Below are 144,179 nucleotides of genomic sequence, written 5' to 3'. Positions count from 1 at the left end.
TAAGTAGGTTTTTATATGCAGTGAGTGTTGACTTGAATGCATCGTACATCATACAAATTCCTTTGGCTTAAGTTCGAGCCAAAGTCTTGGTATCTACGAGTATAGTAGCTGGACTTGTTTTGCGTGTTTAATTAGGTGTTTCTCTCTTATATACAAAAGGTAATATAATATGCAAGAGTTACATTGATTTTCTAGAAGTAATGGTGTTACCACAGTAAGAACTATAAAATTTACAAAATGTTTACTCTTTCATCACTTGCAATCAAACAAACCCGATTTGTATTGATTTTTAAAGGTAATTAAATATAAACATTTAATTTGCGTCTGGTAAATTTTGGTGCAGAGATCTTGACTACTCCTGATTTAAAAATTTAATAATAATTATGAAGGATCCAAGAAGTTCTTCAGACCACCTTCTGTTTGCCATTTTCAAAACTCCCAATAAGACCGTAATACGTTAAGAAAGATGAGGATACAATTGTTCTTTTGATCGATGTTTGTTTTTTTTCTCTAAACTTTGCGAAACATAAATATAACTTTAGCAACAATGTTTATCAAGTTTATCGGAAACTACTTTTACTGAAGAGAATAGTCTGCATCAAAAAAAAAGTGAATAAATACATAGGAAAACAAAAACGGGACTAATTGTTTGCTTTTATTTTTAACGGGCATTCAAGGGGTTATTAATACCCTTTACATGTATAAAGTGTTAACACACTGCGAGCTTTAGTAAAATAGGGAACTATCAAAGAGGTGATACAGGTGCACATTGGTCTTAAAGTTTTGAATATCAAAATGAAAGGAAATAAAGTAGTTGGGTTCAAGCATTCCACATTCTCGATGTGCATTGACTGCGGTTCCACTATGATGTTTCCGCTTTCGTCTTCTTCTGCTCATAGAGCTCATGATTGTTGATGGCAGCTTTAAACCGTGCACATCAGAGGCGGCTTCTCTGATTGCATCTTGGCAATGTTGTCGTTGGTTCTCGATAAATAGTGCTGGCGGCAGAAAACGTCTAGAGAGGTTACGTGTAACTCGATCGGAAAATGATTAGGCGATCTCTAGAGATTGTAGCCGTTCGACGTTGTACCTTCTCCCAGCACCTCCCTGTTTTTCCTTGGGTCTGGAAACCCGAAGTCATACCTTGGCTACAACTATAGGTAGTGGCCCGAGTCGATATTAGCTCCTCGGAAAGTTCGTGCATCCATGATGCCGGAAGCGCGTTTGGCGTCTATCGCAATATGGTCAATCTGGTTGACGGTAGATTGATTCCTTTGTGGATGTTGATGTGTGGAAAACGCGTACTGGCTACCATGACGTTTGGTCCCGCAGCAAATTCTATGGGGATGAATCCGTTGCCGGAAGTGTTGTCGTGCAGGCTGTTTTTCCCGATTATTCCACCAAAGATGTCTTCCCTTCCTAGCTTGGCATTAAAATCGCCCAGGACAATCTTAAAATCGTATACTGCTCATATGTTTTGACTAAGAGCTCAAAGAACATATCTTTAATGTTGTCGTCTATCTCTTCTGTGGGGATGTGTGCGCATATCAGAGTAATGTTGCCGAATTTAGCCTTGATGCTTATCGGTCGGTCATTGATGCACCTATAGCTCAAGACTTCTTGCCTTAGTCTGGCTCCAATGAGGAAGCCGCATCCAAATAAGCGCTGTTTGTTTTCAAGGTAGCATCCTCTTTTTGCCCGGCAAATCCCATCGTATTTCCTGGATGGCGGTGATGTCTGCTTTATAGCAGTCTTGGGCCTCCGCTAATTCTTCGTTAAGAGACCTAACATTCCACGTGCATATCCGAAGTACGTTGTCCTTAATTCGTTTGCGTAAGTTGTCAACAGTAAATCCGCCTGTATCCAAGGCTTGTTGTCACCCCGACGGCAAAACCGAAAAACTGGAGGCCCAGATCCTAAGTAAAACTCCAAGGATGGGGAGGCGGATAAAACTTCTCCTTAAACGCCTGGGCTCCGAATGAGTCGAAGAAGCCCTATAAGGTGTTCACTAAGTACTTCAACCTTACTGGAGCTGTAGACGCCACCGTTGATTCCATCTCGAGAATTCCTCCGCTGCATGCCGTCTGGATAACGAGACGTGCCCTAGTGGAAACACCCTTCCCCCTTTCTCGTTTGCTGCCCCCAACAACTTTAAACTGGGGTTGGAACCCAATTTCCAGTTTAGGTACTAGGCACCCGATGTTCACCACGGGGAGGTGAGAGTAGGAGTTGATAGACAGAGGTAGTTTTGAGAAAAACCTGTGGACGCTTGTGTCCTCTTGAATGCACATGTCTACAATTTGAACATCTTTTTAAAAAAATAGATAATATTAATATAAAAAAAGAATAGCACAACTTAACTTAACAACAATACTCGCACAAAAGAATGGTTGAGTGTTATTAGTCATTAGGCCACCTATTTTATTTATTTTTATAAGGCGTCGACCACGTATGGAAGTGAAAGGGTTTAAGACCTTCAACAGATAATTTGAGTATATTTTTGGTTGCACTAAAATATGAAATGGAAACAAATTAATGTTTTCTGTAAATTATAAAAAAAAATAATGTCATTAAACTAACTAAAAAAACCTTAAGAAATACTCGGTGACCAAAACTGCTACTTGAAGTTAAAACCATTAACAAAAACCTTTAGAGATTGTTTACATTGTACAAAATTAAGATAAATGTGAGAATGGATAAAGGTTTGGAGGTTTTATTTGATGTAAGGTCAAAGCTTAAATGAACACTACAACGGTAGGGAAATTCAAACAATTTCAGTCAATTATATCATTTGTCTATATTCGTTGCATCTTTTTATATTCAAGGTACATTCTAAGAAGTGTAACATAAGTTTTTTTTTAAATTTTGGATAAGACATTTTCTTAAGATTATTTACAAGAATGATAAGTACATAATTGTAAGTTAAAGGGGTTTTGTGTGAATTCAAGGCTAGACTTGAATTTGTATTAAAGATCATTAACTTAAAATACACGCAAAACGTTTCTTTAAATTTGAATAAACTAAAAATTGTTATTATTTTTAAAATTTAAAACTACATATATTAAAAAACCAGTCAACATGTATTGACGTATATATATTTGGGCAAGTCAAATCAATAAAATACTCTCGGAAATAGAAAAAGTGTCTATTTGTATTTTATTGATTGTGTAAAGAAGATTACAGCTACAATTAGTTGTTAAAAATATAACATAGCATTTAGAAATTTAATAAGAACTAATGTTTCCATAAAGATAGGTAAATGTAGGTGCCTTAAAATAAAAATAAAACCAAGTGAAAGAACGCCAAATTTTGAGATTTGACCTCATTTCACTTATGCAAGGTTCACTGGATTTAAAACGTTCAAGTTGCTTGCTCTCTCTAAGCAGATCGCATAAAAGCTCGATAATAGGTGTCATAACCGAACACTGTCTAATAGAAAACAGGCCACGAGACTAGGCATATTCTCAAATGACTTTTGCAGAATCTGTATGGACGAAGAAAATTAGGAATCAGTTCTTCATCTTTTCTGTACATACCCTGCCCTGGCTCGAAATCGCAAGAATTACCTACGAGTATTCGTCTTATACATATAACGAAAAAAGAGGCTGGGATGCGACCCACACTGATAACTTCCCATCCCATCTGTCGATTTGTCTTGCTTAAAAGTTTGTCTATATGTATTTTTACCAAATTTAAGCACTATTTTTTGTAGATTTTATTTTTATTAAAAAAAACGGACTGTTGGATTTTTATATAAAAATTACTGAATATTGAAAACAATATTTTCTCTGAAATAAAATAAGTTTGAAGCCAATATTTTTAATTTTTTAAAAGCTATTTGAGCCGAAAGTAAATTTTTACCAAGTTTTAGTATTGTTTTTTTTTAGAGTTTTATTTTTTGTAAAAAAACTGTCAATTCGAATGTTTTAAAAATTTTACTAAATGTTGAAAATAATATTTCTTATAAGATAAAATTAGTTTGAAGCCAATATATAAAATTTTTGAAGAGATATTTGAGTCGAAAATCAATTTTTACCAACTTTTATACATTTTTTTTTTCAGGTTTTTATTTTTTGTAAAAAAACTGTCAATTCGATTTTTCTCAAAATTTGTCCTTATGTTAAACACAATATTTCTTATAAGAAAAAATTAGTTAGAACCTATTATCTCAAAGTTTTGAAAAGATATTTGAGTCGAAAATCATTTTTTACGAACTTTTGTTAATTTTTTTTCGGTTTTTAATTTTTTGTACAAAAACTGTCAATTCGATTTTTTTCAAACTATAACTGAATGTTGACAACAAGATTCTTTGAAAGATAAAAGTAAATTAAAGCCAATATCTCAAAGTTTTGAAAAGATATTTGAGTTGAAAATCAATTGTTACCAACTTTTATACATTTTTTTTAGATTTTTATTTTTTGTAAAAAAAAACTGTCAATTAGATTTTTCTCAAATTTTTATCAGATGTCAAAAATATTATTTTTCGTTGCACAAAATTGTTTTAGAGATGAAATCATATTTCAGTCGTAAAATTTTGGAGGTGACAAATTTTTTTTTCAGTTTTATTGATTTATAAAAAACCGTTATATTGATTTTTTTAAAAAAATATACCTGTTTGGTATCACGTTACAATATATTATATAAAATTTAATTCAAGTCTCTAGCGTTTTTGGTTCGTAAGATATTTAAGGTTAACCAAAGTTTTCACCTTTTTTTCAAACTGCTATGGTAAAAAAACCACCCACGCAATTTTCTTGAGAGCCCTTTCTGCATCTTTCTGCCTTATTATCTGTATAACAAAATTTATTTGAAGTCGATATCTCTTCTGGTTCTTGAGCTATAGACGACGAAAAAAACGTCGCGAACGTACGGACGTACGGACGTACAAACGTACGTACACACGCACCCACAGACATCTTTCTAAAAATCTTTTATTTCGACTCTAGGGTCCTTGAAACGTCGAGAAATGTCAAAATTTTCAATTTGACAAATCGGACCCATTACAATAACTTCCTATGGGAAGTTAACAATGATAAAAGATATATTAAGCAACACAAAATTATTAAAAAGACAAAATCAACGGAAAAGAGTGGATAACATCAATTAGGAACAAAAATAACAACAAGTTTTTTGAAGAACTTTTCAAATCGAGAAAAGAAATAAAAGATGATAATATATCGATGGCGGACAGTTACTCCAACTTAAATACTGTTGCACTTTTTACAAAAAAAGATATTGAACAAGCAATTGACAGATAAGTGTACAGGAATTGATGGTATTGTAACAGAAATGCTCAAATATGGAAAACAACCAATTTCTACAGTCTTGACCACGATTTTTAATGACATACTTATTACACAGCAGATTCCAAAACAATGGAAACAAGCTACAATTACGCTTATCCACAAAAAAGGAAATAAAGATGACATAAATAACTACAGCCCAATAAGCAACATTTCTATGATATATAAACTGTTTTCCAAAATAATGTACACAAAAATTAAGGACACATTAAACAGTAATCAGCCAAGGGAACAAACAGTTTCCGAGAAGGTTTTTCGACAACAAACCATCTAAAAACAATGAACCAACAAATTGAAAAAACTAACGAATTTGAAAAGCCTTTGTATCTTTTATATATTGACTTCAGTAAAGCATTTGACTCAGTAGAACATGACGAAATATGGACAGCGCTGACAAACCAAGGAATTCATCCTATCTTTATAAGGACGTTGAAAAAAATATATACAGAGAGCGTGGCGAAAATAAAAACCGAAAGAATAGGAAGAGAAATAAAAATAAGGAGAGGCGTAAGACAGGGGGATCCAATGTCACCACCATTATTCTCTGCCGTATACTGGAAGAAATATTCAAGAAACTAAACTGAGCCAATAGATATGGAATAAATATTTGGGGACAATATTTGAGCAACCTTAGATTCGCTGAGGACATAGTTCTCATTTCATCAACTTCCGGACAATATACAAATGCAAGAAAGTTGGACTTCATATCAATAAGTCAAAAACTAAGATAATGACTAACCATATTAAAGATGATATATTGCTGGATAACGAACACATAGAATATGTAGACGACTTTACTTATCTGGGACAGACTAAGTCATTTATTAACCAAGAGAAAAAAGAAGTTTCTAGACCCATTACCAATAGTTGGAAACAATTTTGGAGTCTAAAACAAATATTACAATCGAATCTAAGGGACGAAACACGAAAATATATACTAGACTCTACTATTCTACCTGTTATGAAGTATGGGTTACAGACTATATCCTTGACTTCAAGTTTACTTGACAAAATAAGAATATGCCAAACCAAGATGGAAAGAAAACTACTTGACCTACGAATTAGCAAGAGAGTGAGAAATAGAGAAATAAGACGAAGAATTGGTTTAACGGACGTGGTTGAACGAGCAAAACTCCTTAAATGGAATTGGGCAGGACATATATCTAGAATACAGGACCAAAGATGGACAAAAATCATTACAAAATGGACACCACCAGAAAGCAGAAGACCAATTGGACGACCAAAGAAAAGGTGGACAGACGATTTACTAAAAGAAAGACAAAGTTGGTACAATGACGCAAAAGAAGATCTTTGGGCAACATTGGGGGAGGCTTATGCCAGATCATAGAATTTTGACACGCATCCATTTAGTAGTACCCGTAGCAAACTGCACGCTGGGATACATTAAAAAGGCACGACGGCATTTTACAATGTACTAACTGCCAGAGGTTTGGCCATGCCAATGCCAACTGCAATATGCAGTTGCGTTGTGTGAGGTGCGGAGAAACCCACAAAGTAGGAGAATGTAAGCTGGGGAATGAGCGGGTTGAGGATTTGACCCTTCTCAATTGTGTCCTTTGTGGAAACCAAGGGCACCCGGCTAGCTATAGGGGTTGCCCTAAGATCCAGGAAATGAAACAGAAACAGGCCAGTCAAAAAGCGGAAATAAGTCGAACAGTTCGACAGGCTCCAACACAAAAATTCGTAGATCCCAAATTTTCCTACGCCCAAATGGTGTCAGGGAATGGGAAGACGAGACAGGCTCCACCAACGGTTGCCCCAAAGGCCCCTGTGCCTAAGGCACCAGAAGTGCAGCCTGACATTGTAGCCTTGTTGTTGAGCATTCAAGGTCAACTAACAGGACTGCAACGTCAGATAAAGGAGCAAGGCAAAAGGGTAGATCATCTCTACTCTTTGTTGCCTGGCCTGGCGCAATATAGACCATAATGGGCGCGCTGCCGGAGACGCGCCTAAAAGTCCTAGCTGTGAATGTAAATTCACTGATTAGGATTTAACGAAGAGCCAATATGTTCCAATTGTTGACAGACAACAGTCCCGATGTGTTTATGGCTAGCGAAACTAAGCTAAACCACAAACACAAATTGACTCATAAAAATTACAATATCGTAAGAAGAGACCGGCCCGACTCCACTCAAGGGGGCGGTGTCGCTCTCTTTATACGAAAAGGCATTAATTATAAAGTCATATATAACAATGAATTGCGAAAGCTAAAGACGCTAGAAGTTTGCGTTGTATGCATCTCTCTCACTCAAGGGAAGCGGATGTATATGATTGCGGCTTACGCGGCTGGAGCTCCGCAGGTTACTTACTTTGCTTCAGAACTCGAGATTCTTTTTAGGGAACTTAAACTGAGCTTGGAAGAAAACTATTTCATCTTGGCCGGTGATTTGAACGCAAAACATGAAGATTGGGGAAATCAACATAGTAATCCCAGAGGTAATCATCTTTTTAATTTGATGAATCTTTACAGCGTTGAATATGGCGTAGACCTGCTGGCAACTGAAAGGCCATCGTATCCAAGAAGCGGCTCCTTTCTGGACCTTTTGCTGTACGACACCAGACTGACAGTTACAGACAAAGTGGGTAATCACCCGCGAAACTGCTTACAGACAGTCGAGTACGACAGTGATCACTGCGGACTGGCTGCTGAAATGCAGATTCCGAACGAACGCGTGGAGTTGGAGGAATACGTTCCAACGCATTCTTACAATTACAGTAAGATGCGGTGGCCTCGTTTCACCAATGCCCTAGCGAGAGAACTTCGTTCGAGTGACATAGCCCCACCAAACAACAGAAACCTGACAAATACAGAAATTGACCAACACTTACAACAGATGGACGAAACAATAAAACGAACGATGGAACGGACAATTCCAAAGTACAGAGAACGGGACCAAATGGACGCTTACAGAAACGCGACAATTGACGCACTACGTAGGCACAAGAGTGGCTTACTGACAAGACTCAAAAACTTGCACAGACGACTTACAGACCCACGCGACTTGGAGGTTAGGACACTGAAGTCGTCAATAAAAAATGTCAATCTGTTGATTGAGGAGAACTACAGGCTATCAATTAACAAGTACTGGGACCGCAAGATCCGGTCAGTTAATTCGAGTGACCCTGGTATGTTCCCCAAAATTAACAAGATATTCAGGAAAAAAAACGACAATGACGTTCCGTGTCTTAAACTCCAAAGAACCGAAGAGAACAGAGACGTACTCAGGACAGCGCAAATAGATCCAGAGGAAGCCATCTTTGACGATGACTTTTACATAATTGAAGATCCGAAGGAAAAAATGGAGGCGGTGGGAGCTGCTTTCCAGCAAGTGTACAAGGTGAATGTTAGCATTCGCCCCAACCACGACCTGGAAAACAGAGCCCTACTTAATCACTTTTATCTTCGAAATGATATGACAAAATGGCGATCTGAGAACCGCGGTTTCATGCGGTTCAATGACGATTCCTTGGCAAATGCCATAATCGCCGAGCAAACGGGACCAAGTCCCTTGTAAGTGACGAAGGTTGAGCTTCAGCTCATCTTTAACTCAATAAAAAATAAAAAGTCAGCAGGTGTCGATGGTATATCCAACATTGTACTAAGACATTTACCGATGGAAGCAATTGAAATATACACCACACTCTTCAACAATGCACTGAATAATGCATATTATCCAGTGCATTGGAAGACAGCTGTGGTTCATCCTCTCCCGAAAAAGGGAAAGGACATTTCCAACCCGTCAAATCTTCGGTCGATAAGTCTTCTTCCGAGCATCAGCAAAGTTTTCGAAAAGATCATTAATAGGGCTCTGACTAAGTGGGCTGCGGACAACAAAATAATTCCGGATAAACAGTTCGGGTTCAAGGCGGGACAATTCATGCTGCGTGTATACTCGTTTCTGATATCCAATGGAATAAATCAAAACAACAATGCACAGGTGCTGTCCTGGTTGATTTGGAAAAGGCCTTTGACACCGTATGGTTAGAGGGTCTTTACCTAAAATTGAGCAGGCTTGGCATTAGCAAGCCATTGTTGTATATACTTTATGATATGCTTAACGGTAGAAAGTTTGTTGTCAAAAGTGGCAATGTAACTTCTACCACAACATTCTCAATTAAAAATGGTCTTCAACAGGGAGCGGTGAATTCGCCGATTCTCTTCAGCATTTACACCAGCGATCTGATAGGTAGTCTTACAAAGGCAATTGCGTACGCCGACGATCTAATTGTTACTTATTAGAATTCTCTTGCAGCGTGATTTCGACATGATTCAGCGATATTGCGACGACTGGAAACTGAAAATAAATGTCCAGAAGTCAGAGACAATTCTGTTCCGGACTCCGTTGGCTAGGGCCACGAGGGATACGTGTAAGAATTGGCGCAAGATGGTCATCGTTGATCTTCACGGGCAGCCATTGGCGTGCAAAAGTGTAGTGAAGTACCTCGGTATCTGGTTAGATCAGTATTTATATTTCGACAGACATATAAATGCTGCTCTGACCAGGGCCAGAGGAGCCTTCGCTCTGACGAAACGACTATTTTTTAGCAGTCGGCTTGACCCCAGAGTAAAGGTAATTTGCTACATGGCCCTCATACGGCCAATGATCGTTTATGGTTGTCCTGTGTGTATTAGAAAGGAGCAACTCAATGCACATGGGTTTTGAATGTCTACACATTATTATTAGTGGGAAATATTGAGCCTGGTAAAGCATTCCACATTCGCGTAGTGGGGCTAAAGAAAGAATATCTGTACTAAACAGTACGTCTGAAATTGGGCTCAAGGGTAAACTGATGGGCATTCCTAGCAAAACAGGTATAACGGTTGAATTGTTCAAGAGGAGGAATACAACTAGCTTTCTCACTAGAGAATTATTTATAAAAATAACGACAAGACAATGACAGGCATTAGACCTTGCGGCGGTATTCAAGAGAAGAAGGAAAGTGACATTGGGGCAGGGTTACGCTCTTGCGACTGCAGACAGCATAGATTTTTCGAAGCATTCAATTGTACATGGTTTCCGATTCCCCATTGTACAATGCTGTCAAGATCGGAATTTAATGAGCTTTTCATGCGCTCTCGTTGGTATTCAAAGAAGATATTCATCGAAACCAAAAGCACGCATTTTCGATAAGAGAGCTAAATGCCAAACTCTATCAAATGCGTTTGAAATATCAAGTGCAATAATCTGACTTTCTCCAAAACGATTTAAAGATATGTTCCACTGTTCTGTGAGATGAACCTGGAGATCATCAGTGAATTTTTTTGGTACGAAAGCCATACTTTCATTAAGAAGCTTCCGTTCGTCAAGATATTTCCTGAGCTGAAAATTCACTAGCGTTTCCATGACCTCGGCAAGATGGAACGTAAGTGCAATTGGATGAAAGTAAGAGAGCTGTTAGGATTCGGCTTTTTTAGGGACAGGCTGGACAAATGCAGTTTTCCATACGCTCGGAAAGAGAAAAGTTGAATAGGACAGCAGAAAGCTTACGCTATGGTTTTGCCAGCGGTGAAGAACACCTCTTCAGAACAATAGCGTTGATTCTAACCAGGCCAGCGGATTTGTAAATGTCAAGATCTTTTAGTACCCTACCAACTATGCGAGTGCGTCCTATAGAATCGTTTACGTACACCGTAAAATTAATTTGGTCTTATTTCTTAAAATAATTTGGGTTTGTTTAACTTTGTCAATATGCAATATAACCAACTGCTGCTCATTTTACTTTTGTAACACTTTGCCTCCTCCATCCCTGACAATATAACTCGCAAACAGGAATGGTTGAAAGTTGTTAGTCATTAGGCCTTAATTCTTAACGACGAACTTTTGCACCATCCAATTACATTTTTAACTCTCAGTCTTATTACACGGGACTATACGTTAAATCAAAATTGAATCCTTAAATCAATTTTCATACAATATTTTAGTAGAACCTTTGACAAATAATTTAAGCTTGTGATTTGGGCATTTCATGGTTTTGTTGATTGAATTGAATACAGTTACTTATTATAAACTAGAATCTGGTCACACTACTGATAATAGCATAGCTAAGTGTACTAAAGTTAGTAGCCGTTAACGGTTATCTCGAAGAGTGCATCTATATTAGCAGTTGGCAGCTACCATGTTGCAAATATAGAACTAAGAAGCTGCCCGCTTCACAATACTCGTTCGCATATTATGTGCAAACTGCAAACTGCAAATGTGTAATAAATAATAATTAAGTGCAGATATTTATAGATTTATTCCATAGATATGCATATGTGCAGTAAAGATACCTGTCTGCTTTGCATGGTGGCATTTAATTATATCATAAATAAACGAATTTAATTATGACAGTCCAAGAACAGCAACAACAACAACAACAACGACAACACTAAAGGTATTATAATAATAAGCTAAACTGACAGCAAAAGCATTTCTATGCACACTTTTGGGTGCGGCCTTAACTTTGCCTCCCTCAGCTACAGCTTCAGCTTTAGCCTCTAACGTCTCATGTAACATAGCCAACAGCATTGGCAGCTCGTAGATGGATGGATGTGGAGGAAATTTATGTGAAACCTTGGCAATCTATTTTATTGTGGAAGTCTGGAAGTCGTCGTTGTCGTTCTCGTTGTTACCATCTTCGTCTACGTCTTCGTTTTCGTCTTCGTCTTGATGGCATTCATTGTCAAGACCTTTTCGCATTTGGAGTTGACAGACATTGCGATTTTGTACATTTTTATTGTGTGTCGGTCTATGAAGTTGCAGCAGGAGCAGTGGCAGCAGCTATATCTTTGTCACGCAAATGTTTGATAAACACATAACTGCAACTGGGTTGCAGCGGAGTGCACACAGCAATATAACATCTTGTAGATATACTCAAACTCGTACTTTTGTTGTCAGGATCTGGAAGTCTAGCTAAGTACACACTGCCTTCAGAGTTTATACGTTTTACGATTCTCTATCAGCGAAGTCGTCATCATTGTATTCTGTAGTTGTCGTCCATCGCCACCGCACCGTCGTCGTCGGTCGTTGTTGTTGTTGTTTGGTTACGTCGTCAACTACAACTACAACAACAACACCGACGACGACATTGCGTTGTTGGGTGGAATGTGGGCTCCAAAGACGGCTACTGGAAGTTTCAGCGCGATTTATCTGCTTCTGCACAAGAAAAACATTTATAGTGAATCATTTTAAATGGAATGCCACGTGTCTCGTTTTATAACTTTATGTCCAAACAAGTTCTTTTTAGATAAATATTTTCACATCCACATAATATTTATTTCTCTATTTATTTTGATTTTGATTGAAAGAAGAATTACTAAGCTGAAAAAGTAAATACCTGCCTTGAGATAGATAAAATTATAGGTAGGGTATCTATCTATACGCACAAGTATGTTTGTTAAGCCTATATGAAGTATAAGTCTGCGAGAGGAAAGCATTTTAACTGATGAAAAATGAAAAAACGAATAAATATATTTTAAAATTATTGCAGAGAAATAACAAACATTGAAATCAATTTTGACAAAGTGATATAAGTCTCAAAAAAGTGTAATTAACTTTTAGTTGAGTAACTTAAAAGATGAGTTGAAAAATTACATTAAGAAAACTTTAATATTATCTACCGTTAAAAATAAATAGCTTATAAATACTCATTCGAGGACAAATTTCAAAAATGTTTTGCCCAATAAGAGCCCATTATATCTATGATTGCTTTTCATTTTTGAAATTTTTGTTTCGAGATTGAAAAGCCATGAATTACCAGGAGTTTTTCTTTTAGTTCATTTTAAAATTTGCAATCATGTAATCGTTTTCAATGAACAGCTGATTGTTGATTTCACATTTCGGAACAGATTTTAGGTTGGATTACATTTTGATTTAATTTAAACATACATTTTAACAATAGCTTTATATAAATTAAAAAAAGGAAGCGCTCCCTCAAGTTGCACAGTTTACATACAATCGGTAAGTCCTCACGGTCAGGAATGTAGTTCTGCTCTTAGCCAGAACATGCAAGAAATTTGGTCGATGGTATATTTGTCGTAGAAGTAGTTTCATTCCCGGAGATCGTAGTCTAGTCTACTGTAAATCATGCAGTGCAGTGAGCTTTTGGCTTGCTACGTGTGTTGTGTTCTTGAGGCTTCATCCAAACGAGCTATTAGGCGATATAAAGTCGGCTTCCAAGAGGCAAGGTTGCTAAAGTTTAGGTCAACATCAACTTGCTTGGCTAGTTCTACCCAGTCTTTAAACCATCCACTTCGGAATTGGATTGTTTGAAGAACTACTTTCTTTGGGAGACGATAACTTGGCATATCCAGATCTTTGAGAATGTAATTGGCCTGGAGCTTGAGAGTATTTATAAATAAAAGCGATAAACCCGTTTCCAGCATGATCGTGTAGTTTGGGGTACTCAAAAAACGTTAAAGCAGCAGTTTATTCACTTGTTCATATTCCCGACATCCCCAAGCTTGCGCTGCATAAAACAAAACTTACTTCGATACAGCTTCGAAGACCCTGAATTTACTGAAGTGCTTAATTTCCTTTCTATTAAAACATTGCTTCCATGCTCCATTTAAAGCTGTTTTCGCCCTACCAAGTTTGTCAGTGAGATGTTTTTCCATGCTCAAGTTCTTAGTAAAACAGACTCCTAGATATTTGTATTCTTTCACCAACTTTACTCTTTCATAATTATAGTGCCATTGCTCACTTACACCGGATCTTAAACAGCTATTTTTAAAAACCATCAGCTTGAATTTATTTAAATTTACAACTAGGTTTTACAATTTTCAACAAGCTTATTTTATCATTAGCTGAAGGGACTGCGAAGTATACTCGAGCAGAACAATGTCTTCAGCGAAAAGAAGAGCTCTAATGTTAACGCCTGCGTACTTGATTCCTGCTTGTAATGCTTCGACTATATCATCAATGAAGAGTGCAAACAAGATTGGACTGAGTGCACAGCCCTGTCTAACTCCTGATTTCGTTTTTGAACCATTCCGATGATGCTTTGGTAGTCTTGTATAAATTTTGCAATACTGTACTGTAAACAGGACATTGCCATCTACGGTGACGAGTTTAAAAACAATATTCCTTTGTAGTTTTACGGAACTTCAGTGCCTCCCTTCTTGTGGATTGGGAAAATCAAGGCATAGCTGAAATAATATGGGATGGTTCCTTCCTCAAAGATCTGGTAGAATACTGCTGTTAGAGATACAACAAGAGTATCTGCACCAAATCTGTTGAATTCTGCAGGTATACAATCTGAGCCCGATCCTTTTGGTTGTTTATCGATATAAACACTTCTTCCTTTGAAATTGGAGCATCTAAAGTAATATTTTTGAAGCCAGGTTTGGTATACTGATTCAAAAACTTATTTATCGCATCTTGCTCGAAATATGCTTGCTGTCTATTCGAATTAAGATCCGGGCTAATAGTAAATTTTGTTCCATTAAGTTTTCGTACCAGGTTCCAAAACTCCGATGACTTAGTACACTTTGAAAGCTGATGTGCTTGGGCTTCCGAATAGTCTTTTTTATTTTTTCGGCAGAGAAGTTTATAATTGTAATTATACTCCATGTAACGGTAGATGTACATTCGCCAAATTCATCACAATCACTTACACTGTTCATTCCGCTTGCATTCTTAATTGTGTCTTTTAAATTTCTTGCTTTACCGAGTCTGGCATTCTCAACCAACAATATATTCTCAACATCACCACACGTTCAGAAATCCTTGATATTTTAGAATTCAGTGTTCCAGTGATTGCAGTTGACATATGCTGGAATTATACGGTAGATTTTTCCACAAATCCTCAAATCCAAGTAAGTCAGAACTCCATTCTGTTTAAATTCACAATTTATGCTTTTCAGATCTTTTTTGTACCCGAAAATACCCACCATTTGCTCTTTCCCTTAAGTTTGTTCTCGTAGCTGGTATTATCTTAAGTTCGAAATTATTAAAATTGTGAACAGTTGGTTATAGAATTTTTATTACTGCAACCTGGAATTTCTTCTGTTGAAACGTCATTTGTCAGCTGGACTAATAACGACATTCCCACACGCGCGCCGCCTTCACATTTTAATTTGTTTGTGTCCGTCAAAAGACAATTTCGGAACATAATCGTTACACTGAAAGCGTTCCATTTGCTTTGTTTTCCCAATAAATATTATTTTCAAATATCAACTCTAATCAAAGAATTTGTGTCCAATGACAGAAATTTTCAATGAAAACTGTCAACAAAGTTTCAATGATTGGTTTTAATGATGAAAACCAATGATAGCTATAACTGGCCATAAGAAAAAAATCAATAATCTTTCAGTTATTTTGTAAAAGTCTCATGTTTTTTTTCTATAATGGCATCAGTCAATAGATTTTTACAAGCTAACATGGCTTGTCAATATGAGGTTTCTTTGTTTATGTTAAAAAAAACAATATTTTTAGGAGAAAAAAATTGATATTTATGTCATTATTAACAATGAAAAACGATATTTGATACATATGTACATACGTATATATGGTTAACCTTTTCATGGAAGTTTCGGTAACCAATTCGCACATTTACATTACGAATTCAAAGCTTATGGACTTAAATCGATTGTGGAAAATTGACATACAGCTTTTACTTGTTCCCAAAGAAAATGTCTGAGGTGTTCAAGGCCCTATTTAGACTTCCAGAGGCCTCGGGGCAATAAAGAAGTGGAGGCCCCCTAGGCCCAAATTTGTTTAATTTTATTGTGAAACCAAGTAGATTAATTTAATATTGCACAAACACATACATATAAATATAAACTGAAAACAGAATTATCTAAAATAAAATTTTAGGGTTAACGATCGGAAACTTTCGAGCTTTTTTCGCTGGAAAATCGTTGATGATATCATTGAAATTCAGTTCTCGTAGTAAATCGCTTTCAATGCTCAGGAGAGAAAGCTTCGATATTATGTTTTGTCCCATCGTGATTCGAAGCCTATTTTTTATAATTTTCATTTTTGAAAATGAGGGCACAAAACATTGTCAATGAAATTTCGAGGTTTGGGAATGTAGCTCTAAAATTTTGATTTTCGAGAATTTGGTAAAAAAATACTTCCGGCGATTGATCTGTTCCATAGTCTTTTTCCTTTTTGTATGAGTCAATCAAAGACACAAATTGAAACAACTCATAACAAGACTAGGCTCTAAATCATCCGGACACACTTTCACAAATGCCTCTGTTACAGCGTGTTAATTTTTAGCATCCATCTCCTCGATGTGATTCAGGAATCCAAATCTCGGACGTACAGCTTCATAGGCGTGCAATCTTCTAGTAAGAGAAACTGGGATGAAGACGAATAATTTGTATTTTTTCTCCGGTGACAGATTTGCGTCTTGTGCTTTCCCGTAATCGAGCGGAGCGTTTATAAGAAACCTTATAGCAGTGATAATACCTGCAATAACTGTGATAATTCCCACAATAACATCTGTGATAAAAGACAATTTATTTGAAACCCATATGAACCCTTTTTTAACTCGACTTTGCTAACCCAGAAATTAACGAAATAAAAATAACTCTCCATGTGTAACAACTAAAATATTTACTATCTTTCGGTCCAGCTGAAATATTACCTTATATTGTAATAAGTTTTATTTCTGTTTTAGCTCGTTCATTGTGTGATCTTAAATTAAATTAAATTTGGTGGCGCAATAGTCCGTTGTGAACCAGGGCCTAGTGACTTACAACTCTCAACCATTCCTGTGTGCGAGTACTGTTGTCAGGAATGGAAGAGATCTACAATTTTGGGCCGAATCCGAACGGCGAATTTGAGAAAGCACTTTTTCATGACAAGAAATACTGTTGAAGGATTCGTCAATTCCTCGCAAGAGGCAGTACCCGCGATTTTTTTTTTTTAATTTAGGTGGCACAGGCAGGGATTGAGCCCAAGTCCCCTTGCATGACAGTCCAACGCACTTTTTTTTTATTCATTTTTATTAATTCATTCCTAAACCTATCTTAAAGCTAGACAAAAATTCATAAAACTAGCCTAATTATCCATAACTTAAAACTAACTTAATAGTCCCATACGGACACTCTAAGTTACACTATAACACTTACTACTAATGCCTTTCGGCCCTAAGATCTATTTTAACTCCAATTCATTTTTATTTATTTTTGTATCTATTAATTAGAAAATTTAAAAAACTAATAGCAATATCCTTTTTATTTTTACTTGAAAAAACTACTTAAAATAAGCTCCCTAATATAAAACTTAAAACTAACTTAAACTAACTTTGTTTTTATGTTTTATTGTCTTTTTTTTTGTATGTTTTTTTTTTATTTTTTTTATATTCCCTTTTTTTTGTCTCTTTTTTTTATTTTTTTTTTGTTTTTTTTTTATTTTTTATTTTTTTTTGCATTTTTTTTTGTGCCACCATGCCTATTCTACATACTTAAAACTAAACAGTCCAACGCACTAACCATCATGCCACGGGTGGACTGAACATTGTGTGATCTATTTAACTTATTAATTCGCACGTATATTTTTCCAAGCCTCTGGAAGTCCTCAACTATTTTACTACTTTATAAAAACGGGTACAAATGTATTATTTTGATTTACATAACACCTTACAATTTCCGGATTTTCTTTTGTTCGCTTATGACGCAAAGCTTCGCTTGTCTTACAAAAATAAAAAAAAATAAAACTGGAAGAAGGATTTCATTAACGTTTTAAATTGGTGCAATGTTAATGATATGAGACTAAATGTATCTAAGTGTAAGTGCATGGCTTTTACTCGAAAACGGTTTCTCTTCCTAAATGTTGATAGCTTATGGGATCTTGTCGTTGTATGGACCCACAACAACACTTCAATTAACATACTGACTACGTTATAAAAAAAGAGGCTGGGATGCGACCACACTGATAACTTCCCATTCCGTCTGTCGATTTGTACTCGTATCAATTTTTACCAAATGTGCGTATTTTTTTTGTAGATTTAATTTTTTATCAAAAATAATACAGTTGGATTTTTATATAAAAATTACTGAATATTAAAATCAATATTTTCTGTGAAATAAAATAAGTTTGAGGCCAATATTTTTAAATTTGAAAAGCTATTTTTGAGTTTTATTTAAAAAAAAAAATGTAAATTTGAATTTTTTAAAAATTTTACCAAATGTTATAAAACAATATTTCTTATAAGATAAAATTAGTTTGAAGCCAATATGTAAAATTTTTGAAGAGATATTTGAGTCGAAAATCAATTTTTACCAACTTTTATTATTTTTTTTTTGGTTTTTATTTTTTGTAAAAAAAACTGTCAATTTGATTTTTCTCAAAATGTGTTCAAATGTTGAAAACAATATTTCTTATAAGAAAAAATTAGTAAGAAGCTATAAACTCAAAGTTTTTAAAAGATATTTGTGTCAAAAATCATTTTTTACCAACTTTTGTTAATTTTTTTTCGGTTTTTAATTTTTTGTACAAAAACTGTCAATTCGATTTCTCTCTACATTTTTCAGAATGTTGAAAACTATATTTTTTTTAAGATAAAATAAGCTTGAAGCCTTAATTTCAAGTTTTTGAAAAGATATTTGAATCGATATTCAATTTTTACGAACTTTGAGTAATGTTTTTTTTTAGATTTTTATTTTTTATAAGAAAACTGTCAATTCGATTTTTCTCAAAATTTTATCAGATGTCAAAAACATTATTCTTCTTTGCACACAATTATTTTAGAGATGAAATCATATTTCAGTCGTAAAATTTTGGAGGTGACAAATTTTTTTTTCTGTTTTATTGATTTATAAAAAAATCGTTGTTTTGATTTTTTTCAAAATATATACCTGTTTGGTATCACGTTACAATATGCTATATAAAATTTAATTTAAGTCTTTAGCGTTTTTGGTTCGTAAGATATTTAGGGTTAAACAAAATTTTTACCTTTTTTTCAAAAAAAACCACCCACTCAATTTTCTTCAGAGCCCTTTCTGCATCTTTCTGCCTTATTATGTGTATAACAAAATTTATTTGAAGTTAATATCTCTTTTGGTTCTTGAGCTATGGAGGACGAAAAAAACGTCGCGAACGTACGGACGTACGGACGTACGAACGTAAGTACAAACGCACGCACAGACATCTTTCTAAAAATCTTTTATTTCGACTCTATAGACCTTGAAACGTCGAGAAATTTCAAAATTTTCAATTTGACAAATCGGACCCATTACAATAACTTCCTATGGGAAGTTAAAAAAAGGCTTGGATGCAACCCAAAGTGATAACTTACTATCCCGTCTGTCGATTTGTCTTGCTTAAAAGTTTGTTGGTTTTCGTGTTTTGTCAAAAAAGTTGTCAGTTGAATTATGAAGTTTTTAAATTACTAACAATGTTTTGTATATAATGAAATAGTTTAATTTCAAAGTCTTATTTTGTAAAAGGTTTCTTAGAAGTTTTTGTTAATTTACTATTTAAACAAATACAAATTGGATGAATGTCAATATCTTTTATTGTTCACCAGACATGACAAATTTGTTTAACATACCCAGCGGGTGATCAATGTGTTTGGTCGCTGAAGAAAATTGTATTCTAAAAATCGCCGTCGACCACCTGTTGTTCAAGCACCCATTCGGTGTATCTACGACATTGTGAATGGTCAGCTGGCTTAAGTTGTTGTACGAGCTGGATTTTGTATGTAGGCGTAGATCGCAATCCAAAATATGCCATAATGTTCCGGAAGACTGTCATAATTCCTGAGAATGACGGGGAATATTTTCAGGGGCACAGGCCTTACAATATTGTCTCCTCACATTTTTTCACAGTTTCGTTAATTGCTTGGGCTATTGGACAATTATGTAAACCATAATCTACTGTTAAAGCGCGATATGTGGCTGTGGCAGAATCACCATTTTTATAGTTAGTTTTAACAATGTGTATGCGTTGTGCGATAGTAAAGCGATCCATCTTCATTTTCGTAAATGTCAGACTTTCAACTGAAAAAAAAAATGATTTAAAAACTTAGTTTGATAAATGGTAAATTCCAGCCCTATACTTTTAAAACTATAAAATAGATAACCCGTTACAATTTAGACATTATGAAGCCATTTTGATTACAAGTCTCTTTTTCGTATTTTTGGCTTTCCTTTATGAAATTAATAACAAATTTGCTATTTTTAATATCTATCATGAAATCATAAGAATAAGAAGCTCAAAGATTAGATCTTAAAAACCTACATCGAAATCAATTATTCTCATCTTATATCCGTCGAGGTACATAATGCGCATTCATACACTTAAACATCCTCAATATTCAACAAAAATTAATTTAATAATAATAATGAAAGTTTTCACAACCTTTCTTCTTTCTTTCACTTCCTTTGCTTCAATAATTTCTTCTTGTTTTTCACCTGTACCTATACCTGTACCTCAAATGTAATATATTACTGTTCATGTTAATAGAAATAAAATATATGAAAGCATTTTTCTTATGTGAATTAAATTAAGTTGAGAAGCAAAAAAAAAAATACTTAATACGAGTATGATCAGTAATTAGAGTGTTTCTTTGTTACAAGTATTTCTCTAATTAACATCATGCAATTAAAAATTGCATGCAGGTAAAAAAGAAAAAACAAGTATGAAATATGACTTTATTCCTTTCCATTTAGTTTACATTTTTTTTAGGCTAATATGGAACATTTTGATGTTCGCGATAAAATATTGAAAAAAAAAATATATATAACTCTGCTTCAGTGAATTCACAAAAATGCATTATAATTAATTTATTTTTATTTTATGTGCTTTCATTTACAGTGACTTAAGAATGTTCATTTAAAAATTGATTTTTGAAAAATGCGTAGGTCCTCAAATGACTTATGGTGAGCAGTAAATACTTAAATCAAGAAAGAAATGTGTTCATTTCTGGAATTGGGAAACTCTTATTTTGTTCTTAAAGAAATTATTTCCATATATTTTTGAAAATGTCTGTTTTGTGTAAAAAATACGCTTCCTTCATTTATTTTTTTAGTTAAAAAATAATAGATTTTCAAATGAAAAGTAAAAGCATTATACGTGAAATGCTCACACGCGAATCTCGAATTCAATTCGATCTGGTGATATAGTTTTAGTAAAACCAGTTAGCGTGTCTTTTAAATTAGTTTCTTGAATATTTAAACAATTTTCACAACTATTAAGAGCAGTCTTATGGAACTGGCTCGTCGGAGCCCATTATCACTTTTTACTGCCTTATAGATATGTTTACACACTTTCGCTTGCGTTTTCTTTTCTTCTTTTTTATACTGTTATGCAATCGTTTCAGAACATTAGTAAACTTATCCGTAATAAGTTTTATTTCGAAGTTAAAAACAATCATGGAAATATATAAAATATTATTTATTTTATCATGTAAATTCAAAATGTATTAAAAACTGCTTAGTATAGAAGTTTAATGCTATTACTATTCAAAATTGTGGTGTTAGGCAAATACTAAAAGAAAAATACAAAAATTATTAATAAAAGATTGTTTCGTTTCTTTTCCCTATGAGTTTGTAATTCTGAAACTTCTTGTTTTTATCTTTTACAAGACTTTAACAATTTACTAAGTGTCGAGAGAATTTTGGGAATTCTAGTCTAGTCACTGAATTCTCTACTGAATTATAATTTTCCTGGTAGTTCTCTAACAGCGACTTGCAAAAATCATATTCTTTCAAGTTTAAATATAACGTATTTACAAGGTCTGATCACAAGGGACAAGCTACAAGCTCTTTACAGCTTTGATCCATCGGAACAACAAAATGCTTCAGACGGTATTGCACCAGTCCTTGAGGCAATTTTAATTAGCTGTCTATATTTCCTCGGCATGGCAAGTCTATCATCATTCCTCCTTAAAACCTTAGAAAGATTTATTGATATCCATTTGAGGGCAAGTATTGATACAAGACTTCTGTCTTCGTCTCAACATGCCTACCGTAAAGATAAAATGGTGGAAAAAGCGTTACACACAATAGTACGCATCATCCATTATGGTTGCTTTTCTTGACATAGAAGGCGCTTTTAACAACGTGGACACATCTGCAATCACATCGGCACTAACATCTCTAAACGTAGAGATTTCACTTGGGGAGTGAATTTATTTAATGCCGACTAGCAGAATATTAAACTCAAAACTGACGATTCGTTAGTAGAGGGGCACCGCAAGGTGGTGTTCTATAACCTCTCCTCTGGAACCTGGTACTAAATATACTAATAACTATTCTGGATGCGGGGGGTTTAAGAGTGATTGCTTATGCGGGTGACGTTGCTATAGCGGTTTCAGGAAAGCATCTTAACACCCTGAAAGAACTCTTACAAAATGCTTCAGACAAACTTTGGGTTGATTGGAATTACGTAGTGGTCATACGCATCGGTAATCAGACCGATTTCAATGCAAGGGCCATAAACCGCGACAAACTAAATAAAGTCCGGTATCACATCTTTACATTTCGTCTCTATGAAGTCTTTAACAGTCCAGACCTGCAGATCAACTCTAATGGAGATGGTACAACAGTTTAAAAATCACCTCTGATGGCTGTCGGGTGATAGAAGCATTCCAGCTTATTCTCAAATGACTTTTGCAGAAGCTGTATGTATTGGGAAGAGAAGAACACTTCTTCACCTCGTTTCATTAGGGAATTAAAGTGGTTTATTAAACTTTAAAGAAACCCTCAAGATTCACGTGGTATCACAATGGGCCATGTAACTGTGTCCTACTCCATCATGGACAGCTAACCTTAGTAATGGTCCTATCTATAGTGACTGCAAAACCGTTTTTCACTCAACATGAAGCGCCGATCAGTTTTTAATTGATTTTGTAGGTTTTCGTTTTTGTTTAGAAAATATATCAATTAGGTTTTTCTAAGATATTAACTTTACTATATTATGATAATCCTCCCGAGGGTACAAGCCATGAACAGATACCTGTAAGAATGATCAGGGGAACATCGTAGTGGAACGGCAGTCTATGTTGAGAATATGGAAAGACCACTTCTCCAAATTATATAATGGCGATCACGAACCGAATTCCGCTGCAAAAAAGAGATAGAACCACTCAACCAAGGCGATGCAGATCAACAATTCTGCCTACCCAACCTTGACGAAGTGAAGATAGCTATATCTAAACTAAAGTCAAACAAAGCTCCTGGAGCTGACGGTATCGCTGCCGAATGATTCAAAACAGCAGGCGATGGCTTGGTAGGGAGGATGCTCCAACTTATCTGCAAAATATGGTCGGAGGAAAGCATGCCTGATGACCGGAATCTCAGCATAGTGTGCCCGATACATAAGAAAGGAGACCCTCTAAACTGCGCCAACTACACAGGCATCAGTCTCCTTAACATTGAATATAATATCCGTATTATGTGAACGACTCAAGCCGTTCGAGAACAACCTGATAGGTCCTTATCATTGTGGCTTCAGACCAGGAAAGTCCACAACATGGCAGATCTTGGAAAAAACCCAGGAACTTCAAATCGATACCCACCATCACTTTATCGATTTTGAAGCCCCGTCTGACAGCATCTATAGGGAAGAGTTCTACAGAGCAATGTCTAGTTTTGACATCCCTGTCAAACTTATCCATTTGTACGGAATCACAATGGAAAATACACGCTGCTCTATCAAGGTCGGAAAAGATTTCACCGATTCATTTGATATCAAATAAGGTTTTAGACAAGGCGATGAACTGTCATGCGACTTCTTCAAGATCGTTCTGGAAATAATCGTGCAAAACTCAACTGTCAACACTAGAGGCACAATCTTCGAAAGATGATATTGACATAATTGGAAGATCAAAGCGTGATGCCACTGGAGCGTTTTTGAGCATTGCGACGGAAGACCAAGCATATGCTGTCATCAAAAATGGACATTGAACAACTACGACTTGGACAAAACGTCACCATGGACAGCTTTAATTTCAGGGCTGTAAAGGGCTTTGGCTACCAAGGCACCGCTATAAACAGAATCGCTGCTTCTTTGGAATTAGAAGGCAATTGAGAAGTAAAGTCCTCTCTCGATCATCTAAAATTACCATCTATAAGACACTCATTATCCCAGTTCTCATTTATAGCGCTGAGGCCTGGACCCTGTCAAAGAAAGATGAGAACGCCTTAGAATGCTTCGAGAGAAAAATTCTTCGGGAGATGGAGAATGGAGGAGAAGATATAACGACAAACTGTACGGGCTGTACAGCGACACTGACCTAGTTAATAGAATTAAAGTCCAACGGCTTAGATGGCTAGGTCATGTAGAGCTTATGGACATCAACGCTCCAGCCCGGAAGGTCTTCGAATCCTATCCCGAGGGACAGCGCAGTAGAGGAAGACCGCGACTCAGGTGGCGCACTCAGGTGTGTAAAGATCTCGACCAACTTGTCGTGCGAAACTGGAGACAGCTAGCTAGGGACCGAGCTGGCTGGAGACGCATGTTGGTTGAGGCTCAGGTCTGCCCCGGACTGTAGCGCCACCTTAATTAGGTAAGTAAATAATATTATGATATTAGATAGTAACAATATTTTGATTATAAACAATTTGTTTGAATTCAATATTTATTTTTTGTTCTTGATATATTTTAGGTGTCAATTTTTGTGAATTGCTAAAAGCGTTTTTTTAAAAAATGTATAAAAATTACCATAAGTTAATAAAAATATTTCTGTATGGAATAAAATAATTTAGAAGTGAATAGATTCTTTGAATGTCGAAACATTTGAATCCAAAATCATTTTTCACCAATTTCGTGTAGTATTTTTTGTAAGAAAACTGTGCAATAGATTTTTTTAAAATAAGTTGTTGCAAGTTAACAACAGTGTTTTAAATAAAAATAAATAACTTTATAGCCAGTAAGTTTTTAATTGTTCTAGTTTGTAATAGTTCGCAACAGCATTTGGTATAGGTTTTTAATGTCTTTTGGATTTTTCTAAACTAAGTAGTTTGATTTTCCCAAAATAGAAATCCACAGATTTACATTCTACAACGTTTCAAAAATAAATTAAACAATTAAATTCTTTTCATTCTCAAAATACTGAGATAATTTTTGATTACAAATCAATTTTGAAGTTTCTTCAAAATTAAAATATTCTTAACTGAAAAATAAACTGTGTGATCATGTTAGCTGCACGTGACCCATTTATTAAACTTAGTGAAAATACGATGCAACTTTCTGTTAAAAGTGTCCAAAATTTTATAGCTAAGTGGAATCTAGACAAATTCTGATAAATTTAAATTCATTTCCGAATGTACAAATTAGTAAAATAAGTTTCAAGGCATTTAAATACTCTGCCTGTTTGACTATTCTGATCTTTCATATAAAACTATCATGCATTTGTTACTGAAGTAGTAAAAGAATTTTGATGTGAAGCATTAAATAGCATTGGCTCAAGAACTTCGAATCGTTTAACGTAAAAATGAAAATACTATGTATGTAAATGGTCTACTTTAAATGAAGTCATTATATAATGAAGTCAGTAAAATACTTCCCAAAATAAGACAATGAATGAATTAATTCCAAAGCATTAAACATATTTCTTACTCTATTGTTGGGCTTTGTGAAAATCACACAAACTATTAAGTCAGTTAATGCAGAGTTATAATAAGAAATTTGAATCATACTTGAATGGAATTATTTTAATTCCGGACTTTGTTATCGATATTTATTCCAAAAAAATATCAAAATATACATCATTCATTAGACTCCAAATGTATAAATATATATGTTTATATCTATACCATAAAAATTAAACACGAACATCTTATTAGCATTCTACTGACTTCCCTATCCAAACCTATTGAATAACTCATTTACCGTCAATTAAGTAATATCAAAAATATGAATTCACTTTTTGTTTCTCATAATTTTCGTCACCTTTATCTAAAATTATTATTCATGTTACACACTCGTTGCATATCCAATTATGTCATTTTCAAATTTATTTAAGTGCACCGCCGTATCGCTGCCACTCCATAGAAACACCACACCAAAAATGTTGTTCACCTCTGACAAACAAAAGAGCTGAGCAGCGAACTTCTGTTGTTTTTCTATGAACAAACGGCAAGCAAGTTCTCTTAATTTACATAGAGCTGACGAAGTATTCTCTTAAATTTCTTGTCTTATAAAAAATTATCTTATAATTTTATTCTAATGCATATAAAAAATATAGAAATGAAGAAAAGCATCAACTTTTTACAGAAAGAAGACAAAAAAATACACAACAATTTCTTCGTTTTGCCCATCGACTCCGACAGAGACCATTCAGAGAGTCGCCACAGTCATCTGGTAGCTATATAGAAAACCAGTTAAGTTACATTTTCCTTCACATAAACTTATGACTCGGCTTAAACTAATATACTTCGGTATCTTAACCATACTCCAGTCAGAGTTAGTCTCAGAGAATCGGTCGGACTGTTCGGAAACTTAATCTTTATGCGGCACGGATATTTTTTGTGGACTAAGTTGTATTCGTTGAGTGAAGTGTATCTTGTGACTTAAGGCTTAGAAAGGTGGTTTTCTTCATTCGAGAAGCAACAACAACAACACAAAATAATATTATAGAAAAGAGTTCAAAAGAAGAAGAAGAAAAAAAGTGTTGAATTAACCGTTATAGGTATAGTGAAATTCTTCATTCTATTCTATGATTTTCATTTGATCCGAGTTAAAGATAATATGAATATGTAAAAGTTAAGTGAAATAAAAACCAATTACAAATTTAGCACACACACTTTGGATATTTTACAAATTTATTTCAACTTTAAGACAAAAACGAAGGACGTCCACTAAGATTCATTCAATGAATTTACAACAGGTAAGTGGCAAATGGTCAACGATAAATACTCTTAAAAAAAAACAAAATTAATACAAAAAACAAGAACAAACATAGAAAAATAAAAAGATACAGTGTATTTGAAACCAGTTAGGTTGCCCATGGGTTATCCACCATATATGTACGCTATGTTGTGTGTATCTAATAATGCTCTGCAGTCTGCACCATCATCAAACCTCTATCAGCATTTACCACCATTCTATATAGACTATACCTTCTATAGGAAAAGATAATCAAACCACTTATCCATAAATATAGATACATTTATATTTATAGATATTCAGATACACCCTGTGAGCTACATACCTATAGGCATAGGCACTGGCAGTGGCAGCACACATTCCATTGGATGGAGCTGCTGATGGAGCTCGAGCTATGGTCTTGGTTAGGCTGATAGGTATAGGATAGGTATCGTGTATATTCGGTGTTCGAGTTTGAGTATTGACTAAACTATCTAAGCTCTGATTGAGTTCAACTTTGGAATACGAGTGTTTACTTTGGATATATTGCGTGTCTTGGCTGCCAAACCATGGTGGAGCGGTGGATAACGACGACGACGAACGGCTGCGATAGGGGACTCTGGACTGCTTATTGTTGAGAGTTCAGAGATAAAACAAACAACTTGTTCAAGGGCAATCGTTAAGCGAGGAGAGTGCAAATGCAAATCGATTCTAATTTAGGTTTTATATAGAATGCGTTCGATTTGTTGTTATGGGAATTTATACTTAATGCACCTAGATTTCGATATATAATTCAACAGGGTATTTACATTATAACGTTACTATACAAAGAGTACGAGAAAAATATACATTTTTCAATGAATAAAGAGTCTTTTGATTACATTCTTCTTGGTGGTGCAACACGGCTAAACTTGACAAATGTAATATCGATTGAGGGAATATTTAACATTTATTTTCTTATAAGAAGTAAGATTAGTAACATTAAGATTTATTCTTAAGATATGTTTCAACGGTATTTAGACATTCTCGAAATAAGAAAGGAATTCTTTCGAACAAGTAAGGCATTTAATTAAAATCGGATAACATTACATTTTTGAACGTTGTGAATTTAAAATGTGTTCAAATTATTCAGAATATTTGGCTCTAGGGAGTTTTTACTCAAAAATTGATAGCTTATTCCTTTGGAACAAAACAAATTCAATAAGTGTAAAAGACTCGTAATTGTATCTTTTTGTAAGAACTTACAAATCCAAGTAAATGATTTTGTTACAATTTTTTCGAACTTGTGCTAAAATCAAACCAGGGAATTCACCTTCGTTCACATTCACAAAATATTTTGTTGATAGACACAAATACCGGAACTTAACCAGATTTTTAAAATAATTATCTATGGGAACTCGTTTTTGATTCATTTATAAACTCAATTTTGCATAAAAATATGCCAAACTCTGCCGGTTAACAACTCTAATAAAAACAAATTGTATAGGTACCTACTGACTTTGTTTCCATTTATATAATTTTATTTTGAAGGTGATGTAGTTTTCAAGTTCATTGAAGTGAATTTTTGTGTTTGCTTGTATTTTGATCATATCATTGAAAAATTGTTTAGCATTGAATAAAAGATGAACAATTGATTAAAGAATTTTAAGACCTTTCATCATACGGCAAAGAGTTATATATCAAAGTGAAGAAATCGTCTAAGATCTATTTATCATGTCATGAATTGAAAATAAGTTGACTTTAAAAATTCACAAGGAAAATATAAATAAATTTGTATAAATATAAATTTGTGGGTATTTATGTAATGTCTGCTGAACTTGTTCGGTTTCTTTTTAAATTAAATTTGACTTACTTGGCAGATAATTTTCGTTGGCTTTTCATGAGTTAAATTCGTAAAGCTTTGAAAATTGAGATAAGGTAGGTATTATGTAAATTTTGTTATGTGAATTTCCAATGGAAATAGATTAGGAAATCACTTTAAAACCTTTCAGTTTAATACCTTCTTTTCCTTATAAATATATTTGAATTGATTTTTAATAATTATGTAAGAAAAAAGTTTAATTTTTGCAGCTTTTCCCTTATTTTTGTTTATTTTTTTTCTGGTTTTAAGTGACAACAAAAAAAACAAAAGTAAAGACAAGGTAGGCTTGCGTTTTAAGCATATCCCATATAAAATATACCTTTTTGAAATTCATTTTAAAGCGAACTTGTATGTATGCTTCATCTGCTCAAATTGATGGAGAAATTGGAAATAATCTACAAATAACTTCTAGAAATTGTCAAACATTTGAACGCTAAAATGAATTGAAAATTTACAATTTGTTGGTATTTTTTTAGTTAGAAAACTTGGAATCAGTGCCTTTAGTTTACGCTAAGATGCTCAAATCAAAGATTTGGCAGATGTCAAAACTAATCTTATGTAACTATCTTATGTTTTCTAAAATAATGGAGTTGAAACTGAGAGCAGTTTTTAATGTATAAAATAAGCTGTTGCTTGATTTTTTTGTACAAAAAAAAATATTATCTAATTATTGTTGTTCTTATAAATAAACATATTTAGACCATTTATTTTAAAGATACAAGGGTTGACTTGTTAGTATAGTTAGTAAAGCAACACCGCGCTCAGCTTAATCGTTGACTATACTCGCAAAAAATTAACAATATTTTTGGCAGCTACATTATCTGAGTCTTCGTTCAAAGTTTCAACGTCTTTTTCCAAAAAATTTGATGATATACCTAGGATCTGAAAGAATCTTAAATAATTACTACTCACGAAATTTTCTACATTTTTTGCATGGATATGTGTGATATTAAGGATTATTCTTTTTAAGCCACCTTCTGTGCCTTCAATTCTCAGTGCGTCTACCATTTTTTCCTTCTGTTCAACTGAAAGCTAGTCATCGAAAAAGGCAAGTAAGACTAGCTCTTTCGACAAGTCCGACAAATGATTCAGAATCTTTTTCAGCGTAACAGAAGCAATATTTTTGTTGAAGATTTCGAAGTCCTTAAGTTCTTTCAATAATTGTAGGTCGTTTCATTGATGCTGACCGTCCGCTTGGAGCTTGAAACCAATATTTAACATAAATTAAAACTGTGAAAATGCATATTTCTCTCACAGCCTTTTCGTCTTTTTTTGTAAGCTTGAACTGATGCTTCAATAAATAAATTTTCAAGCAGTATAAGGCTCTTGCCATCGACCTAGCTCAACCAGCAGGCCTCCTAAATGAAACACCTTTTTCAGGAATACTTCCTAAGAAAATGGTTGTAAGATTCAACAGTTCTCTGTAGCCATCTCTAGGTTGATGTACTAGTTGTTGTTTTTAGCAAAAAAAATCATGTCTGCTGCCACTTCTTCAGGAATATTTATCTAAGAGTCATCTGTTATTGTTTTGAAGTCGATTTGGTCAATAGTGTTCCAATTTTCTTAAATCTTTTCAATAATTGTATATCAGGACCACTAGATGGGGCCAGCAATTGTTCCACTACATCTGACAACATAATTTCCATTATGTGGTGACGACAAGCAAGCCAAAGCATATTTGTATTAATTTTTCGTTCCAAAAGAACGCATACTCCACTTCCTAAGCCCGTATTTACAGCAGTAGTCTCATAAAACAAACATTTAACTTTATCAATCAAATTCCATGAATTTATAGCTTCGGAAATATTTGCAATTTTGGAACTGCGAGTAGTTGATCAACTCCATGTCCTGATACCAAAATTGGCAGCCGATCTACAGTTTCATGTCCAGTAATATCTTCTATCAGTTTATCGTTCCAAATTATTGTAAATGATGAATTATATTTAAACTCGCTTTTGAGAGACTCTGCAAAAGCTTTGCGTGCACATAATGGTTGTTCAATTGATGAACTAAATAGACAGTTATTATGGTTCCATAGCGGTCAATTTCGACTGTAATGTTTTGGCCAGCATTATAAAGAAAGTACGGACCGATTTTTAAAACAATCCATAAAGCACAATAAATAGCAAGTTTCTATGGAGATATACATATGTGTCTCAACATATAACATAATTATCGCTTTAAATAAGACAGTGATCTTCATAGCTTATAATTATTTGCCTATGAAAACATAGATATTGGGTTGATTACGAAATTGCGGCAACCCACGTTAATAACTTCATATTTGTATAATTGGATGCTTAGATAAAATAGTTCCTTAAAAATCCAAAGTTTAAATAAAGGAACAAAAAATGTGTATGTTATTATTAATAGTTGCTAAGATACTAAAATAAGATAAGTTTTACGCAAGACCTCCGAATAGAAAACAATTTTTCCAATGTTTTCATATTTTTTATTTAAAAAAATTTATTTGCTTCTTCTTTAAGCTTTCAAAAGCCATCAAATTTCATTTTGAAAAATTATTCTAGATTCAAAATTATTTATTGTTTTTAAAAGTCAAATAATTATGTTTTGTATTTTTATTCATATCAAACGCTTTCCAAAATTGTATGTCGCAATAAAGTGAAAAATAATATACAATTGAAGATTATAGCATTATTATTAATTCGTAAAATATTTGGAACCATAATCGAAAATCAATTCAAGATTAAAAACAAAACAAACAGAATTGATGCCCTTTTTTTCTTTCAATTTTAAAAAAATGAACCTTTACCAAAAATAAATTCTTGATGGAAATATGCTTATATTAAAAAACAAAAACACTTTTATAAAGATACGTTGTATCGACATTTTTTAATAGAATTTATTAATAAGCCTCTTATCGTAAGAAATAAAAACGGCTTATGTGTAATTCAAAACAAATATTTGCTTTTTGTTAATCCCTTTGATACTTCTTCTAATTAAATATTTAAATTTTAAAATAGGAAATTTGTTATTTTAGAATCTAAAGCCAACCATTCAAGGTTAATCCATATGGCTTAGGTAGCTTTAATTGTTTATATGTGGTTCATTTTAAGCCTTTAGCAGGGTATTTCTACAAAAATGTGTTCTTCTTAACAATGTTTATCTTTAAGAAAATAATATGAACTCTTAATTTATTCCACTCAACCCAGTGGCATCAATTTGTGTATATTTTATTCATATTTATAAATTTATTCGTTTGAGTTAAAGGTACCACTGTTGATTGATTAATTGATCTTTGGAATGATATTATTATTTATTAATATATATTGAAAGAAGATTCAGTCAGCATTTTAAAACATTAAAGTCACAAACAAAATTTTCCAAATTTCCACAAGTATTACTGAGAAGTAATGAAATAAATTAATAAATAAGTAAAAAAACAATTAAATAAATAAATAAATAAGTCAATGATTAAAAATAAATAAAAAATAAAATAAATAAACCAACATATAATTAAATTAATAAGCAAATATTGAAAGTAAAATAAATTGCAATTTTTAGTTCGACGAAAATTAAATTTCGAATCAAAAGTTCCCTTTTTTATAATAAGCGCACACTCAAGGGGATATATTACCCTTATTATGTAGACACAGTGTGAGCACTAGGAAAGGGAGAGAGGGGTTGAAAGGAGATGTCGGTGCACATTGGTTTTGAATTCCTGAATATTGCAATAGCTGGGAAAGACAGAGTGTGGCAAGGCATTCCACATTCGCATAGTACGGCTAAAGAACGAATCTCTGTACTTGACAGTACGACCGAAGATGGGCTCGAGGGTATATTGATGAGCATTCCTATAGGAAGAAGCATTCTATAGAAGCGCGAGTATTACGGTTGAACTGTTTAAGGGGAGGAATGCAACTGGCTATTTCTCTAGAGCATAAACCATTAAAATAACGGTAAAACAGGGTGAGACAAGAAACATTTCGACAATGTTCAAGTGACGTAAATGATCTTATGATGGTAATATCACCAATCAATCTAAATGCTCTACGTATCTAAATGCTCTACGTTCAATACTATCCAAGAGGCTTAAGTAAGTTGTAGGAGCACCGGCCCAGATATGGGAGTTATACTCAAGCTTTGGACGTATATAAGTCTTGTAAATAACAGCCAGATCAGAGGGGGAGAAAAACTTCTTGCATCGCCTTAGAAAACCCAAACATCTTGCGGCATTTTTGGCGACATCGCGTATGTGATCGTTCCACAAAAGGTGGTTGGTGATACACATACCAAGAATATCCAGATGTTCAGTTTCCTCGATGCAAGTGCCATTTATGGATAATGGCAGGGGGGGTATATTTCGCTTTAACGATACAAGACAGCATTGCGTTTTCGAAGCATTAAATTCCACGCGGTTTCTTATTCCCCATTGTACAATGCTGTTTAGGTCGGAATTTAATGAGCTTATCATATTTTGTCGTTGCAGTTCCACATCCGAAGAAGAGGGGTGTGAATCTGAAAACGAATATGAAAAGCTAAGAGTACTATCGTCAGCGAAACAATGTATTGGATTAGATGTTGCAGACAGGAGATCATTAATAAAAATGAGAAAGAGTGTTGGAGATAGAACAGAGCCCTGGGGCACACCAGCATTTATTTTGTGGTTTTCAGACTTGAATCCATCCAATACAACTTGTATTGAACGATTCGAAAGATAATTACTAATCCAATGAAGTAGGGATTCATGGAAACCGAAAGCACGCATTTTCGATAAGAGAGCCTGATGCCAAACCCTATCAAACGCTTTTGAAATATCTAGTGCAATAATCTTACTTTCTCCAAAACTATGTAAAGATTTTTTCCACTGTTCGGTGAGATGAACCATGAGATCACCAGTGGACCTATTGCTACGAAAGCCATACTGTCGGTCATTAAGAAGCTTCCGTTCTTCAAGATATTTCTTGAGCTGATAATTAATCAGCGTTTCCATGACCTTGGAAAGAAGGGACGTAAGTGCAATCGGTCGATAATTAGACGGTGAGGAAGATTCGCCTTTTTTAGGAATAGGCTGGACAAATGTGGTTTTCCATCCGCTCGGAACGAGACCTGAGGAGTAGGACAGATGAAAAAGCTTACGCAGTGGTTTTGCCAGCGATGAAGAACACCTCTTCAGAACAATAGCGGGGATACTATCCGGACCAGCAGATTTGTGTATGTTAAGATCTTTTAGGACTCTCGCTACAGTACGAGTGCGAAAAAAGATTTGCCCCATAGAATCATTAACTCGCTCAAGTACAGGCGGAGTAATAACACTCACTGGCAGAGTTGAATTGGCGGCGAACTGCCTAGCAAAGAGATTTGCTTTCTCTAAAGAGCTAACAAATGGAGTGTCATTCACAACGAGCGTAGGAACCGAGGAAGAGGAAGAATTCCTCATATTTTTTACAAATGACCAAAAATTTGTACTGCCTTTGGGACATTGCAGTATTTTTTGCCGTAATTGTTGGTCATGTAAAAATTTGGTCCGTCGAATATGGGCGTTGCAGGCCTTCCTGGCTTGCTTGAACTTATTCCGGTTTTCCTCAGTTGGATTGGCTTTAAAACAACGGAAACTTACCTTCTTAACCCTAATAACCTCTTTACAGCTCGCGTCGAACCATGCGTTTTCCTTAGGTCTGATGCTTTTAACCCTATTCGGGATAAAAGTTCTCATTCCCAGGAGAATCAAACTTGTGATCATATCAGCGCTGGCGTCAACGTCACTATCGAGGAAGCATAGTGACCAGTTAAAGATCCTAAAGTAATTGTTGAGACCGTCCCAGTTGGCTTTCTCGTATTGCCAAACGGTTCTCATAGGAGCTCTTTCTTTAACTGGAGAGTTTTTACACGAGAAATTTGCTGATATGACACAATGGTCAGATGTGCCTAGAGGAGATAGAACACTAATAGTGTACTTACCAGGGTCAGAGGTAAGAAACAAGTCAAGAGTGTTTTCTGCTCGACCTACCACGTCCACGTCCCTTAATAAATTGTTTTATTTTGACAAACTTTCAATATTTTTCTCTAACGGAACGCAGCTTTTTCCAAAGAAAACAATCATACAAACGAATTGCTCAAATAAAACCTTCAACATAATTATTTTGTTTTCGAATATAAGTGAAGACTTTCTCTTAATGAATGTTAAGACGGATTTCTTTGCAACTTTGACTTTTTTGACGGTTTAGGTGATATGGCAGTTAAAGATAAGCTTTGGATCTCGTGAAAAAAATGTCTTGTATCTTATAAGGATTTAATTTTATTTACTTAGCAAACTAATTGGCCAATAACTATCAATATTAACAGAGTTTTTACTTCTTTGAGAATTTGAATGACCTTACCTGTTTTGCAAGCAATAAGAAAATATTGTGAAGATATTGAGATACAGAGTGGTTCTCTGAGAAACTTAGAGCAAGTGCATTTGTTTTTTTGAAAATCCATAAAGTGGGTTTTTGAATCGGTTTTTAAGAAATGTCCCTGTCTAGGTTTGTTTTTTTATAAGTTTGATAATTTTCTAGAATGGCTCGTCGTTTTTGTCTAGAGAACTAATACTAAAAAACTCACAGTTGAATATTTTTCCAACCAATTCGGTATTGTTCAAAACTATTAATAGTAGATATAATAGTTCGTGAGATATTTAGAGTCAATGAAATTTTTAAATAACTGTTTTAAAAAAAAACACCCACTAAATTTACTTTAATTACTTTTATTTGGTTGTTATCATTAGTAAAGCAAAATTTATTTCGAGTCAATATCTCTTTTTGTTCTTGAGGTAAGGCTGACGAAAAAAATTATCTCATTTTATTCGGAACTACGAACGATTTAGATTCAAAGAAATTCAGAAATGTGAACATTTTACAACTGCCCATCGGGATCATTAGCAATAATGTAGACAGGGAAGTTAATAAACGAATTTAAAAAAAAAATCAGCCTCAAGCTGAATTTTGTATTGTATTTTGATGTTAAATATTTTATTTCTTAAAATCCAAACAAGTACAATAAAAAAGAAAAGAAACAAGTGACGAAAATATTTTTATAAAAAAATTAACCTTTAAAAGAAAAATTAGTCATAAGAAAAGAAAAGCTGGGATGCGACCCACACTGATAACTTCACATCCCGTCTGTCGGTTTGTCTTGCTTAAGAGTTTGTAGGTTTTCGTGATGTGTTAAAAAAGTTGTCAGTTGAATTATTCTGAAACATTTCAAAATTACCAACAACATTTTGCATATAATGAAATAGTTTGACTTCGAAATCTATTTTCGCTTACGAGATTTCTTGTCGAAAACAAATTTTTATTTGTTTTACTAGCTTTTCTTAAAAAGTTTTATTTCTTAATTGTCAATATCTTCTATTGTTCACGAGATATCAAGAACCGAACATCAATTTTTAATAATTTTGCGTACCATTTCTGGTAGATTTTATTTTTTTTTTAAGAAAAAACGGACTGTTGAATTTTTATAAAAAGTTTTCTGTGAGAACAAATTATTTTCAAACCAATATTTGTAATTTTTGAAAAGATATTTGAGTCGAAAATCAGTTTTTACCAACTTTAAATGATGTTTTTTTTTAAGATTATTATTATTTTTTTAAACTATCAATTCTAATCTTCTTTAAATTTTACCAGATGTTTAAAACGTCATTTTTCGTTGCACAAAATTGTTTTAGAGATAAGGTAATTGTTTGTTCATAAAATTTTCGAAGTGACAAATATTTTTGTTCAGTTTTTTTTTTTTATTTATTATTATTTTATTATTTATTATCTTTATTTTTTCAACACATAAAGTACAAAAGTTTTAATATAAAAGATTTACGAGCATGGCTTAAAAGCCGTCTGCCGATTATATCTAAAATTATTACATTCAAATTTACATTTATACATTTTAAACAATGCAAGAAAATTGAAAAAGAAAAAGTGTAGAGTATTTGAACAATTAAAAAAAAAAATTGGAGATAGTTCAGATTCGACATATATTGCATAGTTAGGTGTGGTTAAAGGGACCCTATATACACCTTTGAAAAAAATATCTTTGGATAACTTCAAAGTCTTTACATACTTCATAACCATACACTTCGTTAGCATAACATAGTGAACTTTTAATTGTTACATCAATTACTTTGAATTTTATCATCGGTTCAATACATTTGTTATTAAAAAAAACTTCACCAAATGCAGTAAATGGCTGATTTCGCAACTGATGTTATATCTTTTATATGAGGTCATATCTTTAAATTTTGTGTTATTGTAAAACCTAAGTATTTAAAATTTTTAACTACCTCTATTCTTTCACCATTAAGGTTTCAAGAACGGTCATTTCTGAAATTGCGATTATGAGATTTAAAAACCACAATCTTCGACTTATATGTATTTATTTGAAGATCCCAAGAGTTACAATACTGGTTAAGTTTGTTAATTTGCAGTTGTAGAGTTACCGGATTATCAGTAAGAATGACAAGATCGTCCGCATATAATAGCACCTTAATAAGCAGATCACCATAATATACACCTCCTGGAACACTGTCTGCAATGTCTTTAATAAAAAGTGAGAAGAGCAAAGGATGCAATCTTGCGGGACACCGACTTCCCTCTTAAATTGCTGCGCAGAGATTTTACCTTCACGTCGCAAACGTGAGGACGTACGAACGTACGTACACACGCACGCACAGACATCTCTCAAAAATCTTTTATTTCGACTCTAGGGACCTTGAAACGTCCAGTAGCGTCCAACTTTTCAATTCGACAATTCGTACCGATTACAATAATTTCCTATGGGAAGTCAAAATTTCAATACACTCATTATCAAGGCTAATGAGCCAGTATTTAACTTGTTTCATAAATTACAAATGAGAAATTTGCATCCTGTTACCGGAATACAAAACGTAAAATATTATAAAATATTAAAATTATCAATTATTCTAAAATTAAGATAACCTTATCTTTTAAAGAAAATGTTAAGTACTAACAATACATTGTCGAACGGAAAGAATTTTCAAAATTTTACATAGGGGAAAACTAGGGTACAACCGAAATTTACCACATATTTTCTTCATACTTTGATAAAATATGAACTTCTACAACAAAAAAATTCCATATTCTAGTTTTGAATGAAAAATGACATAATAATTCTTAAATAGCCGTTTGGAAAAGCAAATTTTACGCAAAAAGAAGAATTTTCTAACAGTGCACCGAAAATATTGTCTAAGAATCTTTGTGTTCTTATAAAACACATTCTTGAATCACAAAATTCTTGAATTTGTTAACAATTTCCAATTTAAAACATTTATCACTACACCTCACGGAATCCGTTAATGTTACGGAAGTAACCATAGGATAACAGGGGATAAAAGTTTAAATTTTTGACAAGCAGTAGCATGGAAAAAGAGATCAGGATCAACAACTCTTTTAGCCCGACAAACTGAAAAACATTATTTTTTTTAGAACTTATTATCAATTTGTGCTCTGCAAACCAGATTCTTAACAAGCTAAGATCCCAATTAATATTAGATATAAGATTCAGACAACTATCTGTACTATAAGAAACACCAACATCAATTCATTGTCTAAACTGAATAAAGAATTAATATATACCAAAACAAAAGTATTGGTCCTAAGACCGAACCTTGAGTAACTCCCAAATGGAATGTCTTTATATCACTTCTAATACCATTAAATTTCACTCTTTGATCACTTATATTTAAATAAGATCTTAACCAATTACTAATGAAACCTCGAATCAATCAAAATTTCGTTATAAAACATGTCAAAGGCTTTTGATATGTCAACAAACAATGCGGCTGTACCCTTTTTTCTATCAACACTTACTAATATTGGAGAACAGAGATATAGCAACGCATTTCTGGTTAATATATTGCTTTGAAAACCAAATTGAACATAACCGAAAAATTTCGTTCTCCTTTAAAAACTGAATATTCTATTTTTTAAAGCTTTTTCAAAAATCTTACTTATCGAGGGCAAGAATGATATAGGCCTATAGTTAAACAGATCATTAGTTGCGCCTTTCTTTAAAAGTGACAAGATATTGGCGCATTTAAGAGCAACCGGAAATTGCTTGTTTTATACGAAATTAAGAGATTATGATGTCAACTTCAGCACTTTCTCCATGTGACTCATAAAACTTCTGGTGTTTCTTTTATATCCAACACCTCGTAAAAGATTTACTCTAAGTAAAGATATTGACGTTGAACCCATGTTTTTAGTCTGAGGTGAAATCTGGATTTTGTCCCATTACCACCATAGTTAGTGTAAATTTGTCTTAAATCAGAAGAAGTAAAGAACTTATATACCTACCTTTCAATTGAATCTTCATTTAATGCCTTAAAAATTTAACATTTTGTAACTTCAACGATTTCACAATTTAAACAAAATATTCTCCTGTGATCCAAAAAGATTCATGTTACACAAATGATTCCCATAATTTTTCAAAAAAATATCACACCTTTGTCAGAGGCTTTAAATCAAAATGATTTAATTTTCACAATATTCTTATCCGCTCTATGAACTACATCCCACGACCTAGAATTCTGAATCTGTCAAGCGCGTAGCTTAAAATCAACCCAAAACAGAGTTCAACGATGAAAGTTCTATATCTATAACTGTATCTACTATATAGTAGAGGCAAAAGGTATAAACTCATAATCAGTGGAAGGAAAAAACTTTAAGAATGAAAACCCAAGATGTTGACTTGAATATCAAGAAAATATAAAAGTAAGCAAAATAAAAATGAAGAAAAAAGCTAAACAAATGGTTCAATGAGTTTGTTGAAGCTTTTGTGTGAAAATTACAACGTGCACTGAGTTTTTTATTATTTGGTCTAATACCTGCCAAAGCCACCCGTAGTTGAGTAGTTCTGCCCTACGAAAGCCCCGCACCGTTTGCGTTGTCGTTGTTGTCGAGTAGAGCCACGAGCAGCAGCAGTGACACGAACCGATAAAGAAACGCTCCAGTAGCTACAGCTACACCGCATTTCCACCACCACCACCCCGCTTTGCTGGCTGCGGTAAACTGAATTCAAGACTAATTTGTTAACGTTCGAGTTGACAGAATATTAAAGAAAAAGCAGCGACCGATCTGGTGGAGCGTTAAGGCAAGGGACACACAATGCCACGCCATCGAGCAATACCAACAACTTCGAACGATTCGCGGAGAAAAGGGGCCGGAACTTAAAGTCGCTGCCATAATGCTGTTTCTTTATTTGCTATTTTGTGTTGCGCTGCTGCATTCTATGATTTAAGCTAAGTTCTTTCCGAATTAGTCACTAGCTCTGGGCTCTGGTGTATCTCTGTCGATGTATAACCCTCGTCTTGATAGTCGTCATCGTCATCGTCGTCGTTGTCCGCGCCTTTGCTTTGGGGCTTTGAAATAGTATTTTTGATAAATAAATTCAATTTCAGATTAATTTGAATTCCTCGCGCATGATGCCGATGGTAAATTCGATTCGAAATTCAAGATAAACTGGTTCGTTTGCCTTTCTTATTCTCACAAACTCAATTTTTGTATCTTTGTATCTATTGGATGAATGTGCTTATTTTTTTATTGACTTTAACCAAAAAAAAAATGTTTTTATTGACAAAAAATTGAATGGCAATTTTGTGGTCACCTGAGTTTTGTTTTCTACGTAGAACTTTATTTTGTGTTTAAAAACAAATTCAAAATAAAAATGCAAATTTATGTTTATATTTTATATATGGGCTGTCCAAAAATATACTAAAATATACTAAGCCATAATAATTTGTCCATTCACCTTTGTTTGACATTGCTTTGTTTTGCTGATTCAAATGTTGTTATCCTACATAGTTTATTGTTTGATTGGTATCAGGTTTTTTTTTTTAAATAATAGATTGTCAAATTTTGTATATCTATACAATTTATGTTCTTTGCAAATATATTTTTCAAAACGTGATTATTATTCGAAATTATTTGTATCTACTTACAGTAAAAATTAAATATAGTTTTTTGATGAAATACAAAATTAAAACTATTATTTTAGATTTTTTATTGTCAATACAGGAAAATGCTTTGACAGCAAAATATTTTATTCATCATGTCATGGTTGTAGCGGTTATGGATATTATTTTGAGTCATACCTTAATTTTATCAGAACCAAATTAAATATAATACTAGGGGGCTGTGCAGGCGTTGTTCTATGTTTTGTAATTTTTAAGTGGACCAAATTATCATATTGAATAAGCCAACCAGGATTACTTTCGGGACACTTAATTGTCATTTTGACACCTTTTTACAGTTCGTACACCAGAACACCCTTTTCAAAAATTAGTAGATTTGGACACTTTTTGTAAATCGTGTTACTCTTTGGACACTTTTTTAAGCAAAACAAACAAGTTGTTCGAAAAGTGAAACGCTAACCGTCACAAACAACCAAAATTAAAAATATCTAAACCAAACTATAGAAGTGCCCGTGCCATGATGGTTAGTGCGATGGACTGTACAACAAAATAATTCCGTATAAACAGTTCGGGTTCAAGGCGGGTCATGACAAAATTCATGCTGCGCCTAAACTCGTTTCTGATATCCAAAAAACAACAATGCACAGGTGCTGTTCTGGTTGATTTGGAAAAGTCTTTTGACACCGCATGGTTAGAAGGTCTTCATCTAAAATTGAGCAGGCTTGGCATAAGCAAGCCATTGTTGTATATACTTTATGATACGCTTAACGGTAGAAAGTTTGTTGTCAAAAGTGGCAATGTAACTTCTACCACAACATTCTCAATTAAAAATGGTCTTCAACAGGGAGCGGTGAATTCGCCGATTCTCTTCAGCATTTACACCAGCGATGTGATAGGTAGTCTTACAAAGGCAATTACGTACGCCGACGATCTAATTGCGTACAGAACGGCCCGAAGGGTTGAGGTTATTAGAATTCTCTTGCAGCGTGATTTCGACAAGATTCAGAATTGGCTCAAGATGGCCATCGTTGATCTTCACGGGCAGCGATTAGCGAGCAAAAGTGTAGTGAAGTACCTCGGTATCTGGTTAGATCAGTATTTATATTTCGACAGACATATAAATGCTGCTCTGACCAGGGCCAAAAGAGCCTTCGCTCTGACGAAACAGCTGTTTTGTAGCAGTCGACTTGACCCCAGAGTGAAGGTGATTTGCTACATGGCCCTAGTATGGCCGATGATCGTTTATGGTTGTCCTGCGTGGTTCAACGTTGCCCCTTTCCAGATCGAGAAGTTTCAAGTGTTCGGCAGTCTTTAAGACAATGTACCGGCTTATATAGAACAGCCGAATCTTCTTATGTGCATTACTATTCCAACGAGGTCCTATACAACGAGGCTCAAATTAACAGAATTGACAATTTCGTGATAAAACTCGTTCGAGGTCACATTGCAAGAGCTATGTCTTCGACCAACAATTTAATTTTCGGGGCGTTCTATTCGAACGAGTATTTTGAAAGTTCACACTTGAGCGGCTTCATTTCACCAGATTCATTCCTCTTTTTAGATAGATGCGGTCTGATACAGATTGGCAGTTCCGCTAATCTACCACGTCAGACGAACAACCGTGGATAGGCGACTCCTGTACAATCGTTACGTCATGGCACAAGGCTGAGCAGAGCTCCTTCGATTCAGTAGGGCTGTATCCGAACGGGACCGTACTGATAGGGTGAAGCAGGAGAACCAGTTTTGGTGGCTTCAATCGGCACTTGATAGTCGGTAGTCGTGATGGGTTTTTAAGCCTTGGCCGGCTCACTTACTTGTTTTATAGTTTAAGGGTTTAGTTTTTAGTAGAATAGGCATGGTTGCACAAAAAGAAATAGAAAAATAATAAATATAAAACATTTAATAAAAAAAATAAAAAAAAGACAACAAAATATGAAAAACAAAAATGTTAGATAGTTAGATTTGCTGCTGTGGTTGTTCTAGTTTTAAGTAGTTTATAGGTAGAATAGGTAGTTTAAGTTAGTTTTAAGTTTTATTTAAGGACATTATTTTAAGTAGTTTTAAGTAAAAATAAAAAAGGATCTTGATATTAGTTTTATTTTTCAAAATTTTCTAATAAATACAAAAATAAATAAAATATAAATTGAAGTAAAATAGATCTTAGGGCCGAAAGGCATTAGTAGTTAGTCTTATAGTTTAACTTAGAGTGTCCGTATGGCACCATTAAGTTGGTTGTAAGTTATGGATAATTAGGCTAGTTTTATGAATTTTTGTATAGCTTTAAAATAGGTTTAAGAATGAGCTAATAAAAATGAATTAAAAAAAAAGAAAAAAAAGTGCGATGGACTGTCATGCGATAGATCTTGGATTCGATCCCTGCCTATGCCACCTAAAGTTTTTTTCACGGGTACTGCCTCTTGCGAGGAATTGACAAATTTTCCAAGAGTAATTCTTGACATGAAAAGTGCTCTCTCAAATTTGCCGTTCGGATGCGGCTTAAAATTGTAGGTTCCTTCCATCAATGAAAACAGTACTGGCACACAGGAATGGTTGAGAGTTGTCAGTCACTAGGCCCTAGTTCTCAAACGGACTGTTGCGCCACCCAATTCTTTTATTTATTATAAGCCAAACTATATATTTCTATCTCTATCTTTCATATAGAAATCTCTGTTGATACGACACATGATCTGTATATTTGTATTTGAATTAAATTATTACTTAAGTGCTGAAATCGAAGATATTTATATCGCACATGACGGTAAAATGAGCATTGAAAATGGAGAAATTAAAGAACAATAAGTTATTTTAATTAAAAATCTTAAAATCTTATGATGCTGATTTTGAGAATATTTTGAAATTGGAAATATAGAACAATGTTGGTTCAAAATAGGAAACTTAAAAACCACTTTAATAAATTTTTGTGTATATCCAAACTTGTAAGAAATATATTGACTTTGCTGCATGTGCTGAGAGAATATTTTCCAAGCTTACAGTTATGAAAAAAAAAAATTACTAATGAATTAAAAATTAAAACATTTCAGCCTTAAATGTTTTGAGAGGAAAAGATTTGGTGTAAGAGGTAGAAGAATAGATTCCTAATGTGTTAACAAATATGAAGACTGGCCTGGTCCTTAAAAAATACATACGATTAATTCAGATAAAGTCAACTCAAAATTTAGGAACACTTCTGTTTGTACGAGGAAAAAAGGTGTCCTATAGAAATGTCAATTAAAACGCAGGTTAAATTAATTCAATCAAAAGACGTGGATCTTTTGCCATGGACCCCATATTCACCGCAATTTAATATAATTCAAAACTTTTGCCCATAGTTTTTTCAAAAAGTTTAGGAAATTGACAGACAATTTGAAGACGATGATAACTCAATCGCAGCTTTTAGTGGTTCGTGGGTCTGAATTTCCTGTTTGAATGTTTACATTCCAGACAGTTTTATAGAGGATATTTCCAAAAAAAACATTAAAAGAGGCAGGGATGAGCCAACACTGATAACGTCCAATCCCGTCTGTCGATTTGTCTTGCTTAAAAGCTTGTAGGTTTTCGTGATTTGTTAAAAAATTTGTCAGTTAAATTATTCTTAAAAATTTAAAAATTACCAACAATATGTTGCATATAATGAAATAGAAATCTATTTTTGTTAACGAGATTTGTAGGCGAAAACCAATTTTGACCAGTTTTAGTAGCATTTCTTAAAAGTTTTTATTTCTTGTATAAACAAATATAAATTGCATAAATTAAATTATTTTTAAGTCAATAACTTCTATTGCTCGCGAGTTATCGAGAACCGAAGTTCAATTTTTACAAGTTTTTCGTAGGTACTATTTTTGTAGATTTTTTTTTTATGAAAAAACGGATTTTTACAAAAAATTAACTGAATATGAAAACCAATATTTTCAAATAAATAAAATTAGTTTCAGACCAATTTGAGATATTTGAGTCCAAAATCAATTTTTGCCAACTTTTATTAATTTTGTTTAGATTTTAATTTTTTTTAATATAGTTTATTTTATTTTTTTTAAATCTTACTGAATATTGGTAAAATCATTTTTTAAAAAATAAAATTAGTTTAAATCCATTATCTCAAATTTTTGAAATGATATGTGAGTCGATAGTAAATGTTTACCAATTTTTAGAAATTTTTTTTTTTTTGAGGTTTTTATTTTTTATAAAAATTTTAGTTCGTCCTTTCTCAAAATTGTACAAGATGTCAAAAAACGTTACCTTTTACTGATTATTTTGTAGATAAGGCCATTTTTTGCTCGTAAAATATTTGAGGTGATAAATATTTTGGTTAAGTTTCTTTTTTATTTATAAAAAAACCGTTAGTTGGATTTAATATATTTATCTAGTAAAACGTCATAATAAATAATATTAAATTTAATTCAACTCGTTATGGTTATTGGTTCGTGAGATATTTTGGGTAAACCAAAATGTTCACCTTTTTTTAAATTTCTATGCTAAAAAAACATCCTCTCAATTTTTAACTTCCCATAGGAAGTTACTGTAATGGGTCCAATTTGTCAAACTGAAAATGTTGACATTTCCCGACGTTTCAAGGTCTCTAGAGTCGAAATAAAATTTTTTTAGAAAGATGTCTGTGCATGCGTGTGTACGTACGTTGGCGACGTTTTTTTCGTCCTCCATAGCTCAAGAACCAGAAGAGATATCGATTTCAAATAAATTTTGTTATACAGATAATAAGGCAGAAAGATGCAGAAAGGGCTCTCAAGACAATTGCGTGGGTGGTTTTTTTACCATAGCAGTTTAAAAAAAGGTGACAATTTTGGTTAACCCTTAATATCTTACGAACTAATGACGCTAGAGACTTGAATTATTAATTAATTAAATTTAAAACAATGTTTTGTAATATGATACTAAACAAGTATATTTTTTGGAAAAATTCCATTCAACGGTTTTTTTTTATAAATCGAAAAAACTGAAAAAAAAATTTGTCACCTCCAAAATTTTAAGAATTGAATATGATTTCATCTCTAAAACAATTTTATGCAACGAAGAATAATGTTTTTGACATCTGATAAAATTTTGAGAAAAATCGAATTGACAGTTTTTCTTATAAAAAACAAAAATCAAAAAAAAAAAACATTACTAAAAATTGGTAAAAATTGAATATCGATTCAAATATCTTTTCAAAAACTTGAAATTTGGGCTTCAATCTTATTTTATCTTGTAAGAAATAACATTCAGTGAAATTTTGAGAAAAATAGAATTGACAGTTTTTTACAAAATATTAAAAACCTAAAAAAAAATTTATAAAAGTTGGTAAAATTGATTTTCGACTCAAATATCTTTTCAAAACTTTGAGATAGTAGCTTTAATTTACTTTTAGCTTTCAAAAAATATTGTTGTCAACATTCAGTAACATTTTGAAAAAACATCGAATTGACAGTTTTTTTTACAAAAAATTAAAAACCGACAAAAATGGTAAAAAATGATTTTCGACTCAAATATCTTTTCAAAAATTTGATTAATTATTAATTTTTACTTATAAGAAATATTGTTTTCAACATTATTGCAAAGTTTGATTAAAATCGAATAGACAGTTTTTTTTACAAAAAATAAAAACCTAAAAAAAAATGTATAAAAGTTGGTAAAAATTTACTTTCGCCTCAAATAGCTTTTGAAAAATTCAAAATATTGGCTTCAAACTTATTTTATTTCACAGAAAATGTTGTTTTCGATATTCAGTAATTTTAATATAAAAATCCAAAAGTCCGTTTTTTCATAAAAAATAAAATCTACAACAAATAGTACGCAAATTTTTTAAAAATTGATACGAGTACATATAGACAAACTTTTAAGCAAGACAAATCGATCGAAATAAGAAATGGATTTCGACTTAAGTATTAGGAGAACAAAGAAACATATTGACATGAAATTATTTATCTTACACAAAATATTGTGTTAAAGTTTTACAAAAGTCAAATCGACAGACAGAATGGAAAGTTATCAGTGTGGGTCTCATCCCCGCATCCTTTTTTTTTCAATTAAAAACCAAAGATTCATTATAAATATGACATATTTTTTAATGCAAAATACTGGTGAAACTCTTTTGAATGCTGAAAGTAATAGTGTGAATAAATTTATTATGATATCAAATGTTTAAATTATTCAAATCTTTGAATAATTATAAGATTTGAATGAGTAGACGAATATAAAAAATATATTGATATAAATTAATCTAATGTCAGATTTAACATTAATATTTTTTTTATTTATATCATGCGTGAATTGATAATTAATTTTTAAAAAATTATTTGATGCAAAATATTTATGGAAGCAGGAAGTTGTCTTTTAGATTAAATTGAAATATTGAATTGTATAATGTATTTATCAATGTGTAGTAAATCATGTACTTAACGTCAGCTTGTCAACATTTTGACTAAAGATGACGCATTCGCCAATCTTTCTTTAAATAGCTTGAGTTACAGTCTAAACTATACTTTAGCGATTTGTTTAAGCATACAGGAATCCTACATCAAAAACGGAACAAATTATTTGCGTAATATTTATTTTTCGACATTTCAAATAATTTTGGGAGTAATTTTTTTGTATTTTAATTTTGTCGGTAATTTCTTTACATTACCGCCACTTCCATAGCGCTAGCCATTTACAATTACAACGACATTACTGAAGAAATAAAAACTGCTGATGCCACCTATGATAAATTCGCATGTTTTAAAGATTGTCTTCGATTTAAAAAAAAAGGCTTCTAACCTCCAGGGAGATGTTTAAAATGTGGAACAGTTGTTCTGGGGTTGAAAGATTAATGACGCATTTCAAAACCTTACTAAAAAGAAATGAAATAACAGTTTGAAATTCAGTGAAACCATAGACAATAATAAGGGGCACATTTTATGGATTCAAACACAAAACACACCCTCTATACTATGCCAAACTTGGCCACCACAAAGTTATACAACTCTGTCTTTCCCTGCCATAGTAATGTTCAAGAAATTTTATGCTCATCGTAGAAATGGTCTTATATCTAAAAATAATTTCGCCTGTTTCACTTTTGAAAAATGACCAACTCTTGACCTTAGGCCTTTTTAACAATTTTGTAAAGTGTAATAATGCCAAATTTTAAAAGTTGGTCTTAATTTAAAAAAAATAAAACAAAATAGATGGAGCAAAAGTCCATGAAGAACCAGGGCCTTACAACTGAATTACAACTCTCAACCATTCCTGTGTGCGAGTAATGTTGTCAGAGATGGAAGGGACCTACACGGCTAATTTGAGAAAGCACTTTTTCATGACAAGAATTACTCTTGGAGGATTTGTCAATTCCTCGCAAGAGGCAGTACCCATGAAAAAAGTTAGGTGGCACATGCAGGGATTGAACCCAAGAGCCCTTGCATGACAGTCCAACGCACTTTTTTTTCAAATTCATTTTTATTTATTCAATCTTAAACCTATCTTAAAGCTAGACAAAAATTCATAAAACTAGCTTAATTATCCATAACTTACAACTAACTTAATGGTCCCATACGGACACTCTAAGTTAAACTATAACACTTAATACTAATGCCTTTCGGCCCTAAGATATTTTTGTATTTATTAGAAAATTTGAACAAAAAACTAATATCAATATCCTTTTTTTATTTATTTTTACTTACAAACTACTTAAAATAAGGTCCTTAAATAAAACTTAAAACTAACTTAAACTACCTATTCTACCTATAAACTACTTAAAACTAGAACAACCACAGCAGCAAATCTAACGTTTTTTGTTTTTATATTTTACTGTCTTTTTTGTATGGTTTTTTTTCTTTTTTTATTCCATGTTTTTTTTTCTTTGATTTTTTTTTTCTTTTTATTTTTTAATTTTGTTTGTATTTTTTTTGTGCCACCATGCCTATTCTACTTAAAACTAAACACTAAAACTATAAAACAAGTATGTAAGCCGGCCAAGGCTTAAATCCCATCCCGACTACCCATTATCAAGTGCCGATTGAAGCCACCAAAACTGGTTCTCCCGCTTCACCCTATCAGTTCGGTCCCGTTAACCGAAGGAGCTCTGCTCCGCCTTGTGCCATGACGTCCCGATTGTACAGGAGTCGCCTATCCAAGGTTCTTCGTCTGACGTGGTAGATTAACGGGACTGCCAATCTATCCTGTATCAGACCGCATTTGTCTAAAAAGAGGAATGCCTCTGGTGGAATGAAGCCGCTCAAGCGTGCACTCTCTAAATACTCGTCGTTCGGATAGAACGCCCCGAAAATTAAATTGTTGGTTGAAGACATAGCTCTTGCAATGTGACCTCGAACGAGTTTTATCACGAAATTGTCAATTCTGTTGATTCGAGCCCCGTTGTACAGGACCTAGTCCAACGCACTTACCATCACGCTACGGGTACTACTTGGTTGGTCCTATTTAACATGGTTTTATTTCATGGCTTCTTCTAAACCCACCTCTTTTTCCTAATCTGTCTCTTTTGTCTCTGGGATATTAAAGACATTCAAAACTCCTTAAGTGTGTCTAACTTATAAAAAAAGAAAATGTAAGCATTCAAAGAAGCATGATTTTTGTATTAAGATTGTTTTGCTTGGGCATAAAATGAAAGTCTACTATTAGACGTTTTCTTTTTACTGGTCTTCTTTTTAGATAAATAATCTTGTTAGGAAATACATAATTATTTTTGCAAAACCGTGTGAAATTTATAAAATTAAAATTAGTTTTGATTCACTGTAATAGTTATAGTGTACCTACTCTTTTAGGCCAACCAAAAATCATCGTTGTTAGCCAACGAACGGTGTCTTTCAAAAAGCAACTCGGACAAAACCACATTTCATTCCATTCCAACATCAAACCACAGACCAGGTACTAGCTATGCACCTTTGTAGATAAGTAGGTAAACAGACAAACTAATAAAAATAAATTATTGCAAAATCTCTTATGCATGAAGCAAAGTAAAGAGTTTTTGAACAGAGTTCCATCAATCTGCAGGAATATTGAGCAATAGACGCGTTTTTAACAGATAAACACTATTTACACCACAACCGACAATTATTCCATTAACTGGTAAAAATGAGGAAAAAATTATTATAAGAAAAACTCTTATCCAACGAAAACCTTCGGCTATTAATTTATTACCATACCATGCAGGCAGGCAGGTATGTTTGTATACTTAGTACGTTCAAGCCAATGACAAGTGGCGGCTGCAAAAGCTGATTGCCCGGTTTAAATATTTCTGACATTTTCGCTATCGAGCAATACATCTTGGCCACATAGGCACCACACCATATCAATGGGTCAGTGGGGAACTATCTCTGGTCTTCTTGTTTCTTAATTGTGTACATTGTACATTCCGACTCCGAGACGGATAGAAAAGACGATATTCAGTCTATTCAACTTGACTCAAAGTGCCAATGGGAACAGGTATAAGCTACATAACCACAAACATACAGCAATGTATACAAATACGTCAACTTTAAATAATAATATGTAGGATCCAGTTAGCTGTTAAATTTTGCTTTTTTATAAGCTTCTTCGCTGTAAATGGGGAATTTTGAAATGATTGTACCTGAAGATTGCTTATAATTTTTTGTTGACTTTTCAGTAATTCTGTTGATTTACTAGTTGATTCGCATTTTTGGGACTTTTTTCATTAGCCTTGGATTATTTTAAGCTTCTTTGTTTTCATTTATGAATAAAAGCAAAACTGAGCAGATGAATCATTAAAAAAACTGATAACTTCCACATCGTGCCAATCTGTCGATATTTTTAAAAGTTGCACAAAGCATTGATAACAAATTTTAGTAAAAGATAAGAAGTCTGAAGTCATTATTTTTCTTTGTCATCAAGCTTGTTAGGTGTTTTTGTAGGTTAGTTAAGATAAGTTAATTTACATATGATAAATAAGTTTAATTTGAATATCTGTTCTGTGAAGTATCTGTTTTCAAGATATTGTCAAAAACTTTTTTGTAACATTTTTTTAATAAAATTTAAATTTTTTAAGTATACTAAATGTCAAAAACAATATTTTGTACGAGATTAAATAAGTTGAAGGTAGTTATCTTTAATTGTTGCCAAGATATTCGAGTCAGAAATCAATTTTTACTAACTTGTAGTAGCATTTTTTAAGGTTTTAAGAAAACTGTCACTTCGATTTTTCTAAAATTTATTTTTGATGTCAAAAATCTTTTTTCTCCGATGCATACTCTAACTAATATTATTTTTTGTTCGCAAAATATTCGGGATGAAAAACATTTAGTTATGTTTTATAAAAATCGTTTGTTGAATTGAAGTCATTTCAGTTATTCGTTGGAAAGATATTTAGTGTTAAACAAATGTGCCAATTTTTGTTTAAGTTGCTTTATGAATTTTTTTAGTTTATTATCTGTAAAACAAAATCTATTTGGAGTACTGGATCTTGAGAAATAGTTGACGAAAAAGGTTTCCCCTTACGTATGGACGTGTTTTGTTTTTCACTACCAACAGCATTCCATTTGACAATAACATCTTTTTAAGTTTTTTTAACGCCTTATCGAGTCATCGAGGATGACCGATGATTAAAAATTCACAAGTTGTAAATGCATAGGCTCTTCCACAATTACTCGTTGATCCTAATTAGGGCCAAGTGCGGCAATTCGGCTTAGTAACTCGAAGCATCCTAAAACGCTCTCATCTTTCTTTGACAGGCTCCAAGCCTCAGCGCCATAAATGAGAACCGTGATTTAAGATGCTCGAGTAAGGACTTTACATCTTAATTGCCTTTTAAGTGCAAAGAAGAAGCGATTTGCATGAGTTATTCTTCGTTTGATTTCAGCGCTGGTGTCGTTGTCTGTGTTTATAGCGGTGTCTAGGTAGTCCATAACTGCCTCGAAGTTATAGCTGTCCATGGTGACGTTTTGTCCAAGACGTCGTTGTTCAGTGTCCTTTTTTGATGACAGCATATACCTACTTGGTCTTGCCTTCATTGACCACTAAGCAAATCTTCCTCGCTTCCGTCGAAATGCTCAAAAAAAAGCTCCACTGACATCACGCTTTGATCTTCTAATTATGTCAATATCTTCTGCGTATCCGAGGATGGACATTTGGAAGATTGTGTCTCTAGTGTTGACGGTTGAGTTTTGCACAATTTTTTCCAAAACGATGTTGAAGAAGTCGCATGACAGTGCATCGATTTGTCTAAAACCTTTTCTGACATCAAATGCATCGGTAAGATCTTTTCCGACCTTGATAGAGCAGCGTGCATTCTCTATCGTCATTCTGCACAAACGGATAAGTTTGACAGAGATGCCAAAACTAAACATTGCTCTGCAGAGCTCTTCCCTATTTATGGTGTCATATGCGGCTTTAAAATCGTTAAAGAGATATTGGGTATCGATTTGAAGTTCCTGGGTTTTTCCAGGATCTGTAGTAGTTTAAATATTTGGTCGAAAGTGGACTTTCCTTGTCTGAAGCCACACTGGTAAGGACCTATCAGGTTGTTCACGAACGGCTTCACACGTGACATAATACCGCAGAAAGGGTCTTATATGCTATATTCAGAAGACTGATGAGTCTATAGTTAGCGCAATGTATAGGGTCCCACTTCTTCTTGTGTATTGGGTAAGCTAACAGAGATTTTATTCATTAGGCATGCTTTTTTCTGACCATATTTTGAAGATGAGTTGGTGCATGCTCCCTACTAAGTCATCACCTGCAGCTTTGAATAGTTCAGCAGCGAAGACGTCAGCTCCGGCAGCTTTGTTTGACTTTAGTTTAGATACAGCTATCTTCATTTCGTCGAGGTAGGGTAGGCGGAATTGTTGAACTGCGTCATCTACGTTGAGTAGTTCTATCTCCTTTGCAGCGGAATTTGGTTCGTCATCGCCATTGTATAATTTGGAAAAGTGGTTTTGCATATTCTCAACATAGACTGCGGTTCTACTACGATGTTCCCCTGAACGTCCTTACAGACTTCGGTTCGTGGCTGGTACCCTTGGGAGGTTTTTTTTAACCTTTTGGTAAATTTTACGTACCTCATTCCTGTTGTGACATCCGTGTGTAACCTTGCACTTCAGAGGCGTCATCTCTGATGGCTGCAAGGCAATGTTGCCATTGGTTTTCAATGCTTAGATCAGGCATCATAGGACTCCTTAAGAGGTTATTAGAGACCCGATCGGAAAAGGACATGGCAGTCTCTTTCGATTGTAGCGTCGAAACTTCTCACAGTAGTTCCTTGTTTAGCCTTGGATCGAGGTACAACGAGGTAGTGGTCCTAGTCAATGTTGGCCCCTCGGAATGTTCGGACATCCTGTATACTGTTTACTCCTCTGTTGGACATGCCTGCATATTAGGCTTATACTGGCGCAGTCTTTTAGTTTGCGTTTGCCCGGTCCATCCCATCGCACTTTTTGGATGGCGGTAATATCTGTCTTGCAGCAGTTTAGGACTTCCGCTAATTGCACGTGGTCTGTTAAGGGAAGTTCGTTGTCTTTACTTCATTTGTGTGGGTTATCAACAGTGAATCTGTCCATATCCGAGGCTTGTTGGTGCTTCGTAACTATGATGTTTTGACGTGGCAAGGAAGTCACCCCGATGACACAACCGCCAACCTGGAGGGTCAGATCCTTACTATAAATCCAAAGACGGAGAGCCGGATAAACTTCTCCCTACCAGCCTGGGCTCCGAATATGTCGAAGAAACCCTATAAGGTGTTCACTAAGTAGTTAAACCCTACTGGAACTGTAGACGCCGCCGTTGATTGCATCTCGAGAATTCCTCCGCTGCCGTCTGGATAAGGAGAGGTGCCTTAGTGGAAATACCTCTTCCCCCTCTCTCGTTTGGTTAGAACTAAATCTCTAGTTGAGGTACTAGGCACCCGATGTTCACAGCAGGGAGGTGAGAGTAGGAGTTGATAGGCAGAGGTGGGTTTTGAGAATAACCTGTAGACGTTTGTGTCCTCTTGAATGCACATGTCTACCATTTAAACAAAAAATATAGGAAACATATAAATAAGGAAAAGTTTGACTGTCACAACGTATAACTGAAGAAATTTATAACTGATGCCTAGTATACGTCTTTGATCAATGAATATTGTTTTTCTAAGTTCACACTATTAGCAATTTAATACAAAACAACTGCGTGGTCAACCTTTTTTTTTGAAAAATATTGAATTAACATATTTGTGTTCGAAATAATTTTTACAGATTTGTTTTAAAGATTTGTATTCAAGAAATTTAATTTCATGTTTTTTAATCATTCATAATTCAGCTGAGGTAAACACTTGTACCCTCAAGCTTCTTGTCTATCTAAATTGTTATCTTTAAAAGATAATTAAGTCTATTTTGTTAATAATTTAAAGTATAACTTATTAAAGAAAATAATGTTTTAATCTTGGGTAATAAATAATTTCTGCTCTCATTTTTTCTGTTTATTTTTGATATCCAAACACTAATTTAAATTTATGCAACAATACCCACATAATTATATTTTATCTTTTCCTATTTTCGTTTGCTTAATTTTAAAACAAAAGAAATGCGGAAAACCATCGCATGTGTGTAGTAATTTCCTAGATCTCATTTTTGTTTAAAGTATAACAAAAACAACAACAACAAACTTTGATCACGCTAATTTTCTGAATTTATAACTTCTGCCACTTTAAGCAACTGACTATAAGAAATATTAAGAGGGTACCTATATTTTTCTATAGACTAGGCCAACATTTGAAATGGAACATTATTCCTCAATTGCAATACTCATCACCATCATGTTCATAAGAACATAAAACAGCTTACAGTTATATTTTGTATTTCACAGATGAATACAGTACTGTGCAAAATAATGTTTAGGAAGAAATTTTTTGGATATATTTTAATATTACTTCTTTTGAAGACGAAATACAGTAAGCAAAGATCTTAAGTGCTCTGTAAGTGCTTGGCAGAGATCCTCTAAATTTTGTTTTCATTAATTTTAAAGGCCATTACTCATAAAATATCGATACTTACTTTCCATGCCTGGCACATAAATCAGGCTTAAAAAATGTTACCAATGTTGTGTTGACTCGATGTGGTTTGCGACTTATTCATATAAACCTGCAAATTAAGCGAATAATCAAAAATTTAATCTTTTAAACAGATAATTGTAGGAATTGCGAAAGCCTTATACAGCTATTTGAGCATAATTAGATATATCAGTTGCAACATCAGAAGTAGCACAACTTTTTTTGTATTCATTTATGATATAGAGAATGCTTTTTAAGCTGATAATGGAATTACACGCAACGTGGGTACCTTTACGTTGGTTCTTCTTACAACATCAACTCAGATAGAATTGTTTATAAGAAGAAGTCAAACTAGATACAAAATCGGCTTCGCATCATCATGTTAATGCATTTTTTACATGTGATATTGTTTTTAAAGGGGAAAGAATAAACACTTTTAGAAGGATTTTGAAGGGCTAGATTAGGTATAATGGGAGATTACTTTGTTACTAATGAATTTGACTAGGTTTGAAAGAAAATTAAAAAACTATTTGAATTTTTGATTATCTAAGCGCCGCGGTTTAGTATCCGCGGCATGATGGTTAGTGCGTTGGACTGTCATGCCAGAGGTCTTGAGTTCGCTTACTGCCTATGACATCTAAAGATTTTTCACGGGTTCTGCCTCTTTCGAGGAATTGATACATTTTCCATTTATTCTTCTCATGAAGAACTTTTAACTGAAGGTTCCCTCCATCCCTGACAACAGTATTCGCACACATGAATAGTTGAGAGTTGTAACTCACTAGGCCCTAGTTCTCAACGGACTGTTGTCCCATCTAATTTATTTATTTATTTTTAAGCTCCGCGACCAGAAAAGATACTCTGTAGCTGTTATAAAGGGGCTTAAATTGTTCATATTATGAAAGGTGTTTATCGTTTTACAAAACTAAAAAGCTGAAATGCAATCCATACCGATACTTTAAGATAAAACGTTTTCAGTCATTATCATTCTTAGTTTTTAAGATACTTAAATCCAAAACCATTTGTTTTCAGTTGTTATTTGTTGTGGTAGGTTTCACTTCTTTTTTTTTAAATATCAATTGAATTTTTCTAAGAACAAAGTTAACAACATTTTATAAATTTGGTTATCAACATTTCTGGTCATTTGTAAAAAATGTGTCATCTTCGGTTCCGAAACTTGTTAGGTTATGGCACTTGATGTTTCAAAGCTATTTGATAGAGTTCGGCATCAGCCTCTCTTATCGGAAATGCGTTCATTTGGTATTGTTGAAACTTTTCTTTGTTGGGTTACCTTTCCACGCGTTTAATTAAGTATTATTAGACGGGTTGAAATCTGATATTCAAAAAATATATGCTGTCATGCCCAGGGCGCTGGCTTGTGTCTGACACTCTTCTTCATTTTTATAAATGATCTTTTTTCTAAAACTTTACTGAATTGTTTCGCTGATGACAGTACCCTCAGCTCTTAATATTCGTTTACAGATTCTCGCTCTTATTCTTTAGATGTGGACTACCAACAGCAGCGTATGATAAGCTCATACAATCCTGATCTTGACAGCATTGTTTAATAGGGAATCAAAAACCGTGTAAAATAATGTAAAATAAAATGCTTTCTACTGTCTCAAAAATATAACTCTCTCCTAATGTCACTATCCATGGGTGGTACTTGCATTGAGGATATTAAACAGTTTCAAGTCTAGATATGGGAATCACAAACCATCTGTTGTCGAGTGAGTAAAATGTACATATTTGGATTCACCGGAAACGCTTCTAAGTGTTAAGGTTTTCTCCGTCGATGCAACAAGTTTCTTAACCCTTCTGATCTGGCTATTATTTATAAAACCTACCACTTTCATATCTTGGTATGTGCTCTAATAGCCCAATTGAGTCTTTTGGGCAGAGTTTAAAAGAGAGATTTAAAGTGATAGGTGACCGTATTACTGAAACTTTTGTATCTCTTGACCACCGTCACAAGGTTTCTTGTTTATCATTACTTTATCGCAATTTTAATAAACAATGCTCTAGTGAAATAGCCAGTTGCATTCTTCCCCTAAAACAATTCAACCCCAATACTCGTACTTCTGAGAATAAATCCTCTAGATTTAATATAATTTCTTGTTCGTAAAATATTCGAGGTGAAAAATGCATAAAAAAATTGTAAAAAAAAACGGTTAGTTGATTTTTTTTTCGAATTTATATCAATTTTGAATGAGAAGTGTTCAAAACTGTCTAACATAGAAGATAATTTAAATTTCATCAAATTTCATTAATTGCATAAAATTTGTTTCTATTTTTTTTTAATTATTTATACAAATTTTAAGCACAACACTGTAATGTAATTTGCTTTAATGAACCTAAAAGTGTAGACTCCATGAAGCCACTTGATCGACCTGTTTTAAGCAAAATATCTATGGACGAAGAAGACTCGTTGGATATCTGAATGAATGCGAATGCGAATATGAACGGATGGCGATGGTTGGATGGATGGATGGATGGATATAAACTCATATAAAAACATAAAACAACAAAAACAAAAACCAAACAAAATAAACATAAAAATGAAGAAATAGAAGGAAAAAAAAAAATAAAATGCATGACGATTACTTTGGAGAAGATTCCGTGTTTTATGGGCACAATGCTAAGAGCTGATTGCGTTTATTTTGGTGAAACGAGATTCCAGTCATATCTTTTTCTGTTAAATATGTACATAAATATTATATTCGTATTCGTTCCGAAAAGACTTAACTTTTATCTACCTCCCGTTTCTGTATCTTTTCCGATTTACATATAAAAATGTTTATCTAATCTACAAGAAATAGTATCTTACATTTTATTGAGGTATGTTATACAACCGACGAGACGCGACTTTGGCTCCGCCGCGCCGCACAGCCATCACTGCCTCTGACGGCCCAAGGCAGTTTATTTCCAAAGCCTACTTTTTAGAGATGTCAAATATTTGGAGAGAAGTCAGTAATGCAGAAAGCACACATAACATTTATATACAAATTCAAAATTCCCCAAAAGCACTAGAAGGTTTATTTTTAATTAGCGAATTGATGACTTTTTCGGTCCATTTGATTTGTTGACTTAATTTTTATTTTATTTTTTTCATTTTTGAAAATTTCACTCGAAGGTGTGAGGAGTGAGTCGTTTAAATATTAGAAGCAGGTAAATAAAAATAATTATGTGTAAATTAAACTCGGGCGTGTTTTAAGTAAATATTGGTTCAGGATTGCGAATTTAAAATTGAACATGTATCCATTGGTAGGTAAAATGTTTTGTTTGCTTATTATTTTTAATTTATAGGTTAAAAATATGCTTAAACCTGGGAATTTCAATATCCAGTTCCTGCACATGTTGTTCTTTGATTAAAATTTGAATGATACAACAGAATTAAAGGCTGATTCGAAATAACTTGATTGGTTATATTTCAAAGCCGATCCGAAAGTATTTATTATGCTTTGCATTTTATTTAAATGTTTTTAGTCTATTTGATCTTACCAGATTTTTAACTTCCCATAGGAAGTTATTGCAAAGTTTGAAAAAAAGGTGAACATTTTGGTCAACCCTAAATATCTTACGAACCAAAAACGCTAGAGACTTGAGTTAAATTTTATATAATAAATTGTAACGTGATACCAAACAGGTATATTTTTTGAAAAAATATAACGGTTTTTTTTATAAATCAATAAAATTGAAATTTTACTACTGAAATATCATTTCATCTCTAAAACAATTTTGTGCAACGAAGAATAATGTTTGACATCTCATAAAATTTTGAAAAAAATCAAATTGACAGTTTTTTTATGAAAAATAAAAATAAAAAAAAAACATTGCTCAAAGTTGGTAAAAATTCAATATCGATTCAAATATAACTTGAAATTTAGGCTTCAAACTTATTTTATCTTATAAGAAATATTGTTTTCAACATGCTGAAAAATGTTGAGAAAAATCAAATTGACAGTTTTCATTACAAAAAATAAAAACCTACAAAAAATTAATAAAAGGTGGTAAAAATTGATTTTCGACTCAAATATCTTTTCAAAAGTTTGTGATATTGGCTTTAATTTACTTTTATGTTTCAAAAAATATTGTTCTCAACATTCAGCGAAACTGAAAAAAATTAACAAAAGTTGGTAAAAATGATTTTCGACTCAAATATCTTTTCAAAAATTTGAGTTAATAGCTACTTATTAATTTTTACTTATAAGAAATATTGTTTTCAACATTAGGACAAAGTTTGAGATAAATTGAATTGACAGTTTTTTTACAAAAAATAAAAACCTAAAAAAAAATGTATAAAAGTTGGTAAAAATTGATTTTCGACTCAAATCTTTTCAAAAATTGTAGATATTGGCTTAAATTTACTTTAATCTTTCAAAAAATATTGTTGTTAAGACTCAGTAAAATTTTGAAAAAATGCAATTGACAGTTTCTGTACAAAAAATTAAAAACCTAACAAAATTTAACAAAAGTTGGTAAAAATTGATATTCGACTCAAATATGTTTTCAAAAATTTGAAATATTGGCTTCAAACTAATTTTATCTTGGAAGAAATATCGTTTTCAACATTCGATAAAATTTTGAAAAAAATCGAATTGACAGTTTTCTTACAAAAAATAAAACTAAAAAAAAAACAATACTAAAGCTTGATAAAAATTTACTTTCGACTCAAACAGCTTATCAAAAATTAAAAATATTGGCTTCAAACTTATTTTATTTCACAGAAAATATTGTTTTCAATTATTATCAAACAGTCGGTTTTTTCATAAAAAATTAAATCTACAAGAAGTACGTAAATTTGGTAAAAATTGTTGTTCGGTTCTTGATAACTCCCAAATTAATTTCATTCATCCAATTTGTGAAAATTTACGAAATGCTACTAAAATTGGTACAAATTCGTTTTCGACCAAAAATCTATTTAACATAACAAGACTTTGGTAATTCAACTGATAACTTTTTTAGCTGATCAACAAAACCTACAAACTCTTAAGCAAGACAAATAGACAGACGTGATGGGAAGTTATCAGTTTAGGTCGCATCCTAGCTCTTTTTTAGATTTAGATTTAGATTAAGATTTAGATTTAGATTTAGATTTAGATTTAGATTTAGATTTAGATTTAGATTTAGATTTAGATTTAGATTTAGATTTAGATTTAGATTTAGATTTAGATTTAGATTTAGATTTAGATTTAGATTTAGATTTAGATTTAGATTTAGATTTAGATTTAGATTTAGATTTAGATTTAGATTTAGATTTAGATTTAGATTTAGATTTAGATTTAGATTTAGATTTAGATTTAGATTTAGATTTAGATTTAGATTTAGATTTAGATTTAGATTTAGATTTAGATTTAGATTTAGATTTAGATTTAGATTTAGATTTAGATTTAGATTTAGATTTAGATTTAGATTTAGATTTAGATTTAGATTTAGATTTAGATTTAGATTTAGATTTAGATTTAGATTTAGATTTAGATTTAGATTTAGATTTAGATTTAGATTTAGATTTAGATTTAGATTTAGATTTAGATTTAGATTTAGATTTAGATTTAGATTTAGATTTAGATTTAGATTTAGATTTAGATTTAGATTTAGATTTAGATTTAGATTTAGATTTAGATTTAGATTTAGATTTAGATTTAGATTTAGATTTAGATTTAGATTTAGATTAAGATTTTATTTAATTTTAATTATTTCTACACATATTTCTGAACACATATTTCCCACTTCGAACAATTTTGTAATCCTTATGACAGGCTTTTAAGATATCTTCCGAAAGCTGTTCGATAGCTATTCGCAGACAGTCTATTATGTCAGATCCGTACAGCAACATTTTGTGAACACTTGTGGACTTATAATACCAGATATATTTATATTTTGCAACAATTGAAAAACGTTCAACCAACTCCATTTCCAAGTCTGTTATTCAAGCGGTTTTTGTTAGATCTTTGAAAAATGTTCAGGCTGTGTTGCCACCATTGGTGTTTCCTTTACCTAGTTTAGAATAACAACCAACATTCTTAATGCGTCCTGCAAAAGTTCTTTCTTTTGTTTAATTGCCAATTTTTCTTCAAACCCTCTGGCCTGCCAGTTTTTGTTCTCAATTTTAAGATCTTCCATACATTTTATTTGCACGTAAAGGGATTGCAATCCAAACGAATAAGATCAAGATTATTCATATCTATAGGTGAAGCTTTGCATATATATCAAACTGAGCGTTGCATCTACCTTTGTTTTAAAACAAGAATGGTATACAAACACAGCATTAAAAATTATGCTCATCTTCCATTCGGTTGAACTCTCTTTTTATCCTTTCAATATTTTGTTTTTCAAACTCGGAGAAGACAAAATTAAGGCTTATTAAATTTTCCAAAGAAATATGTTATTAATTTGTTTGTACTTGTTTGAGTTTGTAAAATAACTCTACAGGCATGTGAGGAAAACATATGATGATTTTTTCAAACGCGTTAGTCTCAATTGTGTACCTAAAAACGTTTCTGGAAACTCTTATACTAAAGAAAACGAACATTGAAACTAGAAAATGGAAGTGCATCGTAAAAGGGCATAGAATTATATCAGTTGTGCGTCCCAGATCGTTCATGTCTCCAAAACTAAGCAGCCTTATCTTATTTATATACAGAAAGCTTGGTTCTAAGAAGTTGGTAAACCTATATCAAGCTTAGGGTTTTGTTCTTCATCCTATTAAGCTTAGTTATTGGAGATATCAGCTATTAGGTAAGGAAATCGTTGTCGCAGCTTCATCTGAGTCCCGTCTATCAATATGCGTAGAAAGATTGGGTGGATTTCACCCGTTAATGACCTATATTGTTCCAACAGGTTTTCTGATTAGTGGAAGTAGGCTGCAAGAGTTAATGAGTCATATATACGCTCCGGTTTCTGTTGAAAAGATGCTACAAGGAAATGCTTTCGCTAGAGCGATTCGTGCTAATACAGACATCGTTCAAATCAAATGGGGTGACGCAACAGTCCGTTGTGAACCAGGGCCTAGTGACTTACAACTCTCAACCATTCCTGTGTGCGAGTACTGTTGTCAGGAATGGAAGGGACCTACAATTTAAGGTCGAATCCGAACGGCTAGTTTAAGAAAGCACTTTTTCATGACAAGAATTACTCTTGAAGGATTTGTCAATTCCTCGCAAGAGGCAGTATCCACGAAAATTAATTTTTTTTTTTAATTAAGATATTGAACCCTAGACCTCTTGCATAACAGTCCAACGCACTAACCATCATGCCACGGGTACTACAGATATCGTTAGCTCATGTAATAATGGAACAAGTCGACATAAGCCAACATGGATTAGAGGAAATCCAAAATCTCATACAAAATTTTCGTGATGAGTGTCCTTAGTTATGTACACTAAAACAACCCTTATTTAATCTAATAGTGAGAAACTTCAAACAAATCTTAACAAACTCAAATCTAATGGGCCAACAGCAGCCTAATGGATTTAGTTGTTTAATATGCAATAGGTCCAATGGTGATCTCTAGATTTATATCACAGAACAGTGGAACAAATCTTTACATCGTTTTGGAGAAAGTAAGATTGATATTTCAAAAGCATTTGACAGAGTTTGGCACCAAGCTCACTAATCGAAAATACGTGCTTTTGGTATTGATGAACCTCTTCTTCGTTGGATTAGAAATTACCTTTCTAACCGTTCAATACAAGATGTATTAGATGGTTTCAAGTCTGAAATTCATAAAATAACTGCTGGTGTTCCCCAGGGCTCCGTTTTGTCTCCGACTTTCTTCCTTTTATTCATAAATGATCTCGTGTCTGTCACTTCTAATCCATTAAACTGTTTCGCCGACGACAGTACCCTCAGCTTTTCATATTTGTCTCTAGATTCACATCCTTCTCCTTCGGATGTGGGACTTCAACGGCAGCGTATGAGAAGCTCATAAAATTCTGATCTTGACAGCATTGTTCAGTGGGGAATCAAAAACCGTGTAGAATTTAATGCTTCGAAAAATCAATGCTTTTTCCTGTCATTAAAGCATAACGAACCCCCGATTCCACTATCTATGAGTGGCACTTGCATCCAGGAAACTAATCAACTATTTGTACTCGGTATGTGTATCTTATGGAATCATCACATATTTGATATCGCCAAAAATGCTGCCAGATGCTTAGAATTTCTCCGACGTTTTTACCCCTTTGTTTAACCCCTTCTGATCTGACTATACTCTATACTCTACAAAGATTTCATCCGTCCAAAGCTTGAATATATTTGCATATCTGCGCAGGTGCCCCTAAAACAAGTTTAAATCTATTGGATAGAAATCAAAAAATGGATTTAAAAATGATAGGCGACAGAACTATAATCGAAACATTTACATCGCTAGAACACCGTCGCAATGGTTCATGCCTTTCGTTGTTTCATCGATATTTTTACAAACAATGTTCTGTCGAAATAGCAAGTAACATTCCCACCCCTTAAACTATTCAGCCGGGATACTCGGACTATCAGGAATTCTCATCAGTTTGCCCTTGAGCTCAGTTCGTTCGTACTGTAAAGTATAGAGATTCTTTCTTAAATCGCACATTGAGAATGTGGAATGCTTTGGCCAACTCTGTTTTTCACTCCCATTTTGATGTTCAGAACTTTAAGATCAATGTGCACCGGTATCTCCTTTTAAATCATTCCCTATTTTCCTAACGCTCGCACTATGTTTAAATATAAACATATAAAGGGTACGAATAACCCCTTGCTTGTGAATTATAAAAAAAACATCCGGGATACATACAATTCTTTCAACTTATCCAGCAATACCAAGCTGTCTGAAAAAGAAGAAAATTTCAAGTGAAGAATCGCGGAATACTCACTTTTTTGTTAGCTCTCTAACTGCGGCTTGAAACAATCAAATTTGTTCAAGTGGTTTCAGGAAAGCATCTTAACATCCTTAAAGCACTCTTACAAAATGCCTTAAATAAGTAATACTTTGGGTTGATCGGTGTGGACTGGGTGTTAATCCACACAAAACCGAATTAGTCCTATTTTCAAGGAAACACAAAATTGTATTTGTAAATCCTCCTCCTCTTATTTAAGACGAAAACTAAATTGGAAACGCAGTATACAAGAAAGAATTGAAAAACCCTTTTCTTGCAAAAAAGCTTTTGGTAATAAATGGCTCTTACAACTCCTGGCTTAAAGAAAACGTGATATGAATGAACATCTGATATCCTTATTTTCCAAGTTAGTCAGACCGCTATAAAATCTATGGACTCCGTCTCTACAAATTCTATAACAATTCACAACTCATCTCTAATGGAGATGACACAACAGCTTAATATTCACATTTGCTGGGTGCCGGGCCATAGAGACATTCCAGAAAATTGTAATGCAGATGCGCTAGCCAGGTGCTTGGTACCTCTAAGCAGATCACATATAAGCTTAATAATCGATATCATAACCGTGCACTATCTAAAAGTAAAGCTCGCTACGCAGCTAGGCGTATTCTGTAATGACTTTTGTAGAAACTTTATGCCCTGCTTCAGCTCAAAACCGCAAGAATTGTTAAGAAAAATTCTTTTATAACAATCTTAACGATCTCAATTATATTAACATAATCAGTCTTTCACGGGACTTAAACTGTTTTCAATAAGTTTACAATAAAGCTTGAAGATTCATGAGGTATCAGAATGTTCCATTAAACTGGCCTTAGTGTATCCTACTCCATCACGGACAGCCACTTTAACCTAACCAAACCTAACTTAGACTAAAGGACAGACTGTCAAGAATGGGAATTTAGCAGTATATGGCTCCCATCCCATCCTTCTTTTTTTTTTTGTCTGATTTTTGGACAGAGTTGTTACTGTATTATGATGATTTTCCCCAAAATAAATACAAATCTGTATCATAAAAGTTTTCGAGACATTTTTAAAAAATTTGTCAGTACTGAAAATTGACAACAAAATCGACTATTAAAAAAAAAATGTAACGAAAATACCGAAATTATAAATGATCTAAACCTTCTACATACCATAAACCAAGTAATGAGTCATCATTATTATTAACACCTCATTTCAAATTGATGGAATTCATCAACAGGTGCGGTCAGGAAATACGTCAACCTGACACAATTTCTTTCTCAATGTACAAACATATGTATAATGTAATGAAAAACCAACACCACATTCGCATCAACCTCTGTACAGCTTCTCACTTTCCCTTCCTTTCTCATATTATAATATAAAAATACCGTTCGATCGGCTTAGAGATCTTTTGCATCCTCACTCAAAACCTATTGATTTCAACCACACACGCCCAAATAAACATCGAACACCTGATGAACATAACCCATCAGCATCATTTTCAAAGCTATAAAGCCCACCTCTCAATGTGAAATCCAATATGAACACTGAACAGAGTAAAGTCGCGCAAATCATGACATAAAATATCACTCTTTTTAAACGCGGGGCTTATAATTGTCTATCCCTTGAGTCAACTCTATTATAATTACCATTGACTATTAGATGTCTTTTTTTGTAACATCTTTTAAAGATAAATAAACATCTAACAATAATAATTTCTCTTTCAGATACACGGTTTCACGATGATGCGAATACGACACCTGAGAATATTTTTGCTTCTGCTGCTGTACTTATCACAGATCAAGGCCTGGCGGCCCTGTCCAGAGCTAAGTCCATCCTTAAGGCTTCCCTGCCGGTAAGTGTATTGCAACAAATTTGATACCTACGCTTGAGAGTTCGGAGCTTGGCTTGTCCAATTCTCTTTTCTCCCAGCAATTCGCCTGAAGTAAAAGATAGATATTGTATCTTTTCTTCGACGAATAATATCGTTTTATGTAGAGACGAGTAATATACGTTTATAATAATAATGACGAGTTGTATTTCCGCATTTGGTGTTGTGATGCTGTCCGTCGAGTCGCGTAGTCGTCTTTATCGAAGTATAGTCGTCTGATCTTCATTTTCTTCTTCATTTATATCTTTAAGATGCAATGTGGTGCCATTTGGACCGAACGGACAACTTGGAGCTGTTGCAATGGACTGTGATCGAGTCGTGTTCCATGGAGAAGCACCACAGTTACCGTATGGTGCGCCAATCGTATCTTACACACAACGTTTTAGTGGACAACAAGTTTTACCGGCTCTGGTAAGATATTTTTGTAGATTTGTTTTTTCCTAGACTTCCATACAACTTTGTAACTTTTTTCCATTTTGTTTGTGTGTTTGGTTTGTTAAAAGTGACGACGCGACGAGTCGTTCGTCGCGTAAAAAGAAGAAATTTACCAGAGAAAACGCTTTAAATGATGAATACTGTTTTGTATCTTTTTATGAGTCTTCTCGATTTAATGAAGAAAACACGAAAAAACATGATGAGTGAATATAAAAACACACCAGCAAGGTTAAATCAGACAACAAAAACAACTCTCAAAGTTGATATCAACCTTACATACCTATATAAGTCTTGTCTTGAGAGGCTTGAGGCGAGGTTTGTCATTTTCTATAAATGGATGGTTGGGTACCTTACCTATTCATTATAAATATTGTTGTTGAGGAATTTTTAAATTTTTATGAATTATCGGAAACCAACCAGACACAAAATTACACGAATAGCTGGATTTTTTTAAGAGTGCATGTTTTTAATGAATTTTATATTGTACAGGTTCATGATATGGTGGAATAGGGCAACAACCAGTCTCGAAATAATAATCTTTGTAAACAAAAAAAAATATTGTTCGAGGTGAGATCGATCAATTTTTTGAGATATGGTTTAATTAATGTTACTTTATTGATGACCTTGAGTGTTTTTTTTGGAAACTCATTTAAATTAATGGATGATTTTTATATTGTAAAACAGTTTAAAAGTTTTGGGGGCTTTTCTAGATGTAGAGTAGATAAAGTGTTTTTGCAAAACGTTTTATAATAACATTATCAGCATAATAATCATCTTCAGAACCTTGGATGTTACTGTCAAGCCGATTGACCTTTTTTAACGTCTTTGTTTTGAAAAAGGAAGAACATTTATGTAGTTTTTGGTTGGAGGCCATAGGTTTGATATTAAATTAAAAAAAAAAACAAATCTTATATATTCCACCTTATCGCCGTCTTCCTCTACTGAGCTGTCCTGTGGGTGTGGATTCAAAGACTTTCCGGGCGGGAGCATTGGTTTCCATGCGCTCTACATGACTCAGCCATCTTAGTCTAAGTCTACAATCGCTTAACAGCTTGTCGCTACATGACACGAAGAACTTTTCTCTCGAAACGACCCAAGGTGCTTTGATCCGTTTTTGTCATAGTCCCTGCTTCTACAACGTATAGCAGGACAGGGATGATAGCGACAGTTTGGTCAATTACTTTCTTAGCCCTAAGAAACAGCGGTTACCAAGAGTTATTCTGCGTTTGATCTCAGCGCTGGTGTTCTTTACTGCGTTGGAGCCTAAGTAGACGAAGTCCTTGACTACTTTGAGGTAGTCAATGGTCGGTCGATGGTGACCTTTTGACCAAGACGTCGGTGTTGTATGTTCTTTCTTGACTGCAGCATGTACTTTGTTTTGCCCTCATTAACCGTAAAACCCATTTTCGCCGCCTCTGTCTCAATACTCACAAAAGCCCAATTGAAATCACGTTGAGCTATGCTAGTAATTGGATAGACTTTTGAAAGAAAGTGCCTCTAGTATTAACGTGTGAGCTCCGCACTATTCTTTCAAGTACGATGTTAAAAAAATCAATTGACAGCTCATCACCTTTTCTAAAACCTTTTTTGACATCAAAAGGTTCTGTTTAGTTGTTTCCAACCTTTATGGAGCAGCTTAAATTCTCCATGGTCATCCTGCACAAACGGACGAGTTTGGAAGGGATACCAAAACTAGGCATGGCTCTATATAGCTCGTCCCTGTAGTTGCTGTCATATGCGGCCTTGAAATCGATGAAAAGATGGTGGGTGTCGATTTGGTGTTCTTGGGTTTTTTCCAGGATCTGCCGTAATGTGAATATTTGATCGACTGTGGACTTTCCTGCTCTTAAACCACACTGATAAGGACCTATCAGGTTGTTGACGAATTGCTTCAGACGTTCACATAATACGGCAGAGAGGATCTTATACGCAATGTTAAGGAAACTGATGCCTCTATAGTTGGCGCAGTTTAGAAGGTCTCCTTTCTTATGTATCGGGCACACTATGCTAAGATTCCACTCATCGGGCATGCTTTCTTTCGACCATTTTTTGCAGATGAGTTGGTGCATGCTCCTAACCAACTTATCTCCACTGCTTTAAAGAGGTATTCACATATCCGCTCCAGCGGCTTTGTTAGACTTTAGCTTAGATATGACAATCTTTACTTCGTCTAAGTCGGGAGGAAGGGATTGGCTTCCTTCGTCTATGTTGAATAGATCATCTTGCCTGACAGCGAAATTCGGTTCGTTGTCACCGTTACACAGTTTGCAGAAGTGGTTCTTCCATATCCTCAGCATTGACTGCGGTTCCACTATGATTTTTTCACTTTCGTCTTTGCAGCCTTCGGTTCTAGGTTTGTGTTCTTGTGAATTTCGTTTCACCTGAGCATGAAACTTTTGAACTTCATTCCTGCTTTTAAACCCTCAACATCTTCGACCGCACGCTTCCATGCGCTCTTTTTTCCTTCTGAAAAGTCGGTGTTCCTCTGGCCTCTTCTGCTCATAGAGCTCATGAGCAGCTTTCGTCCTATTTATGCAGCGCCGCTTTGCGTGCCTGCTGTTTGGCTGCATTTGCCTGCTGACATTCCTAATCAAACCAAGGGTTCCTTGTTGGTGGTTGCTTGAAACCCAACCCAAAGGCGGCTTCTCTGATTGTATCTGGGCAATGTTTTAGGCACAGAACTTCGAGACAGGTTATTTTTAACTCGGTCGGAGGAGAATTTGGCGATCTCTTGCTATTTTAGCCGTTCGACGTTGTACCTTCTCCCAGCATCTCTCTGTTTTACCTTGGGTCTGGAAACCCAAAGTGCTACCTTGGCTACAACCAGGTCCCAGTCAATGTTAGCTCTTCGGAAAGTGCGGACATCCATGACGCTGGAAGCATGTCTGGCGTCGATCGCAATCTGGTCAATCTGGGATCTTCAAGTTCTTTTGTGGAGATTGAAGTGTGGAAAACGCGTACTGGCTACCATGACGTTTCGTCCCGCATCAAAATCTATGAGCCTGAATCCGGTTTTGGAAGTAATGTCGCGCAGGCTTGATATCAAGTAAAAGTTAACCTGTACACACCTAAGATTTAAATGCTTCTACTTTTAACATTGTTCGGTAACTACTATTTTCATTCGTATAAGATTTGTCAAAATAAAATCGTTCACAGTGCTCTTCTTTTCAAGGCCCTTGATATAAAACCAATGAATCATCTTGAATATTTTACAACTACCGGCAAAATAATTGTATGCACCGAAAAAAAACGTTTTTGAAATCCGATAAAACTTCAAGAAATTGACAATGTTTTTATATATTTAATTTTTAAATGTAATAAAACCAAGATGATTTTTTAAAATATTTATGGACGTTAATGTTATCAATAACGCGGTGAATATTGTCCTCCAAGTGGTCAATCGTTTCAGGCAAGTGACTTAACATACTCCCACGGATAATAGCGGCAGCGTTTAATCGTGTTTATTAAGCCGTTTGTCTATTCATATTAAAATGCCAAACCAAACTAAAATTTATTTAAATAGTGTAGGAAAATTGAAACACTATGCCTTTTAGAGAAGATGCAATTCTTCTAAAAATAGATTTAGCAATTAAATATCATGAGAACACGTTGATGCATTGAGTTCAAGCTTGTTTCATTGCATACAAAATATCGTAGTTATTAACGGCCGCGCAGAAAATATACTCGACTTGTTTCTCACTTCTGATACTGATAAATACATAATCAGTATATTGACGTGGCGTTTCTAAGCACACCTGACCAAAGTGTCATATCTGCTAATTTCTCGTGTCAAACAAAACCAGTTAAAGTAAGAGCTCCAACGAGAACCTTTTGGCAGTACTAGAAACCCAACTCAATAATTTCTTCAGGATCTTTAACTGGCCACTATGCTTTCGTACTTGATTTGCCCCGAGAATTCTAAAAGATCTCAACATTCATAAATCCGCTGGGCCGGACGTTTTCTCCGCTATTATTCTTATGAAGTATTCTTTCACGCTAGCCAAACCACTGCGTAAGCTTAACTATCTATCCTTTTCTTCTGGGCTTCTGCCGAGTAGTGGAAAAACAGCAGTTGTTCAGGCAATTCCAAAAAAAGGCGAATGTTCTTCACTGGTGTTATCATGTTTCATCTTCCCGAACAGTGTAACAAATCTTTCCATTGTTTTGGAGAAAGTAAGCTTATTTCACTTTATATTTTAAAGGCATTTGATAAAGTCTGGCATCAGGCTCCCTTAAAGAAATTACGTTCTTTTTGTATCGACGAATATTTTCTTTCTTAAATTAGAAATTTTCTTTTGAACCATTTAATACAAGTTGTTTTGGACGGATTCAAGTCTGAGAGTCCAAGATATAAATGATAGTGTGAGCCAGAGCTCAGTTTTATCTACACCCCCCTTTCTCATTTTTATAAACGACCTCTTGTTGACGTCTGTGGAACTGCAACGACAAAATATCATAAGCTCATTAAATTCCGACCTACACATCACTGTACAATGGGTTTTGAGAATGAAGAAATATACTTTAAAATAAAAAACAACAAAACGATTTATTAATTCAAGTTGTATTTAATTGAGAATGATAAATGATTGAAGTGATAAATTTGGATGAGAAATTTTATGACTTATCTTTACAACAGCTCGAGAAAGAAGAAGGAATTTACTTTGACAATAAGAAAAAATTACAAGATCAGAAAAGGTATAAAATTGACATTTAAGATTTGGTATACTGATATCATTCAGTGACAACAGCTGAATGGGGATGTTGTTTTATTGGAAGCGATATTTCCAACACTCCCTCTCGCTTTCAAGCTTATTTTAATTCAGTCATCTAGTAATCCGTACTGCTCAACAAGTCTTTGAAATTTTTCTTTTGGTAATGCTTTGGTCAAAGGGTCAGCCAATTGGTAATCAGTCGGAACATACTGCACATCTACTTCGGCCTTTTTCTGCATATCACATGTGTAAAAATACTGAGTTTCAATATGTTTTGTTCTTTTTGACGACTCTGGATTCTTAACCAAAGTAATTGCTCGTTGATTGTCACAATTTATAATCGTAGGTTTAGTTTGCTGTTGGTCCAAATTTGTTAGTAGTTTTCGTAAATGTATAGCTGCTTTTGTTGAAGAACATAAAGCAACGAATTCGGCTTCTGTTGTTGATGTCGCAATCACGGTCTGTTTCTTGGAACTCCAAGCAATCGATCCACCGTTCAAGAGCATGATCCATCCCGTTGTACTTCGCCGTGTTTCAACATCTCCAGCCCAATCAGCATCACAATAAACTGTCATTACATTGTTGCTGGAATCTCGAAAAAATGTTATTCCTCGCTCTGATGTTCCCTTCAAGAATCTGAGAACTCTTTTAACTCCTTGCCAATGTGTAGAGGTGGGACTTTCCATAAATCTGCTTAGAACTCCAACAATATATGAGATATCTGGTCTAGTACACACCATCAAGTACATCAGCGAACCAATTGCTTCTCTATAAGGGAAAACTCCAGAACTGTTCACTTGTTCTTCCTTAGTAAATTTTATTCCAGGTTCTGCGGGTATAGAAACAGGAGAACAATTAGCATGATTAAAACGACTTAAAATTTTATTGGTATAAATGCTTTGATAAATTTTAAGAGTTCCATTAACTCTATCTCTCTTAATTTGCATGCCTACGAAAAATTCAGCTTCTCTGAAAGTAATTTCAAATTCTTTATTAAGATCGTTTAATAGGTGTTTCATAAATATTATATTATTTCCACATAAAAGCCCGTCATCCACATAAAGAGCTAAGTAAGTTATAGATTCCTTAGACTTACAGACAAATATGCATGGGTCAGCATTTGATTGTTCCAATCCATAATGTGTTAAAAATTCAACAATCCTTTTGTTCCATTGCCTCGATGCTTGCTTAAGACCATACAAACTTTTATTTAACAGACAGACTTGGTCTCCATTTTCAAATCCATATGGTTGTTCCATGTAAATACATTCCTCTAAGTTGCCGTGCAAAAATGCGGTCTTAACGTCAAACTGAAAAATTTCGAAATTTCGTGCCGCTGCTATTGCCAACAATGTCCTAACAGAATCGTATCTAACGACCGGAGCGAAAGTTTCAGCATAGTCGATACCATACTTCTGTGAGCAACCTCTTACGACCAATCTCGCTTTATATTTATCTATCGCACCGTTTGCTTTATACTTTATTTTAAACACCCACCTGTTAGTGATGACATGCCTTGCTTCCGTTCTTGGAACTAACACCCATGTTTTATTGGCTTCCAGTGAGTCAATCTCTTCATTGATGGCTTCTAACCATTTTTGCGAATCTTTGGTTTTCATAGCTTCCTCCAGCGTATTCGGCTCCAGCTCACATGCACAAACTTCGGCTACAGTTAGTTCTTCCTCAGACAATTCTTCGTAATTCGGTTTTGGACCTCGCCTCATATTGTACGGGCTTCTTTGAGTTGGAAGTCTTGGATTTTTGTAGACTCTCTTGGGTGTTATGCTTTCAGTGCAAACGTCATCCTGCAAATCAAATGATTCATTTTCACAATTTGGCTTACCTGAGTCATATACATCAACTATTTCGTGGAGTTTGGGTTGTTCTTCATTGAATATAACATCTCTTCTAATTAGGATTCTTCTGCCAACAGGATCAAAAATTCTATAAGCTTTGCTTTCCTCATTATAACCAATCATCAAGCATTTTATTGAATTTCTCTCCCATTTGGATCTCTGCTCCTTGGGAATGTGAATGTAAACCTCACTGCCAAAAATTCTTAGGTTTTTCACTGATGGTTTCCAACCAAACCACTTTTCAAAAGGAGTAGCTCCACTGATTGTGTGTGATGCTGTTCGATTTTTCAGGTAAACAGCGGTATGTGTAGCCTCTGCCCAAAGATACAAGGGAAGTTGTTTTTCATGTAGCATTGATTTGGCACTCTCAATGATTGTTCTGTTCTGCCTCTCAATAAAACCATTCTGCTCTGGAGCTCTTGGCGTTGTAACCTCATGTTTTATTCCTTTCTTCAGAAGAAAATCTCGAACAGACTCGTTGCAAAACTCTAAGCCGCCATCCGATCGCAGGCGTCTTATGGAGTGTCCATGTGCTTCAACTTCTGTGCAAAACTTCATTAGATTGACCAACACATCTGTTTTATTTTTGAGAAAGAAAACAAAGCAGTATCTTGAAAAATCATCTTTTAACAACATAAAATAATTGGCACCACCAATTGATGAAATGCTCATCTTACCACAGAGATCAACATGAAAAATTTCCCCAGCAATACTAGACCGCCTAGCTCCCGACTTTGGAAAAGTCTGACGATGTTGCTTACCATAAGCACAACCTGCACAAAATGGGTCTGTACTTGTCATGTGGTTTATTTTCAGATCTTCTACAACTCCTTTGTTGTTCATTTCACGAAGTGTCTTAAAGTTCACATGACCTAACCTCTCATGCCACAGCATTAATGTGTTTGATGACGCAATGTTTAGTTGAGCTGTCTTTGCTGGTGCCAAGTTCATCTTATATAGCCTGTTCTCTCGAGTTCCATCCGCAATGATTGTGTGATTTTTCATAAAAATGACACGTTGAGCACCTTCTTCGAAAATAACCTTCATACCTTTTTCGGTAGCCCTCGAAACAGATATGAAATTCCGCCCAAGATCTGGAACAAAAAGAACATCTTTAATGGTATGGATAATATTTGTTTCTTTGGAATTTATAGCATGGACATCGACGTCACCAATTCCTTCAACCCGCAACTTTCGACCGTCTCCCACTCGTACTTCACATTTTCCTTCACCAAATGGAATAAAGCTCTTGAACCACTCCCTCTGAAATGACATGTGGTCAGTAGCTCCCGAGTCCGCATACCACATGTTTCTTATCTTTCCTTGAGTTGTTGCTGATTGCAAAATGAACAAATGAGACATTCCATCAGAAATTGAAGCCTGACAACTTGGTTGGCCTTTGCTTTGTTCTTTCCGAATCATAAGAGAATGACGATCATTCTCGTTTTGGTGACCATCAATTTTGTGCTGTCGATCTTGCTGACGTTTAAAACACTCTCTGGCCCAATGCCCTTGCTTTTGGCAATAATTACATTTACCTGATCGTCGCTGTCTATTATTATTGTTTGATGCTTTTGGATAATGTTTTCGTTTCGCTTTGCTGCTGCTCGCCGCGTAAGCTGCTCTGGTTGTTGTGTTGTTGTCTCCATTATTTGTTCGAAGATTAATAAGTGACTCTTCATTGACTAAGTGGTCAGTCAAACGTTCGAGGTTCTGATCAGAACGTGGCACTGCGTACCACGCGGTTCTTACATGATCAAACTTACTTGGTAAACTACTCAGAATTTTTACAATCACTACTGGCTCTTTTTGCTCAAGATTCATGTCTTTTAAGCGCTGCGTGAGTGATGTCACTCTTGCTATGTAATCAGCCATGCTTTCTTCCTCTTCTAATTTGCAGTTAATAAACTTTTCAAGAAGTACTTGAGCTGACTGCTCACTTCTTTCAGAGTGAACAGTTTTCAATCTTGACCACATTTGTGCAGCGGTACTGCAATCCGTAAGGTATTTCAACTGCTCTAGCTCTATACCCCTCATTATAAATGCTTGTGCTTCAGCATCTCTATCATCCCAAACTTGAGTGTTGGTACTTGGTCTTTCTGTTGTTCCTAGAATATACGGTTTGAGCTTATTTTCAGTCATATAAATTTCCATCTGTCGTCGCCAGAGTTGATAGTTCTGCCCGTTGAAACGATGAATGTGATAAACTTTTGATTCAGCCATACTTGACTCTGGTGTCTCTGGCATTTGAACCCCGAAGTTAACTTGATGAATCACTTCTGATGTTTGATCCAAATAAGTTCTATCGTCAATTGCAGAATCGTCTATTACGGTTTTATAAGTTGCTTTCTCCGCATCCATACAATAAAAAAATGTGGTTATTTACTGAACAATGGACAGGCAAATACCTGGGCCCATAACCTTTTGAGAATGAAGAAATATACTTTAAAATAAAAAACAACAAAACGATTTATTAATTCAAGTTGTATTTAATTGAGAATGATAAATGATTGAAGTGATAAATTTGGATGAGAAATTTTATGACTTATCTTTACAACAGCTCGAGAAAGAAGAAGGAATTTACTTTGACAATAAGAAAAAATTACAAGATCAGAAAAGGTATAAAATTGACATTTAAGATTTGGTATACTGATATCATTCAGTGACAACAGCTGAATGGGGATGTTGTTTTATTGGAAGCGATATTTCCAACAATGGGGAATATGAAACCGTGTGCATTTTAATCCTTCGAAAAAACCAATGCTACCTTGCATCGTTAAAATGAGATATACTCTCCTTGCCACTATCTGAGAGTGATACTTTCATCAACGAAACTGGAAAGTTCGATATCCTCCACCTCTTGGGAAGCGATCACACACGCGATCGGCAAAAATGTCGCAAGATGTCTAGGTTTTTTAGATGATGCATGAATTAGGCTCTCCGTCTTATCGGGTTTCAATCTACAAAACCTATATACGTCCGAAACTTGGAGCTTCTTGGTGCTTCAGTAACTTATTGCTTTTTGGACAGGACTGAAAGAAGAGCTTATAAAATGATTGATGACATTAATATCATTAACTCGATTACGTCACTGGAACATTGTCGTAAAGTGCCTTGTCTCAACCTTTTTTTATTTTAATAGACTATGCTCTATTGTCTAGTGGAATGGCCAGTTGCATTCCTCTTCGGCTGTTTGGCTGTACTAAGAAGTTCATAGATTAATTTTTTGACCGTACTATGCGAATGTGGAATGAATTGTCACTAACTCTTTATCATTGCAATGTTTAAGAATTCAAAATCAATGTTTACGGACACCTTCTATCCAACCCCTCTTTTTCTAATACTTACACTGTGTCTTTGGAATATTAAAGGCATACGAAACTCTTTTAGTGTGCGCTAAATATAAAAAAAAAATCGCCAGAAAGTTAGACACATGTCGTAGTTTAATGTTTAATTTGTTCTTATAGCTACGAGAAATTGCGTTTTTGAAGTCAAAGACTTTATTAATTTGACCTATAGGGGATTCGAAAACCCCAGTAGTGACAGGCAGATGATCTAAACATTATTCAATAATTACCAAAGGTTGAATTAAAATCCCCGTGATATTGGTTAAACGAAATTTAAAGTCGAGGAATTGCATCGATTATTTGAAGGATAAAAGTTGGTTGAGGTGGGTACAAAATATCAAACGTTAACTTTTAAACACCCCTAGTTTCTATTTCTGCTATTAAAATCACCGCATATTAAGAAAAAGTCTCGTATGCTTGGTAATTTTCTCAGTTCATTATTACCATCAAAATAAGCACAATAATTTTTTATTGATGATCCGTTGGCAAAAGGCACTCTTTTAAAATAATAGCCTTTAAAGTTAAAGTCTCTTAAATAAATTAAGAGATTCAACACAGCTATATAAACTTTTATTAAAATAAAAAAACTTTCTGATGTTTCAAGTGTGTTTTCACAAAGTTAACTTTTATGGTTATGATGGTTTTTATGATATTCCTACGGTATTAATGTTCTCTGTTTTAAATTACAGTGAAAACCACGAAAATATCAATTGATATTCAAAAATAAAATATAAAAACCTTTTCAAATAATTGTTTTCACACTCACATACTTTTTTTTAGTTTACTTCGGACAACCTCAGCTGGTAGCAAATAAAAATTCGCTTTCACTTGAAATTTCATACAATTTTTAAAATAGGATTCTGTCGAAAATTGATCTCTATCGCATTCGTATCCAATTATGACAACAATAACTACATACCTACATTTTTATTCGTTTGTGTTTTTTTTATAATTTTTAGTTTTTATTTGAGAATAAAACCTGAAAGCAATAATAAATTAATTACACGAAGAAGTTTCATTGTTCATATTGATGTTCAGCATAATTAATTAGTTAATAATTTCTGAAAATCTAGCAAACATGACATGCATGGATGTATAGTTTGTTGTATATTGTAAAATGCATGTTGGTTGTAAATACTTTAAGTTTTACTACACGTCTTACACGTACACAATAATTAATCCATTAAAATAATTTGGTTGGTTTATAACGAAATTTGATTGATGGATTATAACGATAGTAGATAGTTTATTAATCGAAAATGAAACATGAAGGAAAAGTAGTTCAAATAACAGATGCGACACATTTACATAAAGCGACTGGTACTACTCCTTTCCCTGCCTCCGAAAAGGTAGCGAACTTCAACATTAATAAACCAGAGCGAATTTTACACGCAAAAACTAGTAAAGCGAAAATACTCAGTGCTGGATTTAGACAGAGGAAAGTTTCGAACCATGGGGCGATCATAACAATTTAGACTTTTCTTTATGCTTGTATGTGAATGTCTATTAACTTTATTATTAAGTTTACATTACCGTACCCTCCTCCACACAACGAAGGCTGATTTTCACGAGTATTCACTTTTTACAAACATACAAAATGTAAATGTTTTCTGAACTGGCGTCTTCAGTTCCAGTTAGGTTAAACTATTAAATGAACACGTTATAGGGCTTCCACGGGATATTTGGAGCCCAAGCCTATAAGGAGCGGTTTATCCGGCTCCCAGTCCTTGGAGTTATACCAACCTTCCGGTTGGGGTTTTTTGCTGTTAACGTGACTTCCTGACTAGGTAAAACAAACCTTAGTTGCGAAGCACCAACAAGCCTCGGATACGGGCGGATTCACTGTTGACAACCCACGTAAACAAAATAAGGATAACGAACTTCAGATCTGTACGTGGAATTTTAGGTCCCTTGATAGAACAAGTGCAGCCGAACAATTAGCGAGAGCCCTAAACTGCTGCAAGGCAGATATTACCGCCATCCAAGAAGTGCGATGGGATGGACCGTGCAACGGTTAAAAGAATGCGATGTATACTACGGCGACTGCTACCGAGAACAAAGATATCGCCTATTTGGGTGTGGATTTGTTGTTGGAACTAGACTCAGGCAAAAAGTCTTGAGTTTCAACAGTGTGAGCGAGCGCATCACGACAATCCGCATCAAGGCGAAACTCGCCAACATAAGCCTAATATGCGCCCATGCCCCAACATCAGAGAAGAAAGATGAAGACACCAAAGACATATTCTTCGAGCTCTTGAACAAGATATATGAGTGCCCTGGCTATGACATTTAAATTGTCTCGGGAGATTTTAATTCAAAGCTAGGAAGAGAAGACATCTGCTGGCATAACATAACCTCCGACAACGGATTCAGGCTGATCGATTTCGCTGCGGGGCGAGACGCAGTTCACACATCTTGATATACACAAGGGAAAATAGCTATGTCCTGAACTGTAAACCAGATTGAATACATTGCGAACGACGCACGACACTTCTCCACTATACAGGATTTCCGAACTTTCCTAGGGGCCAACATTGACTCGCACTACGGATATTCCGATCCAAGCTATAGCAAGAAAGTACTGTGAAAAGATTCGACGTTAGACGGCTACAATCGCAAGAGACTGCCATGTCCTTTTCCGATCGAGTCTTTAATAACCTCTTAAGAAGTATTATGCTGCTTGCATTAAGCATTGAAAAACCAGTGGCAAGATTGTCTTTCAACCATCAGAGATGCCACCTCTGAAGTCCTAGGTTACACACGGCCACAAAAGCGAAACCCCTGGTTTGACGACGAATGCTGGCAAGCGCACGCAATTAAACAAAAGGCATACAAAACGGCGGAGCCTCACAGAAGGCCCTTATCTGCTCGTGAGCTATACGAGCAGAAGAAGAGAGAGGTACACCGGCTTCTTAGATGGAAGAAAAGAGAGCATGAGAAGCTCGTGATCGAGGAGATAGAGGGATGTCACAGCAGGAATGAGGTTCGTGAATTTTACCAAAAGGTAAAACAGACCTCCCAAGGGTACCAGCCACGAACCGAAGACTGTAAGGACGGTCACGGGAACATCGTGGTAGAACCGCAGTCTATGTTGAGTATATGCAAAAATCACTTCTCCAAATTATAAAAAAATATAAAAAACGATGACGAACCGAATTCTGCTGCAAAGGAAATAGAACTACTCATCGTAGATGACGAAGATCAACAATTCTGCCTACCCGACCTCGACGAAGTGAAGATAGCTGTATCGTCACTAAAGTCAAACAAAGCTAGCTAACGGCATCGCTGCCGAACTATTCAAAGCGGCATGTGATGACTTGGTAGGGAGAGTGCACCAACTCATCTGCGAAATATGGTCGGAAGAAAGCATTCCGGATGAATAAAATCGCCGCATAGCTTGCCCAATACACGAGAAGGGGGACCCTCTAAATTGTGCTTACTATAGAGGCATCAGTCTTCTAATCAAAGCATATAAAACGTGTGAACGTCTGAAGCCGTTCGTCAACAACCTGATTAGTCCTTATCAGTGTGGCTTCAGACCAGGAAAGTCCCCTTAATGTTCAAAACACGGCAAATCTTGGAAAAACCCCATGAACTGCAAATCAATACTCACCATCTCCCTACAGACCAATGTCTAGTTTTGGCATCCCTCTCTAACTTAGCTGTCTGTGCAGAATGACGATGGTGAATGCACGCTGCTCTATCAAGGTCGGAAAATATCTCACCGATGCATTTGATGTCAAAAAAGGTTCAAGACAAGGCGATGCACTGTCATGCGACTTCTTCAACATCGTTCTGGAAAGAATTGTGTAAAACTCAACCGTCAACACAAGAGCCACAATCTTCCAAATGTCCATTCAATTACTCGAATACGAGGATGATATTGACATAATTGGAAGATCAAAGCGTGATGTCAGAGCTGCGTTTTTGAGAATTGCGACAGAAGCCAAGAAGATGGGTTTAGTGGTCAATGAGGGCCAGACCAAGTATATGCCGTCATCAAAAAATTCACACGAAGAATAACTCTTGCAAATCGCTGCAGACAACGACACCAGCTGCTTCTCTGGACTTAGAAGTCAATTAAGCAATAAAGTCCTATCGCGAGCTTCTCAAATCACCATCTATAAGACACTCTTCATACCGTCAAAGAAAGATAAGAGCGTCTTAGGATGCTTCGAGAGAAAAAATTGTAAGGTTTAAAAATGGTATTGTATTGAAATACATTTCTATAATTTTATACTTTCTTTAACATTTTTATGATCTGTATCAACCAAACATCTTGCTTCAAAAATTACGTTAAAAAAAAGAATATTGAAATGTATCAAAATTATATTGAAAACATTTAAGAAAATTTCAACGAAAGCTCAATATATTCTACACTACGAGCTGTATAAGTATGCATTAGTCTTTTCACATCTTCTATAGACTCGGGTTGCTCAAATTTTGTGCGATTTTTTTCGATTGTAGGTACATTTAGAGGATTAAATTATCCGAAAATACCACGAAGTACACGATAAGCATTTTGATATGAACGCATATTTTTATAAATAAAAACCTGATAACATGGTTCAAATTGAGTTGTCTGAAATTGAGAAATCTCAAAAGCAATGCAAGCAAAAATCTTGTTAACGCACCGGAAACACCGCATCATTAACATATCGCATCACGTTAGAATCTTCTTCAAATCATGACGATCTTTTATTGTTTGTTCTTTAATTTGATATATTCTCTTTCAAAGTGTCAATGATCTTTAGAATGTCGGTCAAAACTTTTGCCCCTTTTACCTTTTTTTATACCCGCGCAATTGAAGAGATTTTGTAGGTTTTTTTTTTTTTAAAACAACTTTCATTCATTTTAAGTAGGCGAAGGCAGCAACAAGTGAAATTTAGTTTTTCGTTTGAGCCAAAACTTCTCACAGAGACGAGAGATTGTGTTGTGGAATGGTTGGTTTTTATGTTTGGTTATTTGTGCAGCTCTGTTCTTCCGACCGACCGAGACGCGACGAGATGTGCTATTGGCATGGCGGGGAATTTTTTGAAGTGGTCCACTGGCAAGTGTCTGGTTTAGTTTTTGAGGTCATCTTTGTTGGAATAATATTGCGCGAGGTATTCGAGGTACTTCATACTTATGTATGTAGGTATGTACATTGAAATTGTTCGAAGGTTTCTTTTGGGCGAAAGCGAAAACTTTTGTAATCATATTTTAGAAACCGAATTAGGTTTATTGTTAGTATTGAGGATTGAAAGGCTGTATAAGTTCTTAAGGATTAAACAATCTTCAAACTGCTTTATTTTAGATTTCATTGAAATGAAATTCGAAAAGCTGTTTAGTGCAGCTGAACATGCAAAATTAGGACGTTCTCAATTAAGGATCTAATTTTGTACCTTTTAATGGCAGTTCCCTACTAAAAAAGAAACGATACGCGATGCAACAAGGCTCTTGCCTGAAAAGCTGTAATATCGATTGATGGATTTGAACATCATAATTAAGTTCTTAATGGTAAATAAAATACGTTAACTAAGATTTAAGATTATATAAGAAAATAGGGTGGTTTAATATTTCTTACAACTCTACCCTTTTTTTTCAAACACGATTATATGCATACATTTAACAATTTTTAAATAGGTACAAATTTAAATACACAAATATTCATATAAATTTATAAGAATCTTCTTATTACATGAATATAATAGTTTGTATCTTTTCACATTGAAATAATGTTTTTACGAATAGTATACAAAATAACATTTATTGAAAACAATAATCTCATCTCTGTTCCTTAAAAGTTATACAATACAAAATAAGATAGATTTATCGATTTATACTCGTAAATACAAAACTAAATAAACATCGACACCTTTGAGTTCGTCACTAAGATAAGCATGGCTTCATGTTTTCGGGAGATGCACTCCTTCATATGGTTTTCGTGAGATTTGCAAATTTTCTAGGTCTCTTATTAAATTTGTGTTATTTGGAAGAGTTTTTATTATTTCGAATGGACCTTTAAATTTGGCCATACGTTTTTTATTCACACCGGGTGTGTTAATTACGTTTGTAATTAGAACATAGTCACCTTTTTTGTATTGATAAGGCTTTTTGTGATGCTTGTCAAAATAGAATTTGTTAGCTTCCTGGCTACGAACAGTCTTATCATGAACTTATTGTTTTTAAATTATTACATTACATTACATTAGTATCTTCAGTGAAAACATGATTTTGACGATATTCACATATATTGTGGTAAATATCATCCCTCTGCCGGATCCCAAAAAGCAAAGTGCTTGGAGTGAAACCGGTGCTTTTGTTTTCATAATTGTTAAGAGCGAATTCAACTTTGTTTAACTGTTTAGTCCAATCACGGGGTAAGACTCCTGTTTATGCGCTCTACATGGCCGTTTGATTGAGGTGAACCTGTTGCAATTTTGATGTGCTGGATGCAACTATTTTTACAAAAATCTAAAAACTGTTTTGACGTGAAACAACTACCATGGTCTGATATAATTCGTAAAGGTTTGCTATAGTTTGAAAAATAAGTCTCTAAAGGTTTTATTACCTCCCTAGTGTTAGTTGTTCTAACATGATACAATTTTGTAAATTTTGAAAACGCATCTACAACTACGAACACTTGTTTTTTTACGTTGCACACGGAGCACGGTAACGGACCATAATGATCTATATGAATGGTGTCTAATGGGTTGTGATCTTTTGGAATTCTCTGCAAGACACCTTCCTTCTTACCTGTTTGTGGGGAATGTTGCATACATTTGAGGCAAGAGCTAATATAGTTTTTAATTTTTGCCTTCATCAAAGGAAACTTATAAGTTTTTTATAGAAAATCGTAGCACTTTTCAACTCGAACATGACATAAGGCTTCGTGATGAGTCTGTTTAAGGTTTCTTATCATTTGCAATGGAACATAAAACAAAATTTTTTGGTTTATCTTTCGATAAACGAATCCATTGACTAGTTCATAAAATGAACTTTCCCTTTCTTCTAACCGCTGAATGGTGTTATCTCGTTGCTGGGATGCGGCCATTGCATTCTCAAATGCGTCTGCTTCAACTACCAATCAAATCTTCCATCTACCATGATATGCTTTATTGAACAGTCGTACTCTTGCAGCTCTAAGGCCCATCGCGAAATTCTCGGATTTAAAACTTTTTTGTTCCATGTCAAAGTAAATGACTTACAATCTGTTACTATCTTAAATTGTATCCCTGAAAGATATATATTAAAACGTCTAAGGCCATAAATTATTTCCAAGGTTTCAAGCTCATAAGAATGGTATTTTGATACCCATACAGTAGTTTGTTTTGAAAAAAAGAAAATGTGGTGGAACTGCACCATAACCAAGGTTACTCGCATCACAGTGAAGTTCAATTTCAGCATTTGGATTATAAATGCTTAAAACTAGCGAGTCAATGAGTTTGTCTTTTTAAGTTTCAAAAGCATGCAGTTCTTTTTTTCCAAAAACAAACTTTGCATCTTTTTTCAAAACGTCGTATAAAGGCTTAGCAATGATTGAAAAATCTCTAACAAACTTTCTAAACTAAGAGCAAAGACCTAAAAAAGGATGCAATGTTTTAATATTTGAAGGTATTGGATATTTCATCACATCACGTTTACCATCAGCGTTTGGTCTAATACCGCTCAGAAACCTCATACCCTAGATATGTTATGGACTCATGCATAAACATGCATTTATCAAAACGAAATTCTAGTTTAAATTGGTGGGCTATCGAAAAAACTTCATGCAAAATCTGAAAATGTTTGTCTTTGGTTTCCGTCACGACTAATAAGCAGCGTTACCACTTTACTTCAATTGAAGTAGATCTACTTCTTTTTTTGAAATAAATTTAAAATCTACTTCCTACTTCGCACCATCATCAAAATTTTGAAATCTACCTCATTTTCAATATCTAGTTTTTTACCTACTTCAATTTTAATAAAAATAGTCTGAATCTACTCCTTTTTTCTCTCACTCTGGTATGTAGTCTTAAAACTTTTTAGAGAATTAAAAATCGCTTGAGTATTTGCATTTGCGGTGAAGTTACGTCTTATCTAATGTATTCTAGTGTAACCCTTTTGTCATTTTCGACTTACATGAATGGGCCTAGAAGTACCTTTATCATAAATTTTAATCAAAAGGGCTGTTGAAAATAATGTCCTAATTCTCATCGTTTCACTTTTCAATAGACGAAAATTATTTATTGTTTTTGTTTCGTTTTTAAACAATTCTTAAAGTCTCTTTCAAAGCTTATCGATCTCCCAATAACAAATTTACATAGTTTGATTTTGCAAATATATTTATCTATCATACATATAGGGCCTGTAGGGCAAGTTTTGCATTCGTAAACAAATTCGAATTAGGGATTTTAATCAAACATGGCATTGCGATGGTAGAGAAGACGAAAAAAGAGGTCCCCCGATTTTTTCAAACTAAAAATAACAGTAGTTTCAATACAAATTTGTACGGTCAAAAATCCATAATTCGATTTTTTTTCAAAAACAAACCGATAGATTTTTTTAAATTCTTGCTAAAATTTGTGTTCTCAGTTTAGCTTCTTTCAATATAAAAAATATTTTAAGGCTATATTCCATCCCAGCTAGAACCGTTATTTTGTTTTTAAGTTTTCTCAAGAACTAAACTATTTTTTTTTTTCAGCCAAAAATATCATTGGTTTTATTTTTAATTTAAAAAAAAATATTATTTTTTTCCAAATTTGATTTCTTGAAAATGGGTTATCATTTTTTACAAAACTGAAATGCCAGTCGTCTAATAATATGTAAAAATTATATACCAAAAATATTATTAAACTAAAATTCAAAAACGATTTTCAAACTCAATTTAAAAAAAAAAAAAAATATTTTTTCTTGAGAAATCAAATTGCATTTATGTACATTTTTGAAAACAAACTTTTTTGCAGGTACATTTTAATTCAATACAAGAAATAGTTTTACACACACATTTTTGAATACATGAGCGAGTTCATGCGAACCAGTTGTGTATTTTATTTTGTTTGTTAATGTTTTAAGTTGTGCCCTAGTCTTATTTTTGATTTGATTGTTTGTTTTCAAAGTTGTCCAAAAACAAAGATAAAAGGTTTGTTGATGTACTAAAATTGTATTACGATTACAATAACTATTTTTTGAAGAACTCGTCCTTTGCAATACAAAATATTCTAAAGTCATTTGATATGACCAACACCAGCCCAATCTTTGCTTTTTCGTTGCTAACAACCAAGATTTAATTTAAGAAATGTTACATTAACATATTGAAGTATATGATATGAAGCCTTAAATAATTATTTTTTCTTTCTATTTTTTTTATTGAAATAATATAATTTAAAAATATATAGAATAATATGAAAAAGTTAATTTTTGAAATCTACTTCCATTTTTCTCAATCTACTTCACTTTTTTCCTAAAATCTACTTCCACTTTTTTTTAGAAGTGGTAACGCTGCTAATAAGTCATCAAAATACCCAAAGTTTACCAGATCGTATAAGGTTTTTGAATTTTTGCTCTATAAACTGCTGAAAAACAGCAAGTCCGTTCTTGAGTCTACATGGGGCAACAAGGTTCTTAAATTGACCTAAAGGCGTCACGAAAGAAGTGTATTTTATAGAGTCCTCTTCCATTTGTGCATGTTGAAAACACACAAACATCGAACAACGAAAAGTAATGTTTTCCCCTTAGCCCATCTAACATATCTTCGATTAAGAGAGTCGGAATATTATTTTTCTGTGTAACTTTATTTGACTATACACAAGCCCAGCTCACCCGATCTCTTTTTAGCCAAAACTATGGGCGAAGCATACGGTGAGTTGCTTTCTCGAATAATTTTTTGCTCTAACAGCTCATCTTAAATTTTCTGAATCTCTACTTTATGAGCATGTGGTAATCTTCTTGGAGCACAAAGTTATTCTTCGTTTGATTTCAGGGCTGGTGTCGTTGTCTGAGTTAATAGCGGTGCCTAGGTAGTCAAAGTCCTTAACTACCTCAAAGTTATAGCTGTCCATGGTGACGTTTTGTCCAAGACGTCGTTGTACAGTGTCCTGTTTTGATGACAGCATATACTTGGTCTTGCCTCCATTGATCACTAAACCCATCTTCTTCGTTTCCGTCGCAATGCTCAAAACCGCTCCACTGACATCACGCTCTGATCTTCCAATTATGTCAATATCATCTGCGTATCCGAGTAGTTGGATGGACCATTGGAAGATAGTGCCTCTCGTGTTGACTTTTGAGTTTTGCACAATTCTTTCCAGAACGATGTTGAAAAAGTCGCATGACAGTGTATCGCCTTGTCTAAAACCTGTTTTGATATCAAATGCATCGGTAAGATCTTTTCCGACCTTGATAGAGCAGCGTGCATTCTCCAACGTCATTCTGTACAAACGGATAAGTTTGACAGGGATGCCAAAACTAGACATTGCTCAGTAGAGCTCTTCGCTACAGATGCTGTCATACGCGGCTTTAAAATCGATAAGGAGATGATGGGTATCGATTTGAAGCTCCTGGGTTTTTTCCAAAATCTGCCGTAGTGTGAATATTTGGTCGATAGTGGACTTTAAGGTAGATAGTGGAAGTAAGGATCCGTTATTTGCTTAAATTGGTGAATTCGTTCTATTTTCGAAATTTAACTAAACCAAAACGCCATTGTTTCGTGGCTCTTCCGCATTAATTGGGATGAATTTAACTGATGACTTTGCTGCAGTTGATATAAAAATAAGACTCCCAGAAACTGTAACAAAAGAGTCTTCGGTAGTTAAAAGACACTAGTTGGAGTCCATTTTAAACTCCCCTCATGATCGCTGAGCAGAATATCCGATGTAGCGTAAAATTTTTCCTGTTGAAACCACGTGCTTCTGACATCTTCCTTATTCGGTAATGACCAACAGTTTTTTGTTATTATAAACTTACAGCACTGGCCTATTACAATTATTTTTTCCAAAGTCGTTCTCCGAGAAATAGAGACCAATGATGTCGCTAGACAGATATCCACCAAGTACTGAATTATTCAGAAGGAAGCCGACACTCTAGGATCTCATGTAAATTAATATCAAATCATGTTTTTTAGCAGGTGAACTCGCCTGAAATGGTCCAGTACAACCCATTCTACCACCCTTGGCATACCAATATCTCTTTTTTTGTTTCTGAAAAAAATACCAAAATTATCATTTGACCAATAACAACCAAATTTGGTCACAAATGAACAACGTGGCAATCATGGATGCTGAAATTTTTCGATTTTGACGAGGCCATCGTTTCGGGTCTCGTGGCCAGACCTAATGAAGATTCAGAGGAACCTATGCCAGACCAGCTATTACCAGAACTATTAATTTTTTAAATCATTTTATCATGTCGTTAAAGTTTGACATTGAAAATAAAAGTAAAATCGTTTATTTAAAACATCCAACTCTTCACATCTTAATTGATTAAAACAAATTTATTTTTATACTTTTTTCTTTGTTTTTAGACATTTGGAACACTCAAACTACCAATTGAAAAACTGGACATGTCCAACAATTTGGTTCGCCGGATAGCAGAAAAATCATTTTTCGGCTTACAAGTACGTATACTATAGATCATATGAACCTTATACATACTCCTATATAAAAATAGAGTAAATATAAATTTTTCAATCTCAAATATATCGATTTCAATTGCAATTTCGGTACAAAAAAAAAATCTCTGAAATTTCGTTGTTGTTGTTATTTTGTTTATACTATTTACTTTTGCAGGACACTCTGCTCGAATTACGTTTGGCAAATAACTTGCTCGGTGACAGCTTGAATCCAATATTCTCTTCGGCGGAATTCCATCCATTAATCAATTTGAAAATTCTTGATTTATCTGGCAATAAAATCAAGTCCATCGAAGAGGGACTATTGAAAGGTTGCAGCAATCTAGAGGTAAGTATCTATAAACAAAAACAAAAAATCAATAAACCAAAAAAATAAACGAAAAACAACATAAATTGTAAAGGAATGAAAATGTTAAAAATAGGAAAATATACCATCATCAGTCAACTTCTATGAGTTATATACCTGTACTGAAGGTGTCTAGGTCTATACCTGCTGCCATCAGAGACCGCAAAGTTGATACTTTTTATTTGCATTCCAAATTGGATGGGTTATGGTTTTGCAATTTGCTGAAAAGCAACCAACGACATTCCATTGCATCATCATCAGAAATATCATCATCTATACAAAAAGAATTTACGCAACTTGCATCTTGAGTGAAATTCTTAAATTTTTATTAGAATTATTGTGGAAAGAAGTAGTATTGACTTTAGCAGAAGGAATTTTGCAGGAAAAGTTCAGGGTTATTTTATTTTACATTTGCAAATTACATTGCTTATTAATTGAATTATTATTGCATGAAAATGAAAATCAGGTTTCGTTTTTATATCATCAACAGGAAGTTTGATTGCAAAATAAAGAGTGTAAAAAAGTTTGAAATTCATATCTCTCATTGTTCTCAAGATCCTTAAGTCAAAAACCATTTTTATTAGTTTTTAATATACTTTTTTATAGGATTTCGATTATTGTAAGAAAGTTGTCAATAGGGTTCTATAACAAAATGAACTTAAAGCAAACAACAAAATATTGCATATAATAAAATAAGTTTGGTTTGAATACAATTTTTAGTTCCTGAGATATTTTTTTCGAAAGCCAATTTTCACCAAGTCTTAACAAAAGGTTTTTAAAAGTGTTTGTCTTAATATATGATAATAATATATATAATATATTAATTATACGTCACGTTGTTTGTCCGCGAGGGGCTCTTAAACTAATGGGTTTTTCAATAAGGGCTGGTAGATATTGAAACGGATTAAAACAAGTTGTGTGTGAGGTATTAAAAAAAAAATGTTTATATGAAAAGCGCATGCATGGCATGAAGTCTGGAATATGACATTCAAATACCCGCCTCGGCTTTTTACGGTGGCACGGATCCGAGTGGTCCAATTTTCAATGACTCTTCTGCATATAGATCCGGCTGAATTTAAGTGATGGCCTGTGTTATGGTCACCTTTAGGGGGGCATCTATCGATTGTGGTTTATTTGAATAGACCTGCTACTTCAAGAAACCTCTCAGGAAAAAGTCTAGCGGGGTCGAATCGAATGATCTTGGTGGCCAATTCACCCCTGCGAGAAATAACCCTATTCTCAAATCGTTCATGCAAAATCTTAATCGTGGCGTTGCTGTGTGGCACGTAGCGCCGTCCTACTGGAACCACATGTCGTCTAGGTCCATACTGTTTAATTTGGGCTATAAGAAATTAGTTGTCATCGTTATGTAGCGCTCGCTGTTAACGGTGTCCGCCTCACTAACGTTGTTTTCAAAAAATTACGCTACCGGCCAAAAATCCACACGAAACGATAACTTTTTGAGGATGCATTATCAACTGGTGAACCTCACGTGGGTTGGTGTCGTCTTGTATACGGCAATTTCGCTTATTAACACAGCTATACATCAAAAAATGGGTCTAGTCACTAAACATTATTTTTCGACGAAAATTAGGGTCCTCTTCCAAACGATTCGAAGCCCAGTCGGCCAACAAACTGCGTCGTCTATGGTCACGAACTGGGTCAGTTGGATCTTGTACAGATGTAGGCCCGAGTCACGACCCAAAATACGCCAAGTTATGGTCTACGAACGACCGAGTTCTTGTGCACGGCGGGGAAAAGACTGCCTCTAGTTCTGCTGTACATGATGATCCATCAGCACAAATATTTTCGGAACAATTACTTGATATTGAGAACGATAAAGTTACCATGTTAACTGGATAGTTAAAAGTGGCCCTGTTGCCAAGTATTCCAATCATACCGTCATATTCTTTTATACCCTTAAGAAGGTTGAAGTTTTTAATTCGTTTAGCTTTTGCGTTTTAGGCAGATAAACTTTTAATTTTTGTTTACTTAAGAACCAATATTCGTCAAGTTGTTGCTGAGATTTCACGCAATATGTGTCAAAAAGTTGTGGAAAATTACCTAAAAATAATTGATGATTACAACAACTCGCGTGGTGGTCATTTAAATGATAATTGAACGTTCAACCTTTAAATTAAAAAAATATTGTATGTGTTTTATTTACGTTTACTTTTGAATTCGCAAAACGGATAACCTTGAAGTTTTTGAAATCCAGTGTAATTTTTAGAAAAATTTAATTGATATTAAAAAAAAACATCGATTGTAAACTCGAATATCTTGAGACATGCACTGAAAACTTATTGCGTCTTAAACACAATATTTTTGTAAACTTTCAGTAAAACTAAGTTTTTTCTACCCGCCCTTGTGCGCTCTTAAACTCGATCAAAAGGTTGATGAGCTTACAGCAACCCTCAATAAAGCCATGGAAACTCCCTGTCCCCTCATTACAGTGCGGGGAAAGAAGAAACCACATTGGTGGGGTGCTGAACTAGATATACTCAGGAAAGGTTGTAGAAGGCTTTTAAATCGAGCAAAAAAGACTAGACATCCCCAAGATTGGGACTCCTATATAGAATCCCTCAAAAAGTATAAACTAGAATTGAGAATAGCCAATAGATCCTCATGGAGATCCTTCTGTAACTCCATAGAAGAATCCTCGGAGGCATCAAGGATAAGGAAGATTCTCTCGACAAATCCAACAATGCCTAGTTGTCTTAAAAACTCAGATGGTACATGGACTAACTCTTGCGAAGAAACGCTAAACCTGCTATTAGATACCCACTTTCCGGATAGCTCCCAATCCGTTAATACAACAAACAGTCCTGGGTCGGGTATTAACTTAATTTTTCCTCAAGGTCTGGTTATAAAAGAAAAATTGACATGGGCTCTGAATAGTATCAAACCTTACAAATCTCCAGGTCCAGATCAAATCGTACCAGCTGAGCTACAATATACCATTGATATAACTTCGCCCATCATTGAGATGATCTTCAAAAGTTGTATAAATGTAGTCTATATACCTCAGCGATGGAGGGATGTAAAGGTAATTTTCATTCCCAAGGCGGGCAAATGCTCGTATGTCAACCCTAAGGACCTAAGACCTATAAGCCTATCATCTTTCGTTCTCAAAACTCTGGAACGATTGATCGATATCCATATACGTAACAACATTGAGAAGAGACTATCAATGTCTCAGCATGCTTACTGCAAAGAGAAATCGGTAGAAACAGCCTTACACACTCTGGTAAGAACTATCGAATACTCCATAGAGAAAAAGGAATACACTATGGTGGCCTTCTTGGATATTAAGGGCGCTTTCAACAACGTTGACACATCCGCTATCACTTCTGCTATGACAACCTTAAACGTCGAATACTCAATCTGTGAATTGATTAATCTAATGCTAAAAAGCAGGATCAACAACTCTAGTTTGGGAGATTTTTGCACAAAAAGGTCTGTCAGTAGAGGCACTCCGCAAGGTGGTGTTCTGTCCACTCCCCTGTGGAACATAGTGGGGAACGAACTACAAATTCCCCTTGAGAGGGAAGGCTACAGAGTGGTTGCGTATGCCGATGAAGTTGCTATCGCCGTAACAGTTGAACATCCTAATACACTGAGAGACCTACTCCAAAACGCACTCAATATGCTCACTAGATGGGCTGATCACTGCGGACTTAGTATTAATCCTCAAAAAGCAGACCTCGTCCTTTTCACACGGAAATACAAGATCCCAGTAATTGTACCTCCTTCAATAAAAGGTGTACCACTAATTTTTACCAATGAAGCCAAATACCTTGGTCTGATATTGGACAAAAATTAAGTTGAAAATCCAATATACAGGAAAGAGTTAGAAAAGCTACAGTAGCTCTTTTCCTTTGTAAGAAAGCTATATTAAGCAATCCGACCAATACTTATGTACGGGGTTGCAGTATGGGGGACTGCACTGAAGAAAGTCACATACTACGACAGACTCAGCAGAGTCCACTACATGTCTTTGCATAAGCGGGGCACTGAGAACCACATCTTCAGCAGCGTTATACTCACCTCCATCTGACACCCCTCGACATCTTCAGTTAACAAGTGGCAGCGAGTACAGCGATAAGACTCGACGCCTCATCTCAATGGACCAACAACAATGTGGGGCACTACATCATTTTGAACCTCTTTGGTTCTGTACCAAAGTACATAGACTGCACTATTCCTAAACCCCTATTTGGACAAAACTTCCAGGTATCCATTCCATCCAGAGATGAATGGGAAGACAAAAAACTCCTGGATAACAAAAGTATTCATTTTTATACAGATGGATCCAAGACAAATGAGGGAGTTGGTAGTGGTGTGTACCCAGAAAGTATTAATCTAAGCATCTCATTCCGCCTCCCTAATCATTGTAGCGTCTTCCAAGTGGAAATATTACCGATCCAAGAGGTTCTCTCCTGGCTAAGAGAAAACTTGATATCAACTTCTGATATCCGCATCTTCTCTGACAGTCAGGCTGCTATTAAATCTCTTGACGGTGTCTCAACCAAATCTCAAACGGCATTCGATTGTCGATCGTCTCTTATGAAATGGCGCAGCAATTTAACATTCACCTCTGTTGGGTGCAGGGCCACAGAGACATCACAGGTAATTGTAGAGCCGATGAACTCGCTAAAAATGGAAGCGTCAAACCTATTTTAACTGAAAGGGAGAATATAGGTATACCGATAGCTGCATGTAAGCTTTTGCGATAGCAAATTCTAGGTGGCACAACTTACCAACATGCGCAACCACAAAACTCATATGGCCTTCACTGGACCTAAAGCGCTCTAAAGACTTGTTATCTCAAAGCAGACTTCATATTAGCTCCCTAATAGGTGTCCTTACGGGATACTGTCTTATAGATAGACACGCAATACGACTTGGTGTAGCCTCAAATGACTTCTGTAGGAGCTGTATGGACGAAGAAGAAGAGGAAACAATCTCTCATCTCCTATGCACTTGCCCTGCTGTTTCACTCACACGCAAACTTCATCTTTGATACTACTCTTTTGATAATCCCAGTGAACTAGCTAAAAAGGATATCATATATCTTCTTCGTTTTATAAAAAGCTCAAAATGGTTCGACTAGTAAGAAGTAATGCTCTAGATTCAAAATAATAAATAATTTAAGTACAAAATTGAATACACTGGTGGCTAGTTTTTCTACTCAACTTCAAAATCACGAAAGGTTTTTAAGATAATACCCTTAAAAACTAGAAAAACCATTGATATTTTTTTTCTTCATAAACTTCGTTATAATTTTTTAAAACTCTGAACTATTTAAGCTTAAATGGTTTTATAAAGAAGAAACCTAAACAATTCGAAATTACTTTTTGCTAAGGTTAAGGATCGGGTACATATTTATAAGTTCCTCTTTGAACCATTTAAAATTTTGGGAATTTGAGAGCAAAGTTTGTATTTGTTTCTTTTATTGCTAATATATCTAAACTTCTTTTTCGTCGTTATTACAATAATTACTATATTTTTAGGAATTATATTTGGATCGTAATAGCTTGGCTGATATTCCATCGAACTCTCTAAATGGACCAACAGACCTTAAAGTCTTATCACTACGGCATAATTATATTGGTAACAAGATTTTTGAAACATTTCCCTAAAATTCTACTTAATCTTAAATATCATTTCACTTTCAGCTGCAATCCATTATGAATCGTTTATATCCCAACCAAGTTTAGAAATTATTGATTTGCGATATAATTCTATAAAATCAATCGAAGGTCTAACATTTCAAGGATTGGCAAAAATTCAAGAAATACGTCTTGGTGGAAATCGGATTACAAATCTCAATAGTGATGTCTTTGAAGCCATACCAACTTTACAGAAGTTAGATTTGTCTGAGAATTTCATTTCTCAATTTCCATCGATAGCTCTTGATAGTGTTGGTGATTTGAAATCGTTGAACTTGTCTTCGAACATGTTACAGGTTTGAATGAAAAATATTCCTTTAGATTTTTTAACAAACAAATGTTTGCTTTTACAGAGACTGGATTTCACACACCTTCAAGTCGTAAAAGGTCTTGAAACACTGGACCTAAGTCGAAATGGAATAGCAACTATTCCACCAGGAACATTCAGAGAACTTTCTGCTTTGAAGTATCTGGACCTTAGTTTGAATTCTCTACGAACGGTGAATAACCGATTAAACTTATTCCGAAACAGTATTTAAAATAATTTTTTTTTCTTTCATCAGATCGAAGATGATGCCTTAGAAGGTCTCGACAGTCTGCAAACACTTGTTATCAAAGACAACAATATACTTCTCATCCCAGGCAGTGCATTAGGTAGACTTCCTAAACTATCATCTCTTCATTTGGACTTCAACCGTGTTGCGGCTCTTTCATCGGAAATTCTTGGCTCAATTCAGCCCGAAGCCATTACGTCTATGACACTGTCAAGAAATGTCATCCGAGAACTTCCACCTGGCAGTTTCCAAATGTTTGCCAATCTACGTTTGCTTGATTTGTCAGGAAACTCTTTGGCCATAGTAGGTGCTGATATCTTCATGGGTCTTGAGACTTCCCTCCATGAGCTCCGTCTTTCTCAGAACAGAATTACAGGTCTGGGAAACATTCCTTTGGCACTGACAGAACTTCGAATTCTTGACTTGAGTGGAAATAATCTTGCTGACATTCCACGAAATGCTTTGCAAGGGTTGGAGAATCTCCAGGTCCTGAATATGAGTGGCAACCCTCATTTGTCACCAATCCCTACTACTCTTATTAAACCCTTGAGCAAGCTGCAAATAGTAGATTTAAGTCGGTGCTCAGTTAAACAGCTTTCTGGAGATCTGTTCGCCACACTCCAGGACCTTAAACAGATTCACCTGCAGGAAAACAGCATTCAGGAAATCAACGATGGCACTTTCGTAGATCTATGGAATATTACATCGATAGATCTGTCCAACAATCACATTTCATCCATTAGACCTGGAGCTTTCGTCAATGTCATGAATATCAAACGCTTAAATCTTAAGGGCAATCAATTGAGTGCGTTTAAAGGCGAGTTCTTCAACACTGGAACGGGAATGGAAGAACTTGACATATCAGACAACCATCTGAGCTATCTTTTCCCATCATCCTTCCGAATTCATCCTAGGCTCAAGAAGATTGTGGCTTCAAATAACAAATTCAGTTTCTTCCCAGCAGAACTTATTTCAACCTTACAATACTTGGAATATATTGACCTTTCGATGAACCAATTGAAGAGTATTGAAGAACTCGACTTCGCTCGTTTGCCAAGATTGAGATCCCTCCTGGTAGCTGATAACAACCTTGACTCGCTGAGTGAGATGGCTTTCCATAATTCAACTCAGCTGCAGGTTCTGAATTTGGCTAATAATAAGCTTGATCGAATAGGAGAACGAACTTTTGAAGGCCTCGTCCGTCTGGAACTTCTGGATCTCCAAGGGAATCAACTTGTAGAACTGCCTGACACGATATTCGAGCGAAATAAGCTTCAAATGCTAGAGAACATAAATCTTGCCTACAACAAGTTTGACTATGCTCCCTTAAATGCCTTGCAGAGACAATACTTCTTTGTTAGTTCCGTTGATCTGAGTCACAATAAAATTCGAGCTATTCCAGCAGATGACAGCATCATGGTTAATATAAAAATGTTGGATCTGTCCTACAATCCTTTGTCAGAAGGAGCTGTGAAAAATATTCTCAACGAACCAAAAACCGTTCGAGAACTTAATTTGGCTGCAACAGGAATTCAGCACATTGATGCTTTGGAAACTCCATTCCTCCAATACTTGAATCTTTCCCATAATAACCTGCGGGAGATTAATGAAGATGCCTTTGAACGTACGACACTTCTGGAGACTCTTGATTTATCGGGAAATCAACTTGAAGACCTAAGCAAACTGTCAAAGGCTTGGCCGAAGGTATCGATGCTGCAAACTTTGATCTTGTCGAATAATAGTTTTGAGCTCATATCTCAGGGTGATTTTGAGCACCTTGAGATGCTGAAGTCTCTTTCCATCTCCGATCTGGAGAAATGTACAAAGATTGAAAAGAACGCCTTTAAAGATATCCCCAATCTGGCGCAGTTAGAGGCCTATAACCTACCACTCCTTGGCTATCTTGATATGCAGGGAATTCTAGAGGTCTTACCGGGCTTGGAGAAAATAGAGCTTGAAGTAAAAGATCCAACTATTGGAATCGATCAAATTCAACCAGCTAAACATCCCCGATTGAAGTGCATTGGCCTGAGAGGAGAACGTTTGAAGACGATTTCTTCGGGAAGTCTTGCTGGTTTGAAGAGCAGCGACCTTACCATAAAACTTCAGAATACATCACTTTCCGCACTACCTCCAGCACTACTCTTCCCAGTGCCTCGGTCTTCACATTTGACACTAGACATAGAGGGCTCAATGGTGACAGTTTTATCACCACAATTCCTGAACGCCTTGGAAGACCGCAGATCAAGTCTTGAACTCAAGGGGCTTAACTCAAATCCAATTCACTGTGATTGTAATGCCAGAGCTCTGAGGAGGTGGCTTCCAAGTTCACATATGTCTGATGTTGAGTGTGCCTCACCGGAGTACCTCAAGGGGAAGAAGCTAATCGAGGTTGGAGATGACGAGTTGACTTGTGACCCACGCCGAATGACGACAACTACTCAGCGAGCAACGAGCTCCTCGAAGTCAGCCTCCAAGTTCTACACACGCTCTACAACCCAAGAGCCCATGATAATCTGGTCTCTTGAACCCACTCAGCCTCCGATGAAAATCAAGACAAAAATGCCTAACATGAAGCAGCCCATCATGAACAACGATGACACCTTGATCATTGGCATCGTTGGCGGAGTGGTGGCCTTCATAGCCATTCTGATTATCATAATCTGTATAGTTCGACTGAGAATGACAAGTGCAGAATATCATAATGGCCCTGTTATGGGCATGCCTCCGATGCAAATGGGTCCGGGAAGTGTTCAGGTCAGTTACAAAGGTGCTCCGGCCACTGCTTTGTATGCTGTGCCCCCGTATGCCGCACAAAACTATGCAACTCTACCACACAAAGCAATGCATCATTCCCAACAAAATCTAACGCAAAGACAGCCAACTTATTCCACAATGGGTAGAATGACCTATTTCGGGAACGGTCAACAACAGCAGCAACAACAACAACAGCAACAGCAGCAGCATCAAAACGGTCATTCCACAAATCATCACCAGCCGTACATAATTTATCCGGATGAAAAGGCTTATAGGTAGTTTTTGCGAGTGGAACATAAACATTGTGTGTCTTGCTTTAAGTCAGTTGCGTAACATTTACGCGACGTTTATTTATAAAATTAATGTTTATTATGAAATTAAATATAAGATTTTTTTAAATGAAGGATTAACGTTTATATTAAAAAAAACTAAGTAATTGTTGTTAAAAAAATAAATATTGAAAAATTTTCTTTTAAGAATTAGGTTAAATTAATTTTGTAAATAGAAATAATTTAATTTGTATTTAGAAGAAAAGAAAAAAATAAAATAAAAAATCATGCTATAGAATAATTAATTTAAAAATGCAATAATAATAATTATTTGTGGGTCATTAGTAAAAAATATCATTAAAAATTAAATTCATTTGTTTTGCAGACTTAGAACTTAAAAAATACAAAAATTGTATGTTTAGGTATTATAAAATTAAATACAAAAATTAAAGTTATGTCTAAGAATAAAATTTGATTTGTTTTCTTTAAAATATTGAAAAACGATTTCAATACCTCAAACACTCGAATATTTTCTCTGGATTGTTTTTATTTTATTCAAGCCTGTAACTTTTTTATTCAATAACAAATTAAATTAAATGGAACAATCAAAATAATTGGAGAGGAAGAGTGAGAGACTCGACTCCGCCTGTACATTAATCATAATACTGGTGCTGCAATCCTAGAAGACATTGATGCACGCAAATCTGTAAAAAAAAATCTCATGAAATATCTCGAAGATCAAAGGCTTCTTAATAACCAGTTGTATGGCTGTTGACATTAGATATAGGCTCCGTTATATAAAGCCAAGGTAAATCGCCCAACTCCCGAAATTTCGTTTCACAAAATTTGGCATCACAAAATCCCGAATTACATAATCTTGCCCCGCCGTTACAATACTAAATCAACAGCACTGTATAGATTTTCTTTCTATAAAAATGGTTACACCAAATTATAAGAATCAACGAGAACGAAGTTTCCTACTTTATTACTTAATTATTCAATATAAAGAAGATCAGTCTGATTCATTTATGTGTGATATTTGAAATTCTGAATGTTGCTATTCGAAAAACAAGTATAAAACGTTTGTATTCCAGAAATAATTCAGCTCTTTCAAAATTAGCTTGAGGTAAGAATGTGTAATAAAAATTTAACTTTAAAATACAGAAAAGTTTCCAAAACAAATTAAGCAATTTTTAATGTGGCAAAATCCCATAATTTTGTTTGGCAATATGTTTAATTAAAATAAGTAATAATACTAAGTTAACCAATCATATCTCTCTTAAAATGGAAAAGTCCTTAATTCCAGCACTCCACCTTAAGTTTTCCCATTACGCATCTTTTCTTCAAAGCTTAATTTAATACCTTTCAAGGAAAATGAAATTCACACACGATGTTTGGATTTTTTAAGACAATGCAAAATGTATTTTGTCCTTACGTTATCTGGTTTTGATATATAAAACTTATATAAGTCCAAAACAATCATCTCTGAGCTTGTACTTCAGTCAATTCCTTAACTTCTTTGGAACGTATTCAAGGAAAAGCGGTCACACTGTAGATCTTTTAATGTGCGTCACTTAAACGATATTTTTACTTGTATTTTAATGATTTTCCTTCAAAATTTTAACCGTTATACTCACGCCTCCACGATAGTTCATCAAATTTATTCATATTAATTTTTTTGCTGGACAACGTTAATGTGGAAAAGTTTACAACGATCTTTCTTTTCCTATTGTTGCAATATCCAGTATTTTAAAACCAAAGTGAATCTATACCTGGTTTCAATAGTTCTGTTCTTTTTATAAATTGCGAGTCACACTTTGTATTTGGCACATGAAAGGATCTAAGAATTCGAGCTCGTGCGCATTTTAAATTACTAGCCTGTCCCAAATTTGACCATTTGCACCTACAGAGTGAGTGAGTTTGGTGAGTTTTATGGGCCGGTGGCATCATCGGGCCGTTTTTTTCCAAAATGAGGTGTTTCAATCAGTTACTTTTAATATGGTGTTCGATATCATGAGATGATAACGAACTTTTAATGGCCTGAATTGAAAGATATTTACATATGTGGACAGGATGGTGCCACTTGCCACACAACTAACGAAACAATGGATCTTTGTGGCTACAAATTCAATATATCAAACGAGGTGGTGATGATGTCAATTGGCCACCAAGAGCATATGATTTGACACCGTTGGACTTCTTTAAGGTAAACTTAGATAAGAAGCAACAATTCAAGAGCTCAATTATTAGATATTTATTCGAATTAACGCAAAGAACATCAATTATGGCTCAGTGTCATTGAAACTTTGAAAATATGGAAAATCTAGAGAAAAAAAATTATATAAAATTTGTGCTCTATTTACATTCAAAGTCTTTGTTATCTCAAACAAAATCCCTGTCTTTGTGTACTGGTTTGGTTATGTTTTTCTCCATTTCCAAGCGGTATCGTAGTGAGGGGTAGGAATATGAGGAGGGGAAATTGTTGAGTTGTTCTTCTTAGTTTAACCTGCTGACAAACCATAAGAATTCAAGAACTCGGTTTCCAATACATGTGAAGTAATTAGTGAAAAAATAATTAAACTGTGGGATATTGCGTCCATACCAACTGTAATAGTCCAGCGGTCAGTTTCAAGTAAAATAAAAAGTTATCATGAGAAATACCGCAACTTATTAAAACCCTACAAATCCAGAAAAGACGTAGAGTCTTATAAACATCGAATTAAAATTTTAAAAAAAAAATCTCGTTGTCTTTTTGTTATCGCGATATGCAAATGTAAGGGTTTGAATTCATGCCAGTGTGAAAAGCAATTCAAAGTGCCAGTAAGAGAATAACAATTTTTAATGGATCAACGAACGCAACGAAAAATGGTTATAAGCAAAGTTGATGTCAAAGTAACAAAGCAGATTTCAGAATGCCTTCAAAGAAAAAGACTTATAAAACTTGCCAAATAATGTTAATATTCCATCTGCATCAGCATCACAATCTGTTTTGGAACAAACTCCGTCAACTAGTAGAGCTTTCATTTTGTAAATTCAAAACGATGAAATACCACCCTCACCTGCTCGTCAAGATACCAATTAAACTTTGTCAACAGGATCATAACCGGAATCTGTTTTTGAAATATCGTAACTCCAATCGGTGCAGAACATCTAACCACACAGACAATTGAGAACTTATCTACAGCTGTGAAAACTCTCGATAGATTTAGGATTTCAGACAGGGCAGCTGCAGCAATGGTTCCAGCGACTTTGCAAGTTGTTGGAATGATTTCACAGGACAATTTTGCCAACGCTGTAGATAGGCACAAAATCAGACGTGTTCGTGAGAAGAAAAGGGCAAACTTATCAACTATGTCACTGTCGATGTCCAGATCTTCAGTTTGGGATATATTTTGATGGACGAAGAGATAAAACTCTAAGTACTTACTTACTAACTTAAGGTGGCGCTACAGTCCTGTGTGAACTAGAACCTCACCCAACAAACTTCTCCATCTAGCTCGGTCCCTAGCTAGATGTCTCCAGTTTCGCGCTCCAAGTTGGGTGAGGTCACCTTCCAATTGTGCGCGCCACCTAAAAAGAGTTATTCTGCGTTTGATCTCAGCCCTGGTTTTGTTTTCTGCGTTTACAGTAGACGAAGTCCTTGACTACCTCAAAGTTACGTCTATCGATTGTGACGTTTTGACCAAGACGTCGCTGTTGTATGTCCTTTCTAGACGACAGCATGTACTTTATTTTGCCCTCATTAACCGTTAAACCCATTTTTGCCGCCTCTGCCTCAATATTCACAAAAGCCCCATTGACATCACGCTCAGTTCTTCCGATTATGTCAATGTCATCAGCATATGCCAGTAATTGGATAGACTTTTGAAAGATAGTGCCTCTAGTGTTGACGTGTGAGCTCTGCACTATTCTTTCAAGCACGAAAATCACATGACAGCGCATCACCTTGTCTAAAAACCTTTTTTGACATCAAAAGGTTCTGTTAAGTTGTTTCCAACCTTTATGGAGCAGCGTGAATTCTTTATGGTCATCCTGCATCAACGGACGAGCTTGGATGCCAAAACTAGACATGGCTCTATACAGGTCGTCCCTGTAGGTGTTGCCATATGCGGCCTTGAAATCGATGAAAAGATGGTGGGTGTCGATTTGGTGTTCTTGGGATTTTTCCAGGATCTGCCGTTATGTGAATATTTGATCAACTGTGGACTTTCCTGGTCTAAAACCACACTGATAGAGACCTATCAGGTTGTTGACGATGGGCTTTAGACGTTTACATATTACGGCAGAGAAGATTTTATAGGTGATGTTAAGTAAACTGATTCCTCTATAGTTGGTGCAGTTTAGAGGGTCTTCTTTTTTCAGGATCGGGCAAACAATATTTATGTTCCATTCATCGGGCATGTTTTCTTCCGACCATACCTTACAGATAAATTGGTGCATGTTCCTAACCAACTTATGTCCAGCTACTTTAAAGAGCTCGGCATTCAAGCCATCCGCTCCAGCGCCTTTATTAGACTTCAACTTAGATATGGCATTCTTTACTTCGTCTAAGTCGGGAGGACGGGATTGTGAGCTTTCGCCGTCTATATTGAATGGATCATCCTACCTGACAGCGGAATTCAGTTCTTCGTCGCCGTTATACAGTCTGCAGAAGTGGTCCTTCCATATGCTTAGCATTGACTGCGGTTCCACTATGATGTTTCCACTTTCGTCTTTGCAGACTTCGGTTCTAGGATAATGTACCTGTGAATTTCGTTTCACCTGTTCATAAAACTATCGAACGTCATTCCTGCTTTTATACCTCTCAACATCTTCGACCGCACGCTTCTCATGCCCTCTCTTTTTCCTTCTGAGAAGTCGGCGTTCCTCTCGCTTCTTCTGCTCATAGAGCTCACGAGCCGAGCAGCTCTCGTCCTTTTATGCAGCGCCGCTTTTCGTGCCTGTTGTTTTGCTGCATTTGCCTGTCGACATTCCTCATCAAACCAGGGGTTCCTTGTTTTTGGCTGTTTGAAACCCAGCAAATCAGAGGCGGCTTCTCTGATTGCATCTTGGCACTGTTGCCATTGGTTTTTGATACATTTTGTTGGCGGCAGAGAACTTCGGGAGAGGTTACTTGTAACTCGGTTGGAAGAGGATTTGGAGATCTCTGGCGATTATAGCCGTTCGACATTGTACCTTCTCGCAGCACCTTCTTGTTTTGCCTTGGGTCTGAAAATCCAAAGTGCTACCTTGGCTACAACGAGGTAGTGGTCCGAGTCGATGTTAGCTCCTCGGAAAAATCGTGCATCCATAATGATGGAAGCGTGTCTGGCGTCGATCGCAATATGGTCATTCTGGTTGACGGTAGATTGATCTGGATAAGTCCAAGTTCCTTTGTGGATATTGAGGTGTGGAAAACGCTTACTGGCTACCATGACGTTTCGCCCTGCAGCAAAATCTATGAGCCTAAATCCATTGTCGGAAGTGTTATGGTGCAGGCCGTTCTTCCCGATTATTCCGCCAAAGATGTCTTCCCTTCCTAGCATGGCATTAAAATCGCTCAGGACTATTTTAATATCGTAGCTAGGGCACTGCTCATATGTTTTGTCTGGGAGCTCGAAGAACATATCTTTGGTGTTGTCGTCTTTCTCTTTTGGGGGGCGTGCGCGCATCAGAATCATTACCGGAATCTTTTTTTGAAATATCTGTAACTCCAATCGGTGCAGAACATCTAACCACATAGAAAATTGAGAATTTATCTACAGCTGCAAAAACTCTCGATAGATTTAGGATTTCAGACAGGGCAGATGCAGCAATCGTTTCAGCGACTTTGGAAGTTGTTGGAATGATTTCACCAGACAATTTTGCCAACGTTGTAGATAGGCATAAAATCAGACGTGCCCGTGAGAAGGAAAGGGCAACCTTATCAACTTTGTCATTGTCGATGTCTTTCTAAGATCTTCAGTTTGGGATATATTTTGATGGACGAATAGATAAAACTCTAAGTATGATGGATAAAAGAAGGAAGCTTATTATTGAAGAGCATTTAAGTTTAGTTAAAGAACCTGGATCGGGATACTTAGGACACCTCTGTCTTAAAAACGGAACAGCTGAAACCATAGTTCGTAACTGAAAGAGTTCTTTGATGAGAAGGGGATTGATAATCCAAACTTGTGGTTATTGGAAGTGATGGCACAGTTATAAACACGGGATCCAAAGGGGGTGCTATTCGCCGTTTGGAACTAGAGCTCGGAAAACCAAATCAATGGTTCATATGTCAGTTGCATGCAAGTGACCTTATACTTCGACACATATTTGAGCATCTTGATGGAACTCCAACTGGACCACGAAGCTTTACAGGCACAGGGAAATAAACTGAAGGATTGTGAGAATTTGCCGGTAGTTTCATTTCAAGCTATCCAATGTTACCTCCCAGCATTATCAAATACTCATGATCTCAGCACTGAACAACGGTACCTGTTTGAAATTTGTCAAGCTATCTGCTAGGGATTTGTAGTGACGGTTTAAGAAAGAGAAATCAAGGTAAAGTCGTTCACTCAAGGTGGCTTACAACTGGTAATCGAATATTAAGGTTATATATTTCTACTGTGATACCATCGGAAAATTTACAACTATTGGACAATTTTATAATTCAGGTCTATGCGCCATTATGGTTTGAGATAAAAACTAGACCTCAGTGCATTTATGGTGCTCGACATCTAGACCTTTCTGTAAATCATCTCACCGAAGCCTTAAATGAATCAATATGAGATCTTCATGCCCTGTAACCATTTTAAAGGGTAAAAAGAAACCTTATTGGTGGCTTAAAGAACTAGAACCATTCAGAAAGAGCTTTCGCAAACTCTTCAACAGATCCTAAGTACACTAGATCTCCTTCTGACTGGGACTTATACAAAAAAGCTCCAAAGCAATATAAAAAAGAATTAAGAAAGAGTAAGAGGTCCTCTTGGATAAAATTTTGTGGTAAAATAGAAAATACTTCAGAAGCCTCAAGACTCAGGAAAATTCTCTCAAAAAGTCCAACAATACCCAGTGCTTTAAAGACAGAAGCAGGCACGTGGACTATCACAGATGAAGAATCTCTTAATCTGTTATTAGACACCCACTTTCCAGGTAGCTCTAACATAATCAATGACTTAACATCAGAGTCTTTAGCTTATACAAGCGATTTAGTTGATCTAATAACGCGGGAAAAACTGCAATGGGCCATAGACAGCTTTGATCCATATAAATCTCCAGGACCAGAAAGGAATCATTCCGGCCGAACTACAAAAATGCTCAGACATGATTATTCCACCATTGGAAATCATTCTGACAAACTGTGTAAGGTTGAGATATATACCCCAAAGCCTGGAGAATGGCAAAAGTAGTCTTCATTCCCAAAACAGGGAAACCCTCACACGTTAACCCTAAAGATCTACGACCAATCAGCCTATCATCCTTCATAAAACCTTGGAAAGATTGATTGAAATTTACATCAGACATAACTTAAAACCATGTCTCATTTTCACAGCTCAACATGCTTACTCTAAGGGAAAATCAGTAGAATCAGCACTTCATTCGCTGGTACGTATTATTGAATATTCCCTCGAATACAAAGAATATAACCTAGTAGCGTTCCTAGATATTGAAGGAGCTTTCAACAACGTCAGTTACCAGGCGATCACAACAGCAATGGATAAACTGAAATTAGAGAAATCACTCATAGATCTTATAAGTCTCATGCTCAAAAGCAGGACAATAATTTCTAGCATGAGAAGTTTTACTACCACCAGATCGGTGAATCGAGGCACCCCCCAAGGTGGGGTCCTTTCGCCTCTTTTATGGAACATGGTAGTAAACGACCTACTAACATCATTGGAAGCAGAGGTTTTCAGGGTGATTTCCTATGCTGACGATGTTGCAAAATCTGTATCTGGGAAACAACATCAAGTTCTTTTGGAACTCCTACAAAATGCCCTAAACAGGCTAACTAAATGTGGATTGGACGTCAACCCACACAAAACAGAATTAACACTCTTTTCGAGAAGATATAAAATTCCTCAGATTAGCCCACCCAAGATCAAAGAAATACCATTATGCTTTTCCGACCAAGCTAAAAAGTTAGGCCTCATTACTGTAATGCTTTTACTTGTAAAAAGGCCATAGGATCAAAATAGGGCTTCTCCCCAAAAATAACCCACTGGCTATACACTTCGGTAATCAGACCGATACTCATTTATGGAGTTGTCGTATGATGGACCGCACTGGACTAGATGGTAAATCTAAATAAGCTCATTAAAGTCCAGCGGTCAGCAGGTATGTGCATCACAGGAGCACTTCGCTCAACACCAACCGCAGCACTGGAAGTGCTTTTAAACCTAACACCACTTGACATCTTCTCTAAAAAGGTGGCTCCCAACTCATGTCTAAGGCTTAGAGCCACCTTTCAATGGAACTGTAACAATACTGGACATACAACTATTCTAGACAATTTCAGATCTATAACAGATCGCTTAGACTATACCACCCCAAAAATGGTATTTGGTAAAAGATTCCGTGTATCCATCCCTTCAAGATCCTCCTGGGAAGAAGAGGGACCCCTGGAAGACGATGCGGTACACTTGTATACTGACGGTTCAAAAACCGATCACGGAGTTGGAAGTGGTATCTTTTTAGAACAACTGAATCTCAGTCTATCCTATAGACTTCCCAATCAATGTAGTGTATTCCAGGCAGAAGTAATGGCAATTAAAGAAGCACTATCCTGGCTCAAAGAAAACGTTATATCTGGTAAGGATATACGAATCTTCTCAGACATCCAAGCCGCTCTTAAATCTCTCGCGTCTGTCTCCACAAACTCTCGAACAGTCCACGATTGTAAATCATCTCTGAATGAGATGACGGAACAGTTTAACATTCACCTCATTTGGGTGCCGGGCCACAGAGACATTCCGGGAAATTGTAAAGCCGATGAGCTCGCCAAAACCGGAACACTTCTGCCTCATGTTAGACAAAAACATAACATAGATGGTCACAAAGTACCACCTGCCTAGCAACCAAGTAAATATGGCCAAGCATAGACTTAAAACGGTCAGAAGGCTTGATATCCCTGAGCAGACAAAGCATAAGCTATACAATTGGAGTAATCACAGGACACTGCCTAATATTAAGACATGCCCTGAGGCTAGGGGTCTACACAAATGACTTTTGTAGAAGCTGCATGGACGAGGAGGAAGAGGAAACAGTACAACACCTTCTATGTAAATGTACAGCACTCTCCATTAGAAGGAATAACTTTCTCGGTAATTCCTTCTTCGATAATACCATTGAACTGGCAACGATTGACACAAAACGTCTATCTTACTTTATTAAAAGTACGAAATGTTTTGTTTAAGTTCATTACTCTCCCATGAGTAACTTCATTAGAGGTATCACAATGGACCCTTGAGGTCTACGTGCGTCAATGACATCTGGACTCGTATTAATTTTTACCAAATTTGCGTACTATCTTTTGTAGATTTTATTTTTTTATGAAAAACGGACTGTTGGATTTTTATATAAAAATTACTGAATATCGAAAACAATATTTTATGTGAAATAAAATAAGTTAGAAGCCAATATTTCAAATTTTTGAAAAGATATTTGAGTCAAAATCAATTTTTACCAACTTTTCTTAAATTTTTTTTAAGGTTTTTAATTTTTTGTAGAAAAACTGCCAATTCGATTTTTTTCAACATTTTTTATTTTCAGAATGTTGAAAACAATATTTCTTATAAGATAAAATAAGTTTGAAACCTAAATTTCAAGTTTTTGAAAAGATTTTTGAATCGATATTCAATTTTTACCAACTTTGACTAATGTTTTGTTTAGATTTTTATTTTTTTATAAAAAACTGTCAATTCGATTTTTCTCAAAATTTTATCAGATGTCAAAAAAATTATTCTTCGTTGCACAATGTAAAAATTTTCAATTTGACAAATCGGACCCATTACAATATCTTCCTATGCAAAGTTAAAAATAACAATAACTTCCTAAATAATTTGTGTTTTGTTCAAAATCCACAGAACCTTAAATGCTACTACCTATATCTATATACTTATTACTTAACGATTGAGCTGCATCCACGAGATGACAAAACGGATTAAATAAACAGGTGATTTGAAAGATATTGCTTAAACAATATGTCCACTGTTAAGCGTCAATAATCGGAAGTCTCTGTTGCCGACCCTTTAAATCTAATTTAAAAGAATTTCTGCGCTGCATAAGGGATAAGAAAAGTAAACAAATCCGGTATACAATAATCAGGACCTAAAATTCAGTTGTCAGTTTATATTAAATTACTTAAAGTCTCTTATTATTAAATCTTAAAGAGACTTATCAAAAATATTCAAAAATAAATGGCTCTTGAACCAAATGAAAACAATAACAAAATATTCCCTCGAAAGCAATCAAATAAGCGATATCCTTTTCTTTGATTTTCTTTTAAACTTTTTTTTTCCCTTAAGGAAGGTCATTTCTTAAAATTAGGACAAAAAAAATGTAAGCTAATAAAAACTGTTTTAAGAAAAAAGGTTGAATAACTCGGTGATGGGTTTATGATTGGTCCTTTGGATCCACTTGCTTTGACCATTCAACTGTGAAATATCACTGAGTTTTCCTCCAAACAAAAATGAGATGGTTGCATTCCAGGTTTATAGTATCCACATCACTTAACTAGGGCCTCATCATCTTTCAGAGAGATAAGGATAAGTAGGTACCTACCTGAGTCTGAGTCTTGATGGGTGACAACACAAAAGAAGACACTTCGCTCTATGTACATTATAGCCTTTGTTGAATTTGAAATAAAATTTAATTTACTTTCGTCTGAAGAATATTCAATTCATCTGAAGATTATTGAAGTACTATCCCATTTCCTGTTTAAAACAGCTTTTCCAGGTACCGACCTAAAGAAAAAAAAGTCAGCACGAGGGCTTCAAAGTGCTGTTCTTGCATTATTCTTTTCCGCCGGAAGTAAGTGATCGCTCTGCCCTCTTCATGCTTATACTTTTCCATTTTCCTTATTACAATATTAGCTGAATGATAAAGAAAGCAAAAAAATTGTAAAACGTTCATTGCTTGCTTAGCGGAATGACGCTGGGGAAACAAATTCCGTTGAGGGTTAATAAATTGTCGCCTCGTTTTTCAACTGGCGCTATGAAAGAAAATGATAGTTTTAAAAAGTACATAAAAACGAACCTTTAACGGCAGCATCCTTACGATGATGTTCTTGGCGACCGATGAGGACGTGGACAATGACTGCAACACTTCGTGTGAGTCCTTGAAAGAGGAAACTAGCCATAAAGTGAAAATTTTCCTCCCCATTTGACTGGCGATCTAAACCCTAAACAATGAATGTAAAAAAAGGACAGGACGAAAAAGGATGAGCGCACGAGTTGGAAAAAACACCGGTGTGTGTGGGGGAGAGACTCTGTATTCCAGAAATGCGAGGTCAAACAAAAAAACGAACTAACAAACGGAACTTCAATGAAGAAGAGTAGGGCGAAAAGTACCTACCCATTCAACCACCTACAACAATACCCCCATGATAGGAACGAACTTTTAATGCACCCTAGTGGCAGAGAATCAAACGAAGTGTGAAAATCGAAATTTGTAGGCCAAGAGTCCTCCCATGGCTCAGTGGACACATTGTGGGGATTTCGTTTCTTTTTTTCCCTTTTCTTTTTTTTGAAAGTCACTGAAAGTGTGTTTGGAATTTTCTAATGTATTTTTTGATCCTCCTTTTTTTTGTGGCAACAAGACTCATTGTATGAGGTTGAACGAAATTGTTAAATAGTTTAAAAAATGATTATGGAAATGGGTGTAACAAGGATTGGTATTGCCAAACAATGCCAGTGGCAACAAGGATGAAATTTTTGTATGGATTGTAATTTTTGTTTGTAAGATTCTTTCTCGAATGAAAAACAACATGAGGTGAATTATATTTAACAAGCCATTTGGCAAGAATGTTTGCTGCTTTAATATAAAGTTTTTGATACAAAACGTTTCCCACAAAAGTTTGAAATTATAATCGAAAGTACAAATTTTAGTCTTTAAATGATGTTTAACTGATTAGGAGAAGTTCTTGAATTATCAACTTATTCTGAATATGGATATGAATATGAATATGAATATGAATATGAATATGAATATGAATATGAATATGAATATGAATATGAATATGAATATGAATATGAATATGAATATGAATATGAATATGAATATGAATATGAATATGAATATGAATATGAATATGAATATGAATATGAATATGAATATGAATATGAATATGAATATGAATATGAATATGAATATGAATATGAATATGAATATGAATATGAATATGAATATGAATATGAATATGAATATGAATGTGAATATGAATATGAATATGAATATGAATATGAATATGAATATGAATATGAATATGAATATGAATATGAATATGAATATGAATATGAATATGAATATGAATATGAATATGAATATGAATATGAATATGAATATGAATATGAATATGAATATGAATGTGAATATGAATATGAATATGAATATGAATATGAATATGAAAAAATACCATTTAAATTAAGCTTCAGCTCATCTTTAATATTTATTTATTTAAATATTCTTATAGTTGATGATGGCATTTGTCAGGTTTAAAAATTAAGCTACATAATCCGAACTTCACCTTGACTACGCATCTAGGCTATCCCTATAATTTGTATTATTTTAATAAAAATTTAATGAAGTTCTTTTTTCCATCCATATACATTTGAAAACAAAAACAAATGCAAGTCAACTCTCTAACTCAAAAAATAACGCAGCAATTCTTTCTTGTTATTAAGTCGACCTGGAGAAGAACTTCTAAGAAACGTCTAACAATTATTATTTTAACTTCCATTTCAGAAAGTATAAAACATACAGAATAAAAGAAATAATAATAAAAAAAAAATACCAACGCGCATATAGAAGTAAAAAAACTTTGCAGAACAATCAGAAGAGTTGTCATGGGATTCAAACCTTGCGAGAGCTCACTGATGCTGCAGGAACTTTTTAATTAAATAAAATTTTCCGCTAGCAAGGCCCAGGCCCATCATCTTAACTTTCCTCCCTTTTTCGCAGTAGCTGCTGCCACTGCTGTTGCTGGCTGGCTACGCTAACCCTTAAGAAGAAAAACAGAAAAGATTTTCAGTTTCCACATCACAATACCATTTCGAATACACATTCAGAAAAGTTTTTACAAGAATTATTCTTAACTTGGACTTTTTGAAACGCCGGCAAGCTCAAATTATTGAATTCAAGATTGTTGTGCATTTTTGATTCCGCATTCGCATTCGCATCAGGTCCGAACTTTTGCCCCAGAACCATGGCTTGTTGTGAATGGTTGTGAGGTACACAATGCATGCACTGAGCACCGAAAGCATTTACAAGGCAACACCCAGTCAGCCCAACTTGTCCAAAAGTAACTCCTTCCAATACGTGACCTGAAATGTTAAGGACCCTTCGATTAATCTCTCCTCAAAAGTTTGATTTATGATTGAACCTCTTTCTCTCCTGCTCTCTCTTCCTATTGATGCTAAGCCCCATTTTCCCCATATAGGGAACCAACACCCTCCAACCCGTCAAAAGATGAGCAGCAGTTGAATATGAACCCTCTGTATGCAACTTTCGTCAAGCGGGATGGCTTAACCCCACTCTGCCAATGGCACACTAAAGTGTTTTGTGCAAAGATTAATTGCTTTCGAATTGTTTAGTGTCTCATATACCGAACCGATATACCGTTGGAGTAGTATCGCCATCGCCATGGTGGCGTCGACTATCGATACCGACCAACGCTGCTCCGCAGGACTCTTCAAATCCTCAACTCAACCATCAACTTCAGCCATGAATCATTTTCAATCAGACTGTAATTAATTTTACTTTCAAACAATTTGTGGGAAGTTTTATATTTTCCAGGATGAGAGTCTGTACGGTTATGTACGTTGCATGTTATCGGAGAAATCCTCGACGGATGAGGATTAAGGATGAGGATGAGGATGTGTGGCAACGGATGCTCGAGTGTTGCTCCGTGTTTATGATTATATTTTGGAGTAAATACATATACTTACTCATATGTCCTGTGTATAGAAGTATACGAATCCATTTTCACATCCAGTGAGGGTCCTTAGTGGAGTGTGATGTCAATCCTTTTGGTTTGCAGTTGGAATTCATCAAAGGGGATTCTTGTTGATTTGATATACTTAGGTTAGGAAAAGTATGTTGTTACCTCAGCAAGAAGTGGTTATGTGACTCCATGTGTTGCAATTTTATATGTCACCGGTTCAGGAGTGTGTTATTTCTTTTTTGGTGGGTTGTGGGTATGTTAGAGTGCGAGGATTTCCTGAGTAGAAAATTTTAAAAGAGCACTCTGTTGAATGAAAAACGCATTTTATGTCATGTGCTGGTACTTGCATCTTTTTAAAATTTGTGTATATACTTTACATAATCTAAGAATCAGAAAGTAGAAAGGTTGACATAATTTTTATAAACGAAAATCTGGTTGACTTGATTTACTTTTTTCTATTTTTCTCTAGCTTAACTTGAGGACTCTTGAATTTTGTGTCAATATAGGAGACGATTCTTTGTTTTTGTTGAATAGAGTTATTTTTAAATACATTTTCTAATTTAACTAGCTCAAGTTAAGAAGGTTCTATTGAATATTATGTAGGAGCAAATCTACATCATATTCTTGAAATTCTAAGTGCCTCTTATCGTAGATTTGTTTAAATAGCACAAAATAAGTTCTAACATTCTCCAACTTCTAAACTTACAGAATTGCGTAAATGGAGTGCATTCAGAACGTTTCTTACAACAGAAAACGGAGGGGAATTAACATACCGAGGATTGATAAAAATAAGCTGATGCGTAGACAAGGAATTTATATCAATTATATCAATTTCAATACAGTGAGTCACTTAAATTCAACCAAGTGACTAATTGACTAACTAAAAACTTTGTTTCGTTGCCAAAATGAAGTAGGTTTATAATGCCATACTTACTCAGTTGTTTTTGGGTCCGTTACCGGAGTATACTTAGAAGAGCCTTATTTTCTTCTGCTGAACATTACTGAAGGACACCTCTCTTTTCAACTGATATCCAAGTATATGAAGTAGATTGTTTAAAAATATTAATATTTTAAAAAAATCTTATAAACTTTATTCTTTGATGCATATCATTATTTTTAAGGTAAGTAAAATATCGAGCCCTTCCCGTCAATTTATCGTAAGCGCCAAAATAAATTTCATCGTAAACGAGAAATAAAAAGCGCAATGCTGGTACTTGAAACAACCTTCAAGGATCTATGTGTTAGTGTGGCAAATTTTAATAATTAAGTAGTATTTTTTATTGAAATGTATTAAATAAATTATTATTAACTTCCCATAGGAAGTTATTGTAATCAGTCCGGTATGTCAAATTGCAAATTTTGACATTTCTCGACGTTTCAAGGTTCCTAGAGTCGAAATAAAAGATTTTTTATAAAGATGTCTGTGCTAGTACTCAAGAACCATACTTCAAATAAATATTGTTATACAGATAATAAGGCAGAAAGATGCAAAAGGGGCTTTCAAAAAAACTGCGTGGGTGGTTTTTGTACCATAGCAGTTTAAAAAAAAGTAAACATTTTGGTTATAACCCTAAATATCTCACGAACCGATGACGCTAGAGACTTGCATTAAACAAGTATATTTTTTTGAAAATAAGAAATCTAATTAACGTTTTTTTTATAAATCAAGAAAACTGAAAAAATAATTTGTCACCTCGAACTTTTTACTAATACAAAATGATTTTATCTTCAAAACAATTTTATGGAACGAAAAATAACGTTTTTAACATCTGGCAAGATTTTGAAAAAAATCGAATTGACAGTTTTTTATACAAAATAGAAACCTAAAAAAACATTACTCAAAGTTGGTAAAAATTGAATTTCAACTAAAACATCTTTTCAAAAATTTGGGATTATGGCTTCCAACTAATTTTAACTTATAAGAAATATTGTTTTCAACATTCTGAAAAATTTTGAGAAAAATCTAATGGATAGTTTAAACAAGAAAATTAACAAAAGTTCGTAAAAATTGATTTTCGACTCAAATATCTTTTTTTTTTAATTTTGAGATTATAGTTTCACCATTCGAATTTTTTTTTAGAAAAATCGAATTGACAGTTTTTTTACAAAAACTAAAAACCTAAACAAAAAAATTATTAAAAGTTGATTAAAATTGATTTTCGAATCAATTATCTTGGCAAAATAGATAGATAGATGTATTGTTTATTTTTCAAATTTAAGTTTACAAAAAATGATTGTTCTTTAATTTTAAGACATGACTATGAAAGCCGTCTGCCCGAGTTTAACAAAATATACATGCTAAAGTATTGTAAGAGGTATGTTAAAAATTGTCTTCAATTAAAGCTCTTCTATATTTCAAGCTTGTATACAAAAGTTGTGGAATTTTTCCCAGTCAGCGCCAATTAAAATTATTTTCATTTCTGGTACCTTCAGTTCTAGTTTCCCAAAAAAATGAATCCTGAACTCCTTTAAGACAGGACATCTTCCCAGGAAGTGATAAGTGTTTTCCCTTTCACGCATAATACAAATAGTGCAGAAAATTGCAAATCAGGTATAAAGTTAGGGTCCAAAATTTCTCCTCTGGCCTTAAAAACAGTAGGAATTTTGTCAGTTGAGTATTTTTCGTTAAAATAGTTGTTTTCGCAAAGATTATGGTTTAAGCTGGCATAAATTTCGCGATGGGTTGAAAATATTGCTTTTTCAATGCTTTCCGCTCGCATTTTTTCATCCACCGCTTTAATTTAATTATTGAACTCTTCCTTCCATTGATGGATTTTATCCATGGTAATCTTTAAAGTCTGGCCAGCGAACTCTGCGAGTGCTTTCCAATGTTCATAAAACAATATTCTGTTCTCTATCACGTAACTTGCTATTCGTTTGGTCAACTTTTCTCCGTCCAGTACCATAGTTTTCGCGATGTAGTTGCAAAGAAGTCGTAATTTTTCTATGAATAGTGGTGAGATTCCTGTTTCAACAAATAGCTTATGGTTTGGTGCGGATTGTGGAAGCTTGAAAATTCGCTTTAAGAAAAATCGAAGCAGTTTTTCTACTGTATCGTATGATTTGTATCCCCACACTTGACCTCCATACTGCATTATTGATTTTGAAACTGCCTGAAATAATTCGTAATTAATTCTCATCGATCTATGTTTATCTTGCAGCGGATTTAGATGAAGATAGCTTCTCGTGAAAGTGTTGTTCCATGTTCATGTTGCAGCAGATATTAATTCCCAAGTATTTATATGACTTTACTGTTTCTAATTCCTGTCCATCAAAAAACCACTTCTCATTACTAGCGTAGCGTCCACCTCCTTTTCTAAACACCATCGTTTTGAATTTATTTATATTTACATTCAGCCTCTATTCATCACCGTATTTTTTCAGTTGATTAATCATTCCGCAAGGAGCACCAAATCATCTCATACATCAAAACTTTAATAATAATTTCCCCAATTCTTACACCGCCACATAAATAATCGGATATATCGTCTATAAACATTATGAATGCTGGCGGACTAAAATTGCATCCTTGTTTCACACCTATAACGGTTTCAAACAAATTTGACAGTTGGCTACCATCCCAAACATTGTTCATACCATTTTTCAATCAAGTTGCCAAATTTTCTTGATAGACATATATTGTACAATTTATAAAAAAGTGCGCTTCTGTCCACCGTATCAAATGCAGTTTTTAGGTCCACAAAAAACGCATAGAGCTTTCTCTTTTCTCTAATAAATGTCTGCGCCGTCGTATTAAGAATGAAGATTTGATCTATGGTCGAGTAGTTCTCACGGAATTCGCTTAAGCATCTGTTTTGTGAAGTCCAACTATTAAAACAGTTTGACATAACCCCCATTAATATTTTTACCGCTGATGTAATGCCTCTGTAATTATCAACCTGATTAGGGTCTTCTTTTTTAAGGATTGGAAAGATTACGCTCTGCTGGAAGCTCATAGGGACACGTCTCCAGTTTCAAATATTCGATTAAGTTCTTTGTTAAGAATTTCTAATAAATCATCACTGGCATATTTGAAAAATTCAGTAGGAACGCCGTCAGTTCCTGGTGCTTTGCGACCTTTACTTTTTACTAAAGAGCCTCTTACTGCTGCTTGAGTGATGGGTTTATCCAAAATATAATTAGTACATCTTGCATACTGAAAACGAGGCAGAAGTAAGAAATCTAGAGGATTCAGCATATTACTGAAATATGTTTTTAGTTGTTCTGCATTGATATTAAGTCTAATTCTAAATTTTCTTCCATTTATTTTATTGAGCATTTTCCAACTTTTCTCATCAAAACTTTGAGATATTGGATTTAAATTAATTAAATTAATAACCTCCGTACGTTCGCGAAGTTTTTTTCGCATTCCATAGCTCAAGAACCAGAAGAGATATCGATTTCAAATAAATTTGTTTATACAGATAATAAGGCAGAAAGATGCAGAAAGGGCTCACAAGAACATTGCGTGGGTGGTTTTTTTACCACAGCAGTTTGAAAAAAAGTTAAAATTTTGGTTAACCCTAAATGTCTTACGAACCAAAAACGCTAGAAACTTGAATTAAATTTAATATAACATATTGAAACGTGATATTAAAGAAATATATTTTTTGAAAAAAAATCCATTTTTTTATATATCAAAAAATCTGAAAAACAAATTTGTCACCTCCAAAATTTTAAGACTAAAATATGATTTAATCTCCAAAACAATTTTGTGCAACGAACAATAATATTTTTGACATCTAATACAATTTTGAGAAAAATTGAACTGGCAGTTTTTTTTACAAAAAATAAAAACCTAAAAAAAAAAAATGTATAAAAGTTGGTAAAAATTGATTTTCGACTCAAATATCTTTTCAAAAATTTGATATATTGGCTTCAAACTAATTTTATCTTTCAAAAAATATTGTTGTCAATATTCAGTAAAATTTTGAAAAAAATCCAATTGAATGTTTTTGTACAAAAAATTTAAAAACCTAAAAAAAATTAACAAAAGTTGGTAAAAATTTATTTTCGACTCAAATAGCTTTTCAAAAATTAAAAATATTGGCTTCAAACTTATTTTATTTCACAGAAAATATTGTTTTCGATATTCAGTAATTTTTATATAAAAATCCAACAGTCCCTTTTTTCATAAAATATAAAATCTACAAAAAATAGTACGCAAATTTGGTAAAAATTGATATACAAGTACATAAAGACAAGACAAAACTATTCTAGACAAATTCAGATCTATCCCAGATCGCTTAGACTATACCACCCCAAAAATGGTATTTGGTAAAAGATTCCATGTGTCCATCCCTTCAAGATCCTCCTGGGAAGAAGATGGACCCCTGGAAGACGATGCGGTACACTTCTATACTGACGGTTCAAAGACCGATCACGGTGTTGTAAGTGGTATCTTTTCAGAACAACTGAGTCTCAGTCTATCCTATAGACTTCCCAATCAATGTAGTGTATTCCAGGCAGAAGTAATGGCGATTAAAGAAGCACTATCCTGGCTCAAAGAAAACGTTATATCTTGTAAGGATAGGTATACGAATCTTCTCGGACAGCCAAGCCGCTCTTAAATCTCTCGCGTCTGTCTCCACAAACTCTCGAGCAGTCCACGATTGTCAATCATCTCTGAAGGAGATGACGGAACAGTTTAACATTCACCTCATTTGGGTGCAGGGCCACAGAGACATTCCGGGAAATTGCAAAGCCGATGAGCTCGCCAAAAACAGAAAACTTCTGCCTTATGTTAGACAAAAACATAACATAGGAACACCACTTGCTACATGCAAATATCTTCTCAAGCAATATGCTTTAGAAACAACAAATACTAGATGGTCACAAAGTACCACCTGCCTGTCAACCAAGCAAATATGTACAAGTATTGACTTAAAACGGTCAAAAGGCTTGATATCACTGAGCAGACAAAGTATAAACGGGACACTGCCTCATAGGTAGACATGCCCTGAGGCTAGGGTTCTACACAAATGACTTCTGTAGAAGCTGCATGGACGAGGAGGAAGAGGAAACAGTCCAACACCTTCTATGTACATGTCCAGCACTCTCCATTAGAAGGAATTACTTTCTCGGTAATCCCTTCTTCGATAATACCAGTGAACTGGCAACGATTGACACAAAACGTCTCTCTAACTTTATTAAAAGTACAAAATGGTTTGTTTAAATTCATTACTCTCCCATGAGTAACCTCATTAGTGGTATCACAATGGAACCTTGAGGTCTACGTGTGTCAATGATATCTGGACAGCCACTCCAACCTAACCTATCCTAACATAACGACAAACTTTTAAGCAAGACAAATCGACAGACGAGATGGAAAGTTATATGTGTGGGTCGCATCACAGTCTCTTTTTTAAAAAAAATATTGTTGTCAACATTCACTAAAATATTGAGAAAAATCGAGTTGACAGTTTGTTTACAAAAAAGAAAAACCTAACAAAAAAGCAATACTAAAACTTAGTAAAATTTTACTTTTGACTCAAATAGCTTTTTAAAAAGTAAAAATACTGTCTTCAAATTCTTTTTATTTCACAGAAAATATTATTTTCGATAAATAGTAGCTTTTTATTATTAAACAGTCCATTTTTTTATAAAAAAAAATAAAATCTACAAGAAAAATTTTTTAAAAATTGATTTCAAATTAATTTCATTCATCCAATTTGTAAAGATTTAAGAAATGCTACTTAAATTGGTAAACATTTCTTTTCGACTAAAAATCTATTTAACAAAACTAGATTTTCAAACTAAACTAATTCTTTATATGATAGATATTGTTGGTAATTATAAATTTAATTTAAGAATAATTCAGCTTAAAACTTTTTTAACCCAACACGAAAACCTACAAACTTTTAAGCAAGACAAATCGACAGACGAGATGGAAAGTTATCTGTGTGGGTCACATCACAGTCTCTTTTTTTTTAAGAAATGTGGCCTTCGGCTTTGCTCAAAATTTTACAGAATGTTAAAATATATTCTTTATAAGACTAAATTAGTAAATTATTGTTTATTGTAAGAAAACTGTCAATTCGATTTTTCCTTTTCGTTGCATAAAATTAATTGTGGAAATATAATCATTTTTTGTACGTAAAATATTTGAGTTGAGTATAATTTTTTTTGTCAGTGTTTTTTATTTATACCAAATTGATTTTACAATATGTAATTTATAATTTAATTTAAGTTTGTTAGATATTTTGGGTTGGCCAACATTTTTAAACAGTTAAAATTTAAGTTGCAAGTTAAAAAAACACACACTCAATAGTTTTGAGGGTCCTTTCTGCATTATCTCTACTGATTCTTGAAAAAAGCTTCCCGAACATATGGACGTACAAACTTCCAAAACGCTATAAGTGACTTCTAAATATCAATCTAAAAAGCTCAATTTGAGCAGGTTTACTACCTTATCAAGATCTTAGCAAAATGCCACATATTTGAATTGAAAATCCAAGTCAATTTAATTTTTTGAGTTAATCTATATTGCATCCTTCATATTTATACAAATATTACAGGTAAGAAACTTGTGTCGATAGTTATTAAAAAAGGCTTCTTAAAAAATGTATATACTTGTCGTTTTACAAAATTTGAATAGCATGTAATCTAAAAATGGTGCTAACGCTTTTTTTTGCAAAGTCATTCCAGACCTAAAGCTTATTAATATGAATTTTATTTGATTTAATTTTGATGGCACCACAACATCATTTATTAGGTTTAATGCAATTTAAATGACTCATAAAGTTTATGGAAAAGGGTTAAAATAAAAAGTTTTAAGAATGTGCTGCATGCAGTCAACAAATTTTAAATTGAAATACCTTGACAGGAGCATGGATAATGGTTCCAACCATTCCTGTGTGCGAGTAATGTTGTCAGGCATGAAGGGGACTTATAGTGTTAAGCCGAATCCGAAAGTCTTTTTTCAGAAAGCACTTTTTAAATAACACGAATTACTCTTGAAAGATTTTTCAATTCCCCTCAAGAGAAAGTACCCGTGAAAAAAGATGACACACAGGCAGGGATTGACCCCAAGACCTTTTGAATGACAGTCCTACGCAATTACATTAACGCCACGGGTACTCGTTTCTGGCAAGTATAAAAATGAGGGGACCTAAGTTGTTAATATGAGGAAGGCCAGGGTTAGTAATAAATGGTTAGCATGAGAGCGGATTTTAAGCAAATATTGCATACATGGATATCTTAGAAAGAAGAATTGTGTCTCAACAAAAAAGATTTGATAATTACTTAAGAGTAAGGTTTTACAAGAATTTGGCAAATGCTTGATGTTAAACTCTCTAAGTCAGTTCGGTTGGTAGATTTGACAGACAGATAAGACAAAAGCTAAAAGCTTAAACAACTACAATTTTTTCCCATTAGTTATAAGACTTTTAACGCAGTATTAAGAATGTCTAAGGAGAGATATACACGACATTCCAACTACCTCACATTCTCAAACTTACCAATTTGTACGCCTTCTTTTGTACACAATCTCATATTTAAAACATTGAAACACCGTTAAAGAAAGCAGCCAATGGAGGAACAATAACTCCAAGCGCTGACTATCATTTCAAGATTAAAGCTCTAGAAACGAAAAATTCCATTTTTAAAAATACTTTCTTGGAAATGTTTTTGAAAGCTCGAAACACAAAACAAGTTAGTTACGAACAAGATTAAGGTCCATAGATGTCATGGTAAATATTCTTTCACTCTCTTTAAGATATTTTCGTACATCATTTACAGTATATAGGTGTGTCCTTTTAAACTTCCATATCCTATTCTTACTAAAGTTATTACCATCTTGATATAGGCAAAAGACAACAGTTCCAATATTTTATTCCAAGAAAAAAAAGGTGCAATAAAGCAATGACGAAGTGAAGACGAATCACGAAAAGCAAAGGAAAACGAGTAAACCCTGCAAGTAAAAAGATAAAATGAGGACTTTTCACTTCAAAGCTATTACACAAAAGGACAAACTATACTACTACTACTACCTTTTTCTAGGTACTTCGGAATAACAAAGTCCTAAGAGGAAACGAGAAATAATATTAGGAAAGAAAAAAGTGAACAATCCTGACTGGGATGATAGCGCTACTGTTGTACTTTGCCTTCTGTACATTCTTCTTCATCTTCCAAAAGGATAAGAATAAGAGTGTTTGGATAAAAGTGTGTATTCTATTCACCAAAATAAAAAAAAAAAACAGTTAAACTATGATGCACTTTCCCACAACCTTTAAGATAGTATAGGTACAGTTGGTTTAGTTTCTTCCAGAGATACTCTTCACATTCATCACTTTAGTTGGCGGGCGGACACGTGAACAGGGACATGTACATATAGATCTGTCCTTTTTTACTTTCTTAAGGATCTCCTAAGAGGGCATATCTACGAAAAGTTATGTAGATACTACCTGTTTAAAAATAATATAAAACGAAACGAAAGGGAAACTTTCTCTAATGCCACTTTTTGTTCTATTTCCATTTGTGTCAACTTGAGTATGTGTGATAATATAGTCAAACGTGTTTTATTCGTGACATAGTTCTCTTTTTTTCTCTGCAAAATAAAAGGACACTTTAAAATGTTACAGTCAAGTGCTTATTTGTTGGACAAGGAAATTAAAAACATTAAAATGAGTGGATTAAACTCATATAAAGTAAACTATGCGCAAAATAATTATTCTTAAAATTATTTTTTCATACGGCATTATTTTATAATAATATGGAATATGTTATAATATTCATGACATAACTTTATTTTATTTGTCAAGCGATATGATTGTTTTATTTTTAATAGAAAATTGTTAAGCGCTGTCTTATTCATATTAAAAACTGTTATATAGGTTTTAATGAAATCCAATTAAGTAATATGTTGAGACATATGTACATACGAACAGCCTGCTTATAGGTATGAGTAGACCACTCCACTCTAATCTCCCCAAAATTTTAAAAATACAATGATGGGTTAATTTAGGGCTCATTTTATGCTAGTCAAGCTGAGAACACCACACGTTTAAGGGGGAAGGGATCTTTGAATCAAGTTGGGATCAGAGCACCAAATTAGCACAAAAAGAGCACTAAATTTCTGCGTCATTAGAATTTCAAAATTCGATTGTGGTGTTTAAAGCTTTACACACTCGATATGTTCAGCAAACATTCGGCCGCTAGCACAGCCATTCAATTTAAAGCCTCCTTACAGTGGATCAATTATAATATTGGCTACTCCAATATTCTGAACTCATTCAGATTGTAGGAGTCTATATATCTGGGGACCGTTATTTCGAATATTCAAATTTGAAATTCAAATAAAAAAAGTAGCCACCTTAGTCGATTTAAATTCAGCGGGTTAACCCAGTTCCTGGTTAATCAAATAATGAATGAATAAAATCTTAATATATTTGTTAATAAATTGAGTTGCAGATAAACTTAGGCCTCCATCAACAAACTTCGTGTGGAAGTATCACACAGAAAATTGCTAGACGGAATTACTTGACTTTCCGTACTGGATTGCTACGCATTTGAGATGTCATGTGAAATCAGTTTCCGGAACTTCAAAGTAAATCGATCCTTGTATACAAAGTATCCTAGTTTGACTCGACCAGATGGAAGCTTAAAAGAAATCCGACACTCCACCGTTCATCACATCAATACGAAAGCGGACCCTCCAATTAGCTGCAAAGCACGACGTTTAGCACCTGACAAGATAAAAATTGCAAAAAGTAAGTTCGTGGCAATGCTGAAAATTTTAATAGTCCACTTCATCTCGTTTCCAAAATGTAAGGCGTCCGTGTGGAAATTACCGCCCTTGAAACAACCGCACGATTCCAGACAACTGCCGCCAAGAAATCTTCAGGATTGTTCAGCTAATCTCTCAGGCAATAAAACATTATTCAAGATCAATTTGGTAAGAACCTTCATTCAGATTCCGATCGCACCAATAGACGTTAAGAAAACGGCCACAGTTACACCATTTGGACTCTTTGCGTTCATGACGTTTTACCTCCGAAATGCAGCTCAGACCTTACAGAGGTTCATCAACGAAGTCACAAATGGTCTCGAATTTGGCTTTCCATAGGTGGACGATATTTTGTTGGTGGCATTAATCATTAGTTTATGTTCGAAACTAGAAATTTTACCATTTTGACGGACCATAAACCGTTGGTCTTTGCCTTTAAGCAAAAGCCGGAAAAAGCATCACCTCGACAGTTTAGATGTCTTGATCTCATTGGTCAATTTAATTTTCAACTGATGTTCAACACATTGCTGGAAGGGAAAACATGGTAGCAGAGACGTTGTTGAGAGTTAAAGGCATCAGCAAGTCCCTTTCAAGAGATCGTAGTGTCTCAAAAAGGTGATAAAGAACTTAAAAACATTATTAAATCTGCTTGTGGAGGTTGTAAAAGTTCAACTTCCTTACTCTCAATTACAAATATTTTGTGATGTGTCAAAGGGTGTTGCTAGATCGTTTGTAACAAAACCTTTTTAACATCAAGCATTATAATGCCTGCACAGCTCAAATCATCCTGGATCAAAAGGTTCAGTTAAATTGGTTTCATCAAAAATCAATCGAAAAAGACTGCAGAGTATGGACAAAGTCATGCAATCCGTGCCAACGAACTAAGATAACTTGTCACACGTCATCTCCTGTTGGAAACTTTGAACAACCAACTTCGGGGTTTGACCATATATACATAGGTAGGTACATGTCGACTTTGTAGGACCACTGCCATACTTAAGCTAGAAAAGTCGGCTACACAACAACTTATCTATAATTTAACAAAAACATCCAACATCATTTTAATATATAAAAGAGTCAACCTTTATTCAAATGGATCAAAAACAGATTACTGGGTTGGTGGAGGCATGCACTGCAACGGACTAAATCTATGTCTCTCATTTCATCTTAACAATCACTGCAGCGCGTTATAAGCAGAATTTCTGGGTATCAAAGAAGCCCTTATGGTGGTATCCACTACCGAAATACTCAGGTATTCAAATTAAAATCATTTGATTCTGTTTCAATAAACTTACTAATATCCCGAAACTTGTGATCGTCTCTTGTGGAGATGGCGGAGCAACTCAAAATTCACTTTATTTGGTTTCCGGGTCATAGGGACATTCTATTAATTGGCAAGGCTGACGCACTTGCAATAAATGGAACAACTTCACATTTGATATAGGCAGCACATCCCACATCGGTATACCTCTAGCTACTTGAAAACTTATGCTTAAGCATAGTACCATAAAGAAAGCAAACTTGTCGCTCAACTAAACTAGTTGATGCTAAACGCTTTGAGCAACTCATTTCGTTTGGAAGATTGCATATTAGCTCCGTTATAGCATATAAGTGAGCTAACATGCAATGCATAAGGCATATAGTGAGACGTTTGGCGTTTGGGGATGGCTGACCCGTCAAATTTATGAAGGAGGCAAACAGTATGAAAGCTGTGAGGAGCTTATTGCCGCGATAACAGATGCCTGGTCTAAGATTTCATTAAATTATTTAAAAAAGGTATATGAATCTCTTAAAAGTAGAATTTTTTATGTCATTTCAAGTCGTGGAGGTTTTACAAAGAACTGAAACTGTTAAAAATAATATAATAATAATAAAAACGCAAAAAAAAAATTTAGAAATCGATCAACTTCTTTTTTTTCAAACTATTTACAGGTGCGTCTAACCAAGTGAACCGATTTATTTGAGCTTTTTTTGAACTCGTGAGAAGAAAGAGATCAAAATAACAGTTAGGTGTCTTTCACTATTCTTGAATTTAGGTTTTGTTCCGGAAGAATTTAATAACCTTTCAAATAAATGCATCGTTTGGTAGTTCATGAGAAAAACAAACAGGAAAACTACAATTTATTGAGGAAAAAAATAGTGCGGCTAACCATGTGAACCGCACTACAAACGTACCGGAATCTCTCAAAAAACATTCGATTCAGATTCTAGGGAAGCTTAATTGTCGAGAAATGTTAACATTTTCCATTAGACAAATCGGACTGACTAAAATATTTTAAAGTGGGGACTGGGGAGTTCTTAAATGGATTTTGCAAAACGAAAATTTACAAATCAGATTTTTAAAATTAAAACATTTTTAAAGAAAATATTTCGACAGAAGAAAGAATTATTTTAGAATTTTGAATCCAACCCGAAAAAAGTGGTAGTGAGAAGAATACTTCTCAAAATATAACCTAATGGAGCATGGCACGAAACAACATCAAAAACTAACATGATTTAAAAATAACTAATCAAGTAAAAATTACGAAAATGTTAAGAAAGAATCATTCTCTTGCATCTGTGAAGAAAATTATAAATTATCCGTTGGGAGCCCCTTTATGGGCTTAGGGCCTCTACTTCACCAACGCTCCATCGTGTACAGTTTATGGAGATGTGCTTCAGCTTTTCTTGCCTAGTGACGCTGATTCCGCCTCAACTGTCCTGCGCCATGTGCTTCTCAGTGGTCTTGCTCTCCTATCTTCTTGTGTGATAATGCTTCAGTAACCTTCCAGGTGCTGCACCCATAAAGAAGCACAGATTTGACATTTGTGGGAAACAGTCGTAGCTTTGTCTTAAACTGATAGAATTATTCCTCCAAATTGTCGACAGCATACCAAACGCCGCCGCTTTTACTTTGCGGATGAGGCAGTTTACGTCTTGTTCGGTTCCGCCTTTGAGGGAGACGATACTTCCAAGTATTGAAAGCTCTCCACTTTTTCCACAGGTTGCGAAGAAATATTTATTTGAGAAAATAGTCGGGTTCCGGGGCTCATCATTTTTGTTTTGCCGGAATTAATTTTCAGCCCAAGACTTCTGCTTCTCTCTCCACACTTGTTGTCATTTAATGGAGATCCATGATCCTATGAGAAATTAAGCAAACATCATCCGCGTAATCCAAGTGCTTTAAATAGGATGTCAAAGTCCACCTAAGAAAACTGTGTGCAGTGCATCGTTTATCACCAACAAAAACAATATTGGCGACAAAATACAGCCCTGCCTGAATTCACTTCTAGTTTTAAAATTGCCTCTTCTGTTTCGGACATCCAAGAGACTGCTACTACTGCTAAAGCATCGAAAAAATGGCAAAATGGTCAATTTGGTTAAAAGACGCTTGCCCGACGTCTTTACCCAGCTAATTTTATGACACACTTTGTGTTCAAACATAGTGCGACCAATCACAAGGCCATTGGCGTTGCAGAAGTCAGTCGACTTCGTGAACACCCATCACATGCCTTTGCCCGTCGTCGTTGTTGTTACTGCCAACCTTAGCATTGTGGTCTCCCATAACCTAAATAATATCTCCGCGGGGAGTGTTGTTGCAGGCGGATCCTAGTTGACTGTAAAAGCATTCTTTCTCTGCATTAGATATGAGTTCTGTCGGGGCGTAAAACTGTATAATGTTGACGGGTCGTACTCTTCTCTGGAACCTAGCTTTAATAAGCCTTTCCCAAGGGTATCCCTCGAAATAAAAGTCTTGATTGCTGTTTTTGTAAGGAGTAACCCAACTCCAGCTTCTCGAGCGTTTCCTGGAGCGTGACTAGAGTAGACCAGGACAGTGTTACGTGTGGGTGACTTTTATTTGCCCGATACCAACCATCGAACTTCGCTTAACCCTAACATATCTATCCTGTACAGCATAAATTCTTTCTCTAATTGGAGGAATTTGCGATTGTGCGGACCTTCACTTCCTGCGTCCAGAAGCGTCCTCACATTCCAGAAACCAATCTTTGTCCAGGTACAATAGCCAAAAGTCGTCAACGAGCTATCATAATTCAGTTACGAAGAGTGCTAATATCCGTATCCTATCCTGAAGAGTTAAGAAACTTCGCCCTTGCAATTTTTTCTTTATTATTAAAAAACTTCAATTTCTTAACATTACGTGTATTATTGTTGATGTCAACCTACGATTAAAATGAAAGACTTTTAAACTTGTTCTATTAAGAGAATCAAAAAGCATTCAAAACTAAGATTAAAGTTTTTTGCTTTATCGGGTAAAGGTCATGTAGGTTCGTAAAACACCTACGGACAAAATTTAACTATAAAACATTAGAAAATCCGGTAAAATGTTTAACCAAACCCAGTTAACAGTAATTTAAAAAATCCAGTACAAATTAGAACTTTCGACTCAAATAGTTGGATTAAATCATTTAGTAAAATTATCAAAATACAAATGAAATACTTTTTTTTTAATGTTCAAAAAATATTACACACAATTCGTAAATAATGATTTCCACTTGAAAATCTCGAGAATAAATGAAGTTTATGACTCAAGATTATTTCATTCTATACAAAATATTTTTGTTTTCTAAAAAATTGTAAATTTTTATAAGAAAAAAAAACGTCAAAAAATTAATTTCGACCTACGTTGAAATTAAACTTGTTTAGTTATACATTATGCAAAATACTGTTGTTAACTTTTAATTAGCTTTTCAGAAAACTTCAATTTACAACTTTTTCTTATGTAAAACGGAGGTCTACAAAAACAACTTAAAATTGATAAAAATTGAAAAAAAGGAAAACGGTGAAAGATATTGACTTCAAACTTTTTCATCATAGCTTTAAGGAGTGTCGACAGACAAGCGAAGATACAATATAAGACATTTTTTTAAAGGTCAAATATAGGTTAAATAGGTTTCTGTGATAAATTTTCTTAAAATTTTGAAAACCATTGCTTTTTGTACTCAACAGCGAATATTCATACAAAGACTCTACTGTATGCAGGTAGGCAAGGTACATATGTGCCATAGGTTAGAACGTACAAAAGAAGACTTCTTGCCTTTGTATGATTTTACCCGCAAGGAAAAGGAAATTATTGCGCCCACAAAGAGATTCATATACCCACCTGTGCTTAGAAAAGGTGTCAATCAAATTCCTTTCACCTTCTTCTGTGTGCTTTTTCTCGCGTCTGCCCGCCCCTCCGTAGGTACCTTACCTATTCTATCTGTACCGCACTGCCATCGACAACAACGCCACCACCAACAACAACAACAGCACCGTCTTGTTGTTTGCATTGTCACAGCTTTAAGGAGGCAACGAATTAATTGCGACCGACTTATGACAAGAAAGGATAACCGAGATAAGATGTTTATCTGAACTAAATTATATGCAAATTAGTTTTTATATTTTTCGTTCGTCCTTTTTATCTCGTTGGTTGGTTCGGATGAAAACTCTTACTCATTGCGATATGGAAGGAAGTTTGTTTTCCTTCGGAACTTTTTTTTATTTTTTCCCTTCTGGTTGTGTTTATGCTTCCTGGGGGGAACTTGTGGCAGGGGGAGGGTGCAGGCTGTAATAGTGGGGTCCTGGATGAATGCATGTGTGTATGGTTGGGAAAGAACTTTAACCGCATTTTAGAATAATGTTCTGATAACGGACTGGTGGGATGGGTGGGGGTTGTTGGGGTTGGAGTTGGTGGGCGCAGTGCCGCGTCGACCGTAACGTGACGGGAGTGTATTTGCAAATGCATGTACGGTACGTGGTACAACAGAATAGCATAATTATTTCCGTTCGTTTTATTTTTTTTTTTACTTATTTTTCTATCCTCGCTCGCTATACTCGTATAGGTATATTAGTGAACCGCTAACGTGCTATGCAAGTCTATTTGGCGCAACCAAGTTGAGCTTAGTAAAGTGGTGCTTGCCTTTCATGAATAGTTAAAGTTAACGAAGGTTCGTTGAGGAAGCGCAGAGTTTTCAGATTTTTTGTTGTTGTTCTTATATATTCACGGCTCTATAGAAGCATGCAAAAATAATTATTATCGAGAAGGGATATATAGAATTTCATAGTAGGAGTTGGAAAAGTGAAGAACTTTAGATTGTATATGTATATGTAAGTTCGAGTAGAGATGGGTGAGGAAAAAAAATTAAATATTGCAGTTCAACAACCATTTAGTTGAAGTATGCAATGCTTTTAAAGGGCTTTTGTTGTTGGCGTTAAGGACTAGCCTACTTCGAAAAGTGAGTAAGTATGGTAAGTAGGTTTGCTTAGGCAAATTTTAGGCTGGGTTGGTAGGTACGGTTTTGATTTTATATGATTTCACTTTTGCGAAGAACCGTTGAAATTTAAATCAATTCATACATGCGTGTTCATTCTAAGATGTAACATTTGAAGACCATTAATAATTTAGGGTCTTCCAATTCGAATTTTATTAAGAGTGTCTTGCTATTTGGTAACTTTTGAGGCTATCACATTTTGCTGATTGAAAACGTAGAACTACGCCATTACTATAAAAAGAGGATGGGATGCGACCAACAGTGATAACTTCCCATTTGTGCTAGTCTTTCAATGTTTTTAAAAGTGTAACAAAAAAGAAATTTGAAGGCAACATTTCTCTCCTTATTTAAGATAATTGCGATAAATTTTGCCTCTAATTTCTATAGGTTTTCGTTTCCTTATGTACAAAAAATTGTCAGTTCGATTACTTTTTAAAATTACTAAAAGTCAACAAAAATATTTCGCATATGATACATTTTATATTAATATAATTTACTGGCACTCAAGGGGAATTAGTTTCCTTTTTGTGTTTTTATTTAAACACGGGGCGAACGTTAGGAAAATAGGGAAGGATTTAAGAGGAAATACCGGTGCACATTTGTGTTAAAGTTCTGAACTTCAAAATGGTAGGGAAAAACAGAGTTATCCAAAGCATTCCACATTCTTGATGTGCGATATAAGAAAGAATCTCTATACTTGACAGTATGCCCGAAATTATGCTCAAGGGTAAACTGCTGAGCATTCCTGGAAGTAAGAGTATTACGTCTGCATTGTTTAAAGGGTGAAATCTAACTGGCTAATTCGATAGAACAATGTTTGTAGAAATATACATGGAACATAGCGGCGGTGTTCTAGCAATGTAAATGTTTCGATTCTAGTTCTACCGCCTATCATTTTGAAGTTTTTTTTAGATTCTTTTAAAGAAATTTAAACTTATTTTAGGGGCACCTAAAAGGATTTTTAAATTACAGCCAGAACAGAAGGGGTGAACAAATTTTTTGCCCCATCCGTCGGAGAAACCCTAAGCACCTGGTAGCATTTTTGGCAATATCGAATGTGTGACCATTCCATAAGAGGTGATCTGTGATACACATATCGAGTACTGACAGTGGATTAGTTTCCTGGATGCAAGTGACACTCATAGATAGCGGCATCTTGGATGTGTTACTCTTTAACGACAGGAGACAGCATTGAGTTTTCGAAGAATTAAATTCCACACGATTTTTGATTCCCCATTAATGACCTTATCATACTATGCCGTTGAATTTCCACATCCCTAAGACAAGGACGTGAATGTTGTTGGTGAAACAGTTTGATGCATTAGACGTTGCAGACAAAAGATCATTTATAATTATAAGGAAGAGAGTCGGAGAGAAAAACGGAGCCTTGGGGGAATCCAACATTTATTTTATGAATTTCGGACTTGAAACCATTCAATACAACTTGTATGCTTTTGAAATATCAAGTGCACTAATCTAAGTTTCTCCAAAACGATGTTAAAATTTGTTCCACTGTTCAAAGAAATAAACCATGATATCACCAGTAGACCTTTTGGTATGAAGGCCATACCGTCCGTCAATTAAAAAGCTTCCGCTTTTCAAGATATTTCTTAAGCTGAAATTAATCAACGTTCATGACCTTGTAAAGAAGGGACGACCTTGCTATTTGACGATAGTTGGAGAAAGAGGAGGATTCGCCTTTTTTAGGGACAGGTTGGACAAATGCTATTTTCCATCCGCTTGGAAAAATGGAAAGGCTTACGCAGTGGTTTTGCCTCTACAGAACAATAGTTGGAAAATTATCTGGGCCAGCGGATTTGTGTATGTCAAGTCTTTCAATACTCTTGCAAATGCACGAGCGCGAAAGAAGATTGTTCCCATAGAATTGTTTATAGTCTTGAGAACAATCCTCGTTAGAGTCGAATTAACAGCGAACTGCGTTGCAAAAAGATTGGCTTTATCAATCGTGCTCATTGTGGATGAGCGTTGGAACCGAGGATGACGTGGTGTTTCGTACGTTTTTACAAATTACCAGAAATTTGTAATACCCTTGGGACATTGTAGTATTTTCTTCCTTAATTTCTGATCATGCAAAAATTAGTTAGTCTAATATGACCATTTCAGGTCTTTCTAACTTGTATGAACTTATTCCGGTTTTCCTCAATCGGGTTATAACAACAAGAACTAACATCTCTGAACCTAATAAGATCTTAAAAGTTCGAATCAAACCATTAGTTCTCTTTGGGTTTGATAGATTCTACCCTTTTAAAGATAAATTTTCTTATTTTACAATGAATAAAATGTTTATGTGTAACCATCTGCACTGAAATCCACTTCACTATATTAAGGAACCATAGTGACCAGTTAAAGTTCCCGAAAAATTCATTGAGACGACACGGTTCTCATAGTAGTTTTTTATATAACTTCCTTCGGGTGTTGTCTGACCAAAATAACGAAGCCAAGGAGAACATTGTGTACATTGAGTCGCCCGCAATGATAATGAGCAACAATTCTTTGAATGCAGTCAGACAGAGCATCAAATTCGAAACAAGTTGAAATTCTGTCCCGATCTGGACGTCGATATAGAAAACATGCGTGGATGATATGCTTATTTACCGTGAATTTGGACTCTGTCTATAAAACCTTTATAACAGTCCATAACTGTCGATCATCTCTAATGGAGATGGCACAAGAGTTTAATATTCGAATTTGTTGGTGCTGGACATTCCATGAAATTGTAAGGCGGCTGAACTCCTCGACAGAAATGGAACAATACAACCACGTTTGGCTTATGCTGTAATATCAACCGCTTCATATAAACTATTGCTATGCAAGGCGATATGAAGAAGGCAAACATTAGGTGGAATAACATCAGCAACAGCATAGCGTCAGGTCACAAAAAACATCTGGCCTACACTAGATTTAAAGCGATCGAGGGGCTTGGAAGCTCTTAGCAGGTTTGATATACGCTCGCTAGTTGGTGTCATAATCGAGCACTGACTAATAGGAAAGCAAGCCATGTAGCTAGGCAAATTCTCAAATCACTTTTGCAGAAGCTGTATGGATGATGAATAGCTGGAAATAGTTCTTCACCTTTAGTTGCGAAGCATTAACAAGCCTCGGATACGGACGGATTCACTGTTGACAACTAACGCAAACGTACAATAAGGACAACGTGGAATGTTAGGCCTCTTAACAGACCACGTGCAGCTGAACAATTAGCGGAAGCCGTAATGCGATGGGATGGACCGGGCAAACTCAAACTGAAAGACTGTGATGTATACTAGGGCAACTGCTACCGAGAACAAAGACAGAGTCTATTTGAGTGTGGATTTGTTGTTGGAACTATACTCAGGCAAGAAGTCTTGAGTTTCAACATCGTGAGCGAGAGCATCACAACAATCCGCATCAAGGCGAAATTCGCCAACATAAGCCAAATATGCGCGCATTCCCCAACAGAGGAAAAAGATGAAGACACCAAAGACATATTCTTCGAGCTCTTGGAGAAGACTTGTGAACAGTGCCCTGGTTATTACATACAAATTGGAGATTTTAATGCCAAGATAGGAAGAGAAGACATCTTTGGTGGCACAATTGGGAGATACAGCCTGCACGAAACCACCTCCAACAACAGGTTCAGGCTGATCGATTTTGCTGTGGAGCGAGACGTTCTGGTAGCTAGTACGCAGTTCACACGTCTCAATATCCAAAAGGGGACATGGAAGTTTCCTGATCAAGCAACTTGCAACCAGATTGACCACATTGCGATCGACGCACGATATACAGGATATCCGAAAATTCCGAGTGGGCAACTTTGGCTCGGACCACTACCTCGTTTTAGCCAAGGTACGAATACTGATATCCCGATCCAAGCCAAAACAAGGAAGGACTATGAGAAGATTCGACGTTAGACGGCTACAAGCGCAAGCGACTGCCATGTCATTTTCCGATCGAGTGTCTAATAACCTCTTAAGGAGTCCTTTGCTGCCTACATTAAGCATTGAGAACCAGTAGCAACATTGCCTTACCAGAGAAGCCTCTTCTGAAGCGCTAAGTTTCACACGGCCACCCCATGGTTTGACGACGAATGCAGCGAAACAGCAGGCGCTGCACAAAAGGACCAGAGGAGAGAGAAACATCGGCTTCTTAGATGGAAAAAAAAGAGAGCATGAGAAGCGAGCGATCGAGGAGATAGAGGGATGTCACGACAGGAATGAGGTTCGTAAATTTTACAAAAAGGTAAAAAAAACCTCCCCAGGGTATCAGCCACGAACCGAAGCCTGTAAAGACGATCAGGGGAACAGCGTAGTAGAACCGCAGTCGATGCTGAGAATATGGAAAGACCACTTCTCCAAATTATATAACGGCGATGACGAACCGAATTCCGCTGTAAGGGAGAACAAACCAAGGCGACGCAGATCAAACCTTTCCGCCTACCCTACCTTGCCAAAGTGAAGATAGCTATATCTAAACTTAAGTCAAACAAAGCTACTGGAGCTGCCGAACTATTTAAAGCAGCAGGCGATGACTTGGTAGGGAGCATGCACAAACTCATCTGCAAAATATGGTCGGAAGAAAGCGTGCCCGATGAGTGGAATCTCAGCATAGTATGCCCAATGCATAAAAAAGGAGACCCTCTAAATTGCCCCAACTGCAGAGGCATCAGTCTCCTTAACATTGCATATAAGATCCTCTCTGCCGTATTATGTGAACGTCTGAAGCCGTTCGTCAACAACCTGATAGGTCCTTATCAGTGTGGCTTCAGACCAGGATAGTCCACTATTGATCAAATATTCACACAACGGCATATCTGAGAAAAAACCCAGTTGCTTCAAATCGATACTCACCATCTCTTTATCGATTTTAAAGCCGCGTATGACAGCATCCATAGGGAAGAGCTCTACAGAGCAATGTCTAGTTTCGGCATCTCTGTCAAACTTATCCGTTTGTGCAGAATGACGATGGAGAATGCACGCTGCTCTATCAAGGTCGGAAAAGATCTCACCGATTCATTTGATGTCCAAAAATTTTTAAGACAAGGCGATGCACTGTCATGCGACTTCTTCAACATCGTTCTGGAAAGAATTTTGCAAAACTCAACCGTCAACACTAGAGGCACAATCTTCCAAAAGTCCATCCAATTACTCGGATACGCAGATGATATTGACATAATTGGAAGATCAAAGCGTGATGTCAGTGGAGCGTTTTTGAGCATTGCGACGGAAGCGAAGAAGATGGGTTTAGTGGTCAATGAGGGCAAGACCAAGTATATGCTGTCATCAAAAAATGACATTAAACAACAACGTCTTGGACAAAACGTCACCATTCATGGCTATAACTTCGAGGTAGTTAAGGACTTTTTCTGTCCAGGCACCGCTATTTACACAGACAACGACACCGGCACTGAAATCAAACGAAGAATAACTCTTGCAAATCGCTACTTCTTTGGACTAAGAAGGCAAAAGAGAAGTAAAGACCTCTCTTGAGCATCTTAAATCACCATCTTTAAGATACTCGTCATTCCGGTTTTCATTTAAGGCGCTGAGGCCTGGACCCTGTCAAAGAAAGATGAGAGCGTCTTAGGATGCTTCGAGAGAAAAATTCTTCGGGTGATTTTTGGTCCCAAACGCATAAATGGAGAATGGAGGAGAACTGTACGGGCTGTACAGCGACACTAACCTAGTTAGCAGAATTTAAGTCCAACGGCCTAGAAAGCTGGGGCATGTAGAGCGAATGGACATCAACGCTCCAGCCCGGAAGGTCTTCGAATCCAATCCCGAGGAACGGCGCAGCAGAGGAAGACCGCGACTCAGGTGGACCACCCAGGTGGAAGAGGGTCTCAACCAACTTGGCATGCAAAACTGGAGACAATTAGCTAGGGATCGAGCTGACTGGCGACGCATGTTGGTTGAGGCCCAAGTCCGCCCTGGGCTGTAACGCCACCAAGTAAGTAAGTAAGTTCTTCACCTAATCTGTGAGCTCCTGCTCTGCACTAGCTCAAAAACACAAGAATTACCGAAGAGAATTCTTTTAAAACGATCAAAATAATCTCAATCATATTAACATTATTAGACACTCACGTTTTGTAAGGGACTCAAACTAGTTTCATTGAGAAAACCTCAAGATTCATGTGGCATCACAATGGGCCATTTATATAGTTTAGATATTTAAACCTAAAATAAAATAATTACATATGTATTTTTGGAATTTTATTTTCATAGATTTTTCCAGTTTTACAGCATTTGTAAGAAAGCTGTCTTTCAATTTTTCTAAAAAATCTGTGAACATTCTTTAGCATTTTATTAAAATCATTGTTTTCTTGAGAGAAATTAATGATGCCGGTATAAAACCATCTACTTTTGAAAGGTTCCTTTATTTATTGAAACTATTCTACGAGGCAATCTACATTCAAGACCTATGTATGGGAATATTGCAAGGATTTCAAGGAACTATCAACATCCAAAGACAGAAAGGTTTCAATAACACCAAACTCAATTAGTAGAAAAGTTGGTTTGCGCCTTGCAAATATGACCTAATACGAGAGGCCCAAGAGTCTAGAAGTAACGAAACAACTTCGTTTCGCAACAAAAATGTGTAAATACAAACTCAAAATTTGAAAGTCACTTTAACCGATATTCAATATAGAAGACCATGTGACTTAGTCCAGCATTCCGAATTCAAACAGGCTATGTAAGCAATTCAATTTTGAAAGAAACATGCAGAACATTTTTTTAAAATATTCCTTACCACATTCTTCCTTGCTAATCACATAACTCAACCACATTTCATAAACCTACTGCTTCAATACAATTACTTATTCAAAAGTTTTGAGGTTATTTGCCCAAAAAGAAGAAAACAAAACTTTCTTCCACATCTTTTCATAAATGCTTATAAAATTGCCAGCAAGAATAATTTATTCTGAATTGAGCATACATATGAGTGCAATTGAACAACTTTATAATATGAAGCACCTTACGAGCCTTATAACCACATCAGTTCTTTCTAGGGCGGTTCTTTACTGCATTCGTCTATGTATAGTATATATACCTCACAACTTCTCAATTTTGTATGTCCTTACAAAAGTTTACGATAATTTGAAATACTTATTCTTACTACAAATGAGAAAACCTGTAAATATGTTAGGTTAGGTGATGAAAAGACCGGATATAAGCCCTACCAATTCAAGGCAATACAGCATCATAAATGAAAATGGGAGAAAGTTTTAAATTCTATTATATGGTTACCATATCCTGTGGCTTAGAAATAAGGTTGTAGTTTTTTATAAAGCTTTTATTTATCGAAAATAAGTTCAGCTTTAAGCCTTCATATTCGTATCAATTGAGGTAGTCGTCCCTTTAAAGCATTTTTCTTCTTGATTCATTTTTAACTTCCAGTAGGAAGTTATTGTAATCGGTCCGATTTGTCGAATTGAAATTTTAACATTTCTTGACGTTTTGAAATCTCAGTATCTAAATCAAAGGTCTTAAGATAAGTGTCTGTGTGTGCGTGTGTAGGTAGATATTACAGTATCTCTATACGTCCGTGTATCCTTACGTTCGGATATCAACTTCAATTGAATTTCATATTTCCGAAAAATGCTACGTGAATTCGCTAAAAACTGATTTTTGAAGATATTAACTTCAAAATTATTTTATTCTAAAGGGTTTTTCAATAAGGGCGGGAAGATGTTGAAATGGAATAAGACAAGCTGTGGGTGAGTTACTAACCAAAGTATTTTTTTATTTGAAAGGCGCATGTATGACATTAAGTGTGGAATATGACATCAGTGAAATGCCCGCCTCAGCTTCTTACTGTGTGTAGGGATCCGACGTCAAGAAAAAATCTGCAGACAGGAAAAAGTGTAGCAGGGTCAAATCACATGATCTTGGTTTCCAATTCACATCACCCTTGCTAGAGATAACCTTACCCTCAAATCGTTCAAGCCAAATGTCAATCGTGGCGTTTGCTGTGTGGTACGTCCTGCTGGCGCCACATGGCTCAATTTGGGATATAAGAAATTAATTATCATCGTTATGAAGCCCTTGCTGTTGACGATGGCCGCCTCACAAACGTCGTTTTTAAAAAAGTACGGACCTATTTCGCGGCCTTCCCAAAATCCACATCAAACTTAAATTTTTTGAGGATGCAATATCACCTGGTGGTAGTACCCGTGGTTAGTGCGTTGGAATGTCATGCCAGAGGTCTAGGGTTTAATCCCTGCCAATGTCATCTACATTTTTTTTCACGGGTACTGAATCTTGCGAGAAATTAAGAAATCCTCCAAGAGTAATTCTTGTCATGAAAAGTGCTTTCTCAAATTAGGCGTTCGGATTTGGCTTAAAACTGTATGTCCCCTTCATCCCTGACAACAGACTCGCACACAGGAATGGACTTTCTTGGGTTCTGCTATACACTTTCACAGACCGCGCGCTGCAATGTTCCCGGCCGACCTTGCGTTCTTTGAAGGTACGGGTGTTGAAGAGTTGACTGTAAAGGGCCACCACGTCTACCGTAAAATGGGTGCAATTCGCGCTACTTTTGCGTTAACAAACACTCATTTTGATAATAAAGCCTTATCATGTAAACGTGATGTTCAATCATGCAACCACGCCAAAATCTACCCACGCCAATTTAAAAACCATCTATATGAAATATTTTTTTTTTTTTTTTGACTTTAGGAAATTTTCAAAAGACACTTGGCATTATTCGACACCAAGAAGTGTGGGACTCTTAACCACTAAAACCACCTCTTCATCAAAACCAATCTTGAAGGATCGACTACAGATTTTTCTTTCTTAACTTTGTACAATCACTTTGGGGGAAGTTTAAACTTTTAATACCTTCCCATGTTTTCTTAGACCATAAGCTCACGAGGCTTGGTTCTTCTTAATCTCCGAACATGGTTTCTTATATTCAAGACGGAATCCATTTCAGAATTAGTATGACTTTGCAGTCTCTGGTTGTGCGATACAGCGTATTTATTAACAACTTCTGTAACCATTTCTATTTGTAAGTCACGATGAAGATTGGTATTTCGTATGTACCAAGGTGCATTAACAATTCCACGAAGGACTTTGTTTTGGAATTTTTTGATGATTTCGGTATTTGTTTTCCTTGCACAGCCCGATAATTGGATTCCATAGGTCGAAACAGGCTTTAGTACTTGATTATACAGCATTATTTTGTTTTATCTATATTTTTCTATATTTCAAATTTAGTTCTTATCTTTTCTTACTTGAAAAATGTGCTCTTTCCACTTAATCCTTGCATCCAGTCATTCCAAGGTATTTGGCCGTATTCTCGTGAGATACAGCTTGAATAATAATGAATATTAGAATATTGTTTATCTTTTTATTTGTTAAGTTTATATGTGAAGATTTAGTTTCATTAAGTTTGAAACGCCATTTTTCAGTCCAAGCTCTCACTGTGTCGACGGCATTTTGTAGTTTTACTGCTGCCTTAGAGACGCATTTGTCGGGTACCAAAATTGCGGTATCATCTGCAAAAGTAGACATTATGGTGTGATTACCAACTGTAATATCCCTTGTGTATAGTAAATACAGGGTAGGACCTAGGACACTTCCTTGTGGTACACCGGCTTCTATTTTTTTCAATTCCGAGTATTCTTGATCTTACCTTACTCTTAACAATCGGTCTCAGATGTACGATTTTAATATTTCAAAGTACTGCCTGGGAAGATTTCTTTGCAGTTTGTGCTCAAGCTCCTAATGCCAAACCTTATCAAAAGCTTGAGCAACATCTAAGAAAAAAGCTGAACATAATTGTTTTTCTTCTAATGCTTTTTCTATTACATCCGATATCCTATGAACTTGGTCTATCGTGGAATGTTTATTTCTAAGGCCAAACTGATGGTTTCGGATTAACCTTCCTTCTTCTATGATTTTGCTTGTCTCTTCAGAAACAGTTTTTCAAAAAAGATTGTTGCTTATACGGTTAAACATTGTTTTATTATCTGGAATTCTGGTATTTTGCCATTTTCTTCGAGCTCTTTTTGCTCTATTATCAACTCTCTTATCTCTAAAGGATATTTTATTTCATTTTGTATTCTATTAGAAAATGTTGGAGTACTTTCTTCAGCGGCCTGTTGCACATCAGCAATAAATTGTTCCTCTTCATGGTCAATTTGCTCGATTGTATCCATGGGAGATCTTAAATTTATAAAACTTAAAAGCTTTTCTCTAAAATCATTTCAGTTTGTTTTCTTATTGACAAGCTTTGGATTACTTTTTTTTCTAGTACTTCCGATTCACTTAGTGATGAATCCTTGGAGTATGATCTGATGACAAGTCATAATTACCTTCGGCACTAATGTGATTTTCGTTTGATTACTTTAGCTACGAAAAAGTCAATAAGGTCTGGTATTTTGTTAGTATCGGAAGGCCAGTAAGTTGGCGACCTGGAGGAATAGAATTCGGGTTTTTTTATAAGTAAACTTGGTTAATGTGTTAAGCTTTTTTTTATAAGAATCTCCGATCCATCTCTTGCCTTGTCAGCTCGATGTGGAGCGTGGTAACATGAATAGTTTTCTATTACATTATCTAGACTTTGCCCATCGAAGAAATGAGTTTCAGACACCAGGCAAATATCGATTTTTCTAGATCTAAAAAGATTTTTAATTCGGATGAATGTTGTATAAGACCGTTTGCATTCCATGTAGCGATTTTAAGTGTTCTGCCCATCATTGTTTTTTTTTTAGATCGACTTTTTGATATTCAAATCCTGTTTATCAATTCTTTGATGAATAAGTTGTAGCATTTCTTTTATGGAAGTCCGCACATTTTTAACAATCTGAGAATAGGATTTATTTTCACCGCTTTTACTTTGATCAGCCTTTTTAGGCGGTTCCTTCTTAGTACCTATTGTTTCCAACAGTTAAATCGGTATTTACTGTGTTTCTGGGTTTGTCTCTAGCCAATGTATTTTTGTTTCTGAACTCTTGAAATATGAAATATTGTTATTGTTAACATAAGACAATTTTCTTAGAAAATTTCAGTAAGCATTTTTTTATTTAGAAATGCGAAACTTTCAAAAAATGCTAATACAATTTGGTAAAAATTGGTTTCTGACTAATATATTTATGGAACAAAAACAGTTATTTGACAACTTCTGATAAAACTAAAAAAAATGGTTTTCGACTCAATTATCTTGAGAATGTTTTTAACTACATATATGAACTCGAGTAATTCCTCAAAATAATACTCGTAAAATATTTGCACATCGAATACAAAGTTCAAAAGGAAAGCTGAAGATATGTTCACCCTAATTACGTGAGACACACACGCAATCCAACTTTTACGTTTCCACCTCAGGGAAGCCCACGGTGCAGATTTAAATTACTATTCCGCAAACTTTTCGTCCTTTCTGATGCAGTGTTTTAGGATTTGTTTTTGTTGTTCCTTGAAAATCCCAATTTAGTCCTGGAGACCATATAAAAAGAACAAACTCATATGCGGTTGTGTCTCATTTATTTTTTCACAAAGTACTCGGATCCATCCAGCATGACAGATGGGTCGCGTTAGTTTTTCGATGCAACTTCCTGAAAACTTCGTGAGTAACTTCCATTTTATGTATCAACTTCCTGCTTTTGCCGCGCCACCATATCATTACATTCTATTTGTAGTAAGGTTATTATATTCTATCCCTTTGCAAGTTGCGATGGTGAAATTTTGTGAGACTACAGAACAAATGAAGGATATTTGCTTATATAGAAAAGCGTCATGAATATAACTCTTCCAGTTCAAAAGAAAGGGGCACCAGGATCAGAAAAGAAAAAAACATAAAAGAAGACTAGATTATATCCAATGACACCGTCAGCGACACATCGACTTGCCCTTATGGAAGAGCCAAAGCCATTTCGTTCGCCTCCACTTCACTTAACTTCTTCCATGTGGCATATTATTCTACCAGAAACAAATTTATGGAATGTTCCTATTTTTCTTTTTTTTCGCTGACACATTTTATATACTTTTTTATATTTGGAAGGCTTCAGAGAAGTTTATAGGGAAAGAAGGAGTTGAGAGAGCTTATAAGAGTGTTTGCAAGACACTCATGTCAAATTGAGCCAACTTGGATTATATGCGAAACTCAAACAAGTTGAGTTGAATTTATGCGATTATCCTGGCAAATAAAAGTTTATCCTGCTTTATATTGGTCTTTTGGTTGATTAAAGATGAAAGGCGAATGTTTGGAGATCTTATTAATGTGATGGGGCCCTTATTATAAATCATTGATGTAGAAACTTTTTCAAAAAATAAAAACGTTTTTATTTTAAGAGCCAAAGAAAAAGGAAGACTTTTATATAGTTTTACGAGTGTATGAGTTATAAATACACAGAAAAATCGAGAACTCTTTTGGGTGAAAAAGAAATTTATTTCATCCTTTCAACCAATTAGTTATTCGCAACAAATAGCATTGGATTAAAGTTTATATACATATCGTTAACCTTATTTAGTGTTTAAGGAACTGTGTGTCCTTGGTCCTTCAAGCAGCGTTGATTTATCACTTTGGCTTGCCATGAGAACCGGAGCCAAGGTCTTTAAGGCCTGGTATAAACTTCTGGTAGGGTGTTGATACAATTGTTCATTCAATGGGAAATGATTTTTGTTTATTATTATTAAGTTTATATCTCTCAAATAATTTATGGTCAAGATTTTTTTTAAATCCAAAGTTATCAACTTGTACATTTATTCTTTTTTTCAAATTTAAACTTATTAGCTCAGAAAAATTAGGAATGTCGGAAAATGTATTGCTTACTTTTTCAGAAATATTGAAACTTTGATGAGTCGATACACTTTCTCCAATATGCATGACATGTGGCTACTTTTTAACATTTGGTTCGTTTTGAGAGAGCACAAATTTGTATGGGAACCACTGTTATTTTCATATTAAATTATTCGAATCGGATTAGAATCTTAACTTCCAAGTTTGAACTCAATGGACCCAATGGTTGAGCAATAGGGACGAGGGCAGATAGACAGGCGGATTTAATCACTTTTTTCAACTTCTCAACATATACATATGTAGTAAATGCCTGTCGCAAGTAAAAATGTTATAAGCATAATCGTAAAGTGCTTAGGCCGGATGGTATCTCCACTACTATTTTGAAAAGCTTGCAGACTCACTGCTTAAGGTTCTTTATCTATCGTTATCTTAAGGTTTCGTTTCGAGTAGGTTTATGCACTTGTTAAACCAACCAAAAAAAGGCAATTCTTCTTCCTTTTTTTATTATGTTCTGATACAGTTCACTTAAGGCACTTCTTTTCAAGGTCATTTAATTGCTGCCTAATTACCACCTCAAGAACTATTTCGAAGAATAAAGCTTTCTTATTTTCTGTCAGTACGGTTTTCTAAGCAAAATTAAACTGGTAATCTCATGGTGTATCTTCATCTCACTCGGTAGTAGAAGAAATCTCTGCATTCGACATTTCAATTGATTTTAGAACAGGCTCTCTTATCAAAAATCCAGGTATACGGTTTTGATAAATCCTTTGCCTTTCGGACCTTTCAATACAATTTGAATTAGATAGGTTTAAGTCTGAATCCATAAAGCAAATGATGGAGTGTTGCAAGGTTCCCTATCTCCAAAACTCTTTTATTTATGATCTCCTCTCAAAAACTTCTTATCAATTTAGCTGTTTCGTTGAAGACAGTATTGGTACCATCAGAATTTCATATTCGTTTTAAGATTTATAATCCTGCTCTTAAGGATCGTCAATGGCAATGTACGATAAGCTTATCAAATTTGGATAAACATTGTTAAAAAGGTAACAAGAACCTTAAAGCGTTTGAAAATTCCAATTGTAATTTTTCACCTTTGCTTTAATCCATATAATACTTAAATAATTTATAATGTAAACCTCCAAAGCTTGGAAATAACTTAAATCTCTGGGTTGGTGCTCTAGTAATTGCTAAAGTTGCTTGGAAAGTTTTTTCATGTACGTCGTTTAAACACTGTCGTAATTTGTCTTGTGTCGCCACGATTACGGAAGCACAGCATTATCCTATGGTCCAAATTTTCAATGACTCTGAGGTATAATTGAGGTTACCAGATGTCAAAAACGTATTTATTTGATGCATACAACAAGTAGTTAATTTTTCACCCAAAATATTGGAGGAGCAAATATTTTTGTTCAGTTATTTTTTTCTTTTATAAAAAAACAGTCGGCATCACGTCACAATGAGAATGGTGTTCAAATGGTAGGCATGTGAATTCAAGAGGACACAAGCGTCCATAGGTTTTTCTCAAAACCAACCTCTGTCTATCAACTTCTACTCTCAACTCCCGTTGTGAACATCGGGTGCCTGGTACCTTAACTGGAGATTGGGTTCTAACCCCAGTGGAAAGTTGTTGAGGGCAGCAAATGAGAGTGGACGGAGAGGTGTTTCCACTAAGGCACCTCTCCTTATACAGAGGGCAGCGGATGAATTATTTAAATGGAATCAACGGTGGCATCTACAGTTCCAGTAAGGTTGAAATACTTAGGGAACACCTTATAGGGCTTCTTCGACTTCGGAGCCTAGGACTATAAGCAGCGGTTTCATCCGGATCCGCATCCTTGGAGTTATACTAAGGATCTGGCCCTCAAGGTTGGGGTCGTGCCGTTGGGGTGACTTCCTGGCCACGTAAAAACATCGTAGTTGCGAAAAACCAACAAGCCTCGGATACGGACGGATTTACTGTTGACAACCTACGCCAACGAATTTAGGACAATGAACTTCGTATATGTACGCGGAATGTTAGGTCTCTTAACATCTATCAGACCACGTGCTGCCGAAGAATTAGCGGAGGCCCTAAAATTCTATAAAAATCAGCGCCATTAAGGAAATAAGATGGGATGGGCCGGGAAAAAAGAGGATGAAAAACTGAGATATTTACTATAGTGACTGATACCACGAAATATAACAGTGCTTATTTGGCTTTGTCATTGGAGCCATACTTAGGCAAGAAGTTCTAAGCTATAGGTATGTCAATGAGCTCCTTATGACCATGCGCATCAAGGCTAAATTGGGCAACATTAGTCTAATATGCACGAACGCCTCCACAGAAAAGACAGATGAAAGCACAAAAGATATGTTCTTTGAGCTCTTAGACAAAACATATGAGCAGTGTCCCAGCTTTAAATTATCCTGTGCTATTTTAATGCCAAGCTAGGAAGTTAAGACATCTTTGGTGGAATAATCGGGAATTCAGACTCATAGATTTTGCTGAGGGGCGTAACGTCCACAACTCTAACTAACGTCCTCAACATCCACAAAGGAACTTGGAGTTCTACCGTCAACAAGATTGACCATATTGCGATCGACGCCAGACACCCTTCCAGCGTCCGAACCTACCGAGGAGCTAACATCGACTTGGACCACTACACTCGTTGTAGCCGAGGTAGCAATTCGGCTTGCCAGACCCAAGGCGAAACAGGGAGGTGCTGGGAGAAGGTACAACGTCGAACGGCTACAATCGAAAAAGATCGCCAAATCCTTTTCCGACCGAGTTACAAGAAACTTCTCTCGAAGTTCTCTGCCGCCAACACAATGTATCGAAAATCAGTGGAAACATTGACAAAATGAAATCAGAGATGCCAAATCTGATGTGCTGGGTTTCAAGCAGCCAACAACCAGGAACCCCTGGTTTGATGAGGAATGTTGGAAGCCAAATGTAGTTAAACAACAGGCTTGCAAAGCGGCGCTCCACAAGGTCGAGAGATACTATGAGCAGAAGAGGCGAGAGGAACACCGGCTTCATAAGAATATAAGAAGCGTGCTGCCGAAGATGCTGGGGGTTTAAAAGCAGGAATTAAATTCGAAAGTTTTATGAACAGGTGAAACGAAATTCACAGGTAGGTACATAAACCTATCTGTAAGATATGGTCCGAAGAAAGCATACCTGATGAATGGAACATCAGTATTGTTTGCCCTATCCTGAAAAAAGGGGACCCTCTAAACTGCACCAACTTTAGAGGAATCAGTCTACTTAACATCG

The 144,179-nt window shown here is 35.0% G+C and overlaps 1 protein-coding gene across 1 annotated transcript; it reads left to right on the top strand.

Moving 5' to 3' along the window:
• The first annotated feature begins 26,678 nt into the window (after window positions 1-26,678).
• LOC129953980 (protein artichoke) lies at window positions 26,679-97,553 on the top strand. Its single transcript, XM_056067549.1, has 9 exons — window positions 26,679-27,089; window positions 65,382-65,509; window positions 65,797-65,956; window positions 87,378-87,470; window positions 87,643-87,813; window positions 93,345-93,444; window positions 93,510-93,799; window positions 93,857-94,003; window positions 94,067-97,553. Exons 1-9 carry the CDS (start codon window positions 27,075-27,077, stop codon window positions 97,091-97,093), a joined length of 4,131 nt encoding a protein of 1,376 aa, XP_055923524.1. The 5' UTR covers window positions 26,679-27,074; the 3' UTR covers window positions 97,094-97,553.
• Window positions 97,554-144,179: the final 46,626 nt, after the last annotated feature.

This window comes from Eupeodes corollae, chromosome 1 (genome assembly GCF_945859685.1).
Source record: "Eupeodes corollae chromosome 1, idEupCoro1.1, whole genome shotgun sequence".
Taxonomy (NCBI): Eukaryota; Metazoa; Arthropoda; class Insecta; order Diptera; family Syrphidae; genus Eupeodes; species Eupeodes corollae.
Note: the sequence above shows the minus strand (reverse complement) of the source record. Positions and strands in the feature narration are given on the sequence as shown.

Excerpts from the sequence above, each read along its gene's own strand:
- LOC129953980 (XM_056067549.1), top strand. Across the intron at positions 65,510-65,796 it reads TCCTTAAGGCTTCCCTGCCG|ATGCAATGTGGTGCCATTTG; the intron begins GTAAGTGTATTG and ends TATATCTTTAAG. Across the intron at positions 93,800-93,856 it reads TGTCTTCGAACATGTTACAG|AGACTGGATTTCACACACCT; the intron begins GTTTGAATGAAA and ends TTGCTTTTACAG.